Source organism: Salmo salar, chromosome 10 (genome assembly GCF_965601325.2).
Source record: "Salmo salar chromosome 10, fSalSal1, whole genome shotgun sequence".
Taxonomy (NCBI): domain Eukaryota; kingdom Metazoa; phylum Chordata; class Actinopteri; order Salmoniformes; family Salmonidae; genus Salmo; species Salmo salar.
Window position 1 is genome coordinate 22874990 of NC_138300.1, and position 144179 is coordinate 23019168.

The following is a 144179-nucleotide window of genomic DNA, read 5'->3' on the forward strand; positions in this document are numbered from 1 at the left end:
CAAATGCGAACACAGTTATATTATGTAAGGAACCACCCAATGATAATATGGAAGGGGTGATACTGTTTTTCTGTACTAGCACCACTCCTACTTAAAGTATTGGAATGTAGTTGCCCACATACATGTTCATAATCATATTTCAGCCTCCATTATAATATTATCATATTTGTTTCTGTTAAAATCTCCTATATTGTTCTGCTGTTTTATGGACTGAGGATGTACAACTGATCCCTAACAGAGTTTAAATGTTGCACTCCAGTCTCCTTTTTTCAGCTGATTTACTTAACAAAAGGTACATCTCAATAGGAGGTCCAGGTATCCTCATTACATGGTACAAGTGGGGGGGGGGGGGGGGGGGGGGGGGGGCCTTTCCTCTTTTGTCCTGTACATGCTTCTCAATAGAGTGGTGAGGACGTGTCTACCGTGTCTGGAAGAGAATTCACCACAAATGTTGTGTATTCAGGGTTCACTGAAACATCATTTTAAGCTTTGTTTTACTATTGACAGTACGGAATTGTATACCGATTTTCTGTCCTTAAATATAAGTCATTTGATTTATATGTTTCAGTCTCTGAATTTTTCAATCAAACTTTTCACCGGCAGCTACCGATATCAGGGCATAAAAACTACAATCCAACTCCTGAATTACCCAGCTGGCGCACATATGCTCTAGATCCAAGCTCGTTTTCCATAGTTTTCTCTGGCTAAACTAACTGGCTACCGGAACTATGCTAGTTCTGGTCCTCATTGCCAAACTTCATAAATACTGCACCTTCAACTTCAAAACTCCTTTGCTAATAATACAATCACGTAACTAAGAAATTCGCTGTAAAGAAACTTCAAAATGATGTATTGTTTTGTTGTATAGGTTTGAGATATCTGTCGTAAGATGACGGTGGTGAAGGATATCATTGCTAACAGATCTAAATTCAGTTTTCAGATCCACCGGCATCATTGACGTAGGGTTAGCTGGGCGTTTCTGATTGGTCTTGGAACTGTGACAATGGGCACCCTCTCCCCGCTTGGCTCGGCGGGATACTGTATGTAGTGATTTTGCCAACACATCCAGATATGGACAGTCTCGTACCCTTTTCTGCTGACTATCATATTTGTTGATTACATCTGACTAGTAATATGATGAGTAATCCAGGAATGTCACGAGTTAATTGACAAGAAAAAAACTCAAGAAAATAACAACTCTACAGATCACAATGACTACAATGAATATTAGAGAATATTAGAGAATATTTTCTCCCCGTGCTGCTGACGGCTATTTTTGTCCGCTCATACAGAACTAATAAAAGGCCCAGTGCACTCTTTTTGCAAAAAATAATTATTACAATTCTGACTTATCAGGGTTATGTGCAGATACATTTATCAACAACAACAGAAATCCATGAGTGTGTTTGTGTTACAAAGACAAAACATTTTCTACTGTAAATAGGCTATTATATTGATGTGCTTATAAAGACAGTATGCCTACACTTCACCTAGCAAATGAAAATAAGCCCAGATAGAACAAGGAGCACAAACATCTTTGGTACAACTTCAGCTGTGCCAGAACTATCATGGCATTATATTCTATTTCTAAGGTCTATTCTAAGGGTTTGGCTGTCTAACTACACACTGACATGCACAGCTCTCAGGGTGAGGTTCTGTCTTACAGTCTCCAGTGGCTGATGAAGTCCCTTCCATCTATGTCATGTATTACAGGTTATGGACAGATGCAGTCAGGTGGCAGGAGGGGTGGAGTGCATGACACTCCATCCTGGATATGTCCTCCAGGAGGAAGCTTTGAATTGGTCAGTAGCCTACAGAGCAGTATGAGAAGAGTGCAATTGCTGAACTTGTGCTGATATTCCAAACAAAGTGTTCTGATAACTTTCAAGTGTAAGTTCCAAGTAGAATAAACCATCCTTCACATAATACTGTAGAAGCAGTGTTCTGCTAATATAACAATGTGCAAATATGACACTTGTCTTTCATCTTCTATTGTCATTCACATCCGATATAGATACTGTAGCTATCAGCATTTTGTCTGAGGGTACATGTTAGTCGTCATCCCTTCATATGGTGTCCCATATAAGACAGTCCCCGCCCCCCTACCATTCAATAATAACAAAAAGACGACGAAAAGTAATATATGTGTCTTGTATAATTTTAAAGCTCAGTGCAAGGTCTCTCTCAGTTCAGACATCTGTATCAGCCTGTCTTTTAGTCAGGGGACTCCTTGACAAACCATCTCTCCTGTCCTCCAGCTGTATCAGCCTGTCTTTTAGTCCGGGGACTCCTTGACAAACCATCTCTCCTGTCCTCCATCTGTAGAAAAACAGGGTAGAGTTGATACACACAGCACTGATTACATTATCAGTGGTTGATAGGTGAATTCCAGGACAGACAAGTGATAGTATTTTGACCTATGACCAGATCAAACCCGAACACCCTGAAGTAGGACTGAAGCCTGGCCACGTACTTGTTCCCAGTTGTCTTCAAAGTACCATATGCAACCAGCAGGCACCATTACGACACTACTGGCCTAAAACAAGTGATTTGAAAGCAGTGTAAATTCACCTGAGAGCTTCAGGTTTTTGATAGAAGAGGTATCATTTCATATTTTTAAATGTAAGGTTGTCTAACTATACAAATACTTTTTGAGATCAACTGACACTAACCAAAGAGTTTATCAAATTGAACAACTCCTGTTTAATTTACGTTTGCTGAATGCTTGTTGACATGTTAGCTAAAAAGACTGGTACTCAGGATAGACAAGTATCACCCTTCATTTATTTTTGGCCTAGAAAATACACCGATTTTATGAGAACAGGCATGTTGTTTTAACACTAGTAGCAGAGAAATCCCACGAATGCTAGCTAGTGCTAACTAACCTAGCCCTTGATCATGACTCCCAGGTCCGTTACAGTAAAGGCAGAATGCCGCCATGACCTGAGTTATCGAGATCAAGTGCTAACCCAAACAACATACATGTTCTCATAAAAGTAGCTAGCTACCTACCTTGCAAATCCGGTTTAGTTAACAATATCTTTGTCCGAGTTGAAATGATTTTGGCTAGCATTCGTTAGCTAGAATAGGGATCTTCTCAGCAAGCTGGCTAAAGTGACATACTATCAAACCTTAGTCAGGTGCAACGTTAGCTATGCAAATCTTCCTCTCTATGACATTACACATTAGGGAGAGGCTATGTATTTAGCTAGTTACATCACAGTATCACAGTATCATAGCTAGCTACTCACCATACACTAGTCACAGCCATCATGTTATACGTTTGTTGTATGCATTAAAACTATGCACCAACTTTATGGAAGCCCATTTTCACTCCTATACTAAACAAGTGTGCGCAGTAGCAGTGCGTGGGTAAAATCACCCGGGGAAGCCAATCCAGTAAAAAAATCCATATTATAACCTGTGTTGTGATAATTGCGTTGTTTGCTCTATAATCTGTTAGTTCATATGCCTTGACACCGTGATATATCGGCCTAAGGCAGAGACAATAAAAAGACACAGTGGCAGAATAAATTCAACCACACCTTTGTTTCATTACAAAGCCGGAGAGCAACATCTGTCCGGTGAAGTCCACGAAGCATATTGCCTCAAGGAAGGTAATGTTTCCAACATTTGACTACTAAACAACTATTGATTTAGAACCACGGAGAGTAACCGCAAGTAGCAAAGAAAACAGGAGCTGCCTCCACTATTCCAGCACCATTTCAACATCATCTGATCACCTATGCTTACTCTAACAACTAAAAGATATCAACAACTATTTAGTCCAATTAACGTAAGCTAAATATGATGTGCCTGTCCATGGTACTGATTTGTGTGTGTGTGCAAAAAAATGTTGCCTCACCCTATTTGTAGAGAAACGCTAATGCCATCCTCCTCTTTTATGTTGCCTAAACGGTCTATGACTCTGTCATACAGAACACACTTTTAGTTTTTGTTGTCCTAGGCTACATGGCTAAAATACTTTCTCGCTAGCATATCTTCCTTTCATGGGCAATGATGCGCCAGGCCAGCTCGTTAAGATTAGCATACCAGATCTATCTACATGTTAAACTACCATCCTCTCAGGCCAGGGGCACAATGTATGAATTTATGGTTGGATCAGAATCAATGTTATAATCATTGGCCAGTATAGAGAATTAAGTAAAATCACAAGTCCAAACCCTTATTTCCATCCATGGCTAATTTATGAAAGGGCTAGCTAGCCACTGGAGGACAACAACACAACGAGATGCAACAATTCAAGTTTTTTTCTGTCAATAATGACGTTTGGCTTGTGATATGATTGGTCTGAAGCCAAATCCAAACTGGCATCCTTGACACTTTTTTGGTGTGCCAGGACCATTCACAGCTGAGCTCACAAAGTTTAGCTCAACGCTGATTGACTATTCTTTTTTCATCAAGGGAGGCCAAATGCTTGCTGGCTTCCCTTGCATTCAATACTACGGGCAGCAACAATATCATACTCTTTATGACCATACAGCATCAGATACATTACATTCAGCCTTGTGCAAATTGAAGGACATTTATGAAACACAGACATGAAGGATACATTTTCTTTTTATGTTCTTATATACATTTTTGGGAGAAGCCTGGCTTCTCTTGGCATCCATGAATACACGTCACTGAGTTGCAAAAATAGCTCTTTGGCCACGCACACCAGTGGAGGGTTTGGCGTCGAAAAACGGAAGCATATGCAAGACAGTACCTCAACTACATTAAAATATGGTGATGCATTTTTGATGTTATGGGGCTATTTTGCTTCCACTGGTCCTGTGACCCGTTTTAAGGTCAGTGGTATCATAAACTTTATCAAGTACCATGACATTTTAGCCAAAAACCTGGTTGCCTCTGCCAGGAGTCTGACACTGGAAATGGCCATATCAGTCTCTGGACTTCAAACCCATTGACAACCTGTGGTTTAAATTGAAGAGGGCAGTCCATAAGCACAGACAAAGGATATCAAGGATCTTGAAAGATTCTGTATGGAGGAATGGTCTATGATCCCTCCCAATGTGTTCTCCAATTACATAAAACATTTAAGAAAAAGGCTCAGTGTGTTTATCCTCGCAAGGGTAGGATGCTGGAGTACTGAAAATGGGTGCCAATAAATTTGAACCTTATCCTTACCCTACATCTCTTTCTCTGCATTATTATAAAATAATACTTTCAATTTTGAGGGGGCATACAATACAGCTCAGTATTTGTATCATTTTATACAGTCCTTTTTGCACATCTTTATCAAGGGTGCTCATAATTATGGGCATACAAGCACATTTCACCTTGAGTGAAGGTTTCTAATCAATTCAGTCAACAAGCACATACGGTACGTTCATGCCCGCCCACTCATTATTTTGTAATAGTCTATCTACTGGCCTTGAGCAACTTTAAGTACACTCACTCACAAACATCCTCCCACACCAAATACAAAAGACTGAGAGAAAAAGATGAGAGACAGAGAGAGACTGGTGTGAGAGGAGTGTTTAATAAACTGAGAAAACTCATGGGACTGTATAAGACAGATAGACATAGTGCACAAAAACATCAGAAATAGCCTAAATGGAAATTCTGCTAACCAGACATCAAAAGTGGTGGGTATGAATGATGGTGGATTGCACCCAGATGCCCCTGTAATCACAGATAAGTGCAGCTTTTATAGTAAGATACAAATTCCAGTGCATGTGCCCGTGTGCGTGCGCACGTTAGCCAAAACAGTGAGACTGCTGTGATCATCTGTATGTCTACCCTAGGGACGGTGCTGCTGTGCTGGGGTGGTAAACCGCTTTTGCGGCCTCACTGCAGCTGTGAAAAGGGCTGAGAAATCCTGCTGCTCTCTCACGCCCTGCGGACCATGCCGATCTGCAGTGGCACACAGCAACACACTCACAGGACTGGGGAGCTGGGTAAATGCTGTTATCCACTAGTGTTTATGTGATAGTTCAAACACTGCCACATCAGGCAGTGTTGGAGGAGATGATTCTCACTATGAGAAAGAAGGTCATTATCAGGTCAGAGAAACATGTCTGATCAAATGTATGCCAAGACAACCATTCAAATGTTCGGAGCAGAGAGGTGCAGTATCCCACACCTGTGAATTGCCGTTGTCCCCTGCCTCTTGCATGAACTCATATTATACTGAACACATTTGTGTCTGCTCAACCACAAACCTCCCCTGTAGGTGCTCTGAACCTGGTGATGAATGATGACTTATGATTAAATGCATTTCTATAGCTCCTTGACTCTCAAATGCTCCCAGTTCCCACATCTGTGAGTTCCTCTGCTGCACCTCTGCTGCAGAATACTGCATGACATCACCATAGAGAATGGTGTGCAGAGTCATGGTGACAAACGTGCCAGTGGAGGGTGTGTGTGTGTGTGTGTGTGTGTGTGTGTGTGTGCAGAGTCATGGTGACAAACGTGCCAGTGGAGGGTGTGTGTGTGTGTGTGTGTGTGTGTGTGTGTGTGTGTGTGTGTGTGTGTGTGTGTGTGCGTCACATGGTGGTGATGGGCTCCTGGGCCCGGACATGGAGGTGGTGACTCACACTGGCCTGAGCTGATGCTGGAGACCCTGTGGTCTGTGAGGGGGGAGGGGGGAGAGAAGGAGTGACGAGTGGGTGTACCCTGTAGCCTCCATAGAGACTAGGAGAGGGAGATGATATACAAGAGAAAATGGGAAAAATGGAATACGAGGGAAAGAGGAAAATATATGGAGAGTGGGAGGTGGATTGAAAGCTGAATGAAGTGAGTGCTGGAAGAGAGAGAAGATAGAGAGGATAGTCTGTGGGGAGATAGTGGAGTCTATGCAACCTGCAGCATCCACAGAGACTGGTAGCCTGCAGAGAGAACGGAAGGGAGGTCTGTGGATCCTGTACTGTTAGAGCAGGCAGTGCTGTGGAGGGAGACAGACAACGCTAGCTAGATGTACCCGCAGGCCTACACGCTGAAGGAGGGCACTACGTGGGCGGGGGCCATGTTTACTGGTGTAAATACAGATCCCTACTGGGAGACCGTCTCTCTGTGTGTGGATGTGATTGCACACACCGTTTACCAACAGCAAAGCTCTATCATTACTGAATAATTTGTACTGCAACTGGAGCACAGGGAGGATGAATAGGTTATACTATGTTCTTATATTCATAATGAGGGTTTGCATGCAATTAGATGCTATTTTGTTGCAACTTATTATTTTAAATTGGAGTTTCAAATTTGTGAAGACATTGAGAGCAAAGTATACTGTTTAACCCCTCTATACCTTCAGATAGGCTGTTCCTACACAGGCATATAATCACAACTCTCTGCCAGCAGACCACATGTAGCAGCTGCAGATCAATACGCCTTCAGTCCTCTACTCTGTGTGTATGACACTGGGATAACGTCAAGCTTGCTGTTGTGAGACAGTCCCTAGCCTGGAATTGAGGGTCAAAGGCAAGCACAAATGGCCCAACCTTATGACAGCAGCATTATGCCCCCATAGCAAGGACACATGGCACACACATTTTGGATTATGTAAAGTGAGTTTGGAAGAGATGAACAAATTATTGCGTCACAAAACTTTCACACCTCGGGAAAGTTAACCGGTAAAATATGTGGTTGATGCTTCAGAGGGGGTGGTGTGTATGTGTTGCCTTCCTCAGAGCCTTTATAATCTCCCTGAAGCACGTGAAGGGTTGTGATTTCCCATTCATGTGTAAATGTAGGCTACCGTACGCCAGTGTTTTCCATTGAGTAAGTGCATTAAAGTCTGAGTGGTTGGAAACAGCATGGAGGCGCCATGTGGACTCATCAATCATCTCATAGCTTGATAAGTAAATTATTTCTCATTTAGAGATGATTTCCCTGCAAGGGCACATAATTAAGTAATGCCAATTAATTAGAAAATACCCGTATGATTTGGTAACGAGGGTATGTGTAGACATGCACACACAGTACATACATATCTGTGATTTACTGTGGAGTAAACGTGGAGAGAGAAAAAAAATAATGATTTTCCCCGCATTTCAAATTTGACATGGATATCCTCACTGCAGACATATATATGATTTTGTTTCAATTATGTATCTAAAACATGACTACAGCTATACATTCACACAACAGCATGAAACATCCATCACCTACAATTTTAGCGGGAAACGGCTGACCCAGCAAATAAAGGTGGAGGTGAATTTCAGTCTGTAGCGCGTCCCCCGATAATGCTGAAGTCTACAGAAAAGGAAGAGGAAGGCGAGGGGCTGGAAAATGAATTGCAGCAAATAATACAAACACACTGAGACCACCATGAGAAATAGCCTTGATACCTGGCTATATCTGTATTCAACAAGGCTACATAGTAACTACCATGCAAGACAACCATTGGCATAAAGACCACATGGGAAATAGGTTGCACTGTTTTGGTCTGTGGTTCTCCAGTCCCTGTGGGTGTCAGTAAGAGGGTGGATAGTGGCTGGAGCTTACTGGGTCAGTAACATCATCATCACACCTTGCCCCAGTCAGATACTGCCTGTCCCTTATCCCTGGCTTAAAACACAGCGAAACTTGGCTCTGGCCACTAGGCCAGCAAAGCCCTGTATTAGTAGTGGCTAACCCACTGGATCTCCTGCCCTCCTGCTCTGCTCAAGACAGTAGGGACAGATCCAACCGGACAGCCATGGCATTTAGATGCGCTAACATGGATTCTGTATAATGCCCATAGAGGATACACAGTTTCTCAACAAAGCCCCAGCTAAGGGAATTATACAAGTGGACAGTGCCTTCAGAAAGTATTCACAATCCTTGACTTTTTCCACATCTTGTTGTGTTAGATCCTGAATTAAAAATTAATCAAATTAAGATTTTGTGTCACTGTCCTACACTCAATATCCCACAATGTCAAAGTGGAATTTCTTTTTTTTGAAATTTTTACAAATTAGTAATGAATAAAAAGCTGAAATGTTCTGACTCAATAAGTATTCAACCGCTTTGTTATGGCAAGCTTAAGTTCGAGTAAAACTTGCTGAACAAGTCACATAATAAGTTGCATGGACTCTGTGTGCAATAATAATGTTTAACATGATTTTTTAATGACTACCTCATCTCTGTATGCCATACAATTAACTGTAAGGTCCCTCAGTAGAGCAGTGAATTTCAAACACAGATTCAACCACAAAGACAGGGAGATGTCCAATGCCTTGCAAAGAAGGGCACCTATTGGTAGATGGGTAAAAAAAAAGCAGACATGTAATATCCCTTTGAGTATGGTGAAGTTACTAATTACAGTTTGGAGGGTGTATCAATACACCCAGTCACTACAAAGATACAGGCAAAGATTTATAACTAAAACAAGATAGACCACTGCCTGTTTCCAATGGGAACAAATGAGTCATAGTGGGCAGAACAAGCAAGGAGGTGGGAAGAGCCAAGCACACGCTAGCGAGATCCTATTGGCGCGTTCCAGCATGTATCTGCATATTTCCATTAGGGAACGCCTACTATGCGATGTGTGCATGTCCAATAACTAAATTCACCTTTGCACTCCTACACTGTGTAATTTTTTACAACTTTGGTGAATTGTAAAGTCTACAGAACTTAGTCCACTCTGTTCATAGCAGATTTTAGTTTTGGGAACAGAAAACTCTATTGAGAGCAAATGTTTCATCAATGAGAAAATGTGCAGAATGTCAGACAAAAATCCATCTGGTTCCATTTTCTCCCACTACCCGCCAGTGGGCTTCCTCTCACTGCCATAACTGGTAGTGAGTGGAATCGCCAAGCGGATGCTTCACATTTATATATATCCAGTGAAATATCTGTATGATTGTTCTATCTGTGATACAGGCGTCCATCCTAAATCAGTTTCCGGAGAGGAAGGAAACCGTTCAGGGATTTCACAATGAGGCCAATGGTGACTTTAAAACAGTTACAGAGTTTAATGGCTGTGATAGGAGATAACTGAGGATGAATCAACAACATTGTAGTTACTCCACAATACTAACATAAATGACAGAGTGAAAAGGAAGCCTGAACAGAATAAAAAATATTCAAAACATGCATCCTGTTTGCAACACGGCATAAATTAAAACTGTAAAAAATTGGCAAAAAATCTACTTTATGTCCTGAATACAACGCGTTATGTTTGGAGCAAATCCAAAAGAACACATCCCTGAGTACCACTCAGCATGGTGTTGGCTGCATCATGTTATGGGTATGCTTGTCATTAAAATAAATGGAATAGAGCTAAGTACAGGCAAAATCTTAGAGGAAAACCTGGTTCAGTCTGCTTTCCAACAGACACAAGGCCAAATATAAGCTGAGTATACAAAACATTAAGAACACCTGCTCTTTCCATGACAGACTGACCAGGTGAATCCAGGTGAAAGCTATGACCCTTATTGATGGCACTTGTTAAATACACTTGAATCAGTGTAGATGAAGGGGAGGAGACAGGTTAAAGAAGATTTTAAGGCTTGAGACATGGATTGTGTATGTGCCATTCAGAGGGTGATGCCTTTGAACGGGGGTATGGTAGTAGGTGCCAGGCTCACCGGTTTGTGTCAAGAACTGCAACACTGTTGGGTTTTTCTGTCAAGAATGGTCCACCACCCAAAGGAAATTCAGCCAACTTGGCACACACTACCGGTCAAAAGTTTTAAAACACCGACTCATTCAAGGATTTTTCTTCATTTTTACCTTTTTCAACATTGTAGAATAATAGTGAAGACATCAAAACGATTAAATAACATATATGGAATCACGTAGTAACCAATTTTTTTTTAAACAAATCAAAATATATTTTATATTTGAGATTCTTCAAATAGCCACCCTTTGCCTGGATGACAGCTTTGCACACTCTTGGTATTTTTCTCAACCAGCTTCATGAAGTAGTCACCTGGATTGCATTTCAATTAACAGGTGGGCCTTAAAAGCTAATTTGTGGAATTGATTTCCTTCTTAATGCGTTTGAGCCATTCAGTTGTGTTGTGACAAGGCAGGGGGGAATACAGAAGACAGCCCTATTTGATAAAAGACCACGTCCATATTATGGCAAGAACAGCTCAAATAAGCAAAGAGAAATGACAGTCCATCATCACTTTAAGACACGGTCAGTCAATACGGAAAATGTCAAGTACTTTGAAAGTTTCTTCAAGTGCAGTCGCAAAAACCATCAAGCGCTTTGATGAAACTGGCTCTCATGAGGGCCACCACAGGAATGGAAGACCCAGAGTTACCTCTGCTGCAGAGGATAAGTTCATTAGAGTTACCAGCCTCAGAAATTGCAGCCCAAATAAATGCTTTACAGAGTTCAAGTAACAGAGACATCTCAACATCAACTGTTTAGAGGAGACTGAGTGAATCAGGCCTTCATGGTCAAATTGCTGCAAAGAAACTACTACTAAAGGACACCAATAAGAAGAAGAGACTTGTTTGGGCCAAGAAACACAAGTAATGGACATTAGACCTATGGAAATTTGTCCTTTGGTCTGGAGTCCAAACTTGATATTTTTGGTTCCAACCGCCGTGTCTTTGTGAGATGCGGTGTGGGTGAATGGATGATCTCCGCATGTGCGGTTCCCAATGTAAAGCCTGGAGGAGAAGGTGTTGGGGTGCTTTGCTGGTGACACTGTCTGTTATTTATTTAGAATTCAAGACACACTTAACCAGCATGGCTATCACAGCAATATGCAGCGATACACCATCCCATCTGGTTATGGCTTAGTGGGACTATCCTTTGTTTTTCAACAGGACAATGACCCAATACACCTCCAGGCTGTGTAAGGGCTAGTTTACCAAGAAGGAGAGTGATGGAGTGCTGAATCAGATGACCTGGCCTCCACAATCCCCCGAACTCAACCAAATTGAAATGGTTTGAGATAAGTCAGACAGCAGAGTTAAGGAAAAGCAGCTAACAAGTGCACAGCATATGCGGGAACTCCTTCAAGACTGTTGGAAAAGCATTCCTCATGAAGCTGGTTGAGAGAATGCCAAGAGTGTGCAAAGCTGTCATCAAGGCAAAGGGTGGCTTTGTTCAACACTTTTTTGGTTACTACATCATTCCATGTGTTGTTTCATAGTTTTCATGTCTTCACTATTATTCTACAAAGTAGAAAATAGTAAAAATGAAGAAAAACCCTTGAATGAGTAGGTGTTCTAAACCTTTTGAGTGGTAGTGTAAGTGTGGGAAGCATTGCAGTCAACATGGGCCAGCATCCCTGTGAAATGCTTTCAACACCTTGTAGAGTCCAGCCCCCAATGAATTTGAGACTGTTCTGGGGGAAGGGGGGGGGGGGGGGGGGGTGCAACTCAATTTTAGGAATGTGTTCTTAATGTCTTGTACCCTCAGTGTATATATGTAGACTAGAAACACAATAAAGCCATCTTGTCTTGCCCAAGGTTTTATTATGTATAGCAATGCCCACACTAATACCAAAGCAGCCATTGTAAAGTGATTTAGCTGTGCTCTTGGGTGACATGAGAACAGTGTGGACCTGAGCCAGCAACCCTCTGCTTAACGCCACACCACCTCATCTGTTCTCATGTCTTGGCTGGAGCACTAACAGGGTTAAATTAAATGTAGCAGTGGAGGGGGGGGGTCTAGTAATTATCATGTCTAGCAATTATCAACAATGAACTTAACAGAGCTTCCCTGTGGCTCAGTTGGTAGAGCATGGTGTTTGCAACGCCAGCAAGGTGTGTGCAACGCCAGGGTTGTGGGTTCGATTCCCACGGGGGGCCAGTACAAAAACAAAAAAAAAATGCATGAAATGAAATGTATGCATTCACTACTGTAAGTCGCTCTGGATAAATGCTAAATGACTAAAATGTAATGTATTCAAAAGATCAATGTGCAAATATTGTACAATCCAGATTTGCAAAGCTCTTAGAGACTTACGCAGAAAGACTCACAGCTGTAATAACTGCCAAAGGTGATTTGAACATGTATTGACTTAGGGGGTGTGACTATTTATGTAAATGTGAGATTTCATTTTCAATACATTTACAAACACATGTTTTCACTTTGTTATTTGAGGATATTTTGTGTAGATGGGTGAGAAAAAAATGATACTGTATTTAATCAATTTTGAATTCAGGCTGTAACACAACAGAATGTGGAATAAGTCAAGGGGTATGAATACTTTCTGAAGGCACTGTATTTGCCAACTGTACACAAAGTGTGCAATTCTAGGCAATTCACATCACACACAGCAATTCTCTATTGAAACGAGAACATTTATTTGAATTCAAAAGGTCATTAAAAGCTCTGTAGTAAAGACTAGGTGTTGTGGGTAGTGTGCTAGATTTGAAGCACCGACAAGGAACAATGGCATACAGAAATGGATTATAATTAAATGAGGGAAAAACAGTCACCTTTCATTGGTTGTTTGTTTGATATGCAAATTTGCAGCATGTGTATGACAGAATGATTATTGGGCCCCTGGCAGCACAAAACCACAGCATTATTAAAACAAACAAGCTTGACATTCAGCTCTATGGGAACGTTTCACCCCTTTCTCATTCCCTGCAGTTCTGCAACAGCAGTTTATTAAAACCTAATGGGAACAGCGATATCTTGGCAGGCTGGGGAGCACAGGCATGGCACAGTCAACATGAATTAAACTCCACTTACATTAACATAGGAGAACAGGATGAGGACCGTAGTTGCCAGGGCCCAGCTCACGCTGTCAACGCATGTTGTGATTGATTTGAGAAAAATATGTTGGCTGTACTGTCCTCAGAACTACACAGCTGCTTTGATTTCTTTCGCTGGAATTGTAAAAAAGAAAAAAGTAATGGTTTTGAAATATTTTCCCTCAGCTTCTCCATTTTTATGGTTGATTATGTGCTACTGTAGTCTACACATCATCCCTTCAGCAATGTACTTATGACAGAGTTTCCCAAACTCCTGGGACACCCTGAGTGCACGTTTCGTTTTTATCCCCAGCACTACACATCTGATTCAAATAAATCAAAGCTTGATGATTAGCTGATTATTTGAATCAGCTGTGTAGTGCTAGGGCAAAAAACTAAATGTGCCCCCAGGGGGGTCCCAAAGCTGTGTTTGGGAAACCTGTACTATGAGATAGGTGTTAAACCTGCTCATTGTCTCCTCCATGAACTAGGCTGCTGTGCTGAATGACCATGCAAATGAATAATACTCCTCTAGCTAGTTATTAGTCCTCATCCGAGGCAGGTGAATCCGACAGGTTCAGGTAGACTAATGAGTGAGGAAGCTCTGATGCAGTCCTGCCGTGTAGAGAGAGAGGGAGGGAGGAGAGGATTTCCTCTTGACAGCTGTGCTGCCTGTCTCTGTTTGCAGCCTGCCTTAGAGTTGGCCTGTGTACCACTAGGGCATCTAATGAGCAAAGACAAACACGCTGCCCACTACTACATGCTAGAGCAGGCCTCAGGCCAACGCTCACAAACTGTCTGTCACGGCCACCCAGTTTACGCTCCACGAACAGGCCACGGCTGTGTATACATTGTGTCATCCCATTAAGCGAGAGTGAATGTGTGTTTAGGCTGTATACACTGGGCTATAGTGTAGTATTTGTTCCCATAGAGACTTCCTAAATCTGAGCCTGGCATAAATCTGCCACTGTTTACACCAGGGGTGGGCAATTCCAGTTCTCGAGGGCCTGATTGGTGTCACAGTTTTGCCTCAGCCACATCTAACACACCTGAGTCCAATAATCACCTAATCGTGATATTCAGTTTAGAATGCAATGTGATTAATCAGCTGTGTTTGCTAGGGATGGAGAAACCGTATGGCACCAATCAGGCCCTGGAGGACTGGAGTTGAGTTGCCCACCGCTGGTCTACAATTTAAACCAACTGTTCCACTAACACCACCAGAGATAGAGTGGCAGGACAAATGGCCATGGCTCTTCCCAGACACGGGTTCTCTTCCTCTTTACCTGCTGTTAATGGGAAGACTGGTTGTAGCCTTCAGAAAGAGAAATAAACCTGTGCAGTGGTGTGTTTCATTCCATGTGTTTCATTCCATTCCATCTACTCCATTCCAGCCATTACTATTAGCCATCCTCCCCTCACCAGCCCCCACCGCACCACCGGTGACTAATCCACCCCCACTGCACCACCAACACCGCAGTCCTCCATCTTAACAGATGAAGTCTTCTCCAAAGACAGCGAGAGGGAGAACAGAGGCATTCGGGTCAGATATTGATAGGGCCCTCAAGGCACATAGGCAAACAGCCAGGAAGAGAGAATGCGAAAATGTGACTTGTGTGTGTTCGGGAAGAGAGCTTAAAGATTGAACGGGGGAATGAGGGATGGTGTGTAACATGTGATTACAGTTTCAATTTGGAGCTGTCAGGAGTAAATAAGGAGTGCATGGGTGGAGAGCTGCCTTGCCTTCTGAGGCAGCTCTTTCCTCCCATTACTATCAAAGGAAGATAGCCTTAAAACTGTGTGGAACTGGAAAGAGATAAACACAATACAGATTTTAAAAGGCAAATGTCCAACTGATGGAAACGTATGAGCCAAGTGTGGATTTATGGAAGAAATATATTTCATGAGGACTGTATTGCGTAAAGGCACTCTGCTCAGTCCAGATACAAAGCACTCGCTCTTATTAGCAGAGCTATAGGGCGCACAGTTAATGTGTTGTGAAATCTGTCGATGTCTTGTAATGTTTTTAAAATTGTATAATGCCCTTCATTTTGCTGGACCCCAGGAAGAGTAGCTGCTGCATTGGCAGCACCTAATGGCGATCCTTAATAAATACAAATAGCATCATACCTGCAATCAGCTTCTCAATTATACCATTCCTCCTCATTCTCAAGAACTTCTGTAGTCTGTAAAGAATCCTAAAAATTCTGGTCTAATATATTCCAGCGGCAGATGTGTCATAGAGAATTATACTCAGCAGGAAGGTCAAGTCATACAGGAGCTTAGAGAAAAAGGGAGATGGGCTATTCCCAGCAACAGTTTTCTACAGAGCCAAAAATATATGGCTGTTTTTTCCGTAATACAAACTTCCTCTCAGCAACATGTGTATCCTTTATTTGAAAATGTTTAGTCAAGTGTCATACTGCAGCTACGGTACGAGATGCAACTGGAGGGTAACAATTGCTCATGCTGCCCACCCCTCCGGGGTTTATTTCAATTGTTAGAATGCTAATATCAATAAGCCTATTATGTTAAAAACTAGCAGAAATATATATATTTTTATTTAACTAGGCAAGTCAGTTAAGAACAAATTCTTATTTACAATGACGGCCTAGGAACAGTGGGTTAACTGCCTTGTTCAGGGGCAGAACAACAGATTTTTACCTTGTCAGCTCGGGGATTTGATCTAGCAACCTTTTGGTTACTGGCCGAAAGCTTTAACCAGTAGGCTACCTGCCCTAAACAGCAATGGCGTCTTACCAGCCTCAGCCCATGGCGGTGTGAGTGCCTCAGAACATAAACAGAAACAGAAACGTAAACAGAAACATAAAGAATTGTGCTCAATGTGTTTGGGAAATGAATCATTTGAAATTCCAATGTGCTCTTAGAACAATAGACCACAGGCTATCTATATGTACTGCATCAGATAGCCTTAGCCTATGACATTTAAGGCTAAATATGCATGTTCTTTGTTCTGTAAAAGCTGTAATAGAAATGTATCGCCTTGATTATGGCTCCTAGTGTGTGTGTGTGTGTGTGTGTGTGTGTGTGGGGCTATGTGTGAAAATCTACCTGAGAGTAATGTAACGATTTACATGGATCAGCGAGGCCACACAATGGCCACCCACACAGTATGCAGATTGAGGCAGAGCCGAGACAAGAGGATGGTGGGTGGATTAGAAAGCGTCAGTGAGACTCTAATTTCTCTGTGTTTTACAGGAGGATTTCACACAAGGACAGGAATTCAGATGGACACAAAGAAGACACGCTCTACAATCTGCATTTACTTGAGAAATGGTATCACCGGGTGTACAGCTCTGAAATTGGTTTTTAGATTACATTAAAACTTCTTCAGGATTGGTGGGTCCCCTGCGGTACGGTTGAGCTAACGTAGGCTAATGCGATTAGCATGAGGTTGTAACAAGAACATTTCCCAGGACATAGACATGTCTGATATTGACAGAAAGCTTAAATTCTTGTTAATCTAACTGCACTGTCCAATTTACAGTAGCTATTACAGTGAAATAATACCATGCTACTGTTTGAGGAGAGTGCACAGTTTTGAAGATGAAAAGTTATTAATAAACAAATTAGGCAGTCTTGATACAAAATTTAACAAATGCAATGGTTTATTGGATCAGACTAAAAATGTGGACATACACTGCTGCCATCTAGTGACCAATATCTAAATTGCACCTGGGCTGGAATAATACATTATGGCCTTTCTCTTGCATTTCGAAGATGGTACAAAAAAAGACAAATAAACTTTTGTATTATCTTTTACCAGATCTGTGTTATATTCTCCTACATTCCTTTCACATTTCCACAAACTTCAGTGTTTCCTTTCAAATGGTACCAAGAAAATGCATATCCTTGCTTCTGGGCCTGAGCTACAGGCAGTTAGATTTGGGTATGTCATTTTAGGCGAAAATTGAAAAAAAGGGGACGATCCTCAAGAGGATTTATTAAGTAGGCTTCATGAGAATGAGAAACCATCTCACTTGCAGAATGATTACTTTCTCTCTATGAATATACGCTGATACACACACCCATGCATATAACGTGCACTTGTCCTCACACACATGCACACGCTCCCATGCACTCACACATGTGCACTCACATGCAAGGCATGAATATCCCTGACTGGCTTTTTTTGTGAGAGAATGTGTACTGTAGAGCATGCTGACCACTGCTACATTTCATTTAAGCCTGTTAGTGCTGCAGCCAAGCCATGAGAACAGATGAGGTGGTGTGGCTTTAAGCAGAGGGTTGCTGGCTCAGATCCACACTGTTCTCACATCATCCATAAGCACAACTAAATCACTTTTCAATGGCTGCTTAGGTATTGCTGTGGGCATTGCTATACATAATAAAACCTTGGGCAAGATGGCTTTGTGTTTCTAGTTTATACACAGTGTACAAGACATTAGTTGTGTCTTGTACACTTGACACAACCATAGTTGTGTCAAGTTGGCTGGATGTCCTTTGGGTGGTGTACCATTCTTGATACGGGAAACTGTATGAAAAACCAAGCAGAGCTGCAGTTCTTGACACACACCAGTGCGCCTGGCACTTACCATACCCCCGTTCAAAAGCACTTCATATTTTGTCTTGTCCATTCACCCTCTGAATGGCACACATACACAATCCATGTCTCAATTGTCTCAAGGCTTAAAAATGCTTCTTTAACCAGTCTCCTCCCCTTCATCAAAACTGATTTAATTAAGTGGATTTAACAAGTGACATCAATAAGGGATCATAGCTTTCACGTGAATTCACCTGGTCAGTCTATGACATGGAAAGAGCATTCCTAATGTTTTGTACACTCAGTGTATATCAGCTATTGTATTGTTAGAGCACAGTGCTCTGAATGACACCAACCTCAGAAAACTACATTTCATAGAAGAAAAACGAACATGAAAATAGCTGCCATTATGAAACCTCTCATTTCAACATTATTTTCCTTATTTGCAGCTTATGGTTTGTTTTGTTGTGAGTGAAGGTAGTTGGACTCGTTTTCATGACTAGTGGTTCAACAGTCCTGCTCAGAGCCCACTGCCCACGGCTTCTTACGTAAGGACCCTGGCTGAGTTGTCAAGTTCTGTTGGAGTCAGAGCACAGAAAAAGCCAGTCTGATGCCTCAAACTCCTCCTGTCTCTCTATGGGCCACAGTGCTTCAAAAACACACTGCTACACTCACCCCGATAGCTCCCTGGTTCTGAAGTCTGTAGTTTAAGTCTTAGTATCTGTCATCATTTTCCCATTCCAAAACAAATAGCATGACTGGCAGAGCATTAATTCTATTCAAGATGACAAATACCAATATTGGGAGCACACAAGCATAGAGATAATATAGATTGTCTTGGCCTTCCAGAGTATATATCATCACGCTTTTAGGGAGCCATAAATTCTCTCTTGGCTGCACAATGAAATAAATAGCTGTTATGTCAACTGCTAGCCAAGGCAAGATGAAAACTTAAACACAAGAGTCTTTTGGTGAACAAATTATGAAAGGAGATCTCTAAGCTACAAAGCAATAAGGCTGTGGAATATTTTATTTTCCCGATGGCATAGGCCTACGTCCTTTGAAATGATTGTCAGAAACAGAAGCTGTTTCTGCTTGCTTCACGGAGAAACATCCACACATAAATCTCACATCATCCAAGTTTAATTTCCTGTTGGCAGACCAATCAGAAATCTCATCTCCAGACCCTAGGGCAGTGAAAACCAGCTCTCGATGAGGTTATTGAAACATGAGTGTAACACTCCACTCCTCCACATGCTCTCCCCCAGCTCCATCAGATAAAACTAAGGCTATGCTCTCGTCTCAAACACAAAACTTTGGGCAGTCACTGTGTGTACAGGGCCACAGGGGAAATCCATATTTGTCATGAGTTGAATCATTTATCGATTGTCTCCCAGCATCGCTCAGGCAACTGGGAAATGGCCAGTTCTACTTCCTGTGCACAGACAGAACAGGGGTTTCAGGTTTCATTAGTCATATGTATGGGATACACATGGTAAACACCATCCAACTAAATGCTTACTGGCAGGTTCCAAAAACAATAAGAAATAATACAAACAAAGTAAATGGCTCAGTAGAATACAATAAATAATTTAGCATAAGTCTAATACAGGAAGGAACAATTTATAGTGCAATATTTAGACGTGTTTTGGGAAGGGGGGGATTGGGGGGCTAGTTAAAAATTGCACAGTATTTAGAAATCATAATGAGTCTGGTAGCAGCAGTTGTGATGTGTGTAGCATTAATGTGTCTGTGTAGCATGAATGTGTGTAGCATGAATGTGTGTTGTAAGGTGCAGAGAATCAGAGCAGGTGGTCAGTCCAGTTCAAGTGTTCAGCTGTCTGATGGCTTGTAGATAGAAACTGTTCCGGAGCCTGTCTGCCCAACAGTAAGGGAGAGAACAGCTCGTGGCTGGGGTGTGTGGGGTCCTTGATGATGCTGCGAGCCTTAGTCAGGCACCGTTTCAAGTCCTAGGCTGTAATCATCACCTGGGGCTTTCTCCTATAGAGCTCCATTTTTATGGAATGGTCTGCCTACCAATGTGAGAGACGCAGACTCAGTCTCAACCTTTAAGTCTTTACTGAAGACTTATCTCTTCAGTAGGTCCTATGATTAAGTATAGTCTGGCCCAGGAGTGTGAAGGTGAACGGAAAGGCTGGAGCAACGAACCGCCCTTGCTGTCTCTGCCTTGCCGGTTCCCCTCTTTCCACTGGGATTCTCTGCCTCTAACCCTTTTACAGGGGCTGAGTCACTGGCTTACTGGTGTTCTTCCATGCCGTCCATGGGAGGGGTGCGTCACTTGAGTGGGTTGAGTCACTGACGTGGTGTTCCTGTCTGGGTTGGCGCCCCCCCTTGGGTTGTGCCATGGCGGAGATCGTTGTGGGCTATACTCGGCCTTGTCTTAGGACGGTAAGTTGGTGGTTGGAGACATCCCTCTAGTGGTGTGGGGGCTGTGCTTTGGCAAAGTGGGTGGGGTTATATCCTGCCTGTTTGGCCCTGTCCGGGGGTATCATCGGATGGGGCCACAGTGTCTTCTGATCCCTCCTGTCTCAGCCTCCAGTATTTATGCTGCAGTAGTTTGTGTGTCGGGGGGCTAGGGTCAGTCTGTTACATCTGGAGTATTTCCCTTGTCTTATCCGGTGTCCTGTGTGAATTTAAATATGCTCTCTCTAATTCTCTCTTTCTCTCTTTCTTTCTCTCGGAGGACCTGAGCCCTAGGACCATGCCTCAGGACTACCTGGTATGATGGCTCCTTGCTGTCCCCAGTCCACCTGGCCGTGCTGCTGCTCCAGTTTCAACTGTTCTGCCTGCGGCTATGGAACCCTGACCTGTTCACCGGACGTGCTTGTTGCACCCTCGACAACTACTATGATTATTATTATTTGACCATGCTGGTCATTTATGAACATTTTAACATCTTAACATCTTGACCATGTTCTGTTATAATATCCACCCTGCACAGCCAGAAGAGGACTGGCCACCCCTCATAGCCTGGTTCCTCTCTAGGTTTCTTCCTAGGTTTTTGGCCTTTCTAGGGAGTTTTTCCTAGGGAGTTTTTCCTAGCCACCGTGCTTCTTTCACATGCTTTGCTTGCTGTTTGGGGTTTTAGGCTGGGTTTCTGTACAGCACTTTGAGATATCAGCTGATGTACGAAGGGCTATATAAATACATTTGATTTGATTTTGCTTCAAGGAGACCACCATCATCCCAGTGCCCAAGAAAAACAAGGTAACATGCCCAAATGACTATCGCCCCATCGCACTCACCCTGGTGAGAGGCTGGTCATGGCCCACATCAAGGCCAACATACCAGGCACACTGGACCCACTCCAATTATCCTACCGCTCCATCAGATCCAAGGAAGATTCCATATCCATCGCCATTCACCCGGCCATAACACATCTGGACAAGAGGAACACCTACAGTGGGGAGAACAAGTATTTGATACACTGCCAATTTTGCAGGTTTTCCTACTTACAAAGCATGTAGAGGTCTGTCATTTTTATCATAGGTACACTTCAACTGTGAGAGACGGAATCTAAAACAAAAATCCAGAAAATCACATTGTATGATTTTTAAGTAATTAATTTGCATTTTATTGCATGACATAAGTATTTGATACATCAGAAAAGCAGAATTTAATATTTGGCACAGAAACCTTTGTTTGCAATTACAGAGATCATAAGTTTCCTGTAGTTCTTGACCAGATTTGCACACACTGCAGCAGGGATTTTGGCCCACTCCTTCATACAGACCTTCTCCAGATCTTTCAGGTTTCGGGGCTGTCGCTGGGCAATACGGACTTTCAGCTCCCTCCAAAGATTTTCTATTGGGTTCAGGTCTGGAGACTGACTAGGCCACTTCAGGACCTTGAGATGCTTCTTACGGAGCCACTCCTTAGTTGCCCTGGCTGTGTGTTTCGGGTCATTGTCATGCTGGAAGACCCAACCAGACCCATCTTCAATGCTCTTACTGAGGGAAGGAGGTTGTTGGCCAAGATCTCGCAATACATGGCCCCATCCATCCTCCCCTCAATACGGTGCAGTCGTCCTGTCCCCTTTGCAGAAAAGCATCCCCAAAGGATGATGTTTCCACCTCCATGCTTCACGGTTGGGATGGTGTTCTTGGGGTTGTACTCATCCTTCTTCTTCCTCCAAACACGGCGAGTGGAGTTTAAACCAAAAAGCTCTATTTTTGTCTCATCAGACCACATGACCTTCTCCCATTCCTCCTCTGGATCATCCAGATGGTCATTGGCAAACTTCAGACGGGCCTGGACATGCACTGGCTTGAGCAGGGGGACCTTGCGTGTGCTGCAGGATTTTAATCCATGACAGCGTAGTGTGTTACTAATGGTTTTCTTTGAGACTGTGGTCCCAGCTCTCTTCAGGTCATTGACCAGGTCCTGCCGTGTAGTTCTGGGCTGATCCCTCACCTTCCTCATGATCATTGATGCCCCACGAGGTGAGATCTTGCATGGAGCCCCAGACCGAGAGTGATTGACCGTCATCTTGAACTTCTTCCATTTTCTAATAATTGCACCAACAGTTGTTGCCTTCTCACCAAGCTGCTTGCCTATTGTCCTGTAGCCCATCCCAGCCTTGTGCAGGTCTACAATTTTATCCCTGATGTCCTTACACAGCTCTCTGGTCTTGGCCATTGTGGAGAGGTTGGAGTCTGTTTGATTGAGTGTGTGGACAGGTGTCTTTTATACAGGTAACGAGTTCAAACAGGTGCAGTTAATACAGGTAATGAGTGGAGAACAGGAGGGCTTCTTAAAGAAAAACTAACAGGTCTGTGAGAGCCGGAATTCTTACTGGTTGGTAGGTGATCAAATACTTATGTCATAAAATGTCAATAAAATGCAAATTAATTACTTAAAAATCATACAATGTGATTTTCTGGATTTTTGTTTTAGATTCTGTCTCTCACAGTTGAAGTGTACCTATGATAAAAATGACAAACCTCTACATGCTTTGTAAGTAGAAAAACCTGCAAAATCGGCAGTGTATCAAATACTTGTTCTCCCCATTGTACATGAGAATGCTGTTCATTGACTACAGTTCAGGATTCAACCCTACTGTTCCCTTCAAGCTCAACACCAAGCTCAGAGTCCTGGGTCTGGACACCACCCTCTGCAACTGAATCCTGGACTTCCTGATGGGCAGACTACAGGCTGTGAGGATTGGCAACACCACCTCCTCCACACTCTTAACACAGCCCAGCCCCCCCCCCCCCCCCCCCCCCCCCCCCCCCCCCCCAGAGGTGTGTCCTCAGCCCTCTTCTGTACTCCCTGTTCACCCACAACTGTGTGGCTTTGCATGACATCAACTCCACTGACGACACCACGGTTGCAGGCCTGATAACCAACAACGACGAGTCTTCCCTATAGGCTGATGTAAGTGAACTGGAATTGTGGTGACTTCAGGAAGACTAAAGGGGAAGGTTAAACACTCACTCTGAATATTACCATCCCCGTCACTGCATCCTTAGTGTACAGTTCCAGGCTGTCAGGCAGAGATCATCTTAGGGCTGTAGGGGATGAATACAACCCTCACTACAGAGCCCTACACTACGTACATGCACCAAAGGCGGCATTAACGCTAAAATAAAGACAGCACTTCTAAAAGCCTCATTTCACACCATAGCCTGCTGAATTTGCAAGATATCTAAATGAAAGTGTTCAGCACAAATTAAAAAGTGCCACTGACACGCCCATGGATTGATGTGTCAGCATTGTCTCAATGAAGAGTTCGGCGTTCGACTAGCCACGTGTGACGTGCACGCGCAGTTACAAGTTTGCTAGAGTGAGCGGCAGGCGGACGAGCAATATCCACCGTTGTAGTACGGCTGAAGCCTGAGCTGGAATATGAAGCTAACTGAAGCTGTCTAGCTTTAGAAAACCCTGAGTAGATTGAGCTTCAGCTCTAGAATACCCCACAGGCGTTGCATTACCTTTGTTTATATTGCATAGACCCCGTAGACTGAGGAATAGGGCACTTCATGACAAATGGTCATAAACTGACAGGCTATCGACATCAGTATCCACCCCATTAATATTGCATTACTAGCGTCCTACACCGGGCTGTCACATTGCACATCAATTAATCATATTCTATGTGAAAAAAAAAAGTGAGGGAATGAGATCTTCTGGATGATGTATCTCTACCCAGCTCTCCCTTCATCTTTCTGCAATACATTCTGGAGCGACGAGCACCTTCAAATCACTAATCCATAAGCATATACAGTACGAAATTGTAATCTAGTAACTAATTGGATTGCATTGCACTCTGTGGTGCTGCGTATGTTAATCAGTGTAATCCCAGCAAAGCCTGTCTAAATGCAGTTTTAAAATGGCTGTAGTTGGCCATCAGATTAATAGGAGCTAGTTTGATGTTTGGATCCGAGGCCAGAAGTTGTAAGCTACAAGCAAGAGGTCTCTATACATTATTCATGGTGAAAGTCCAAAAAGAACGAAACAGTATTGTTTGAGGTACCTTTTTTATTTTACACCAGTTTAAATGTACAAGGGATAAAAAGAGCAACATGTCATAAATTGTCCTCTCAATTATCTTGTAATAAAGTCAGCATGATGTAATCAAAGTGACACTAACTGCAGGTGTTATGGGCATACTGAATCAAAGAGTCTGTCCTCTACTCAAGCAAATGACAATCAGAACAGGCCATCTGGCCCTAATTGGGAAATATAGGGACTTAACAAGCCGTCTCCACTCTCAAACTGTGAGCCTCAGTGTGTGCTACTGCGCAGCCCTTTGATACACAGACAGTTTAGACATTATCCATGCATTCATACTTCACTCATTAACAACTTGAAAGAATCTCAGTCTGGAATGTATGCAGCAGGGGCAGTGTCCTCTTATGATCACAGAGTCAGGCTGAGGGGGAAAGGTGTTACTGATTACATTGGACCAGCTACTTTCAGGACTGAAAGTACAGCTAGACCTTTTATTCCTGTATGAAGGTATGATAGCCACTAGAAGCACGTGGTTAAGCTAAACCCAGATAGTCTAATGGCCTTCAGTGCATTTAGATTATTTTGATTTCAACCCAGTTTCTCTAGCTGGAATAAGGGAGACTGGGATTAAATCAAGGACACCGCCATCTTTGGTGGCCTGATTGTGAGTGACAAGGTCCTTAGGTAACCGTGCTAGTCATCTCTGGAGGGTCCCATCACGCAAGTGCACTTAAATCAACATTGATGGACGAAAATGTTAATTCTCTGCATTTGTCCCGGTCCTTTTTACCCAGCCAGTGCCATTCCTAGCCTCTGGGCTCTGTGTGCTCAGGGAGGACTGTCTCAGTCCCTCCTTACACCCAATAAAACATTCACACAGATGATTGATGGCTGTTTAAAGCCAAGGGGACTACTGGTCATTAGGGGGAGGTGAAGCCCTGTGAGAGAGGTGTGTAGGGAAAGAGAAGACCAAAATAGTGAGACAGGGAGAGTGAGCACCAGGACCTTTGTAGCCTGACAGTCACATTGTAATCCAGCAGATAATAGCCTACAGGTCAGAGTGCATGGGGCACAGGCAGCACCTGCAGTCAGTCAAGGTGACAATGTGCAGATGGCTGCAGTGTGCTGTGCCAAGTTACAGGGGGCCTGAACAGTGCCTCTACATTAAGCATCCTGTATGGCAGTTAGTGTGAGCATCTGGATCATGTAAGACATTAAAACCAGTGCAAACACACAGTATGTAAACTGATTACCTTGTCACACTAATTCATTAGGGGGACAGTGTCACAAAAGCACACTAGAATAATTGCCCACATAACCTTGCACAGCTGAAACTATGCATGGACTTTCACACATGACCCTTCCCAGTGCTGTTTCAAAGCACATTGCAGTTGAAAAGCAGGGTGAGAGTGCTGGTGGTGTAAAGCCATGCAGACTCCATAGCTGACTAGAAACAGGTGGAGCACCAGACTGAGCAGGCTCTACTTCAAACACCCAGAGAGCCAAGGGAATCCCCAGGCACCAGAAACATCTGCTTTGTGTTTAGCATGCACTGCTCCCCTCATAGCAGCAACGCCACCCCCCTATCCTCTCTCCCTACCAACATCCAAAAACAATCAGCTTTAAATTCATTCCAATTCTCAAGGTCATGTCTAGCTCTATTCTGAAGATCACTGGGGAAAAAGCCCAAGACATAGTAAAGCAATTGAAAAAGTTCTGCCAAACATCTGTTAAACCTACAGTATACATTTTTCACTATAACTAAGTTGAAGACAAATTTGGTTCTCGGTTTCATATTGCATATGAAAAATGTCTACTGCATGTTAAGTGTGCACTCACAGCTCATGTTTGAGTCGACAGAAAATGTAGAGCGAAGACTCCCACTGCAGACGGCTAGCAGATGGAAACAGGCGAGCACAGGGAATACACTGAAGAGGCTTCAAGTGCTCTACATCTCCTACCCACCCCTCTTGCATTGACCACAGTCCTCATCAGCCTAGAGCTTGGCACCCTGGATGGGCATGTGCTCTTTGACCCCCTGTCCTGTGAGACAAGTACCTCAGAGCCTCTCAGTTAACCAATCTTGCATTTTAGCAGGAACACAAAGCAGTTTAAATCTTTTTAGCATCATGTATATTCATAAGCGTAAAAGGTGATGGGCAAAGGTATGCGGCACGGTAGACTGTCAAAGTAGAGGTCAGCATAATGAGTGGCTCCTTTATCCTGTGGGTGGTAGTGGCATCATTACATGCACTGAACAGTTGACAGCCAACCTAGAAACTAGCCACAGGACCTTGCAATTATATATCCATTGGAAATATAAACTGGTTGAGATCAGGCTACAAATTCATTAAGTAGAGCAATTTGTTATAATATGCATCCATGAAGTAGACTGGATGGAACAGGCCTTAGTGTACAAGTCACTCATGCAGCCCAACTGGGATCTTACTTAACTTAGACTTAGGGGGTCAAGCAGCAACTCACTGTACAGGTGTTACATATGAACCTCTTGTGTTTTCATACATATGGTGACAACCATCCACTTGTCAACACTGCTAGATGTTTCAGGATAAAACAATACAGTATTGCCATCTCCTGGTCAGTTATGACACTGCATGTCTGAAGCTATTAAGCACAATAAACCTGCACATAAAGATGAATGTTTTTATTTACTAAAGTACAAACAAGCAAAAGTGAACATTGGCACTGGAGGCTTACAGGTGGTGATAAAAGTGAAGGCGGAGCACCTAAGGAACAATAAATAGTACTGATGTCAATTTACAGGAGGGCCATAGAAGGCATAAACATTAATATAAATAGTCCAAACGTATCAGGATTATAAATAGGTTGACCCTCATGTCTGTTTAAAAAAAAAACAAGTAAATGTTTGTCACACCAGCTGTACCTGAAATGCCACCTTCCACTAGGCCATTTGAGGAACATTCTGCAAACAAAGCAAAAAGAACACTTTAGATTCAAAGCCAATCTAGTCAGAATTCTTGCAGAATGATGAAAGGCCATTACAACGAGACGCTCACTCTGTACCGTTTTAAGGTCGTCGATCACGACTACGCCCTTCTCTGAAACATCAATGTCACTTTCTGTGTCATTGCGAGAGTTATACTCCTCACTGTCAGTATCCACTGCACTCGGCTGTCAAAAAAAGAAAGGTCTGGATTAGTCAAGTATAAAATCAATTCAATGTGCCACGGGAAATTGTGAAGGAATGAGTTTAATGCTCGCATGCATTTTAGAGCCAATATACTACCCATGTGAGATGAAGGGTTAGGCCCATTCAAAGGAAACCATAACAGGAGAACCCACCTCATAGTCAGGATCAACAGAAGGCTCCTCATCGGCTAGTTCCTGAGAGAGGGCCTCGACCCACGTCTGCTGCTCCTCAGCGTCAATGTCATCCTGCTTCCTCTTGTTGCCTTTCCCACAGAGCTTAGTGGGGGAGCCAAGCACCTCTGAAAAAGAACCCAAATGAATAGCAGAATTCCCCCATACCATTTCAAGCACGTCTCAATGCTGTATATAGAAATCATGACTATACATGCCTGGGGATACGGCGCAGCCGATGCTGGTGCACACAGGGTAGCCCAGGGCGCTCTGCAGACGGCGAGGCAGGATGGCCAACAGGATGCGTGTGGCTCGACGCAGACGCTTGCGGCCTGCTAGACAGTGGCGGGCTGGACTAGGATTGTCATCCTCTTCTGGAGCAACAAATGCCTTCTCATCTGAAGGGGAGAAACCCAACAGCCACCAAAACCCACGGAGAGCGTGCATCTGCAGATAGGAGAAAATAGGAAGTTAAATCACTGAGCTTTAAAAGCCATAATTCACATATCCAAGACAGATGCAAAGTGAGGACAGGTGCTTGTGGGACTATTGAGGTGACATTTATAGAGGCCAATTATGGGCACTAAAACTATTGAACCGCAACCATCCCATGCCCAACATGTCAAACATGCTTACCGCTAGTCTGACTGGCCAAAACTGTGACAGGCGACAGAGTACAGTAGTTAACACACCGTCTCTCTTCACCACAACTTTGTCCTGTGAAGGTAAAGTGAGTCAGTTAAATCCTAAATAAATAAAAAAAAGTGTCAAGGTGTGCAGCCAGATGGCTAACTAGCTAGCGCATTGAGGAAACACTTCACGCAACTTCGATATGAAATGTACCTTCATAGCAGGCTAGGACAATTAACGTAGGTTAGGATACAGGTTAAGAAATTGGTTAGCGAAAATTCTGTCTTAACATGCTACGGAAGTCACTTCGTGTCGTTAAAGGGGTGTCCCAGAGCATTTCGTTAGCGTGCAGTCACTTTTGATAACAGATGCAACAGAAGCTAGTAAGCGTTCAAAGTCTCCCGCCGCAAAGAGTTCAAGATGTTAGCAAGTTAAAGACAACTTCAACAATAAAAGTTGCAGTCAAGTTCATCGGAGTACAAACATAATTTGCTCATATTACCTCAACACCGTGGTTGTCCTGTTCAATGGTGACGCCACATTCAGAGGTCATACTGGTCAGTGTGGAGACAGGACTGGAAGGATGTCGATAACAGCGATATGTGATCAGTGTTCTTATGAACCCCGGAATAGCAGTAGATGAGCCAATCACCTCACACAAAAAATTAGGCTAACTGTGACCAATTATCGAATCACTAATTAGCGAAATAATCAAGTATGGCAGCGTCTGTAGAAAGGTATGGGCCAACATCAGATAGGCCGACAATAGCCTGTCACATACAGTAGGCAAAATATGCCTTGTTCATATGCTAGTCGGAACTAAACTCAGAAATGTCAGACTTGCTAACTCGTTGAATGCGGCATGTGTATAACTAGTTAACCAGTTAGCAAGTCGGCCATTTCAGAGTTCCGACTAGCAGGTGAACACAGCATTACACAGGCAATGCAGCCCAGTTCTAATCTTTTGCCCAATTAGTGACAAAATAACTGATCTGTCTGGTCAAAAGAACAATTAGTGGAATAATAATCAGAACTGGTCTGCCTGTGTAAACAGCCTAATGTTATTGAATGTGAGAATTGAATAAATAGAATAAACTGAACGAAAATGACAACTACTAATTATAATATTTACAAGGGAAATTATTGCTTTGTTTTGTTTTTATTTCGTAAACAGTAAGTTGTTTATTATATTTTGTGGTGTCCATCCATCTGAACAGGGATAACCAAACTTGGTTAGAGCTTCCGCCACTAGGCAGACACGTCACATTTAAGCACACACTTGCCACGTTCAAAATAACTGGGACCTCGTGCGTTCACGACAACTGGGAAATCGAAGACAAGAAAACAAGCGTCGACTGGGAAAAATCGCCATCATCCAGCTTTGGGTCTTCACCTGAGCGAAAAGCCCACTGGACCATCTCAGACCCCTTCACCCCAGCGTTCTCTCCTCCACAGAGAGAGATCCTACCCCTGTGCCTTCCTGGAGAATGAGCACTGGCCCGACCCGACCGCCAGAGCTGCCCTGTCTCTGCCTCACCTTGCCAAGGTCACCAGACCATATGGCTATGTCGCCCTGAGTCAGAGCCCTCAGATGGCCAACGAGGAGGCTCTGCTCTTCCAAGCTGGGCTCTGGCGCCTACACAAGGATAAAGACAGCATCCACCACACGACACAGGCCATTCACATTAAACCCAATGCCTCCAGACGGTCACCTACTGTCCAACGCCTGTCCATAGAATATAGTATCTCACAGACTGAAGCAGCGCCAAAGGAGGAGATACTACGAACCATCTCCTCAGGCTCATCCTCCACCTCCTCACTGAAACATTTGTATGAATATGAAAGCTGATCCTGAATTAATCTTTTTGTTGAAATGCCTTGAAGAAGCCTTTCATAAACATTCTCCTCTCAAGACAGTTCAATATCTCATGAAATCCAGAATACTATACTGTAGATCCCCGCTATGGCTAGCCTTACCGACCGAACAAATTCAAAGATGACAAAAAAATGTAATGTGATACAAAATTGTATGTTTTATTTAAGGGGCGTATTCTAAACCTTAATCCTCTCAACTGAATTTAACAGAAATCCTAATCCACCATACACTATCATTAACAACACATATAATACCTGAATATATTCAATGGTTTATTACACTCTTCAGATGACAATTTAAAGTTACATATCATAAAAGGAGGATGTATTTCAGCAACTGTCACGACTTCCACCGAAGTCGGCTCCTCTCCTTGTTCGGGCGGCGTTCGGCGATCGACGTCACCGGCTTTCTAGCCATCGCCGCTCCATTTCTCATGTGTCCATTTGTTTTGTCTTGTTCCATACACACCTGGTTTTCATTCCATAATCACACTGCATGTATTTAGTCCTCTGTTCCCCTCCATGTCTTTGTGTGTAATTGTTTCTTGTTATGTGGGTATTGTCAGGCGCTATACTTTTGTTAAGTTCTGTGTTTTTTGGCACGCTTATGTTGTTATGTGCTGTCATTTTTTGACCGGAATTAAAGTGCGCCTATTTACAACATTCTGATCTCCTGCACCTGACTTCGCCTCCGTACACACCATTGACAGCAACTCAATCTGTTCCAGATGAGAGATTGCATGGGCCACATGTCCAACAGTCTGTAAAGCTGAAGTGCATGTTGTTCAATGTGTGCTGATGCAACATCGGCTGTATGTGAGGTAGGGAGACCCTGTTCTCTGTGGCTCTTAGCATATGAAGGGGCTCTTAAGAGAAAGGACACTAGGGCCTAATGATGTTTACTCTGCAACCTTCTACTGATACTCATTATGCCTCCTCTCTCATAGATCATAAAGAGGAATTGTGCCTCACTGTGGAATAAAGATGAAAGATGAAACCTACTTCTAAAAACAGATCACAAAACCCCTTTGTCTGAAGAGCACTTGACCTAATATATTTCAATAATATAATGGAACAAGATATTCATTTTCAGAATAATGCTTACTGCAAAGTAAGAAAGTATGGTAGCAGGAAGCCTAGCGTTGGGCAAGTAAAGGTTGCTGGTTGGAATCCCTGAGCTGACCAGGTGAAAAATCTGTCAATGTGCCCTTGAACAAGGCACTTAACCCTAATTGCTCCTGTAAGTCGATCTGGATAAGAGCGTCTACGTAATTGTATGACCTTACAAGCCTTATTGTTTAAATCTATTCATGCTAACCAATAGGCCTACAGTGTGCTATTATTATAACTGTATGAATTCTAATCCCTCTCTGCACTACAACAACCTTCCACGTCCCAAAGACTGAATGTCCAAGTAGGGTTTAACGCCTCCTCTCCTACTCAGCCTCAGGTTCGGGCCAGTAACCAAATCAAATCAAATCAAATTTATTTATATAGCCCTTCGTACATCAGCTGATATCTCAAAGTGCTGTACAGAAACCCAGCCTAAAACCCCAAACAGCAAGCAATGCATGTGAAAGAAGCACGGTGGCTAGGAAAAACTTCCTAGGAAAAACTCCCTAGAAAGGCCAAAAACCTAGGAAGAAACCTAGAGAGGAACCAGGCTATGAGGGGTGGCCAGTCCTCTTCTAGCTGTGCCGGGTGGATATTATAACAGAACATGGTCAAGATGTTAAAATGTTCATAAATGACCAGCATGGTCAAATAATAATAATCATAGTAGTTGTCGAGGGTGCAGCAAGCACGTCTGGTGAACAGGTCAGGGTTCCATAGCCGCAGGCAGAACAGTTGAAACTGGAGCAGCAGCATGGCCAGGTGGACTGGGGACAGCAAGGAGTCATCATGCCAGGTAGTCCTGAGGCATGGTCCTAGGGCTCAGGTCCTCCGAGAGAAAGAAAGAGAGAAAGAGAATTAGAGAGAGCATTTTTAAATTCACACAGGACACCGGATAAGACAAGAGAAATACTCTAGATGTAACAGACTGACCCTAGCCCCCCGACACATAAACTACTGCAGCATAAATACTGAAGGCTGAGACAGGAGGGATCAGAAGACACTGTGGCCCCATCCGATGATACCCCCGGACAGGGCCAAACAGGCAGGATATAACCCCACCCACTTTGCCAAAGCACAGCCCCCACACCACTAGAGGGATGTCTCCAACCACCAACTTACCGTCCTAAGACAAGGCCGAGTATAGCCCACAAAGATCTCCGCCATGGCACAACCCAAGGGGGGGGGGGGCGCCAACCCAGACAGGAAGACCACGTCAGTGACTCAACCCACTCAAGTGACGCACCCCTCCCATTGACGGCATGGAAGAACACCAGTAAGCCAGTGACTCAGCCCTTGTAATAGGGTTAGAGGCAGAGAATCCCAGTGGAGAGAGGGGAACCGGCAAGGCAGAGACAGCAAGGGCGGTTCGTTGCTCCAGCCTTTCCGTTCACCTTCACACTCCTGGGCCAGACTATACTTAATCATAGGACCTACTGAAGAGATAAGTCTTCAGTAAAGACTTAAAGGTTGAGACTGAGTCTGCGTCTCTCACATGGGTAGGCAGACCATTCCATAAAAATGGAGCTCTATAGGAGAAAGCCCTACCTCCAGCCGTTTGCTTAGAAATTCTAGGGACAATTAGGAGGCCTGCGTCTTGTGACCGTAGCGTACGTGTAGGTATGTACGGCAGGACCAAATCGGAAAAAGATAGGTAGGAGCAAGCCCATGTAATGCTTTGTAGGTTAGCAGTAAAAGCTTGAAATCAGCCCTTGCCTTAACAGGAAGCCAGTGTAGGGAGGCTAGCACTGGAGTAATAGTTTTGGGGCTTCACCATGTTTCATTGAAATGTACAGCTGTGTGTCGTCCGCATAGCAGTGAAATTTAACATTATGTTTTCGAATGACATCCCCAAGAGGTAAAATATATAGTGAAAACAATAGAGGTCCTAAAACGGAACCTTGAGGAACACCAAAATTTACAATTGATTTGTCAGAGGACAAACCATTCACAGAGACAAACTGATATCTTTCCGACAGATAAGATCTAAACCAGGCCAGAACTTGTCCATGTAGACCAATTTGGGTTTCCAATCTCTCCAAAAGAATGTGGTGGTCGATGGTATCAAAAGCAGCACTAAGATCTAGGAGCACGAGGACAGATGCAGAGCCTCGGTCTGACGTCATTAAAAGGTCATTTACCACCTTCACAAGTGCAGTCTCAGTGCTATAATGGGGTCTAAAACCAGACCGTAAAGGTTGCTGGTTCGAATCCCCGAGCTAACTAGGTGAAAAATATGCCGATGTTCCCTTGAGCAAAGCACTTAACCCTAATTGCTCTGATAAGAGCATCTGCTAAATGACTAAAATGTAAAAATGTACTCGCCTTACCTGCTGCATTGCTACTTGGATCCCACACGGCGATCTTTTCCCCGACATCTGCCCTGACTTGCCCCCGCCATATTCCCCCCTCTCTCCTGAGCTTTTGTTTGCCTCCAGTGCACATACACACACACTGTAGACTTTGGACTGATCATAATTGTATGTAGGCAAATTAACTTGTGATGCTTATTACGTGAGCTTACTCAGAAACACTTTAATTAACTACTTTAAGCCTACTATTTTTTTTATTTTATCTCAGACTTTTATAGCATATTGGACTCATAGAGAGCTACTCTCAAGGTATCTTGTCGGGGCAAGTGACTCTTTGAACTTACAATGGATAGCCCCAAGCTGTAGACATTTTTTCTTCTGCTTTATGTTATTTGCCCCATGACTCCTGCATGCTTTGTTGACTATGAACTTGATCGTTTACCCAACCATGGGACTGAATTTTTTTTCCCCCACACTCGCGACTCAGACTCTACTGGTTACATGAACTCTTGGCCTCCCATCCTATTCTAACCACATCTCGCCGGCTTTGTATTCATGTTACCTGATGAAATTGCTGTACAATAGGATCTTGTTGCCATCTGATGCACATTGAAATGTCATAAAAAATCAACACTGCAGAGCTCTCCCTGTCCTCTGCCGTGCCCTGATTGTATTACTGCTGATGATATCTGGAAATGTGCATGTACACCCTGGCCCGTCTACTGTTCTACTTGTGCTCTGATTTCTTCCCCAATTCTGACTCTGATATCTGCTTCACTGATTTCTGCTCTCGTTAAAGCCTAGGTTTTCTGCACTAGAAGGTTATTACCTAAAATGTATCAATTGAACGTGTGGGTTCACAGCTCCAATCCAGATGTGTTGGTCATTACTGAGACGTGGTTAAGAAAGAGTGTTTTGAACACTGATGTTAACCTTTCTGGTTAGACCCTTTTTTGGCAAGACAGATCTTCCAAAGGTGGTGGAGTGGCAATATTTACCAAAGAACGGCTTCAGTGCTCTGTTGTCTCCAACAAGTCTGTCCCCAAACAATTTGATTTGCTGGTTTTAAGCATTAAGCTTTCAAATGGCTCTTTGTTGACTGTTGCTGGGTGTTATCATCCACCCACCATCAGCACTGGCCTGCACCCTAAATGCCCTAAGCTCTCTCCTGGCCCCTTACACTAAGTCTGAATTTGTCCTGCTAGGTGACCTAAACTGGGACATGCTTAAACCACCTGACCAAGTCCTAAAACAACTCCCTAAATCCCTCTCAGATTATTACCAATCCCACAAGGTATGACTCCAAACACCCAGAAAAGGCTACTTTCCTTGAACGTATCCTCACAAATAATCCTGATAGGTATCAGTCTGGTGTTTTCTCTAATGGCCTTAATGATCACTGTTTTACAGCCTGTGTTTGTAATGGCTGCTCAGTTAAATGACCTGTCCTGATTTGTCATAAACGCTTGCTAAAAAACTTGAATGAACAAGCCTTCCTTCATGACCTGGCCTCTGTAAATGGGTATAGAAGCAGCTTGATCCCCTCTGTCGAAGATGCTTGGACCTTCTTTTTGATATTTTCAGTGGTTTTGTTAACAGACAACCCCCATAATGAAAATGAGAATTAAAAACAGGTTCAACCCCTGGTTCGACCGTGATCTGGCAGAGTTACTCCACCTCAAGAGCACCATTTGGTGAAAGGCTCGGCACACAAATGCTCAGGCTGACTGGCTCTCGTTTAGGCAAATGAGAAATAAATGCACTCAGGCTATCCAGAAGGCCAAAGTTAGTTACTTTAAATAGCCATTCTCTCTCTGTGGGTCTAACCCTAAGAAGTTCTGGAAAACGGTGAAAGACCTGGAGAATAAACCCTCCTCCTCACAGCTGCCTATGTCCCTTAATGTTGATGATGGGGTTGCTACTGACAAGAAGCATATGTCTGAGCTGTTTAATCACCACTTATGTAAGTCAGGATTCCTATTTGACTCAGCCATGCCTCCTTGCCTATCCAACATTTCCTCATCTCCCACCCCTTCTAATGCGACTAGCCCCGATGCACCTCCCTCCTTTTCCTCTGCCCGGCTACAAAGTTTCTCCCTGCAGGCGGCCACTGAGTCCGAGGTGCTAAAGGAGCTCCTTAAACTTGACCCCCAAAAAACATCTGGGTTCATCATGTATTGTTGTCTCTGCCTTTTTCCCTTTGTCTGTGCCCAACATTGTTTGTACCATTTTTGTGCAGCTACCATGTTGTCCTGCTGCCATGTTGTGCTTCTGCCATGTTGTGTCTCTACTATATTGTTGTCATGTTCTATTGCTACCATGCTGTGTTGTCATGTGTTGCTGCCATGCTGTGTTGTTGTCGTAGGTCTCCCTTCATGTAGTGTTGTGTCTCTCTTGTCGTGCTGTGTGTGTTGTCCTACTTTTATTTTTATTTTATCCCAGCCCCCATCCCCACAGGAGGCCTTTTGCCTCTTGGTATGCCGTCATTGTAAATAATAATTTGTTCTTAACTGACTTGCCTGGTTAAATACAGGTTAAATAAATATATAATACAAGTCAGCCAGATAGCTTCAAATCTGTTCTCCATGATAAATCAAATAATCTCTGCAACCCTAGATGAACTGTACTGATGTTTGTCAAATAGAATTATTAATAGGCCTAAAAGTACCCACAAAATTAGAGTGATCATGATGACACACCTGATAAATGGAAAGTAATTGTATGAAACATGGGTCTGTCTCTCACTCATTCTATTAATCAGAGAGGGCTACTTCAGGGCTGCTCACTTATCCTCAAGCATACACTCTGGGCTGCACAACCACGCATAGTGGACTTGTGCGTATGAGCCTCTATCACAGACCTACGCAGAGGCTCACTCACTCATAAACATTATGCATTAAGTGTCTCATGATAATGAACACACACACGTTGAATGTCCGGGTAATTACAATAAGACAGTTGTAGGGTTGACAAAACACAGATCATAAACTTCATTATGCTTAATTGTTGTTTTTACTAAATGAATTGCCTCCCGGGGATAAAAAAAAGACTCTACAACATGCATTCACACGTGTTTTACCAAGAAGATGCATCATAAAGCAATTGGGGGCTAGCACATTGAAGAAGAAAAATGTGATTTGAGATCAGGGAGGCAGAGACCAAGTGTGTGATGGATCTAACTTAAAAGGAAAGTGAGAGAAAAAAAATAGTGTGTGAAGTTGGGTGTCTTTTTGGTGTTCTTCCTCATTTTGTAGTTGAGGTTACTGCATAAGTACTGATATGCCCTCACACAGGCACTACTTTTCCGGTACCAACCTCAGACTGCAAAGATCAGAACAGCAGATAATTACATTCTCACAAGAAAGAGAGAAAGAGATAGACAGACAGACAGTAAGAGAGAGAGAGAGCGAGCGAAAGAGAGGGAGAGAGGATATTAACGTGAACCTGAGCAATAATATTAGAGACCTCAAGTTCCATTTGAGTTTGACAGACTGCTATTCTGAGTGAGAGACACCGTAACCAGGCAATGGATTGTGCAGCGATGGATTGTGCAACTCAGGGAGCAGAGAGACAGAGTGGACCCCCAGTGTTGCCTATCAAACAGCGCAGGTAAGACAAAAACATACAGTACAGAAGCTGCATAGCACTCAGATAGACTCTATGCAGCGTCTTGACAGTTCGTCTGAACCTTTAAATGTGAGCTTCGTCAGAAAAACTATCAAGACACTGCATAGAGTCTATCTGAGTGCTATTCAGCTTCTGTACTGTATGCACTTATTTTAGGTAATTAGTTCAAAGGACAGCAGATCAATTAATGAATCTGATTGTGTGTGTGTGTGTGTGTGTGTGTGTGTGTGTGTGTGTGTGTGTGTGTGTGTGTGTGTGTGTGTGTGTGTGTGTGTGTGTGTGCACTCAGGAGTCTCTACTCGCGAGGCTCTAGTATGGGTTCCAGTGTGGACCTGGAGTGGGATGGGAGTGTCTCTAGCCCATTGGGACCCCATCAGCACCAGGGCTCTACCTGTACAGATGTGTTCTCTGCAGCCACTGATTGCCATGCACTCCAGTGTCCCATACACCAGCGCTATGGTGAGTACAACACACATCTACCTTTATCAGACACGGAAGTATTATATTATCCAGTTGATTTCAATTATAAAATGGATAAGGATATAAGTTCTTTAGGCATTTGCTTTTCCCAGCCGAAATATTAAATAAAAAGCACTTGTATTTTACCCTCTCATTTTCCTTCCTTGTCGTCTCTTGCCCTGCTTCCCTTTTCTCATGTGAATTGAATGGGAGGAAGTGACACCTGAAGCCAGGCCTATGCTGATAAAGACCCGCCATAGCCACAACATTTATGTGTCCACATGTCTGTCACAAGCTCAACTGAATACAGTAGCTCCTGTCAAATATTTAATCTACGTATCCAACAACAGTTTGAGATAAACATTGGCTGAAATGTTTTTGTTGTTGCAGAGTTTAGTATTACTATTCTGTTATTTCTCTACCTTATTCTAAAGAAGTTCTCGATAATCATAGAGAGTCAAAGTGTGGAACTAGGCAATGACTTCTCTGGAAAGTCTATTACATGTTCTGTATTTCCCTTTATCTTTCAGACCCCTCTTATTGTCATCAAGAGAGGTTTTTCTCAGATAGCACCACCCCACCACCAGTGCCCAAGAAGAGGCTGGCTCGAACCCTTTCCCTACCAGGGGTCTATCTGTGTCCCCTTTCCCCACTACCCTGCAGTCACCAAAACTATGACAACCCTCTCTACATGCTGGTCCCCATCGCAGGCACTCAGCCCCATGTAGAGAGAGACGAAGAAAGACAAGTCCAGAAGAGCCCTCTCAATTTGCAGCCGCTATCTCAACTGGACTTCGATACACCTGATGAACAGCTTCCCTACTTCTTCAGCAATTTCTACAACCAGGGAGACATTTCTCAAGGTATTCAGCATCGCCACCTACTGTTCCTGAGGAGTATGGAACAGCGCATGGAGGCTGGGGTTCTCCTGATGAGAGTGTCCGGTGAAGGCGTTGCGTTTCAGCCCCAAGATTTCCTACTGTGTGAAAACTACCAGCCCAAGCAGATAGCAGGTTCACTGTACTACAGCCTGCATAGCCCAAAGTTTCCAGGGAGGATAATCGCAGCTAAGGTAAGGTTATGCTTATGATCTCAGGGTATTAGTGATTTAAGCGGCCGCTAGGGAGCCCTCGACCCAAATTATTTTAAATGTTTTTAGGAACTCTGTTGAGAGTTAGAATAGTAGAATACACAAGGTGCAATTTCACAATTAGTTTTGTCATTAGATTGTAAATTAGTCTGGCCAGGTATCTAAACTTGTAGCTAGTAATCATGGTTTAATTACTGACAGGGCACGAGCCCAGGGACCCTGACCACCAGTGGGCCCCGTTGATTTTGTTAGTCTCTCTCACTCAGATATCATAAGTCATGGCAAAATGTGTAGAATTGCAGAAAATGTGTTTTTAAACTGCTCAAATATCTCTCCACCTTGTGGTAAAATTTGTGGAATTGCAGGAAGTTCGCTGTAAAACTGCACATTTTTCTCTCCGCCCCATGGCACAATTTGTAGAATTGCATAAAATGTGTTAGAAAATTGCAAAATCTTCTCTCCACACCATGGCAAATTGTATATAATTGCAGGAAATTAACTACAGCAAAAACTCTCTGCCATCACGAGGGGGGGCCACTTAAATGTTTTACCCCTGCCCCCAAAAGGCAAGGTCCAGCCCAGCCTACTCTATGTGTAAACCAGTTTGTGCATCATGCTCAAGCAGTATTCCAAATCAAATCAAAGTTTATTTGTCACGTGCGCCGAATACAACAGGTGTAGACCTTACAGTGAAACGCTTGCTTACTTACAGGCTCTAACCAATAGTGCAAAAAGAGGTATTAGGTGAACAATAGGTAAGTAAAGAAATAAAAACAACATTAAAAAGACAGTGAAAAACAGTAACGAGGCTATATACAGTAGCGAGGCTATATAAAGTAGCGAGGCTATATACAGTAGCGAGGCTATATACAGTAGCGAGGCTACATACAGACACCGGTTAGTCAGGCTGATTGAGGTAGTATGTACATGTAGATATGGTTAAAGTGACTATGCATATATGATGAACAGAGAGTAGCAGTAGCGTAAAAGAAGGGTTGGCGGGTGGTGGGTGGGTGGGTGGCGGGACACAATGCAGATAGCCCGGTTAGCCAATGTGCGGGAGCACTGGTTGGTCGGGCCAATTGAGGTAGTATGTACATATGTACATGAATGTATAGTTAAAGTGGCTGTGCATATATGATAAACAGAGAGTAGCAGCAGCGTAAAAGAGGGGTGGGGGAGGTGGGGGGCACACAATGCAATTAGTCCAGGTAGCCATTTGATTACCTGTTCAGGAGTCTTATGGCTTGGGGGTAAAAAACTGTTGAGAAGCCTTTTTGTCCTAGACTTGGCACTCCGGTACCACTTGCCATGCAGTAGTAGAGAGAACAGTCTATGACTGGGGAGGCTGGGGTCTTTGACAATTTTTAGGGCCTTCCTCTGACACCACCTGGTGTAGAGGTCCTGGATGGCAGGCAGCTTAGCCCCAGTGATGTACTGGGCCATATGCACTACCCTCTGTAGTGCCTTGCGGTCGGAGGCCGAGCAATTGCCGTACCAGGCAGTGATGCAACCAGTCAGGATGCTCTCAATGTTGCAGCTGTAGAACCTTTTGAGGATCTCAAGACCCATGCAAAATCTTTTTAATTTCCTGAGGGTTAATAGGCTTTGTCGTGCCCTCTTCACGACTGTCTTGGTGTGTTTGGACCATTCTAGTTTGTTGGTGATGTGGACACCAAGGAACTTGAAGCTCTCAACCTGCTCCACTGCAGCCCCATTGATGAGAATGGGGGCGTACTAGGTCCTCCTTTTCCTGTTGTCCACAATCATCTCCTTAGTCTTGGTTACGTTGAGGGATAGGTTGTTATTCTGGCACCACACGGCCAGGTCTCTGACGCCTCCCTATAGGCTGTCTCGTCATTGTCGGTGATCAGGCCTACCACTGTTGTGTCATCTGCAAACTTAATGATGGTGTTGGAGTCGTGCCTGGCCATGCAGTCGTGGGTGAACAGGGAGTACAGGAGGGGACTGAGCACGCACCCCTGGGGGGCTCCAGTGTTGAGGATCAGCGTGGCAGATGTGTTGCTACCTACCCTCACCACCTTGGGGCGGCCCGTCAGGAAGTCCAGGATCCAGTTGCAGAGGGAGGTGTTTAGTCCCAGGATCCTTAGCTTAGTGATGAGCTTTGAGGGTACTATGGTGTTGAATGCTGAGCTGTAGTCAATGAATAGCATTCTCACATAAGTGTTCCTTTTGTCCAGGTGGGAAAGGACAGTGTGGAGTGCAATAGAGATTGCATCATCTGTGGATTTGTTTGAGCGGTATGCAAATTGGAGTGGGTCTATGGTTTCTGGGATAATGGTGTGGATGTGAGCCATTAACAGCCTTTCAAAGCACTTCATGGCTACGGACGTTAGTGCTACGGGTCTGTAGCTATTTAGGCAGGTTGCCTTTGTGTTCTTGGGCACAGGGACTATGGTGGTCTGCTTGAAACATGTTGGTATTACAGACTCAATCAGGGACATGTTGAAAATGTCAGTGAAGACACCTGCCAGTTGGTCAGCACATGCCCGGAGCACACGTCCTGGTAATCCGTCTGGCCCCGCAGCCTTGTGTATGTTGACCTGTTTAAAGGTCTTACTCATGTCGGCTACGGAGAGCGTGATCACACAGTCGTCCGGAACAGCTGATGCTCTCATGCATGCCTCAGTGTTGCTTGCCTCGAAATGAGCATAGAAGTGATTTAGCTCGTCTGATAGGCTCGTGTCACTGGGCAGCTCGCGGCTGTGCTTCCCTTTGTAGTCTGTAATAGTTTGCAAGCCCTGCCACATAAGATGAGTGTCGGAGCCGGTGTAGTATGATTCAATCTTAGCTCTGTATTGGCGCCTTGCCTGTTTGATGGTTCGTCGCAGGGCATAGCAGGATTTCTTGTAAGCTTCCGGGTTAGAGTCCCGCACCTTGAAAGCGGCAGCTCTGCCCTTTAGCTCAGTGCGAATGTTGCCTGTAATCTATGTCTTTCGGTTGGGGTATGTACGTACAGTTACTGTGGGGACGACGTCCTCGATGCACTTATTGATAAAGCCAGTGACTGATGTGGTATACTCCTCAATGCCATCGGAAGAATCCCGGAACATGTTCCAGTCTGTGATAGTAAAACAGTCCTGTAGTTTAGCATCTGCTTCATCTGACCACTTTTTATAGCCCGAGTCACTGGGCTTCCTGCTTTAATTTTTGCTTGTAAGCAGGAATCAGGAAGTTAGAGTTGTGGTCGGAATTACCAAATGGAGGGCGAGGGAGAGCTTTGTACGCGTCTCTGTGTGCGGAGTACAGGTGATCTAGAATTTTTTTCCCTCTGGTTGCACATTTAACATGTTGATAGAGATTTGGTAGAACTGATTTAAGTTTCCTTGCATTAAAGTCTCTGGCCACTAGGAGCGGCGCATCTGGGTGAGTGGTTTCCTGTTTGCTTATTTCCTTATACAGCTGACTGAGTGTGGTCTTAGTGCGAGCATCTGTCTGTGGTTGTAAATAAGTTTGTGCAATTTATGCATCATGCTCAAGCAGTATTCATACTTGAGTTATGTGCGCAATGCAAAAGTCAAGTAGAATGCACCACAGCTGCACCAAATGTAAAAAGCCACGATAAGGCCAAAAGCCAAAGATAAGAGATAATCAAGCAAAGGGCTCATTTCTAAGCTCTACCACAAGCAACAGTCATGTTCTGCACCATTATATAGCAAGTTTGGCAACCCCCGACTCCAGTGACACATTTCCTCTGAACTGTCACCGGGTGTTGAGCAACCCAACAGACTGTACAGACAACAGCAAACATCCATGGCTTAGAAAGGCTTATTAGCATTAGGAAGAGTAGCTGCTGTTTTAGCAGCAGCTAATGGGAATCCTAATTTTAGATTAGGGGTCTTTTGTAAAACTGTGAATGAATCGGATATGACTGTACAATACCGTAATTTCCGGACTATTAAGCGCACCTGAATATAAGCCGCACCCACTGAATTAAAAAATATATATTATTTTGAACATAAATAAGCCGCACATGTCTATAAGCCGCAGGTGCCTACCGGTACATTGAAACAAATTAACTTTACACAGGCTTTAACGAAACACGGCTTGTAACAAAAATAAATAGGCTTTAACGAAACACGGCTTGTAACAAAAACAAAAAAATTAGCAGTAAGCTTTAGTTGTCTTTTTGCACTGAGTCAATTTCTCACGCTGCCGTTTCCAACGTCTTATCGACTCATTAAGACCAAGCTCCCGTGCAGCAGCTCTATTTCCTTTTCCAACAGCCAGATCAATCTCCTTCAACTTGAAAGCTGCATCATATGCATTTCTCCGTGTCTTTGCCATGATGAGGGTGACAAAATGACTACCGTAATCAGAATGATGGGAAGTTTGAGAGCGCTCGATTTAATCTAAACAGTAAATAAAAAAGTTGTTTGACCTTTACCCGTTCGGCAATTTCATTGGTCTAATGAAAGCTTCATGCCGCCAAAAAACTGAGCACATCACAGAAAGCGGGAAAAATCCATATATTAGCCGCGTCATTGTTTAAGCCGCGAGGTTCAAAGCCTGGGAAAAAAGTTGCAGCTTATAGTCCGGAATTTACGGTAGAGGAGAAAGTCACATTAAAAGTTGGTTAAGCCTTGATAAGGAAGTGAAAGGTTTTTGGATGTTCTAATTTCCTCCCTGGTTTCATTCCCAGGTAAGCAGTGAAGTTGGCCCCTTGTCTCAACCTACCTCAGTGCCGCCCAATGTCAACATCCAGCAGGTCATTGTATCTTTCCCATCATGCCCAGCACTGGAGAAAGAACCTGGAACCAAAAACACAACCACTTCAGACTCCTCACAGTCTGATCAGACAGGGACAGAATCACCAGATGAGAGCAGAATTGAGGCAGATCAAAGTCAAGCGGAGTCTGAGGAGAGCAGTGGGCCTACAGTTGCTTCACTATTGCTCAAGGGATATGCAGTGACAATTGAGAGAGACTTACCACAGGCTACTTTGGAAGACTTTGTAGAAGAGGGAAGGTTCCTGCAGAGCTTTAAACCATTAGTGTATGAAAGGCAACTGAGTATTCTGCTGCTACAGTTAGCCTTGGGGTTACAACACCTGTGCAGTAATGCAGCCACCTGCGCTGAGCTGAAGGCTCAAGGCATCTTGCTGGTATGGCCAAGGGAGAGAGGGGGGGAAACAGAAGCAGACAAAGCAGAAGAAAGTGAAAGAAGTGAACAAATTGAGTTATTGGAGAATGAAAAAGAGAAGATAAAAGGAGAGATTCAGGAGCTATGGAGAAAGTCGGGAACCCCTCGTGTGGCATTGACCAATCACATCAGTCACAGTGACCCCAGTCTCTTTCAGTCTGCTCATGCTGCTCCATCCATACAGTCTCAGTTTGGAGTGTTGCTAGAGTACTGCCTGTACCTCTCTGACAATGATCCCTCTCAACATACACAGAGTTCAGATGGCGCCCTCCAGAGCTCCCCATATCTACCAGGGCTTCTCCAGCTAGCCTCCTGGCTTCAGGATGGGAGTAGTGGGCTACAGATAGCAGACATAGTGGGGGTCCTGCAGGCTCTGCTCTGGGGTCCACGTGCTGAGCTCTTCAGGGTAAATCCCACCATGCCTTTCACTCTGCACAACTGGCTGTCAGTCAAGCAGGCCCTTCTGATGTTGAAGCTGGCAGAGAGAGGGCTGATCCAGGACCTGCCCAGTCTGGACTGGGAGCACTGCCTGTGTCTACAGTACATCTCCTTCACTGACTCTGAGACTGTGATGAGGGCCACAGGACGACTAGGACTCCACAACACAGTGGACAGGAAGTTGTGATTACTCATGTCTGTTTCATATCTGTTCATTGAAGTCCACTGCTTGAATTAATGCTCCTCTAATCAAGGGTTTCCCAAACTCGGTCCCGAGGCCCCCCCTGGGTGCACGTTTTGTTTGTTGCCCTAGAACTACACAGCTGATTAAAATAACTACTCAAGCTTTGATTTTAATCAGATGTGTAGTGCTAGGGCAAAATACTAAATGTACACCCAGGTGGAGTCCCAGGACAGACTTAAGGATACCCTGCTCTAATCTAATGTAAAATGTGGATGATTTGAAACGGTCATGTTGTCAGATTCTATCTTGAACATCTGGAATGCATAAAAGGTTTGCTTTCTTATTAAAAAAAATTCCACAGCATTGTTTCCACCAAGGATGTTGAGAAAATTAGATATCAGCTCCAAATCAAATGTATATGCACGGTGTTCAAAAATTAACTTTTCATGGATCCCATTAGATCACAGTGAAGATTTTAAAATATCAACTTAAAGTGCATTAGGTTAAATTCAACACCGACTGATCGAGTTTAAACAGATGCTTCTACAACTCTGGTACACGTGCTTACACACATTTCAATGCCCTTTCCCCAATCCCTACACACATAACCATAAGGCAAAAATCCACTTGTTAAGGTGAGCACTTTTATTCGGGCACTTGTTATAACATGCAGATTTCAGTCAAGTGGATCAACACTAGAAATCAAAGTTCATGCACACATTAAAATCAAATCAATATAAAACATGAAAATCAACTTGAAATAGCCAAGAAAATATAACATGAATATGCAGCAGACATTTTCACCATAAATTGTACATCCTAGAGATGATGATTGTAGTGGATGGGGAAGGGGAAAATCAGTACTACACATGGAAATTAGTACAGTGTTTAGGAAACATTTCCCAGATTTAATAAGGATACATTCTTGGTTTAACATTACACACTAGTTCAAATGTCATTGTAATACATCACATCAAAGTAATACTATTTCACAGGAAACCTTGACCTTACTGAATTTTGATCAAATGTATTTTCCCTAAGTGGTGAAGTGGGATGGGGAAGGGTAGGTAAAAGCTAACGTGTGTGTGTGTGTGTGTGTGTGTGTGTGTGTGTGTATGTATGCATTTGTTACATGTGCGTGTGATCCATTATTCATCGTCGAAGGAGTCTCGTTCGATGCTGTAAGCCATGAAGAAAGCATCGGGGCGGGTAGGGACGAGTGGATGACCCGGTCTCACAATCTCAAAACCCAGGAAGCTGAAGGTACGCAGCAGAGATGCTGAAGAGAGAAAAGGACAGTGAGAGAACTGCCTCATAACAAAGCACAAAGTATTAACAGAGGAGTTTGACTGGAAGCAGATACACACACAGTGACTTACCTCTGTCGTCGCGGTTCTTGTGGAAGCAGATGAAGACATGGTCAACTTGCAGCTTCTCTTCCGCACATTCCAGCAGGAGAGCAAAACTGGAGAGATTAAGTAAGTCAATGAGTTATGAAGGTAGTGCATTGCAGTCAGCAAGCAATAGAAACTAAGTCCATCTACCATGAAACAACATCAAACAAGTTGAAGGCGCAATATGTATCTTTGTGCGCGACCAGACCAAATTCACATAGACATTTGAGTTATAGAGCTGTCATTCTCATTGTAAGCAAGTCTGAGAAGCGGTAGATCCATTCTGTGCGCACCATTTCTATGCATCTCTGTACCAAAATGTCATTTTTTGCATCTTTTTAATTTCGGTTTTGTACACCAGCTTCAAAGAGCTGGATATACTATATTTTTGGTTAATGAAAAGACTTCAGAGCAGTTTAGATGGTACAATGACTCTCCACACTAGTTGTCACCTGAAATTTGGCAAACATTTTAGAATTTTACACAGCGGCAATGGCAGAGTGATTTCTGCATATTGCGCCTTTAAAAGAAAAGAAAAACAGTCTAAAGTAAAACCAGAGGACAACAAGAGGTTGTACTTGCATTGGATCACTGACCTATCTTTGCTGCCCTCTGGCAGAGCTCCAGGGGGGATCTCGATGTAGATGTTCCCCCCTTTCAGCACCCCCCTCCAGACACAGTGCTTGCCCTCTGAACAACGGGGCTCAAAGAGCAGGAAACGCACTCTGCCGTTGGCGGGGGGCGGCTCCTCAAGAACCAGCAACCGAGCATCCTGCAGGAGAATGGAGAAATTAGCAGGTATGAAGAGAGGTTTGATACAGGTAGCTTAACACCAGAGGATGAAGGAGAAAGATAAGAGTGGACTCACAGAGTAGAATAGCTTAGCTGAAAGATTGCGATCCCGCTGGTCATTCCCTCGCCCACCTGGGATCTTTAGGGGTGGGTGAGGGGCATCAGGAACACCACAGAGGCCCCGGACACGGGTTACTGCAACAGCGGGAACACCGCCTCGGACTGGAGGACACAGAAGAACAGAGCCATTATTCCTCAAGGATTCACTGACTATGAGCTAGCCTAACTGGAGACCAGGGAAAATGTCCCTTTGGAAGTCAATGTATCATCCTTCTAGTCCATGTAACTCACATGACTAATATGGTAAAACATTGTCATTTGAATAGGTACCCTAACCAGGACAAAGGACTGAAGTTCAAACTGTTCCACTGACTAAATCTTTACATGTCTGAATGGAACACTTTGCTTGAGGCTAAATAAGTAACAGGCAGGAGACATTTTATTTGCTTTGTTGGCAATAAAGCACATTTGGTAACAGGATGTCCCAATGAGTTATGACAAAATGACTACCTTCACTCCGGTTGATTGCTACCTTTGTAATTGATTCCCAGTTGACATCACTGAATAACCAGAGAGAACTGTCACAGTAGGATTAGCCTATGGGTTGAGATCACTGCTACTTGTGTCAAAAAAGGTGGTGACAACGTCAATGGAAAAATACTGAGAACAATTTCAGCTAAAAATGGGGGTGGTAAAAATAGTGTGTCGTTTTTGGCCTAATTCAAGTCTGCACTGAGGACAAAAACACCAACCTCTTACGTCATTGAGACATGTGCCAGATTACCCACTCAACCGATCAGCCATTTTGCTTAAGCCACAACGTGAGTGTGTGTTCTAGTTAAGATTCAGAATAAGCTTTTGTGTGGGGGTTGCGCTAGCAGAGGTGAGTATGCCAATTCTTAGAGGTCAAAAAGTGAACAACCCCCATTATGGGTGGCATACTGCTCACGGACGCGCTCTTACGCAAACACCACTCCAGCGTAATATGTGGAGCAGACATGTGAACGCAAAGTAAGAAGCATTGTGTCAACCTTGGAGCTCAACCTCAGAGTAACAGTGATATACCTCAACCATCGTCAAGATGGCGTCATAGGCTCATCATTTGTACGGCATATTGACTGGAATCCCCAATAAGTGGTTCTAGTGAATAAGGTTCCTTTGGAAACTGCACGACCAGATCGCAAATAATAGCCAACTAGCATCCTTATGTCAAATCCCTGTCCACATTCCACCTGCACGTTGTTCCCGCAGATTCAACAGCACTGCTATTTTATGCCAAGTTAAGCCTTTTCACAATACTCCTTAAAATCCCCATTACACTTTGCTACACAGTAGGCAATAGTCATGAAGAGGCTTAAATTGTGACCGCTGGCTTAGTCAGGTGGGAGATGAGTCTCCACCACTTGCGTAAGAGCCATTAACAGTTGAATGAATGTGATGTGGAAAAATACTGTGTCGCAGAAAAATACACTAGATATTCTGCCAAAGGGGAATAATTTAGAGGCATTCATGGACACCTAACCTCTACTCAAATCACTTAAAATGGTGGGGAATAAGTTTCAAGAGGCCTCTTCATCTAGTAAACAGACTGCTGCTCAATGCCCCACCAACATAACAGAACATAAATAACAGAATTTTACACCCATTGGGAACAGACTTGACCAAAACAAAATGTGCAAATAGCTAGGTTGTTTTTAGCTAAATGACCTATTTTAAAGACTGTACATCCTGTACTTTGGTTTTTAGGCACAAGTACTGACTGGGAACTGACCAATAGGTAAGTTAGCTAGCTGTCACTCATGTTATTCTTAAACTAGACTAGGATAACAGTGAGTCAAACCATCAAGGCTTTTAATTGGCCAAACAAATATTGGTTAATAAATCACATTGAGTGTGAGTGAACAGATATGATCTTGATACCGGCAGGTGAGCAGCTAACAAGTGTTGAAGGGTTGCAAGTTAAATATTTGCTGTAATGGCTAGTAACAGTAGCTAGTATCCTTTTCATATACAGACAAAAATCTGTATTTAGTGAGTCTGCTCGATCATTAAGTGGGTGAATTGGACAATTGTCCTGTCTTGCTTTCAAAATGTAACGAGTACTTTTGGGTGTCAGAGAAAATGTATGGAGTAAAAAAAAAAAAATATATTTAGGAAACATCGCCTCTTTTTTTGTTTGTTACTGGTAACATACCACATCTTGTCTGAAATGGGTAAAGACAACAACATGGCTGTGTGCCTATTGCTTTAAAACCACTAGCCAGCTGGCTAACTAGTTAACGTTAACTAACATCTCCCAGAATATTCGACGAAATAACATGGGTCAGTCCATTTATTCCGTCATTATTGAGAAACATATTGCCGTACGGTTATATCGTTTGTTTCTTAATCTCACATATGAAGTAAGTAAACAGTACATTGTCGACAAAGCTAGTAAACTAACATTAGCTGGTAAACTGGCTAGCTAGTAGCTACCGAACACCTGTCCTTAGCCAAAAACATCCGCAGAATGCTAAATGACAAATTGTTCGAAATAAACCGCAGCCAACTTTAATAACCACAATTATACAGACATCGATCAATGCTAAATGTAGTTATTCAACCTTAAGATAAATAAGTCAGTTTAGAACAATATTGTTTCACGGACTCGTTATTAGATACATAGCTAATATCCCCTGTAAAAAGAGTAAACAAGTGTCATGTATATGCTAACGTTAGCTGCGTAGGCCTCTGTGGCTAATTAATTAGCTAGCTATAAATTACTAGCTAGGTTACACTATCATAACTCACCTTTCACTTTCTGGGTTATTACTGGGCAGTTCGATAACTGGCATTGTAGATATGGTTTTCTCTTTTTCTCTGACAAAACAGTGACTATTTAATATCGTCTTGCGTTTGGATTTAACCATAAGGCCAACGTCCAAGCCCGCAGATCCCTCTTGAGTCTCTCCTCACCAAATTATTTTACGTAGGCTCAGGCTGCCAGAGCACAAGGGGAGGGCTGCTCGAGACAGAGGTCCCAAAGGAGAGGGAGTGTCCCAAATACATGACGTTTGATGAATTAAAGGTCCAATGCAGCCGTTTTTATCTTAATATCAAATAATTTCTTGGTAACAATTAAGTACCTTACTCTGATTGTTTTCAATTAAAATGGTCAAAAAGAAACAAAAATAGCTTCTTAGCAAAGAGCAATTTCTTGAGCAAGAATTTTGCTAGGACTATCTGGGAGTGGCTGAGTGGGGAGGGGAAAACTGAAAACTAGCTGTTATTGGCAGAGAGGTTTGGAACTCTATTTCTTATTGGTCTATTAAAGGTAGCCTAGGTACATAAAGCAACCTCCATTAAGGCTGCAATGGCATCATTTCCATTCTTAAAACTTCATCAGGCTAGGCCCCTTTTTTCTCCACTTTCTGTCTGAATGACATGCCCAAAATAAACTGCTTGTTACTCAGGCCCTAAAGCCAGGATATGCATATAATTGGTACCATTGGAAAGAAAACACTTTGAAGTTTGTAGAAATGTTAAAATAATGTAGGAGAGTATAACACAATAGATACGGTAAGAGAAAATCGAAAGAAAAACCAACCAGAATTATTTTCTGAGAGAGAGACCAATGGCTGGTATAAGGGCATACTCAATTCTACCTCCCATGATGCAATTCCTATGGCTTCCACTGGGTGTCAGCAGTCTATGTTCAAGGTTTCAGGCTTGTAACCTGAATAATGAATAAGAAATAACAGTTTTAGTACAAGGACACCGGCTTGGAAATCTGTGTTTGCGCGCACCAAGAAGACAAGACGCACCTGCTAAAATTGGTTTCCTGTTGAACATACTTCTTTCCGTAAGAAATATTATAGTTTGATTACATGAGGAATAAATAGAAACACATTTTGACTTGTTGAAACTACATTTTCGGACTCCTTTCTTCATATGTTGAACGAGTGGATTGCTCAAATCGATGGCGCCAACTAAACTGACTTTTTGGGATAATAAAGAAGGATTTTATCTAACAAAATGACACTACATGTTATAGCTGGGACCCTTTGGATGACAAATCAGAGGAAGATTTTCAAAAAGTAAGTGAATATTTAATCGCTATTTTTGAATTTATGAAACCTGTGCCGGTGTAAAAATATTTTGATGTGGGGTGCCGTCCTCAAACAATTGCATGGCATGCTTTCGCTGTAATAGCTACTGTCAATTGGACAGTGCAGTTAGATTAACAAGAATTTAAGATTTCAACCGATATAAGACACTTGTATGTACCTAAATGTTTAATATTCATAATTTTTATGATTATTTATTTGAATTGCGCGCGCTCCAGGGTCACCAGAAGTTGTCCCGCTAGCGGGACGCCTAGGCTTAAGATTAACTAGCTTTAATGGCAAGAAGGCTAAATATGCATACACCATTTTCCATCAGCATTTTCATATTTTTTGACAACTAAGGTTCAGAAAGGAAACACCAAGTGTACCTTTAACCTATTAGAAAAGGTTACAATGCATAGTCTTTGACATTCCCTGATCTGTTTCACCTGTCGTTGTGCTTGTCTACACCCCCTCTAGGTGTCCCCACCTTCCCCATTATGCCCAGTGTATTTCTACCTGTGTTCTCTGTTTGTTTGTTGCCAGTTCGTTTTGTTCGTCAAGCCTACCAGTGGTTTTCCCCTTGTTTTCCCCACCTACCCCCCCCGGAACGCTTCGATGAAGAGTTGGGCACCTGTCGTGCGTTTCTCGCTCAGTGTTCCCTCATCATCGAGCTGCAGCCCTCCTCCTTCCCCTCGGACCGCTCTAAGATAGCGTACCTCATCATGCTGATGTCAGGGAGGGCTCTCGCCTGGGCTATGACAGTATGGGAACAACAGTCGGCCGCATGTTTCAGTCTGGAGGAATTCGTGGCGGAGGTTTTCGATGCTCCATTGTCTGGGAGAGAGGCTGCTCGGAAGTTACTCCGGCAAGACTCCCGCAGTGTGGCAGACTATGCGGTGGATTTCTGCACGTCGGCAGCTGGGAGTTCCTGGAACCTGGAAGCGCTGTTCGACATGTTCCTGCACGGAGTATCGGAGGAAGTAAAGGACGAGCTTGCAGCCCGGGAACTACTGATGGATCTCGACTCGCTCATCGCCATTACCATTCGGATCGATTGGCAACTACGGGAACGAAGGAAGGAGAGGAGATTTGATTTCACTCGCCCGCCCAAGGATTCCACCTCGCCTCCGAGGTATCCCGGAAGTCCCCGACAGCTCCGTTGCCGAGAGAACCTTAGGCTACCCGAGTTCCCCCAAGAGTCTCCGAAGAGTCAACTCACCTCTTCCCGAGCCAATGCAATTAGGCACAGCTATACTGTCTCCAGCTGAACGGCAATACAAGCTTCACACTAAGAGTTGCCTGTATTGCGGGTCTACTGGTCATTTTGTCTCCACCTGTCTACTAAAAGACCAGGCTCACTGGTAGGAGCGAGTACTCTGGTGGGCCATACGGTGAACATTTCCTCTCCCCTTACTCGCACCCCTTTTCATGCCATTTTGCTGTGGGGGAACCAGTCGTAATCTCACTGGTATTCATCGACTCTGGGGCCGACACAAGCTTTATGGACGCTACCCTGGCGTCCGAGCTGGGCATCCCCACTCAGCCCCTCTCCATTCCCATGGATGTTAGAGCACTGGACGGGCGCTCTATAGGCCAGGTCACCCACAATACCACCCACATCAACATACTTGTGTCAGGGAACTGCCTGCCGTTCTGTACCTTTTGGACTCTGATCTGGATTATTGACATCTGCCTGCCCTTGACCTGTCGTTCTGCTTGTCCCCTGTTCTAGTAATAAACTTTTGTTACTTTGACACTGTCTGCATCTGGTTCTTCCCTAAAACATGATAGTCTTGGCATTAGGGCTCTGCTCTTTCAGGGTAGCTCACTGCCAGAGCAAAGCATCATATAAATATGATAAAGTAACTACAGGCAGTGAGCACGATATACCAAATTCCCTGAAGGAAGAAACACAGAACCTAGACAAGTGGAGGCTGGGGTGGTGGGATATCAGAAAACAGCAAGTATAGTGAGCAAAATGTAGTTAGAGCACCAATGCAATGGCAGCAAAAGACACCCGGCATCGAGGAAGCACGTGTAGTACTTGTCAACTTAACTAGACTACATCTGCATTTCCCAAACTCAGTCATCGGGACCCCAAGGAGTACACATTTTGTTTTTTGCCCTAGCAACCCTGGACTACATGTAAGTAGAGTGAATCTAATCCTCTTAAACGCAGCACGATGGAGAGCTCGGTTTATTGTTTTGAAAGTGTATTGAAAAGTTTCTTATTTTTTGTTTTAACCTTTATTTAACTAGGCAAGTCGGTTAAGCACAAATTCTTACTTACAATGACAGCCTACCAAAAGGCCTCCTGCAGGGACAGGGGCTGGGATTAAAAATTTAAATATTTGACAAAACAAACATCACGACAAGAGAGACACCACAACACTACATAAAGAGAGACCTAGTAGCTCGCTAACTTTTAAATTTGGCTCAAATGACATTTTATTTGTCACATGCTCCAAATACAACAGGTGTAGACCTTACCGTGAAATACTTACTTACAGTCGAAGTCAGAAGTTTACATACACTTAGGTTGGAGTCATTAAAACTCATTTTTCAACCACTCCACAGATGTCTTGTTAACAAACTATAGTTTTGGCAAGTCGGTTAGGACATCTACTTTGTGCAATGACACAAGTAATTTTTCCAACAATTGTTTACAGACAGATTACTTCACTTATAATTCACTGTATCGCAATTCCAGTGGGTCAGAAGTTTACATACACTAAGTTGACTGTGCCTTTAAACAGCTTGGAAAATTCCAGACAATTATGTCATGACTTTTGAAGCTTCTGATAGGCTAATTGACATCATTTGAGGCAATTGGAAGTGTACCTGTGGATGTATTTCAGCCAAGACCTCAGAAATAAAATTGTAGACCTCCACAAGTCTGGTTCATCCTTGGGAGCGATTTCCAAACGCCTGAAGGTACCACCTTCATCTGTACAAACAATAATACGCAAGTATAAACACCATGGGACCATGCAGCCGTCATACCGCTCAGGAAGGAGACGCGTTCTGTCTCCTAGAGATGAACATACTTTGGTGCAAAAAGCGCAAATCAATCCCAGAACAACAGCAAAGGACCATGTGAAGATGCTGGAGGAAACAGGTACAAAAGTATCTATAGCCACAGTAAAACGAGTCCTATATCGACATAACCTGAAAGGCCGCTCAGCAAGGAAGAAGCCACTGCTCCAAAACCTCCATAAAAAAGCCAGACTACGGTTTGCAATTGCACATGGAGACAAAGATCGTACTTTTTGGAGAAATGTCGTCTGGTCTGATGAAACAAAAATAGAACTGTTCGGCCATAATGTCCACCGTTATGTTTGGAGGAAAAAGGGGGAGGCTTGCAAGCCAAAGAACACCATTCCAACCGCGAAGCACGGGGGTGACAACATCATGTTGTGGGGGTGCTTTGCTGCAGGAGGGACTGGTGCACTTCAAAAATAGATGGCATATTGAGGAAGGAAAATTATGTGGATATATTAAAGCAACATCTCAAGACATTAGTCAGGAAGTTAAAGCTTGGTCGCAAATGGGCTTTCCAAATGGACAATGACCCCAAGTATACTTCCAAAGTTGTGGCAAAATGGCTTAAGGACAACAAAGTCAAGGTATTGGAGTGGCCATCACAAAGCCCTGACGTCAATCCCATAGAAAATTTGTGGGCAGAACTGAAAAAGCGTGTGCGAGCAAGGAGGCCTACAAACCTGACTCAGTTACACAAGCTCTGTCAGGAGGAATGGGCCAAAATTCACCCAACTTATTGCTGGAGGCTTGTGGAAGGCTACCTGAAACGTTTGACCCAAGTTAAAGGCAACGCTACCAAATACTAATTGAGTGTGTGTAAACTTCTGACCCACTGGGAATGTGATGAAAGAAACAAAAGCTGAATTAAATCATTCTCTCTACTATTATTCTGACATTTCACATTCTTCAAATAAAGTGGTGATCCTAACTGAACTAAAACAGGGAATTTTTACTAGGATTAGTTGTCAGGAATTGTGAAAAACTAAGTGTAAATGTATTTGGTTAAGGTGTATGTAAACTTCTGACTTCAACTGTATAAGCCCTTAACCAGCAATGCAGTTCAAGAAAGAGTTAAGAAAATATTTACTAAATAAACAAAAGAAAAAATTATAAAATGTAACACAATAAAATACCAATAACGAGGCTATATACAGGGGGTACCTGTCACGTTCTGACCAGTATGAGGGTTATTTTGTTAGTGTAGGCTGGTCAGGACGTGGCAGAGGGTATTTGGTTTATGTGGTTCGGGGTGTGTGTATTATGTAGAGGGTAGTTGATTTATGTATTCCGGGGTTTTTTGGTCACTGCTCTGTTAGTCTATGTTCTTTCTAGTTAGTCTGTTTCTATGTTTAGTTAATTGGGGTGTGGACTCTCAATTGAAGGCAGGTGTTGTCTAGTTGCCTTTGATTGAGAGTCCTATATATTAGGGTGTGTTTGTATTTGTATTTGTGGGAGGTTGTCACTTGTAATTGCTGTCTTGTGCCTTCAAGTCTGTCTTCGTCGTCCATCGTTTTGTTTTGTTTGTAGTAGTGTTTTCATTAAAGTTAATTATGAGCACTCAACCCGCTGCGCCTTGGTCCATTCCTGACGACCGTCGTTACAGTACCGGTACCGAGTCAATGTGCGGGGGTACAGGTTAGTCAAGGTAATTTGTCCATGGAGGTATGTGGTAAAGTGACTATGCATAGATAAGACAGCCCGTAGCAGCATTGTAAAAAAAACTAATGGGTTGGGGGGTTGTCAATTCCGCAACGCAGTTGGTATCAGTTGCTGGGACTGCTACTCTCTGTTTAGAGATCCTGCCGACCAAGGCCGGGTCTGAGGAGCTATTTGGCGTAGCAGCTACCTACCTGCCTATCAAGCTGGGTTTTTTGAGGGCTTGAACGCAGCATGCGATGAGGTTAGTCAATGTGGCTGGGAGCGAGGATTGTCCCAGATTTGTGGCTGTCTAGATCTCTGCTGTTGTTGTTTTCAATCTGTAACCTGCCCTGTCAGGAACTACGAGAAGTAACAGCGTAACCTACGTTGATAGCCACCATGACAAAGACCTAAGCTGGCTGTAGTAATGTTGAGGACAGTGGTGTCTCTATCACAGGTGAAGGATCTTTTAAACTAACAAAAAGAGTTCTACAAGCAGTTGTTGCAACAACAAGAAAATAGCTTGAAGTGTTTTGTCCAAATATTGGTGGAGTCAGTTAATAAAAGAATGGACGATCTGACCAGAGAGGTCCAGGACCTGAAGAACAGTTTGCAGTTCTCCCAGGGTCAGGTCGATGAGTTGAAACAGGAGAACGGCAAGATGACAGCAATCTGTAAGTCTTTGAGAGAGGACATCAGTTCTGTGTGTGAATCCATGATAACAATGACGGAGAAATCTGATTATCTCGGGGGACAATCAAGGTGGAACAACATGGTTGTGGATGGAATTGCAGAATCTCCACATGAGACCTGGGCCGAGTCTGAGTGAGGGGAATGATCTCTGAGAAATTGAAGATGGACCACAGGAAGACTGAGGTGGAGTGCGCCCACAGAACTGGAAAATCCATCACCAGCCCAGGTGACAGGCCCAGGCCGATAGTGGTCAACTTCCTGAGGTTAAAGGACAAGGTAGCTGTTCTGGAAAGAGCCAAGAACTTGAGAGGAACGTTTATCTTCCTCAACGAGGACTATCCTGAAGCTGTGTGCCAGAACAGGAAAGAACTTATCCCAGCCATGAAAGCTGCCAGAGCACGTGGGGACATTGCTTACATCTGCTATGACAGGCTCATTGTCCCCCCCTTCCTCCCAGAAGCCTGGCAGGGATGAGAGCACCAAGCCTATGGGTGACATAGCTTCAACCCCGCAGCACACACACCAATTGATTAATGGAGTGCTGAATGTATATATTTTTCCTCTAGCCATATTATGTCTATCTCTGATAAGCTACTCAGGAAAGGGTTGAAATTAGCCCATATTAATATACAGTGCCTTCGGAAAAAAGTAGTACCTAGTCAGTTGTCCAACTGAATGCATTCAACTGAAATGTGTCTTCCGCATTTAACTCAACCCCTCTGAATCAAAGAGGTGTGGGGGGCTGCCTAGTCAGTTGTCCAACTGAATAGCATTCAACTGAAATGTCTTCCGCATTTAACCCAACCCCTCTGAATCAGAGGTGCAGGGGGCTGCCTTAATCGACATCTACGTCTTCAGCGCCCAGGGGCAGAATGACAGATTTTTACCTTGTCAGCTTGGGGATTCGATCCAGCAATCTTCCGGTTACTGGCCCAACGCTCTAACCTTCAGACCCCTAGACTTTTTCAAAATGTTGTTACATTACAGTCTTATTCTAAAATGGATTAAATAAAACTATTTCCGCAGCAATCTACACACAATACCCCATAATGACAAAGTGAAAACAGGTTTTTAGAAATTTGTGAAAATGTATTTAAACAATAAATAACAGAAATACCTTATTTACATAAGTATTCAGACACTTTGCTATGAGACTCAAAATTCAGCTAAGGTGCATCCTGTTTCCATTGATCATCCTTGATGTTTCTACAACTTGATTTCAGTCCACCTGTGGTATATTCAATTGATTGGACATGATTTGGAAAGGCACACAACTGTCTATATAAGGTCCCACAGTTGACAGTGCATGTCAGAGCAAAAACCAAGCCATGAGGTTGAAGGAATTGTCAGTAGAGCTGTGAGACAGGATTGTGTCAAGGCACAGATTTAGGGAAGAGTACCAAAACATTTCTGCAGTATTGAAGGACCCCAAGAACACAGTGGCCTCCATCATTCTTAAATGTAAGAAGTTTGGAACCACCAATACTCTTCCTTGAGCTGGCCGCCCGGCCAAACTGAGAAATCGGAGAGAAGGGCCTTGGTCAGGGAGGTGACCAAGAACCCGATGGTCACTCTGACAGAGCTCCAGAGTTCCTCTGTGGAGATGGGAGAACCTTCCAGAAGGACAACCGTCTTTGCAGCACTCCACCAATCAGGCCTTTATAGTAGAGTGGCCAAATGGAAGCCACTCCTCAGTAAAAGGCACATGACAGCCCGCTTGGAGTTTGCCAAAAGGCACCTAAACCGAAACAAGATTCTCTGGTCTGATGAAACCAAGATTGAACTCTTTGGCCTGAATGCCAAGCATCACGTCCGGAGGAAACCATGCACTATCCTTACGGTGAAGCATGGCGGTGGCAGCGTCATGCTGTGGGGATGTTTTTCAGTGGCAGGGACTGGGAGACTAGTCAAGATCGAGGCAAAGATGAATGGAGCAAAGTACAGAGAGATTCTTGATGAAAACCTGCTTCAGAGCGCTCAGGACCTCAGACTGGGGTGATGGTTCACCTTTCAACAGGACAACAAACCTAAGCACACAGCCAAGACAACGCTGGAGTGGCTTTGGGACAAGTCTCTGAATGTCCTTGAGTGGCCCAGCCAGAGCCCGGACTTGAACCCGATCTAACATCTCTGGAGAGACCTGAAAATAGCTGTGCAGGAACGCTCCCCATCCAACCTGACAGAGTTTGAGAGGATCTGCAGAGAAGAATGGGAGAAACTCCCCAAATATAGATGTGCCAAGCTTGTAGTGTCATAACCAAGAACACTCAAGGCTGTAGTTGCTGTCAGAGGTGCTTCACCGTAGTACTGAGTAAAGGGTCTGAATACCTACATAAATGTGATATTTCAGTTTTAAAATGTATATAAATTACCAAATATTTCAAACTTGTTTTTGCTTTGTCGTTATGGGGTATTGTGTGTAAATTGATGAGGGGGAAAAAAACGATTTAATCAATTTTAGAATAAGGCTGTAACATAACATTTTTAAAAAGTCAAGAGGTCTGAATACTTTCTGAAGGCACTGTATGTAGCCTTAGAAATAAGGTTCATGAAATCAATAACATGCTAACATCAGATAACATTCATATATTATCCATTTCTGAGACTCACTTAGATAATTAATTTGATGATACAGCAGTAGCAATACAAGGATATATATAATCTACAGAAGAGACAGAAATGCTTATGGGGGAGGTGTTGCTGTGTATATTCAGAGCCATATCCCTGCAATACTTTTGTAATTCAATCTTATATCAAGTGTTATTGAAGTGTTGTAGTTGCAGGTTCATTTGTCACATCAAAAGCCTTTCTTTTGGGGTGTTGATGTAGGCCACCAAGTGCTAACAGTCAGTATCTAAATAATGTGTGAAATGCTTGATAGTGTATATGATGTAAACAGAGACATCTACTTTCTTGGGGACCTGAATATTGACTGGATTTCATCAAGCTGTTCGCTCAAGAGGAAGCTTCTCACTGTAACCAGTGCCTGTAATCTGGTTCGGGTTATTCATCAACCTACCAGGGTGTTTACAAACACTACAGGTACAAGACCATCCACATGTATCGATCACATTTTCACAAATACTGTAGAACTTTGTTCTAAAGCTGTATCCATACCCATTGGATGCAGTGATCACAATATAACGGCTATATCCAGGAAAGCTAAAGTTCCAAAAGCTGGGCCTAAAATAGTTGATAAGAGATCATACAAAATATTTTGCTGTGCCTCTTTATGTGGATGAAGTTTAAAATATTTGTTGGTCTGATGTGATTAATAAGTAGCATCCAGATGCTGCACTTGATTAATTTATGAAATTGCTTCTTTCAGTTATTGATAAACATGCACCTGTTAAGAAACTGACCGTTAGAACTGTTAAGGCTCCATGGATTGATGAGGAATTGAAAAACTGTATGGTAGAAAGAGATGGGGCAAAAGGTGTGGCTAATAAGTCTGGCTGCACATCTGACCTACTGCAAATTGATAAATTATGTGACTAAACTCAACAAAAAGAAGAGGAAACTGTATTATGAAGCCAAGATCAATGATATAAAGAATGATGGGAAAAAATGTTGGAGTACAATAAATTAAATTATGGACAGAAAGGCTAATTCAACTCCATCTTTCATCGAATAAGATGGCTTATTCATCTCAAAACCATTTGATGTTGCCAATTATTTAAATGATTACTTCATTGGCAAAGTGGGCAAGCTTAGGCAGGAAATGCCAACAACGAACAGTGAGCCATCGTATTTATGCATAAAAAACAAATAATGAAAAAAAAGCATTGCAAGTTAGATGTTACTTAAGATGTTAGATGTTAAGTTAGATTTTGTAAAGTTAGTGTGGGAGAGCTGGAAAAATTGTTATCGATCAATAATGACAAACCTCCTGGCATTGACAACTTAGATGGAAAGCTACTGAGGATGGTAGCTGACTCTTTAGCCAGTCCTATCTGTCATATCTTTAATCTGAGCCTAGACAAAAGTCTTTGTCCTCAGGCCTGGAGGGAAGCCAAAGTAATTCCGCTACGCAAGAGTGGTAAAGCGGCCTTTATTGGTTCTAACAGCAGACCTATTGCTGACAGCTTTTAGAAAACTTTTGGAAAAAATGGTGTTGACCAATTACAGTGCTATTTCTCTGTAAACAAATGTGTTATGGCTTTTCAACCTCAGCCATATTGTGGATTCAGAGCTATCTAGCTAATAGAACTCAAAGGGTTTTCTTGAATGGAAGCTTCTCTAATGTCAAACAAGTAAAGTGTGGTGTACTGCAGGGCAGCTCTCTAGGCCCTCTACTCATTTCTATTTTTACCAATGACCTGCCACTGGTATTAAACAAAGCATGTGTGTCCATGTATGCTGGTGATTCAACCATATACACATCAGCAACCACAGCTACTGAAGTCAGTGAAACCCTTAACAAAGAGTTGCAGTCTGTTTTGGAATGGGTGGTGGGGAATAAACTGGTCCTGTACATCTCTAAAACTAAGAGCATTGTATTTGTTACAAATCATTCCCTAAGTTCTAGACCTCAGCTGAATCTAGTAATGAATGGTGTAGCTGTTGAACAAGTTGAGGAGACTAAATTACTTGGTGTTACCTCAGATTGTAAACTGTCATGGTCAAAACATATAGATCCAATGGTTGTAACGATGGGGAGAGGTCTGTCCGTAATAAAGAGATGCTCTGCTTTTTTGACACCACACTCCAAAAAGCAAGTCCTGCAGGCTCTAGTTTTGTCTTATCTTGATTATTGTCTAGTCGTGTGGTCGAGTTCTGCAAGGAAATACCTAGTTAAGCTGCAGCTGGCCCAGAACACTGTGCCACGTCTTGCTCTTCATTGTAAATACGATGCATGCTAGTCTCTCTTGGCTAAGAGTAGAGGAAAGACTGACTGCATCACTTCTTCTTTCTATAAGAAACATTAATGTGAAGAAAATCACATTGTTTGCATAGTAAACGTACACACAGCTCTGACGCACACACTTAGCCCACCATACATGCCACCAGGGGTCTTTTCACAGTCCTCTAGAACAAATTCAAGAAAGCATACAGTATTAAATAGAGCCATTATTGCATGGAATTCCGTTCCATCTCATATTGCTCAAATGAACAGCAAATCTGATTTAAAAAAAACAGACAAAGCAACACCTCACGGCACAACGCCTCTCCCCTATTTGACCTAGATAATGTGTGTGTATGTATTGATATTTAGGTTACGTGTGCCTTTACATTTTTTTAATGTAGTTCTGTCCTTGAGCTGTTCTTGTCAATTAATGTTCTGTATAATGTCATGCTTCATGTTTTGCCTTTTTCAGCTTGAATGGAGGATGCTTTATGTACAAGCCGGTCCACGGTAATGCACATCAAACCAAGACAGAGACTCCCTAGGATATATTAAAGGTAGACTCAGCGATATGATGTAGAAAATAAACAGCATAGTGGATTAATTTCCACAACTACTAGTGTTGAAACGTGAGGCTCAACTTCTCCACTGTTTTTTAATTTAACTAGGCAAGTCAGTTAAGAACAAATTCTTATTTACAATGACAGCCTGCACCGGCCAAACCCAGACAGCGCTGGACCAATTGTGCGCTGCCTTATGGGATTCCCAATAAGTCGCTTGTGATACAGCCTGGATTCGAACCAGGGTCTAGAGTGACGCCTCTAGCACTAAGATGTAGTGCATTAGATTGCTGCTCCACTTGGAGATACTGTGTGTGACTGAGAGAAAAGTCTTGCATCAAGCTCATCTCAATATCTGCGGTACTCGTAGCATCGTCATTTCGATGAGTCAATCTTTAACTAATTTACCGCCTGGTGATGTCACCAGACAGGCCAAAATTCCATCCCACCAAAACAGGCTGAAATTTCAGGGAGTCTTTTCAAACAACTCTTACACCAAAAGGGCATTCTCACCATTTTACAGTATTATTCCAACCTCAACGTGTATAAATATATACTGCTCAAAAAAATAAAGGGAACACTTAAACAACACAATGTAACTCCAAGTCAATCACACTTCTGTGAAATCAAACTGTCCACTTAGGAAGCAACACTGATTGACAATACATTTCACATGCTGTTGTGCAAATGGAATAGACAACAGGTGGAAATTATAGGCAATAAGCAAGACACCCCCAATAAAGGAGTGGTTCTGCAGGTGTAGACCACAGACCACTTCTCAGTTCCTATGCTTCCTGGCTGATGTTTTGGTCACTTTTGAATGCTGGCGGTGCTTTCACTCTAGTGGTAGCATGAGACGGAGTCTACAACACACATAAGTGGCTCAAGTAGTGCAGCTCATCCCGAATGGCACATCAATGCGAGCTGTGGCAAGAAGGTTTACTGTGTCTGTCAGCGTAGTGTCCAGAGCATGGAGGCGCTACCAGGAGACAGACCAGTACATCAGGAGACGTGGAGGAGGCCGTAGGAGGGCAACAACCCAGCAGCAGGACCGCTACCTCCTCCTTTGTGCAAGGAGGAGCAGGAGGAGCACTGCCAGAGCCCTGCAAAATGACCTCCAGCAGGCCACAAATGTGCATGTGTCTGCTCAAACGGTCAGAAACAGACTCCATGAGGGTGGTATGAGGGCCCGACGTCCACAGGTGGGGGTTGTGCTTACAGCCCAACACCGTGCAGGACGTTTGGTATTTGCCAGAGAACACCAAGATTGGCAAATTCGCCACTGGCGCCCTGTGCTCTTCACAGATGAAAGCAGGTTCACACTGAGCACATGTGACAGACGTGACAGAGTCTGGAGACGCCGTGGAGAACGTTCTGCTGCCTGCAACATCCTCCAGCATGACCAGTTTGGTGGTGGGTCAGTCATGGTGTGGGGTGGCATTTCTTTGGGGGGCCGCACAGCCCTCCATGTGCTCGCCAGAGGTAGCCTGACTGCCATTAGGTACCGAGATGAGATCCTCAGACCCCTTGTGAGACCATATGCTGGTGCGGTTGGCCCTGGTTTCCTCCTAATGCAAGACAATGCTAGACCTCATGTGGCTGGAGTGTGACAGCAGTTCCTGCAAGAGGAAGGCATTGATGCTATGGACTGGCCCGCCCGTTCCCCAGACCTGAATCCAATTGAGCACATCTGGGACATCATGTCTCGCTCCATCCACCAACGCCACGTTGCACCACAGACTGTCCAGGAGTTGGCGGATGCTTTAGTCCAGGTCTGGGAGGAGATCCCTCAGGAGACCATCCGCCACCTCATCAGGAGCATGCCCAGGCATTGTAGGGAGGTCATACAGGCACGTGGAGGCCACACACACTACTGAGCCTCATTTTGACTTGTTTTAAGGACATTACATCAAAGTTGGATCAGCCTGTAGTGTGGTTTTCCACTTTAATTTTGAGTGTGACTCCAAATCCAGACCTCCATGGGTTGATAAATTGGGTTTCCATTGATTATTTTTGTGTGATTTTGTGGTCAGCACATTCAACTATGTAAAGAAAAAAGTAGTTAATAAGATTATTTCTTTCATTCAGATCTAGGATGTGTTGTTTAAGTGTTCCCTTTATTTTTTTGAGCAGTGTATATAAAACACAGAATAATCACGTTTTTGACTGCACTGGGCCTTTAAACAAACAAACTGTACTACTCTAGGGCGTTTGCTGTAGTCATGTTTTTGATTAAACTGTATAGTTTAGACATGTGGATGATGTTTTGGATTGTGGCTATATCTAATGCTTGGAGAACACTTTGTTGTTATAATTAACACATTGCAGATATTGCAAACTGCCTTAGCTGCAGTTTGTACACCATACATGTGATCACTATGTTTCCATTACTGAGCGTTACAGGTTAGCTTATGCAAAACGCAGCTATAGATTTTTCAACTAACCTGCTCTTGGTGATACTGTCTTCGTTCTCGATTTGGGTAAAAGGCTATCTCATAAATGTCCGTTTCCAGTTGCAGGAGGTTCTACAAAAACCAAAGAGAACCTAGAATTATTTAATTCATGTTTTGCACTACGCAAAGAGGTTCCTTGTGTAACAGGGTCGGTTATGTTTCCACTTGCCACTGCAGACATATGTATTCGAAGTTTATGTATTCCTATTGGTTGGTTACATATCAATAAGGTGTTATGTCATTGGTTACGCTTGCAGTTACGGGGAGATTGCGAACATCAATTCTTCCCAGTCTGATAATTCATGTTAGGTTCTGAAATAGTGAATTCTATTTACATATTTACAATGTGCACGAATTCACTATGGACATGTCCTGATGTGTATATATATACACTCAGGACAGTTTTAGGTACTGGGTCGGACCCCCCTTTGCCTCCAGAACAGCCTGAATTCTTTGGGGTATTGATTCTACAAGGTGAACCAATTGGTATCAAGGGACCTAATGTGTGCCAGAAAACATCCCTCACACCATTACACTCCCGCCACCAGCCTGTACCATTGACAGCAGGCAGGATGGGGTATTGGTGATCGCATGCCCACTTGAGCCGCTTCTTGTTGTTTTTAGCTGATAGGAGTGGAACCCGGTGTGGTCGTCTGCTGCAATAGCCCGTGTACTGTGGTTATTTGCCTGTTTGTGGGCCCGCCTGTTCGCTTGCATGAATCTTGCCATTTTCCTTCGACCTCTCTAATCAACAAGCTGTTTTTTGTCCACAGGACTGCCACTGACTGGATGTCTTTTGTTTGTCACACCATTCTCGGTAAACCCTAGACACTGTCGTGCGTTAAAAGCCAAGGATGCTGGCCGTGTCTGAGACACTGGAACCGGCGCGCATGGCACCGACGATCATACCACACTCAAAGTCGCTTAGGTCACTCGTTTTGCCAATTCTTACATTCAATCGAACAGTAACTGAATGTCTCAATCGATTTCTGCCTGCTTTATATAGCAAGCCACGGCCACGTGACTTACTGTCTGTAGGAGCGAACCATTTTCGTGAACAACGCCACGGTCACGTGACTCACTGTCTGTAGAAGCAAACCATTTTGGTGAACGGGGTGGTGTACTTAATAAACTGGCGACTGTGTACAGTACTTGTTAGATATCGGGGGCATCCTGGGATGTGCGTTTGTATATTATTGCTGTAAGAGATGAGTTAGGTAGTATGCTCTAATTGTAATGGTCGCATTTGCTAACTGCTAATTCAGAGTTACTTCCATGCTAACAGACGAATCACAAATCTACAGCCATCAACATACTGTTGTCCTGCACAGCTAACGTACTTCCTTGTGTCTATCGTCAGGTACTTATATTTATTGTATTTATATACTATTGTCGTTGTTATGATTTTAATTACAAAATACCCAGTCTGATAATTCATGCAAGCGACATGTAATGCCCATTAATGGAAACATAGTTATCACATCACTGGCATACAAACTGTAGCTATACTGCCTATTTCACCTCACCATAGCCTACAATGACACACTTCAAAGATGGGGATCATATCAGAATGGTATGGTGTTTGAGGGTGGCCAGGCCATAGCATACACGGTGTATAGCATCTATAGTCTGTAGCAGCAATCCCTCCAGTGATGTATTTTTATTTTTGTCATAAGCTCTCAGCTGTGCCTGCCTGTCAGGGACCATGTCATCTGAAGCAGGGCAGGCTATAAAACACTCTCCGACACCAGTGAACGGAAATCAATTGCTTTTCATAGGAGAAAAAGGTCAACCCAGGTAAGACTCAATCTGTCATGTATGGGTTTTTAAAGGTTTGCGTTATAATCTAGTTTGGGAATCATTTATTTGACAAAGACTATCTGTCTGTATATTACTCTTCCTCTGATGATTCAGCAAGATGTCTATTTCTAGCAATGCTACATGGTCTATGCCACATATGCTTTAAATCGGACTGAACATGTCCACTGCCTCAGCATAAACATGCAATGTAACCCATTGCATGTGTGTACTCAGCTCTATCCTTGTAGCCTGTGGTTTTAGAGTGAATTTTCAGTTGAAAATGTGAGATTTAGTCATAACCTTTACTGAGATGCTGAATACACAATGTGTTAGTAGTTTCCTCTTTAAATATCTTGCAGTAGCAAAACCTCAATATTACCTGACTTTACAGGACGCGACAGACCCAGAACATTATCATCTGAGAGCCTCGGCAGTAATACAATCCTTTTCCAATATATTTCCATTTCTACATTCAGTAATAATATATTTTGTCCCATGTTGACTTACTACTCTCTCTGTTTACCTCTAGTGTCATATGAACGCATTTTGTCCATCCAAAGTTTGAGTGAGGTTGAGAACCCATGGAAAAGCATAACTCTGAACCGTTGCATTGTGTTAGCAATCATCATTGTGCTTGTGAGCTCAGGCGTGAATGAAGTACATGGTGAGTGTTGAAACATTGTGAAACATTTGTCCATTTCTCATAACCTCAATGCACACAGACTAGCTCATGCACTATCTGTTGTGGTTTAGATGCTCTGGATGTATTTCTAGAGGAGAATGATCTTACTCAGATGTTACTTGGAGGCACCGGTCTACAACCAGACGCCATAGCTCAGGTATTGGGGCTCATAGCTTATTTTCTTCACGTGTCCCTCTTATAACTAACACAGTGAATAACAAATAATTACGTCCTCGGCTTTGGAACCTTATGTAATGATCCTGGGTGTTTCCTGTTCTCTCCCTGCAGCCTGCACCCTCTCTGTGGGACAGCTTGCTGAGTTGGGGATCAGACGATGGAAGAAAAGGAAATCCAAAGAGAAGAGGGGGAATCTTGAGGATCAGAAATAGAGATGTGTCTGACAAAGGGCTGTTAAAGGAATGATAGAGAATGGTAAAGAGGAGGATAGTACAACAAAATAGGAAAAGATCTTCTGAAGGAATAATCAAAGTGTGTTTATTATATTGAAATATAAAGATATTATAGTTAAAATGTTACTACTGTAAAAAAAAGATTTACAGTACATCAATGATCTTAAATGCACCATACAGTCTTATCTGATCATGCATAAATGTTCTTCATATTTAAAGGGTATACAGAAATCAATACAAATTAATAAGATCAGCTGGTTCCTATCTCGTATTTGATGATCAATATATTCTTTCAGCCTTCAATATGATCATGTGGTGCATATTGATAATGCACAAATTGTATTTGAAAGATCCAATATGTGCACTGTGCCAATGAGTTTTCTATTTACATAGCTGAGTGACAAAATGTGTATTAAATCAGTTAATATTGTGGAGAACTCGATGTGATAATGTATTTACAATAAACAAAATAAATGCACTTGATGACCTAAAACATGCAATTCTACTTGACTTTTATTGAGTAATGGTGCAACAACGCAGGTGCCCTGGCCCTTTAATACCAATCATTGCACCACATGGAGGAGTCAGCGGCATCCACACTCCTTGGCCACCATGTTTGGTTTGTAGCAGATATTGGTTCCATGCTCATCCAACTCCACCACCTTGAGGTCCTCATAGTCCACAGGCACACAGCAGGGTGAGCGCTCCAGGGCCAGGCCACTCTGGACCTGGCTGTTAAGCAGGATAGCATGGTTATTCCCGTTGGTCAGGGGAAAGCTGCAGACTCCCTGGCAGTTGTAGATGGTGGCCTCAGGAGGAGACAGCAGGTATTTCTCCAGGGACACGGTGAGACTGTGCAGCCGACAAAGGTGCTGGTTCCCTGGGTCCTTCTGGCCAGCTCTGGTGGCCCGCTGCCCCCTCTCCACATCCCAGGCTCCCACTACTGTCTGCAGGGCCTTCAGCAGAAGCAGGGCTCGGTACTGCGTCTCACTGGGGCTCCCAACACCTATGTGAATGAAATAAAAAAAGGTTTAAATGACTTAGCAATTAAATTAATGCCCAGACATTTATCATGAATTTACATTGAGGCCTGCTCACCTGCTGGTGCTTCCTCGCCCTCTTTAGGAAGGACACTGAGTTCCTGGAGTCTCCTCAGTCTGTCCATCCCTGCTTTGCCCACCTCCTCCGCCCTCATCTGAACCAGAACCTCCTCCAGCCTCTGCCTGAGCACCTCCAGTAGGGCGGGCTGCAGGGACAGCTCCCCGTGATGCCCCTGGAGCACAGAGCCCTGTGTGGGGAAAGAGAACAGGGTGGGAGCTGAGGAGTTGAGCAACCTGGCAAGGAGCGTCTCACTGGACGACACCCCAAGGGACAGGGGGGGAAGAGAGTCCAGAGAGTACAGAGGGACCGAAGCAGCCCATGGTTGTGACTGCGTCTGTGGTGGCATGACGTCACTGAGGAACTTCTGCAGCTCACACAGAAACGTGTAGGTCCCAGAGGGAGCAGGGGAGGGACTCAGCTTTTCTGTCACTCTGAGGAAGACAATTACACTCATTTAAGAATCTCTATGGCTTCAACCACTTAGAGAAAAAGAACAGTAATAGGTGCCGCATTTGAAAAAAGACAAAGCTAACTGACCTTTCATCAGTTCCTCTATCCGTTGAGAAAAGCACCAGGGGAATGACACTGACATCATTTCTTGTTCCGTCACCAATCAGGAAACCTCGTAGTTCAGAAAGCTTTTGTCCTGCCGAAAGGTGAATCATCTTGAGACATGCTGATGGAAGGAAAGCATAGGAACTTGAACACGATAAGCTGTACAAGATGTTCTTACCTGTCTCTGGTGTTTTTGTGTCAACATTGAATCTCCATTTCAGTTTACTTTTGCCCTCGGGTTGCTTTCCTGTTAGGATGAGGAACTGTGTTCCTTCTGAAATACATACTGTCTGGGAGAAGTGGGAAAAGGTGGAGTCAGATAATAGCAGAACATCAAAAACTAAAGAAGCAAAGTGTCACCGGCCACATTATCATGATGAAAGCACAATATCTTAACTTGACTGCTGACATACAAAACATTTGGGACTGTATCAACAGTGGACAGATGAAAGAGTTTTTGAGTGGAGTCTTCCTTTAATGGTCTACAAACATCATGGTAAGACAAGACTTGTAAAATGTGAGAGACAAGTAAGAAGTTCAGGAATGTTGTTCTTGAGCAGGTAATGAATTCAAACCTGTTTGTAAGGCTGCAGAGAGTGACTGGTGAAAGTGACGGCACCGAGCGCTCCTGTTCTGGGGTTTCTAAAGGCAAGGAGCAGTACGGGCTTGATATTGGAGAGGGGGGGCCGGGGGAGATGGAGGGTCAACACAAGACCCCCTCCCTCCACTTCACTCTCCATGAGCTCTGATAGACAAGACATAACATCCCATTTCAGTACATTCAGAATCAGATCCATATCTGTGCCATACCTTTAAAGCTGAAATCTGGAAAGAGACAAAACTGTACCTTTGGTTGGGTGCCAAACATGTAGCCCATGTTTCTCTTTCTTGGCTTCTTCAGCTAGTGTGGATAAGGCAGGTATTGGAGCACCATCAGAGTGTGAGCAAGCGCCAAATCGAGTCAAAACCTCCTTTCTCAGGTTGCTTTCCTGGCCCCAACCTTCACGAAGTGCTGAAAGCATATCCTCAATAACCTCTCCATGAGACGGTATCCTACCGAAACATGGAGTGTCCCCAGGTAGGTGAGGAGCGCTGGGATGGGAGTTTATGGTCTCCTTCACTGTTAAGGCATTCTCTCCCAAACCTTTTCCAACCTCCATTGAACTTTTGTCTCCTTTGATGAAAGAACAGACTAAATGTAGTCACAGAAGGCTGCATTCCCATAACAATATTTGGACAAATGTATAATTTGATGGCCAAAAGAAGATGACCTTATTCAGAGATGATATTGCATCATTCACAATTTGATAAATGAAGTTACAGAAAATTCTAATAAGCAGTTAGTTAATACAATTAACAAATAGAGCACAAAGTAAAAACTGTGCATTACAATGCATACAATATTTTCTTGCAAATGCTAATGAATCTATGTTTGGTCACAGCTATGGCCAGGTCCCAGGCATACAGATTCATATCAATGCAACAAGTTACAAGCAGCAGTACGGACAGTGTAATTGGGATGGTGAAGTGTGACTGACCTGGCCCTGTTCCTGGGTGGTCTGGCGTGGGGTCCTCCTGACACCGGCCTAGCAGGCTGTCACTCAGTCTGCCTTGGTGTGGCAGAGTGACCATTGTGCTGGGCAGCAGCAGTATCAAGCCGAATATGCACCATAGCCTCATGGTAACCCTGTCTGTCCAGTCACGTCTGGATCGAACACTTGTTTTGGGTCAGGTCAGCGAGGGAGATCGGTTTTATGTAGTACACCGCCCCTCTTTCAGCTAAGGGGGACAGGCTGCCAAATACGCAGCTAATACTATGTGATGTGTCCTTGAGAAACTATCCTATGTTGTAAGATGTGGAGGGACAGTGAATGCTGCAAATACTACGGTGGGTTGAGATAAGGCTAGGGAAAGGAAGCACAAGACAGACAATGGAGTGTTTTGTGTGTGGCAGACAGACACCTGCCCTCTCTGTGGGTGAGAAAAGACTGGAGATTGAAGCACCTCAAAAAAGGAAGGGAGGATGTTTGAATGAGATAGAAAAACCATGCGTGTAATGACATTTCTATAAAGGCCTTTCATAGGTAACGTCTGGTCTATTACAGCATATCAACACTATCTTATTGCTTCTGTGTCCTGCCATTTCTTACATACAGTTCTTCTTCAGGGATGATCAACTAGATTCAGCGGCGAGACTTTTTTTTTCTTGAGCGGATGGTCAAGGGGCCAGAATATACAGAAATTACAAATAATTTGTAGACTGCAAATTGAACGCAAGAAGCCCAAACAGGTATATTTGACTAAAACATGATAATTTCACACCTTGCGTAGGAATACTTTATAGATTTCTAAAATAATAAATACAAGAAAATGCTTAGGAAACTTGGGGGCCAAATTCGGCCCACCAGATGTCATTTTCCCCCCCAATACACAAACAGATATTGGAACGTTCCTCATAAAAGTAGCCATTTGTGATGCAATTCTAAGGATGCGATTGCAAAGTGACGATTGATTACAGACACGTTGGCTTTAAAAAGTTCTCTCAGCAGTTATTGGACTATGTACAGTGGATGGAATATGGATGTGCTGCATGCCAGATAGACACAGAAGAAGTGTTGGCTAAATAAGAGCTCTTGACAGATTAAAGGATCTATGGACAGACTATGAGATGCTGCTGTTGAGACTTCTCGGGTTGAAAAGTGCCTCACGGCCTTGGTTTCATGGAGAAATCCAACAGCTGCAGCTTTGTTTTGCACACGATCAAGGTCGTTCAGTTCAGTCTGTCCTGCTTGGTGGACAACAGCGCCAAGTGATAAAGTCAAGGATTCACAAATCATCCACTAAAAATTACAAGAATTTATCATTTCTAATGGCTTGAAAACATGCACCTAACATTGCAGAACACTATTTCAGATAGTATTCATAAAGATGACATTGAATGTTGAATTATTCCCCAATAGTGGACATTTTGGAGTTAAATGTGTATTCCCCACTAAAGACAGAACTGAAGAACAATTCTCAAAACACTACTGTCCATCTTTGGTCAAAACCATGATAAGCTGAGCTTTAGTACAGAATGTACCAGAACTAGAAAAATGACACTCATCCCACCCCTACATAGTCTGAATCCTTCACTGAAAACAAACTAAAATATCATGCACCATATACAAATCCTACAATTTTTTGAATAAAAAGTATAAATAAAATCACCTTTTCAACATGCAAAATATCACCAATAAGCAGAGATGCAAATTTAATATTTTATAAGAAACCATTTTATTAATAATTATCATAAAAAGGCAAAAAAACTAAAACAAATTTCAATTTGTCATTAAACATCTAAGATAATAGCACCAACACCAAGAGTTCCCATGACAGCCCAAGGCGTTTTGGAAAGTAGGTTTGCTGTTATTGCACCTCAAACCTGCCCTTAGTTTTACTGATCCACATACGGAGTTAAAATTCAGTCCAAATACACAGCGTTCTCCCTATGTAGGGATCACAAAAAAGGACAATTCCTTTTCAGAGAGAGGAAGTGAGACGAGGCATTTGTGAGTGTAAGAAGAGGATTTTCCACGACATTGTCAGACCAGTCGAACACAAAGCTGCAATCTTTTGCTGGAGTGGCTGGATGTGTGCGACTGAGAAATTGAGGAGACAAACGTACATTTTCGAGGAAGTTTGTCAACTCCAAGAACCAATATGAATTTAAGTTACATCAAAATATAAGAGGTCCCTGGTCCTGAGTTAGGGAAAGAAATAATGAAGTCACAGTTTATAGATAAGTGTGACGTATAGAGTAGTGTTATATCATTTCAGGATATCTGCTAAGTTCCTGAGTGAGACCTTTGGCAGGATTCAGTCTTGTTATGTGAAACAGTCTTAACTGTAAAGTTAATAGAGCAGTATACTGCACTACAGTATTAAATATGTATCCAAATTTGCCAGAGATCATGTGTACTTCTTCAGGGTACATATTTAAAATGGGGTCCGTTGAACTGTTCAAACCTGAAGTAACAATATTCACTCTCCCACACATTGCCACTCCAGCCAACTAGGAAGTATATTTTCAGATGGGACATGAATAATAAGTCAACAAGCGAGCTTGTGTTGAAGTTTATTAAACCTTTTCCCTCCGCTAGCACAACAGGAGAGGAAGTGTATTAACCAATAGCTGCATTTTCCTTGATTTAAGTGTAGGAGAGCACCGTACTGTCTGTCTAAGAGTATTCCAATTTGATCTGAATCTTATGTCATAATAAAAGCATCATTGATACTAACTGCAATTATATCAAACAATAAAAATAAAAAAAACAATGAAAACATCAACAATAACAGTAAATACAAAAGACCTGTCAGTGCTGATAACAGGGGACTAGCTTCTCTGGTCATGACCGACATGAGCAAATCATTGTCCTCATTCCTGATTGCAAAGCACTGTTGTCTACTGGACAACATTGTGACTATAAAGCTGTGATGTCTTATTACTCCTCAAGGACACAGATGAAACAAACAAAACAACGATGATAAATTAATATCCTGCTTCACGTCCTCAATTAGTAAGGACTGACAAATGACAATCAGATCAAAATGGAGCCTGGTTGTTGCAAACCCACATAACACATACTAGTTATTCTACTACCAGTTATATTGGAACAATTAACTTGTAATTACAACAGATGCATTATGCTCATACTATGGGAAGGAGGCGGCTTTAAGACATATCCCAGGACAGGCAGAAGTGAAAGATGAGATTTGGCTTTTGGATGCACCCAGAACGTTATCTGAAATCAGTATGTACGGTTGAAACAGCACCTTGTCTTTTCTACTTTAAAATATTATTTTTTACAATTACTGAAAGGCATGTTGTTTCACAGAGTAGAAGTTTCTCTTTAAAAAGCATGAAGTAAATCGGATTACAATCCAGAACAAATCAAGACAGTCTAGTTGCAGCACAAATCTCTCCCTCTATGTGTTAACCACATAATAGTACAAGCATAGAGTTTCTCTGTGTATATCAGAGGAGATGGTGCCATGTGACGGTGCCACGTGACTGGCATGCCCTCATTGACACTGAACAGTCATGGTGTTTCACTCACTCTATTAAGGCCCTGGTTTAACAACTCTGCACTGCTGTTTCCCTTGGGTCCAAGCCCAACCTGTTTGACAGGCTGTAGATGTGGGTCACACGTCAGCACCAAAAGAACATTTTTTACAAATATAATACCCCAAATCAATGTAGGCATTTCTTATTCACCTACACACCATTCTTAACACAAACGTATCTGTACAAAACACAGCGTCACATGCATTTACAAATAGTCCTGAACAATTTGCACGTTTCTGAAAGCAGAAGGGTGTTTTGCAGTATGCCAAAAATACTGTGAAAAATCACATCTAATGGGAGCGTTACCTGTTTCCATAACTCTGAGTCAGCCGTAGGTTGAAGATAGCTTTATCAAATCGTGCAGTGTCTACAGTTGTACACTAGGCTTAAAACAATTCAATTGGATAATTACATTTTAAATACGAGAAAGAATGCCAGAAAATAGCATTTAAAATGTCCCTGTGAACAAGCACCAAGTATTGACAGTTATTGATGTTCTTAATATTGTATAAATAATATTAGGCACAGTCCAGGGTTATACAGATTGTAGCACCATTGTTTTCAGACTGTGAGTCAAGTACACACTTAAACCTATTGCATTCTACACTGTTACACATGTTTCAGGAGAACAAAAACAAAACTTTACAAAATAGAGAAACTTGACAGCATAAATATAATAATCTAAATTATACACAATTATACAGTCAGAGAATGTCTCTTATTCACAGTACAATATCGTTTACAAAAATGAAAATCCAATCAAAAGCTGTGAAAATGGCCCAGTAGTTTTTGTTATTCATGCATTTCCCAGTGTGTGAGCGATGTTTGTATATCAGTGTGTGCAGGTTGAAGTGGCTGCAGAAAGCGCCACTACAGTGTTAGTGGACAAAAGGTGACACGTACAGACAGCATTTCTACCCAACCCTGTGAACTCAGTGAGATTGGATTCCAGAGACTTGCCTGAATACAACACAGACAACATTTGAGTCCCAAAATTACACCTGCATTTTCATCATATCAGTGTTTCGGCAGGGATATAAAAACATAAGAAGCTTAGATTAAGAGTAGTTGAGTATCCTACTTGTGAAGAATGCACATTGCGTTGCGGATCCCTACGCCCTAGCACTCCAGCTGGCTCTGTAAGTAGTGATTAGAACCGCTTTATATCCTCCAGTCCTTCTGCTGTTCACATCATACATGTGTTGACGCACAGCTCAGCCGGCAGCACTTAAGTGAATGAGAAGCTCGGGGCCTACTATTTCATTTCCAGACACGAACGTTTTTCACATAAATGATCCTTTGACTTGACACGGACCATAATCACACCAATATAACTAACAACTTTTTATTCTGGGCTGACAGCTGACTATAGTGCTGTCCCTGCACCAGGGACATTGTCACAGGGTACACAGATATGCTACCCAGTGCATTTGAACCAACAGCTAAAAAGCTGTTGTGTTCAAATCATATTTCATTCACTGAACAAATGATCAGGGTTCAAGGTTAGGTAGCAGGGTGCTAGAGATGCAGTGAGGCACAGCTGCATGGTCCCTAGTCCTGATCAGAGCTGGGTTAGACTGGTCTAGCGTGGAGGGTGAGGTCTAACATAGCACCCGGTGGTCAGATAATCACAGAACAAAGAGGAGAGTGCGGTCTACTAGGATGACAGACCCACACGAATCTCCCACTGTACACACTGTCTGCCTTTACTAATATAACGGCATCAGTGATATGTAAAACTACACTGCTGACTGACTTCTTCTGTAGTCAAATGTGTGAACTGAGTCTTTAACAAATAACTATGTATATTTAGTAAGTCTTATTAGCACCGCGTTACATGGTGACAGTGATGTACCTTTACAAGTTACTGCCATGGAAACAGTGCGTTTCATGTGTCACTATAATGTTAAGAGTAGGCAGCATACCAATTCATTAAGGATGGGATGTACACAACCCAGTGATTACTATCAGCCTCAACCCACAACACAAACACCCCGTGACCGCTCAACTCTGCTCAGGACGCCATGCTGCGAGTGTGTGTCAGCGTGAGTTGCCGAAGCAGTGTGTGTATGTGTGCTCGGCTCTGTGTGTGTGTGTGTGTGTGTGTGTGTGTGTGTGTGTGTGTGTGTGTGTGTGTGTGTGTGTGTGTGAGTCCCAGTACAGTGGCGGTTTAGCAGGCTTAGGAGCACCAGTGAGATAGTAAAGTACATTGGTCCACACCTGCCCTATTGCATAGGTTACGTTGGGTTGAGGTAGATATTCTTCAGTTACCTGCCAGGCAGAGGAAAGAGCCAGGGTCAAAACCAAATGCTGCCAATTAGCATATATAAAAGCAGGACAGGAGACTGCTACTGAAGAGTGGAAATGTCAGAGTTAAAAAGCACCAAAAACAAATGTTTAGATTTGAACAGGTTTTGTTATGATTTAATCACAAACATACAATAATAATAAATACTATTTAGCAGACGCTTTTATCCAAAGCCAATTTTCTCCAAAGCTACTTTTAGCCAAAGCGTCATGCATCATACATTTTTCGTATGGGTGGCCCCAGCGGGAAAGAGGAGTATAACTTACCTTGTTAGAACTGAATAGCAGCTTTGGAAGCACTGGAAAACCAGGTTGTCTGTGTGTCTCTCCCTCTTATCCCTCTGATTGACCCACAACCCCCCCTACCACATCCCCCACCCACCCACCCCTCACCCTATGCCCTATCTAGGCCGGGAGCCAGGGTGCTGAGAGGACGACGTGTATGAAGCAGGCAAGCCCAGAGTCCTCCACATGCTGACCCCACCCGAGCTACTGGCCTGGGTTGGAGGGGGCAGATGAGGGGGGTAGTGCACTGTGAAGCTACGAGAGGAAGGTGAAGAAGAGGGGGAGACAGACGCAGAGGAGGAAGAGACCGAGAGAGAGGAGGACTGTGCTCTCTGTTGCAGGAGGGAAGAGGGGAAGGCCTCAGAGCGAGACGAGGGACTGGGGTCAGAGGACGAGACTGAGGAGGAGGAGACGTTGAGATATGGTGGTGGAGGGGGCAGGGAGAGCGTGGGGGGTGGAGGGGTGTGCAGCACTGTCTGGGTGCGGCTGTGCTGGGAATGGGGCAGAGGGAGGGAGGAGGATACAGAGGGGGCAGGGTGTTGGTGCTGCTGGGAGGAGGAGAGACTGAGCAGAGAGCCGAGGCCTCCTGAGACTGGCAGCGCAGCCCCGAACTGATGGGAGGACACTGAGGGCACCACGTGGTGAAACATGCCTGTGGATTAAACAGCGAGAGATGGAGAGATGGGGGAGGAGAGAGAGAGAGAGAGAGAGAGAGAGAGATGGGGGAGGAGAGAGAGAGAGAGAGAGAGAGAGAGAGATGGGGGAGGAGAGAGAGAGAGAGAGAGATGGGGGAGGACACAGAGAGAGAGAGAGAGAGAGAGAGAGAGAGAGAGAGAGAGAGAGACACACTCAGCCAGGATTTGCATAGCGCCAAGCGAGTCTTACAGACAGGCACACAGAAAGCAGACAGAGACATGTCACTATAAAAGGGTCGACTGAATCAGCTGTTATAGACCAAAGGCCATTCCCCTGAAATTAACTAAATGTTTTGTGCAAATAAAACAAGTCTAATCATAGTGAAATGTCTCTGAATTACACACACATGACCAGCAGCATTAACACCAACACCCAAAGAAAATGCTGATCAAGTTCCTTTAATTAATTACTAATCACAGTAATTTGTAAATACTTCAGAGTATTACAGTATAGCTAACCAACACAGACAATTGTAGGCTATATCACAGTATAGAGATTGAAGGGCATTATCCATGCCCGTGGCCATGATTGCATTGACCAAGTATATCATTCTTAAGATCTGCTCTCTTCAAAATGTTAGGCATTTTCCAAGGGTGTCCAACTCAGCATCTGTACAGCCAGTCCATGGCAAAGCAAAGCAGCAAGGGCATTCAGACAGACAGCAGGACAGGGCTCCCACTTACCTGTGTCAATCAGTAGGCCTCTCCGATTGACTTCCTCTGTACCACTGTCTAACACACCCAATCTGAGGACTCTGATCTCACTCTACCCCAAACCATACCCAATGGTGCTGCTGAATGGAAGGAGACTGGTTAGAGTGGGTGTGTCAGTGGGCCTCACCTGCCAGCCCAGCGCTGGAGAAGCTCCCCAGGGAAGAGTGTCCGTTGACCAGGCGCGGGGCCCCGCTCACCGAGGTTCCGGGCGTCTGGGCTCCGAACAGGGACTGGAGGACAGAGGCACCCCCAAGGGGGAACTGGGCCCCCAGGTACTGTCCCACAGAGGCCCCCGAGGCTGAAGATACAGGGCTGCCCCCCACCTTGCCGCTCAGGATACCCCCGCTGACGGCTGCAGAGATGAAGAGGTTCTGGCTGTTGCCCATGCTGCTGGATGTCTTCAGTTCCCACTCACCCCGGGGCTTCTGTTTGGGCATGGCCTGCCTCTCAGAGCTGCTTCCTCCCTGGGCCCCTGGCCCCGGTCGGCCCCCAGACTCCTGGCTAAGGAAGGGGTTAAGGGGGATGTCCTGAAACCCTGAGGGCTCACCCCCGGCCCCCTCGCCCCCCCTCCTCTGCTGCTGCGGTTTGTGATCAGAGTCTGAGTCCGTACCCGTGCCCATGCCCCGCGGCTCTCTCCCTGTGCCAAAGGGGGAGCCCCCCTGCCTCACCTCGGACAGGGGCTGCTTGAGGTCGGAGATGGGGGAGAAGGTGGATTTCCACTTGCTGTTGGATGAGGAGGAAGATGAAGAGGAGACCTCACTTCCTGTGCTGTTACTGCTGCTGCCTCCTGACTTCCTTCCTGTTAAAAGAGCAAAAGCAAAAGCACAGTAGATTGCTGAGAGTGATATCATGTTAATTATGCAGGCATCAGCAGTCACATTTTTGGACGTTCCTTACCGCGCTCCCTGTCCCCTGATCTGCCTGGTCCATCTCGGCTCTCCAAGGAAATAGTGGCAATCTTCCTTTCAATTCTAAAACAAGACAAATTCAAGAAAATTCTAGTTCAAAAAGTACTCTTCTGTAGAAATGAGTCAGCAACCACGTTTTGTTTTGCTTCACCGTTTACTATACCTTGAGCTGGAGCTGTCAGCGGGGTAGCCAGAGTCGTCATCAGAGCTGGGTGCGGAGGAGTAGCGTCCTGAGCCATTTATCTCCAGAGGGCGTTCTCGCTTCAATACGGGGGGCTGGTCCATGTCTGGACCACAGGGACTACATCCAGACTGCTCCGGGGAAGAGATGGCAGCGATCTCCAGAGGCTGGTTAATGTTGTTCACCTGACACAACAAACACAGAAAACAGGGTTAGCCCTAACCCAGGGTTTCCCAAACTCGGTCCTCGGGACCCCAAGTGGGGCACGTTTTGGTTTTTGCCCTAACACTACACAGCTGATTCAAATAATAAACTAATCATCAATCTTTGATCATTTGAATCAGCTGTGTGTTAGGGCAAAAAACTAAATGCGCACCCATTGAAGTCCCAAGGACTGAGTTTGGGAAACCCTGCCCTAACCCTAAAGCTACAATATGTAACCTTTTGGTCGACCTGACAAAATTCACAAAGAAATATGTGTTATAGATCTGTCATTCTCAAAGAAAGCAAGTCTAAGACGTGGTAGATCTGTTCTATGTGCGCTACTTCTATGCTTCTGTTTTTAAGTTTCGTTTTTGCATCTTACTTTCGGTTTTGTACACCAGCTTCAAAAAGCTGAAAAACATATTTTTGGTTATGGAAAAGATATTTCACAGTGGTTTAGATGGTACAATGATTGTCTACTCTATACTTCCTTGTTTTGTCACAAACTGAAATTAGGCGAACTATTAGAATTTTAGAAACCAGGAATTGGTGGAGAGATTTCTACATTGTGCATCTTTAGCCTACAGTTAAAATATGTATTCAGTAGGGCCTAGATATTAAGGAATCAAACATACAACTCTTGTAGAAAGTACTGCGCTGCAACCAACTTAGCCATTGAAGCCGTGTACCACGTTTTAAAGAACAGGGAAGCAACCTGAACATAGCTTCACTCACCATGGAGTTGATGTTGAGTGGGGATCCTGATGGGTGATTGGTGGAGCTGAGCCCAGGAAAGGACTTCCTCTTTGGGGAGCCACTGACAGGTTGAGCCCCCGTTGAGCTGCGCTTCCTCCTCCCACGCTTGCGTTCCTCCTGAGACCCATGGCCGTGAGAGTTTGTGTGCTGGGAGCCCGGCGAGTGGTGGTGGTTGTTATGGTTACTGTGGCTACCTAGGTGATGCTGGCTCTGTCTGGCTGAGCCGAGGCGGAGGCGAGACGCGGCGCCCCCAGAGGAGGAGGAAGACGACGAAGAGGAAGAAGAGAAGAACATGCGGCGTCTGGACTTGCTGTCCTGGGGCTCCGAGTCAGACTCGCCCTGGCGCTCAGCCCCATCCTCAGGGAGGATTCTGGGGGTGCCGTCAGCATACTGGAGGACCCCTCCGGTGCTGAGGGGGGGGCTGTGGCCTTGTGTTGGTCCCATTGGAGGGGCACCGTGAGGGGGAGGGGAGGGGGCAGACCCGTCCTGGTCCTCAGAGTGAGAGCCTCCGTTCATCAGCCCTAAGCTAGAGGAGTACCCTGAAGAAGGACAGAGGGGGTTGGACACTGGTCAGTCATGACATGTCTCAACACATGCAGGATTCAATGGATGAGATCAATACGGTAAACAAGGTAAGAGTGTATTTGGGACTGCTTACCGTTGGTCTGGCCTGTCTGGAACACAGGACTCGGTGTGCTCCTCTACAAAAACAAACACGGAGCGCTTGAATCAACACAGTGGTGACCTTACTACCCAGTCGGAAATCTACCTGTAGCCCTGCCATTCTCTAAGCCAGTGGTTCCCAAAGTCAGTCGGCCTTTCAACTTACTCTGGAAAGTTGTAATCGTAGAATGCACAAGGTGCAACTTCAAAATTGGATAGTGAATCAACAGTTTTCCTCGTGTCATGTCAGTCATTGCAGACCTTCGTGAGCTACAGTATTTATAACTTGTCAGAAATATCCAGATCAACTGTCCAGAGTGAAAAAGTTTGGGAACCACTGCTCTAAGCCAGAGTTCTAGGAGCCATATGTACCCACCAGTCTCTCTGCTCGGCTGGGCAGCACCACACTGGCCAGGGGGATGCTAACGGGGAGTTTGCTGGGGTGCACTGTGCTGAGGGGGATACTGATGGGCAGGCTGGTGATGGCGTCACCCTGACCCCCTGCTGGACTCTTCTCCTTACCCCCCTGGACATCACACATACACAGACACACACGGGAGGACCAGTCAGTCAGACTGAGTACATACTGTGTGTGAGTCAACAGGGTAGGCTGTGTGTCAGTGTGTGGACAGAGAGGACAGATAGTTACCCTCTCAGCACTCCTGGGTGTGTTGTTCTGCTGACTGTCTGATGAGTTGGGAGACAGGCAGCTCAGTTTAGCATCTAGTGGAGAGGTGATGGCGCCCATATCCCCCCTGCAGGAGTAGAAAAATAGTCAGGAAAACTGTCCTCAACAAACATGGAACACATCTCCATGTTTTCAGGACAATCTACTATGTCGGTCTGATAACTAACCTGAGACTAGAGTCCTGCATCGGGTCGGATACCCACGGTTCCTCGCGGTTGATCCGCAAAAAAAAATAAAAATCAGCTGGCGGGTGGAATGAAAACATTCTTTCAACCAGCGGGTCGGCTCGCGGTTCAGAACAATTATACTGCGTTTAACGTTTTAAATCAAGAGAATATATTTTTGGAGCTTATTCTGTTAAATTGTGTCTTGTGAATTCAATTAGGCTATGTGAGTGGTGAGGCAGACATAGCCTAGGCTACCAGCCACGCAGCGAGAGAGTGGAGCAGGAACTGTCCATTTCTTGTGAGGTGCTGAAACGTTCCTAATTTGTCCACGTGCTTATGTTCCCTTTTTCCACACAACGATACATTGGCAAGTTTATTTTCCCGGACTCCTAGCTCACAGGAAAATGGTTAACATAACAGGAGAAATAAAAAGAAAGGTTATGATGAATACACCATTGTGGAAACAGGTGCTGCACGAGTGAAATCCTCGGTTTTGGAAGGCTTTTGGAGTCATTGTGGACAAGGAGGACAACAACCCAGTAGATGGATGCACAGCCTGTAAAAGTGCAAGCAGGTGTTTGTTAACAATAATTCAGTTAATTGTCAGTTAATTATTACATTAATTCAGGCTTCGTGCATTTAGACCATACGCAGGACATTTTACACCTGTGCGGCTGGTAAAGGTTTGAGTAGCCAATAGCCTACTAAATACATGTAGCCTATTTGATTCTGGGAAATGTTCATTTAAGTTTCAATTCAACTACTTGATTATCGAAACAATATTGAACGTAAAGGTATTGTTTTGTTGTGTCGGCTATAGACTTACATTAGATAAGGAATAAGGAGGTTACTTAGAAAGCTCTTTTTCAAAGTGATTTGAGTTGTTCAACGTGCCGCATTGCATTGTGCATGGTTTCCTTTTATAAACATTTTAATAGACACAAATGAATTCATGCAGGGAATGGGAATAGTCTACAACTCTGTTAGTTGTAGATGTTATTTTGGCGGGTCACGGATTGCTTCTCGGAACAATTCTACGCGGATGGGTCAGTTTGCGGAGAAAAATCTGTCCTGATGTCGGATATCGGGTGAGGCTCCGAATTGATGTGGCCAGCGCGGGGCGGGTGCGGCTCCAAAAAACGGACCCGTGCAGGACTCTACCTGAGACCAGTGAAGCCCAAGCCTCTGAAGTGTGCAGTACTAGAGTCCTGGTTCAGGTGTCTGCGCAGGGCGATCTTGGCTGGGGAGAAGCGGGTGTAGTCAGGGAGGGGGTGACCCAGCTGCCTGTGCCGGGCGTCCGGGGTGGGGGGCACGATCTCGTGGTCAGGCAAGATGGGCAGGTAGCGGGAGAGGAGCTCTCCCTTGGTGCCCCTCCTGTCGAAGCAGGGCGAGGCGGTGCCGTTGATGGACAGCTCGGGGCTGAGGCCGGCCACGACCAGGCTCAGTTTGGGGGTGTCGTGGTCCAGGGTAGGGCGAGGGAGGCCCTTGCGGTAGGGGGAACCCTCACAGGGACTGTAGGACTTGAGCTGGAGCAGCTCCTGTTGCCTCTGACTCTTCTCCAGCTCCACGATGCTGATCTGAGAACCAACACAAGGGGGAGCCATTACACCAAGGTAAGAAATAGGAACATCACTTTGCTAACAAAAACTATACTCCACAACAGTAGATGACCGATTCCTCCACTATTCCTAAGTTTGTCGGTAGAGACAGGTGGAAGAGAGAAAGGTGCACAGAGGTGTGTACCTGTAGCTCGAGACAGTGCCGCTGTTTTTCGGAGATCTGTCTGCGTAGGGCCTGCTTCTCCTTCAGCAGGCTCTCAAGACACAGAGAGCTCCAGTCCAGCTTTAGCTCTTCACACCGAGACTTCAACTGAAACAGAGCGTTATAGTTAGTGAGTTACAAGTCTCTGGCTATATGTCTGACAGAATGCCCAACACGCAGATCAACCCCAACGTGAAAAGGGCCAGAGAGATGGCACCCAGGAGTAGCGAGGTTGTCTCACCAGGAGCAGGCTGTGGTCCCTCAGCTCGATCATGTCTCTCTCCAGCTGCTTGGTCTGCTCCTTCAGCTGATGGTTGTGGGCTGAGATCTCCTTCTGGGCCTGCAGCAGGTCCTCCACAGTTAGGGCCTTCACTCCCAGCTGAGGGGAACACAGAGACAGGGTAAGACATTTGGCGATCGAGTACTCTCCCAACATTGGCTTCTCATTACCAGCTGGTTTCATTAGACATTCACCACATTATCTGCCTACCTCATCCAGTTTGGTGTGGAAGAGGCCTTTGATCTTCTCTTTGTGGGTCTGACACACAGTCTGCAGCTGCTCCGCCTGCCCAGAGAGCTCTCTGTGTTTTAGCTGCAGAGGTGGGGGAGCGATGGAGGAAGAGGGAAGGAGGAACACAAGAGAAAAGGGAAAGGTTTAGAGGTTGAGACTAAATCAGAGGCAACATTCCCAGGGGGTTAGTCTCCTTCAACATGAGTGATAAAGGGAGGGTTGAGAGTTGAAGTATGAGCCTGAGGGAGTGAATCTGAATGCAGTAATTTATGATATCATCTATTACTCTTTAACGAGGTGGCGATACTGTTGTCACATGGATTACTCACATTTACAAGATGGATTGAGTGATTTGGACATTCTATTTACCTTCTCCTGCTCCAGGACTTGCTGCAGGTGAATGCGGTACTGAGGTGTCTTCATGTAGGTCATGAACTGGAGGTACTGGACTTTAATGTTGTCTGTGGGGGGAGAGACACAGAGAGGACTGGCCTTCAGCTCTGCTGGCTGTGACTAATAGACAGGTCTGTGTGATAAGGAAGGGTGGGGTCAGGGTAGCGGGGCTCACCTAGAAGCTGTTGTAGACCAGGGGGAGTGGGGCCCAGCAGCAGTTGCCCAGACGCATAGTGCTGAACTTTGGGAGGTAGCTGGTAGAAGGGACTTTGAGGTGACCTGTATGCATCTGTAGAAACAACAAGGAAAGTCAACTAAACAAACATGGACCAAAATGAAGAGTTTAAGGCTAAATAAACACAAATGCACAAGGGTATATGGACTCAGCCCTGGGTAGGAGTGTGTGTGTGTGAGAGTGAGCAGGTGGCTCACCCTGGGGGGGTGCTGCAGAGATGGTCTTGGCATGCAGCAGCTCCAGGGCACTCTGGCTCTTCTTGCTCTTGCGTTCGGCTGCGGTCACCGCAGCCTTCTTGGGACGCCCGCGCTTCCGGGCGCTCAGCTTGCGGCCTTTGCTGAGGAGTTTGGCGCGGCGGGGTTTGGGTGACGCCTTCACGACTGCCAATAGCCCCGGTTGCTCATCCTCCCCGCAGGAATCCTGAGACACACACAGGGAGAGGCCAGCGTGAAAACAAACCAAAGATAGAGTGGTGATCTCATCGGGAGAAGAACTGAGCATTGAGACGTGAAAGCCGATAAAGGGATTTACCTTGTGCTCCTTTGCCTTGGTTGGGGTGGTGTTTTTACTGTCTTTACTATTCTTTTCTTGTCGACGCCTAGCTGCTTCTTGCTCCTCCTAAAAACACATAGGAACATCTTAGTGTTGTTTACCATGTGAATAGTTCAGGAGGGCATATAAACTGGGTGCAACTGCAAAGACAAACCAGAAGTGACTAAGATTACACATACTCTGTGGGCAACATAAAATACAGTGACCAAAGGAACAAAATGTAGCTTACCCTGAGTTTAGGATTTTTGAGACTATGAAAATAGTTTTCAAGCTGAAAAAGAAAAGAAAGTATCAAGTAGTGCACACGGACAGAGGCATAGACAGCAGAGGTCACACTCTCCCCTCTCTCTCTTTAGTGCAGTCACCTTGTGTGACACTATCCATAAGCCCTCCAACACGTGCATGTGAGTGTGGGGATACAGAAACAATGCAGCGATGACCTCACCGTTTCCACTGCCTCAAGTGAATGGATACATTCAAAACAGACAATTGTTTCACTTGCGCATTCAAGCACTGAGAACCGTCTCAGTGCCTGAATGAGCAAGTGAAACAACCGGCTAAGTTTTTAAGCAGACTGTTACGAACCGGTATAGACAAGTATCAAAACGAAACATTTTCAAACAGAGAGAATATTCTAGGTTATAGTGGCAAAATATGCCCCCCACAACAGACAGGCAGAAAATGTTAGATTTTCTGCTTGCAGTCAGGCTAACTGTTTGCAAAAAAAGTACTAAGTCTTGTTTTCAGTGTTTCTAAACAAGTCGAAAACACTCATGGTACAACATGTAGTAGGAATGCTGGTTGCTCCATCACCTGTCGCTGTACCACATCTCCTCTGTCCACTGCAGGGCTATACCAGCAGTTGCAGTTGTTTCCTGCAGGGATATGGCCGACTAAACATGTTCTGAGTACTGCTACCGTACGCATTGTCAGAAAATATGACATGGGTTTGTTATTTACCATGGTATTTGATACACATACAGAATAAGGACAGATGAACTGACGGAGACCTTTGAAGCGTGGGCCATTCATTCAGTTCAAGGTTACCCTTCTTTAAATGGAGCAACTGCCATTGCAACATTGTGTGTGGGACAGAGAAGATGTTTTGTGAGTATAAAAGGGGCGAGCAGGACTCACTATGGTGCGGTCTATTGTATGCAGGTAGTAGGAAACTGGCTTCCCTGTCCAGGACACTGAACCCCTCAACGGAGACAGCTCAACGACTCTCATTATTGTGCCAATGTCTATAGGGAGAAACAAAGGAAAATCAACAAAATGTTTTAGTTCATTGAAATACACACTAGGATATGTTGTCCAAGGGCCACCCACCAAAAAAGATCTCAGAAAAGGTGTTGTGTCCCAGGTAGGAAGCGGTAATGCAAAATGTCAACATCATTTGGTAACAGTTTATTTGGACAGTCCATCTGTAGATGCTCTACATCTTCAGACCATCAGGAGCCTCCCGAGTCCCCAACAACTGGATGGTTTGGTTCTCATGGGAAATGGAGCGAGACGTTAACAAAGCCACACGCCATCTTAACTCCTCCATATTTACTGAATTGGTTGAACGGTGCAGAAGAGAACCTCCCCAGACAGTTTCCTTCTTATCGTCAAGACCAGTATGTAGGGGATTTACACAGAACAAAAATATAAAATGCAACAATTTCAACGATTTGACTGAGTTACAGTTCATATAAGGAAATCAGTCAATTGAAATGAATTCGTTAGGCCCTAATCTATGGATTTCACATGACTGGGAATACAGATATGCACCTGTTGGTCACAGATACATAAAAAAAGGTAGATGCGTGGATCAGAAAACCAGTCAGTATCTGGTGTGACCACCATTTGACTCATGCAGCCCGACAGAGTTGATCAAGCTGTTGATTGTGGCCTGTGGAATGTTGTCCAACTCCAATTCAATGGCTGTGAGAAGTTGCTCGATATGGGCGGGAACTGGAACACGCTGTCGTACACGTCGATCCAGAACATCCCAAACATGCTCAATGGGTGACATGTCTGGTCAGTACAGGCCATGGAAGAAGTGGGACATTTAGTACGGATCCTTGCGACATGGGGCCATGCATTATTATGCTGAAACATGAGGTGATGACTGCGGATGTTTGACTGTGGATGTTTGGCATGACAATGGCCTCAGGATCTCTGTGCATTCAAATTTCCATCGATAAAACACTATTTTTTCCGTTGTCCGTAGCTTATGCCTGCCCATACCATAACCCCACCACCACCACTGGGCACTTTGTTCACAACGTTGACATTAGTAAACTGCTCACCCACAAGACACCATACACGCCGTCTGCCATCTGCTCTTCACAATGAAACAGGGATTCATCATGAAGAGCATACTTCTCCAGCATGCCATCGAAGGTGAGCATTTGCCAACTGAAGTCGGTTACGATGCCTAACTGCAGTCAGGTCAAGACCCTGTTGAGGAAGACGAGCACGCAGATGAGCTTCCCTGAGACAGATTCTGACAATTTGTGCAGAAATTCTTTGGTTTTGCAAACCCACAGTTTCATCCGCTGTCCGGGTGGCTGGTCTCAGACGATCCTGCAGGTGAAGAAGCCAGATGTGGAGGTCCTGGGCTGGAGTGGTTACACGTGGTCTGCGGTTGAGGCCGGTTGGACGTACTGCCAAATTCTCAAACGATGTTGGAGGCGGTTTATGGTAGAGATATAAACAGTAAATTATCTGGCAACAGCTGCAGTCAGTACGCCAATTGCACGCTCCCTCAAACCTTGAGATCTGTGGGTTGTGTGACAAAACTGCACATTTTAGAGTGGCCTTTTATTGTCTCCAGCACAAGGTGCACCTGTGTAATAATGATGCTGTTTAAATCAGCCTCACCTGTCAGGTAGGTAGATAATCTTGGCAAATGACAAATGCTCACTAACAAGGATTTTACCAAATTTGTGCACAAAATTTGAGAGAAATAAGCTTTTTATGCATATGAAACACTCTGGGATATTTTATTTCAGCTCATGAAACATGGGACCAACACTTTACATGTTACATTTATATTTTTGTTCAGTATAGTTTAAAGCGTTTCTTTTATGCCTGCTACATTAGGATAGACTATCAGTAACATTTCAACTAACTATGTACTAACCCTAATCCTAACAAGCGGTTGCTTATCAACAGATGGTCATACCAATAACAAACTATCTGTAGAGCATCTATAGAAGGACTATCCTGACTGTCCAAATAATGTGTGACCCATACTTTTGTGTTCAACTTATAAAAGTTGCACATTAATTAAATATTATAAATCAAAAAAGGTTGCATTTTGAAATAATAGTGCATTTTGGGTAAACCTCAACATGATGTTGCCATGTTATATCTTGGATACAATTGTTACACTCATTACTTAAACTTCTGTTGTCCATGCTTGCAGAAGGAAAATGCATGCACCGGACAAATTCCAAAATAATGCAAGATAAGAAGCTGTTGAAACATACTAAATGTATTTTTCTCAGATGCCAGAACATCGCTTTATTTAGTTGTCGAGACCTTGATTGTTTTGAGAGCTGTGCTAGCTAGCAAACGTTGTGCCGTCTTTAGTTTGGCTAGCAGGCAAAAGCAATGATGGCCCTTGTAGGCTACTGCCAAAACGTCTTCTATTAACTGAGAAAACCACTGTACATGGATAAAACATACAAAAGTATGTGGTAATCCCTTCAAATGAGTGGATTCGGCTATTTCATCCACACTTGTTGCCGACAGGCATATAAAATCGAGCTCACAGCCATACAATCACAATAGACAAACATTGGCAGTAGAATGGTCTTACTGAAGAGCTCAGTGACTTTCAACGTGGCACCGTCATAGGATGCCACCTTTCCAACAAGTCAGTTCATCAAATTTCTGCCCTGCTAGAGTTGCCCCGGTCAACTTTAAGTACTGTTATTGTGAAGTGGAAACGTCTAGGAGCAACAAAGGCTCAGCCACAAAGTGGTAGGCCACACAAGCTTACAGAACGGGACCGCAGAGTGCTGAAGCGCGTTAACATCGTCTGTCCTCGGTTGCAACACTCACTACCGAGTTCCAAACTGCCTCTGGAAGCAATGTCAGCACATTAACTGTTCGTTGGGAGCTTCATGAAATAGGTTTCCATGGCCGAGTAGCAGTACACAAGCCTAAGATCACTATGCGCAATGCCAAGCGAGTGGTGTTAAGAAGAGTGGAGGCTGTTATAGCAGCAAAAGGTGGACCAACTCCATATTAATGCCCATGATTGTGGAATGAGATGTTTGACGAGGAGGTGTCCACATACTTTTGGTAATGAAGTGTATTTCCTAATTTCGGGGTTCATCTTGATCAGTAAGGTAACGTCTTATTTGAGCTGGCGAAACGACAGACACCGAACACCGGTGTGCAACAAATGTAACCAAGGTTAAACATAGCAACGTCGGAGCGTTGTGAGGGAAATGACCCAGGATGTGCTATAATTGATGCTAAACATTTCAACTATGATTAAAGAGAAAAAAAATGTATGTGCAACTTTTACTTTTGAATCAGACAGTGTTCATGTTAATAACATTATCTACATAATTCTGTTGACATTTCTGCAGTTCCATTTCCGGGGTCTGCCCAGAACATAAACTTGTTCCATGAAGACTTACCACTCAAGTTTCGACTGTTGATTCTAAAATTTAGAGGTGCAAAAGGTTTTGATGATACAATTTTCGCACCTAAGAGAGAGAAACAAAGATGAACTTTTCATGAAGGCACTTCACAAAAGGTTGTTTGAAATTGACAGATTAAAAGTAAACAATACAAACACTCCTCTATAATGAGTCCCAGATCAAACCATTGATCTGTGTGTGTGTCTGCTATACATTATCAATGGTAGTATAGATCATCCTCTCATATCTGTCTTTTAAAAGACGGGGTCATGTGGAGGAGAGGTCACACAGCTGAGGGGTCAGAGGTCAAGTGTGTGGAGTTGACACAGCTGCCAATAGCTACAGCATGTTACCCTCTCTCTTGTTATCACTAATGAAAGCAGCTGAATCAATAACATATTGAAATGATCCCAGGTTCTTCATTTGCTGTAACAACAATATGGTAGGGTGTCCTTGACACTGGGTAACAAAAGGGCCATTTTCTACCTACCTTCCTTCATGTTAGCAAAGCGCTCCTTCAGCTGGTGATCCACTTCTGGACCAAAGGCAAAGTTGTTCACAAAAATAACACTGCTAGACAAACAGGGAACAGGAGAAAAGGGGGAAGAGGAAGAAAAAGATTTAGAGTTGAAGCTGTGCTGATGTTTCTCTTCATGTTCAGATGTGTGTAAATACACAGTGGTATCATCCAGTGTACATAAGAGGTAATGCACCTTGTGTTGGCGATCCTGTCCTTCCACACTTCAGACAGGAAATCCCCCCTCTCCAGCTTTAAAATAAAATAAAGAAAAACATGAGTTGCACATCGATTACTCAGGTACAATTTCTGAGTGACACACGTCTGTCATAACAACAGAATACCACATACCGTGTAGTCCCCGTGTTTCTTCCCATACCACTTCATCCACCTCTTAAATTCTTTATCCATAGACTGAAAGGCAAACCGCAAACATGAGTCATTCTAAAATCTGTTCCTTCTCCGTTGACTGACAATCATCAAGATAACCAAGACTCTTAAGCTCGATGTGGGAACTTACCTCAGCATAAGTGGCTGGAATGTCTGCCTTCTCCACCCCAAAGTAGTGTTTACAGTTCGTTGCTGCGGCAACCTGCAGCACCACTTGTCCCACCCCTGCAATTACAGATAATTGCGAGTCAAAAATAGCACCAACCTGCTCATTTAGACACATCCCACATCAACACACAGACACCCATTAAGACTGGTTATCTCATTCAGAAGTAAACATTGACGTCGTAAACAAACACAGACCGCTGCCGAGGTCTACAAAGGTGTCATCCTCCATCATCTCCATCTCGTTGATGATCTGGGCCACCAGGTCGAAGGAGGTCTCGCCGTACACCTCGGGGGAGAAGGGCTCATAGTTGTTGAGCTTCTCGGGGTCCGTGACCGAGTGGTTGTACACCTGCTGCAGGATGTGTCTGAGCAGCCCATTGGACGGCCGCTTGTTTAACTTCAGGGGCGGAGTTGTGCCTTTCCACTGTGACACACATACGGGACAAGAGGTTTAGAATGAGTATATTACATAGCTAGGATATAAACACATTGCTGGGCTCAAGTGAGCTAGGTTTTACCCACGGTGACAATACGTCTACAAGAAAGAAGTCTGTTTGAATTCATGTGTGCACAAATAAGCTTTCGACGCAACTCATCTGGAGATATTCCAACTCACCAGCTGGTGGATGCTGTCGATGGCTCTGTTGTATTTGTCACAAAGTCTCTGCATACTCTCAAAGCTGTAACAACAACACACATAGAAATAAAGAAAAAACATCAACATCGTATGACAAGAAACCAACACCCAATGACTTTGTTTGTGCTGATGTTTGTGAGTTTGTCCAGCACCCTGGACACAGGAATGCTAATTGCATATCAGTTTGCCATCCCTCTACAAGACTCCTTCTCATCTCTTTTGAGCTGCTGCCACGGGAAACAAAAATATTCCTAAATTAGCATCGCTGCCATTAATATCTTTATTACCTTCTGGGAATAATTATCCTTAAAATGTAACATAGAGGGGAGGTCCATTTGGTTCATACTCTGGATGTCTAAGTGTTATGTTACCATGGTATTTGACTGCGACTACAGGTGCTCTGTTAGACTGTGCTTCAGAGCAGCATCATAATCCTTGTTCCTTATCGTTTGACCCTCGGCTCACCTTTTGGTGTCGTAGTCGATGAGGACATAGTTCTCCATGGCCAGCTTAAGGTCCGGGATCTCCTCACACACCCACCTGAGAACAATGGTCAACACATGGTGAGTTTACTTTGATCTAGTCTAACTCAGTCAAGAAGTGCAGCCACTCACTGCACCATGCTTTTGAGATTGATAGGAGAAAGGTGGTAGTTACTTACCGAATGGTCTCAATGATTTCATGAGCAGCATCATGGTGTTTGTCCTGGAGACAGAAAGTGAACACAGGAGAAGAGAGATTGAATACTGTCAGTACGATTTGTTTATGCAAAAAGCATTTCTTGACAGCCAATAGAAAGACCGACTTACTACAGTATATAACAGACTGGCAATAACCAAAAGCTAAATACGGATATCCCAAAAATGTACACAAATATGCTAACAGCTACCAACACGAGTTCAGACAGCCGGGTCAGATAAGGCCAGCAGCACTCAATGACTTAATAATCCACACACAGCGCAAACCATAGTAGTTAGTGTGACGCACTCAGTATGACTGCTAGCATAACAATTCAGGAGACACCACTGAGTGTTTCACTGTTATCAAGTTGACATTCTAACTGGATGTGGTTTGGGAGACTGTGAGCAGGATAGCTGGGTTTTGTCAGAGCACTGCTGCAGCATGGGAGGAACTGCAGGATTTCAGTCACACTGGCTGCTGGCATCCTGGGCTGACCCAGTGACCCACTTTCTGTGTCCTGCTCCAGCGCAGGGCCTGGGAGGGGCTCGGAAGGAGGGAAGGAAGGAGGGTGGGAGTGAGGGAAGAAGGTAGAGAGCAACCTCCAGCCAGCCAGGCCCAGCTGCTTTCAGCTGGACTGGTTTTGGCACAGTAGCAGCCTCCAGTTACTAGGCTCAGCCTCCCGCTCAACAGCGCCACAACTCCGCCATGGCACCGCTGCCAATAACACCAGGCCTGAGATTATAGCACCACAGAGGGTATAAAATAAAATCTCCCGCCACAAGGGAAGAAAAGCGTTTCACAAGAGGAGCAAACGCTGCTATGCATAGCCTAGTAATGCAACCATCACAGAATACATGCAGCCAAAACGAGGGTTAACGCGCTAGTCCCAGACTGACGCAGTGTGTGCGTAAGTGTGCGGAGGCGGCGAGAGGGGGGGTGTTCCTGCCGCTCACACAGACTGCACGCAGCAACACCCACTGTGGTGCTAAAAATAAACTCTGGCTGAGAGAAAGAGAGCGTGTGGCACGTGAGATAGGAGCTCTCAGCCAATCCCACACTCTCTCGTCTCCTCCGCTCCTCCTGACCCCCTGCTGTGGGCACAGCGACGGAACTGACGCACCCACCCACTCCCTCCCTCCCTCTCTTTCACGCTCTCTTCACCTCAACATGACACACAGCCGGCCGGGGCAATACGCCTGCTCCACTACGCATTACTAACGGCCAATAAACAAATAACTACCCGTGTGCAACAGTGATATCATGACCACAGAGAAAGATAACGGACTCCATCAAAACCCTTTTCTTCAAAGCGCTGCCTGTCCTAGAACATGGTGACAGGGTTCTATAGCTTCGGACTATGGTCCAGTGACTTATTGTCCTTATCAGTATCCGTTTTCACCCGCATGTTGTTCAGTAGGTGAGGGAGGCAGGTGGAACTGCCTTATACATGCCTGTCTGCTTTATCCTATTCACTGATAACACAGGTCACATGGTTTGTCTAAGGAGTGATTGGCTTGTTACAAAGTTGAACTTCAAACACACTCGAGAGGAACATATGAACACCATTAGCTAGGCTATCGACAACACAAACTAGGCAAGACGACATTGATTCAAATAGTGTCTTGTTTAAAGGCATTGTGGCTTTAGTTAAAGCACCAAGAAGAAGAAAAAATGAACAAAGGCCTCTGCAGCAGAAGAGGTGTAACTTCATATGGAAGCAGTTACGGATGATTTAAATCTGCAGATGGTGACTGGGTGTATGAAAGAAAGAGTATTCAAGCATGTGGTGGTAACAGCTTTGACATGGGGAGACACGCAGGCAGCATATATTACAACTCTGTTGTTGTTCACTGCACAACACAAGAGCCCAGTGTGTGTTGTTTATCTGTGGGTGAATGGGGCGATTTGGGTTGCACTTCGGGAGTCAGAAGTACTGGAATATGTGTGATGTATCTTTTGTGGTGGAGAGCAGTGGGCGGCATTATTAATACAACTTAATCTGAATAGTGACATATTGCACTGTAACATACTCATGGAAATTAAGTAGTCTGCTCAAGCGTTATTACAGTAAGACAGTCCTCTTTCATAGATCAAACCGTGCAAAAATAGCCACAATGAAACATCAAGGGCATGTGATTTGCAGACTCAAGTGTTTTGTAACCCTACTCTTATTTAACGCCCCTTCATGTCCTCAAAGTGCATATTGAGGAAAAGTCTAGGAGGTCCTTATTGAAAACAGCGCTGGGACTCCACACTCACAGATAATGAGCACTGGCTGCCTCGTTACTCAGTGCAGGACATGCCTATGATATTTAAGTCTATATTTATGATATCAAGACACCAACTTCGACAGAATAACTGAGGCACCAGCAGCTCTAAACAGTTTGCAAAATGCCTTTTCCTGAGAAAAGGCCAGTCGTGCAACCGTGCTCTTATCGGTCTCTGGCGTAATGGAGTGAAGTCAGCCGAGTCCAACTGTGGAGGATTGCGTCAGCAGCAGCACTGCCTAGTTCCTGTACTCTGACGTTAAGGAGCATTACCCAGTGTGACACTACAGGCCCCAAACAGACAACACTCCGCCGTGCTGTTCTGAGAAATTCTGTTTCAGGTTATTCATTTCTTTTAGCACAGTCTCACCACAATTTACAATAAAATTAGAAATACACCTGAAACACACTTGAAGCCACCAGAGAAACCACATCCATTTAATCTGCTTCCATTTCTGTTCTCGCTTGTACAATCTGCTAAACTTCAGCATTCAGCTAAAGGATATGTTCAAGGAATGCTGCACATGCAAGGTCTAAACACACTCAAATCTGCCAGCAAATGTGTTGTTGGAGTTGTACTATCTATAACATATGTTAAAATATTACAGCAGCATGTTGTGCATGCAATAACAAAAAAATAACTATATTGATGCAAAATCTAAAGACGCTTGGTAATGGTCCAAGGGCTGGGTGATATGGCCAAAATACCACATCATGGTATAAAAAACATTTTGGCCGGTATGATGGTATTTCACAGTATTTTATGTTTTTGAATAATAAAAGTTGTACATTTGCTTTATGAGTAGTGAGTGACCCTAGGGTGGCAACACATATTCTAAGTGATTTCAATCGGTCTTTCTCCCTTCTGATTGTTTTATACGGTTCAATTCAAATGGTCTTCCCTGTGGCTCAGTTGGTAGAGCATGGTGTGTGCAACGCCAGGGTTGTGGGTTCAATTCCCACGGGGGGCCAGTACAAAAAAACAAATGTGTGAAATGTATGCATTCACTACTGTAAGTCGCTCTGGATAAGAGCATCTGCTAAAATGACTAAAATGTAAACTTCAACCAAAATGTATTTTCAGCATTGTCATACATTTCTGCATTTCCTACACTCATTTGAGATCATTTCCACACTGCTACCTAGGGCTGCACGATATGGGCAAACAATATAGGGCTTATTTTTAAGCAAATGTGGTTTACTTGCTAATTAGAGCAAAAAACTTGGGTGAACTGTTGGAATCATGGAAATAGAATGTTTATTCTAATTCTATAGTTAGAATATAATAGTGGGCATTTTGAATACAGTGTTGTTTGACATGACAATGAATGCCAGGGAGGAGTTATTGTGACAGTGTAGGAACCAAAGTGTTGATAGGTGTTTCCTAGGGGACCCTATAATCTTTGGCTACATTTAATGTTCTCTCTTAGCTACTTCATGTAGCTAACATTCATGCTTAATGTATTCCTCTTTGATTAAAAAGATACTGTTGCACAAAAAAAAATTATACTGATTTTGGTTTACACCATCACTGGTATTAGACTGTATAGCGAATTACGTTTGCTCTAATTACAGTTGACTCAAGTAGCAAAGTAAACTATAAAAATGGAAGTTACATCACATTTAACAAACCAAACATTCAAATAGCATTATAGAAGGTAAAGTAAAAACCCAAACCGGTCCGTGTATCAATACCGGTACATCGTAAAATACGGTATACCGCCCAACCCTACATGGTGCTAACATCATAAAGAACACTCAGCATTGATTCATCGTTTTTAATCAACTGTTTTTAAATCTATCCAGGATCACCAGTCTGCAAAAGCTTTAAAAAACCCATGGAATGCAGTAGACTATTGTCCACATTCAACCTACCCTACAGGTTTATTCAGTGGCATTTGCATCTAACAACCCAAACGTAGCCTAGTCCTCCATATATTCTTCAAGCTATATAGGCTATTTCTGGATCCCAAAAGAGTTGTAATTAGTATTCAGTCTAACACACCCTTCCTGCTGGCTGTTAGTAGTCGCCTCTGCACTAAAACATGTTTGAGTAGACTAAACTTCGTTAGCAATATTGTATTGGATGTTCACGTTTATGTTCGTGACTAGGTTCCAAGTTCAACTCTTTCAGCTAATTCCCTGAATTTGCTGCACTGGTTTCAAAATTGGGATGGATATTTGTGATCAAACAATTTGAGACACACGTGGGAGTGACATGGGATGGTATATCCCTAATTTTCATTGTTTTCTTGTGACCCAGTGAAAAAGCAAAATATATCCATAGTGGGTGCAGACTTTTGCCATCCACAACTTGCCTTTTGAAACACAAATATAAGGAACTACAGTTATGGGAAATTGTGTAGTGTTCCTTCTATGTAGTTGCAAATTATAGCTTGTGATGTGCTCATTCTTCCTATTGGCACAGAAGGTGCTTTGTCTCATGAGTGCAGGAGTGTAATAATTCATCCAAACAAGTTGCAAAACAGTTCAAGCCCAGTCGCCAGCTATCCCCTAGATTCCCAAAGAGTGTGCAACAATCTTTCTATGCAATAACAGGAACAGTAGACGTCATTAAAGGCAGTGACCACCAGGCAGAGCCATTTGCATTTGGATTCCAGCTAGCTGACTAAATTCAACTCCACGTGAAGGAAGTTTCTAATAATCTTTGTGAAATTCAGCTCCGACTACATCTATTTTCCCAAGGTCAATACTTTAAATAAATTATATTATGAAATGCATACCCTGTACCTAAGTTTGTCCTCTGTAGTTGCATGCCTTTGTTAGCTGGAATTCATACTTTTAATAAAACGTTAATCAAATGCAGCCACTAAATGTTTCCTTGTTGAGATTCATTTGGCACATGCACATTCATGCTGAGTTGCCCCCTTAGAGCAACTGCAATGATGAAACAGTAGGTGGTTGTATTTGATTAACATTTTATTAAAAAGTATGATTTCAGCAAACAAACAAAGGCATGTAAATACAGAGGACCAACATAAGTAAAAGGAAATACTTTTAACCTTGTAGTCGGAGCTGAATTCCACAAAGCCTGGTCTCTGTTGGTGGAGTTCATCAGGAACTTCCTTCACCATGGAGTTGAGTTTAGTCAGCTATAGTCCAGCTAGCTACTACAGTGGCTGTCATTTTTCTGCACAATATTTTGCTAAACAAATTCCCTTTTTTTTTGTATAGCTAATGTTACATTGCTAAAAGTTTTTGGCAAAATTAAATGCATACATGAGTTGAATTCCACGTATTGCAAATGAGAGGGGGGATTCCAGTAGTTGAAAAAGTACCCAATTGTCATACTTGAGTAAAAGTAAAGATACCTTAATAGAAAATTACTCAAGTAAACGGGAGTCACCCAGTATAATACTATTTCAGTAAAAGTCTAAAAGTATTTCATTTTAAATATACTTAAGTATCAAAAGTAAATGTAATTTCAAAAATATACTTAAATATCAAAAGTAAAAGCATAAACCATTTCAAATATAAACCATTTCACCACTTCATTAAGTCAGGATTCCTATTTGATTCGGCCATGCCTTCTTGCCCGTCCAACATTTCCTCATCTCCCACCCCTTCTAAAGAGATAATCCCCAATGCTTCTCCCTCTTTTTCCCCTGCCCCGCTACAAAGTTTCTCCCTGCAGGCAGTCACAGAGTCCAAGGTGCTAAAGGAGCTCCTTAAACTTGACCCCCAAAAAACATCTGGGTCAGATGGTTTAGACCCTTTCTTCTTTAAGGTTACTGCCCATATCATCGCCAAGCCTATATCCAACCTTTTTAACCTGTCTCTCCTCTCTGGGGAGGTTCCCATTTCTTGGAAGGCAGCCAAGGTTCATAATTTATTTAAAGGAGGGAGATGAAGCTGATCCTAACTGTTATAGGCCTATTTCTATTTTGCACTGTTTATCAAAAGTGTTGGAAGAACTTGCCAATAATCAACTGACTGGACTTCTTGATGTCTATTGTATTCTCTCTGGTATGCAATCTGGTTTCCGCTCAGGTTATAGATGTATCACTGCAACCTAAAAGGTCCTAAATTATGTCAGCATTGCCCTTGATACTAAGCAATGTTGTGCTGCTATTTTTATTGACTTGGCCAAAGCTTTCGATACGGTAGTCCATTCCATTCTTCTGGGCCGGCTAAGGAGTATTGGTGTCTCTGAGGGATCTGGTTTGCTAACTACCTCTCTCAAAGAGCGCAGTGTATAAAGTCAGAAAATCTGCTGTCTCAGCCACTGCCAGTCCACAAGGGAGTACCCCAAGGCTCAATCCTAGGCCCCATGCTCTTCTCAATTTACATCAACAACATAGCTCAGGCAGATGATAGTCTTCTACTCAGCTGGCCCCTCCTTGGATGTTGTGTTAAACACTCTACAACAAAGCTTTCTTAGTGTCCAACAAGCTTTCTCTACCCGTAACCTTGTTCTGAACACCTCCAAAACAAAGGTCATGTGGTTTGGTAAGAAGAATGCCCCTCTTCCCACAGGTGTGATTACTACTTCTGAGGGTTTAGAGCTTGAGGTAATCACCTCATACAAGTACTTGGGAGTATGGCTAGACAGCACACGGTCCTTCTCTCAGCACATATCAAAGCTGCAGGCTAAAGTTAAATCTAGACTTGTTTTATCTATCATAATCGCTACACTTTCACCCCAGCTGCCAAACTAACCCTGATTCAGATGACCATCCTACCCATGCTAGACAAAATGTATAGATCGGCAGGTAAGGGTGTTCTCGAGCGGCTAGATGTTCTTTACCATTCGGCCATCAGATTTGCCATCAATGCTCCTTATAGGACACATCACAACACTCTATACTCCTCTGTAAACTGGTCATCTTTATACCCGTCGCAAGCCCCACTGGTTGATGCTTATTTATAAAACCCTATTACACGGAACCCAAACTGGCTGCGTGCGTATGCCATCGTGAATACATTTATTTTGACCCCCTACACCAAACGCGATCACGACACGCAGGTTAAAATATCAAAACAAACTCAACCAATTACATTAATTTGGGAACAGGTCAAAAAGCATCAAACATTTATGGCAATTCACCTAGTTAGCTTGCACTTGCTAGCTAATTTGTCCTGGGATATAAACATTGACTTGTTATTTTACCTAAAATGCACAAGGTACTCTACTCCGACAATTAATCCACACATAAAACAGTCAACCAAATTGTTTCTAGTCATCTCTCCTCCTTCCAAGCCTTTTCATCTTTGAACTTATATGGTGATTGGCATCTAAACTTTCATAGTATTACTACAACAACCGGCAACACAGTTTGTCTTTCAACCACCCATGTGGGTATATCCAATGAGGAGATGACACGTGGGTACCTGCTTCTATAAACCAAGGAGGAGATGGGAGAGGCAGGACTTGCAGCGCTATCTGCGTCAGAAATAGAAAGGAGTTCCATTTTAGCCCTTGGCAACGCAGACGCCCGTTGACGCGTCCGAGCAGTGTGGGTGCAATAATTGAATAACATAGATTACAAAATATATTTTGCAACGCTCGCGCACCCGACGTGAGCGGTGTGGTCAGCCTATTAGGCCTCACTCCCCCCCTATCTGAGATATCTACTGCAGCCCTCATCCTCCACATACAACACCCGTTCTGCCAGTCACATTCCGTTAAAGGTCCCCAAAGCACACACATCCCTCCTCTTTTCAGTTCGCTGCAGCTAGCGACTGGAACGAGCTGCAACAAACACTCAAACTGGACAGTTTTATCTCAACCTCTTCATTCAAAGACTCAATCATGGACACTCTTACTGACAGTTGTGGCTGCTTTACGTGATGTATTTTCTCTACCTTCTTGCCCTTTGTGATGTTGTCTGTGCCCAATAATGTTTGTACCATGTTTTGTGTTGCTACCTTGCTGTTTTGTCATGTGGTGTTGCTACCATGCTGTTTTGTCATGTGGTGTTGCTACCATGCTGTTTTGTCATGTGGTGTTGCTACCATGCTGTTTTGTCATGTGGTGTTGCTACCTTGCTGTTTTGTCATGTGGTGTTGCTGCCATGCTGTTTTGTCATGTGGTGTTGCTACCATGCTGTTTTGTCATGTGGTGTTGCTACCATGCTGTTTTGTCATGTGGTGTTGCTACCATGCTGTTTTGTCATGTGTTGCTGCCTTGCTATGTTGTTCCATTAGGTCTCTCTATGTAGTTATGTTGACTCCTGTCGTGATGTGTGTTTTGTCCTATATTTATATATTTTTTTAAATATAAAAAATTATCCCAGCCCCTGTCCCTGCAGGAGGCCTTTTGCCAGGCTGTGATTGTAAATAAGAATGTGTTCTTAACTGACTTGCCTAGTTAAATAAAGATTAAATAAAAATATTCCTTATATTACAGAAACCAGACGGCACGATTTTCTTTTTTTTCTTCTGTAGTTAGGGGCACACTCCAACACTCCAACACTCAGACATAATTTACAAATGAAGCATGTGTTTACTGAGGTCACCAAATCAGAAGCAGTAGGGATGAGCAGGGTTGTTTTCTTGATAAGTGCGTGAATTGGACCATTTTCCTGTCCTGTTCAGCATTTAAGTACTTGAAGTACTTTTGGGTGTCAGGGAAAATGTATCGAGTAAAAAGTACATTATTTTCTTTAGGAACGTAAAGCCAGTGGAGTCAAATTCAAAGTTGTCAAAAATATAAATAGTAAAGTACAGATACCCCAAAAACCACTTAAGTAAAAATACGTTAAAGTACTACTTAAGTACTTTTAACATTACACCACTTGGGGTCTCGCTACAAACATCCCACAGAGTCTGACCCACACGTAAAAAAGATTACTTTCTAGCTAACAAATACATGGCTAGTAGTTAGCAAAGAAACTTACTGGTAACCAACCCATTTTTATGTATGTGCTAGTAAGTAGGTCAGGTGCTAAAGTATGCGAACTAGCTAATGTTTGTTAAATGTTTAACGTTACATGCTCACCACGCCGCTCGTGTTGCGTGTGTGAGCATTGCAAAATAAATATATGCATACATGTTATTCAATCATTGCACCTACACTGCTCGCGAGCATCTGTGTCGCCAGACGCTAAAATAAAACTTGGTTCTATTTGTGACACTGCAAGTCCCGCCTCCTCATTAGTTTTTAGGAGCAGATACCCACATGCCATCTACTCATTCGTTTTTAGGACCACATACCTACATAGGTGATTGAAACAGGAATTGAGGTACACACTCCAGTCATTAGTGGTAAGTTAGTTGCCAACTGCCATATAAAGTCCGAAGAAGAAGCTGCAGCTGCTTGAAGGAGGAGAGATTATTCGAAACGAACTTGGTTTACCCTTTTATCTGTGGGTTAATTGTCAGAGTAGAGGACCATGTCCATTTCAGGTCAAATAACACAATGTTTATATCTCTGGACAAATTCGCTAGCAATAGCAAGCTAGCTAAATTGGCAAATATATTTAATGCTTTTCGACCTATCCCCAAATTAATATAGTTGGTTCAGAGTTCGTTTTGATATTTCAACCTGCGTGTCCTGATCGCTTCTGTGGGTGGACAAAATCAACATGCGCGCGGTCTGGTCAGCATGTCAGACAGAATTACAACGCGAGTCAAATAAAACTGTTAAAGCTAACTTAATGACCTAACGTGGAGTGTCAGCTAGACTTATGAAAACGAGGAACCGATGTAGTTAGCTAAGTGTGCAATGTTTCTCGTGTGATTTGTGAAATCCTCCAATCTAATGATTTGTGTACACTACTACAGTAACGTTAGTTAGTTAGCCTTGGTTTTAGGTTCAGTCTGTAGCCACATTAGGTGCCTATCCCACTTAGTGGATGGATAACGTTATACCGTAATGCAATATCTACTTTCACTCCACGTGCACATTTGTCGCTTCTGGATAGCTCCGAAAATGTATTATGTACACTGTATGCTAACTCAGTGTTGGTACACTGGTGGGCCGTCTGTCTGACCTGCATGGCTTGCCTTGGCTTAGTAAGTAACCTTAGCTAGCAAGCGGATAATTAGCTAGTAGCTACCGTTAGCGAATTAACGTTAGCTAGCAACATTAAATAGATTAATAAATCCAGTACTGACTTGGTTGCCCAAGTTATACGTTAGCTGGCAAATTGTTTGGTCTGATTAAATACTTACGTATACTGGTAACGGCCACGGATAGCCAGCAGCTTCGGCTCCAACCGGCGACTTCAGCTTGAGTTCTAGCTTTTCTCCCATTCTACACTTTCTCCTGCGTTTGCTACGGTGGTAGGCTGGCTATGCTTGCTAGTTTAGTGAGCTAGCTACTACAATGTGATCATTTTGTCAGAAAAAAAATCTTAACACAATAGAAGAAAAAAATCGATTATTGTAATCGTGTGACGTAGTGCACGCCCCTTGTAGTCCGACGTTCAAATATTTCCGTTTGATTTTAATCAATTTATTTCAAAAATAAAATGTTCATGCCGAGCGGCTACTACACCTCGTCCTCGGCCGTACAGCCGCCATCTTGCTCCGCTCGGCGTGAAAAAAGGCAAAGCGGCCTCTACCAAAGTGACGACAACGTCGGGGGGGGGGGGGGGGGGGGACTCAGAGTATGGGAAGTATACGGTTACCGGGAGTGTACAACCGGATTGTTACATTTCGAACGGTGACCATGACGAAAATAACGAGTCATTATCTTCTGTTAGACAGTTTGAATTGGGATTTCCCGGGAGCAATAACGGCCAACTGGCGGGAAATACAATTTTACTTGATTACTCACTGTGACAGTGAATTACGAAAGTCAGGCTTTTGTTGTTATGGAGTAGAGGGGCAGACCTCGAAGTAGTTTGCGTTCCTTATTTCATGTTCAAGAGGTGGTGATGGATCTTGTACAAGAGAGACACTCAATGAGGTGCTATCCCACTTCTAACACCAGTGTAGCAAATTCAGGGTGTGTGGTGGTGGGGAAGGCTCAACCATAGTCCCTGTCACCAAAGATTACTGTATCGGTGCTGTCACTGCAAATTATACATTTTACATTTACATTTTAGTCATTTAGCAGACGCTCTTATCCAGAGCGACTTACAGTAGTGAATGCATACAATTTCATACATTTTTTTCTGTGCTGGCCCCCCGTGGGAATCGAACCCACAACCCTGGCGTTGCAAACACCATGCTCTACATCCGGGTTAGGGGAGGGTTTGGCCGGGGGGCTTCCTTGGCTCATCGCGCTCTAGCAACTCGTGGCGGGTCGGGCGCCTGCAAGCTGACTTCGGTCGTCAATTGAACAGTGTTTCCTCCGACACATTTGTACGGCTGACTTATGGGTTAAGCGAGCAGTGTGTTAAGAAGCAGCGCGGAGTGGTGGGTCATGTTTCGGAGGACGCATATCTCGACCTTCGAGCCCGTTGGGGAGTTGCAGCGATGAGACAAGGTCGTAAACTACCAATTGGATATCAGGAAAATGTGTAAAACATTTTTTTTTAAGTGTTATATGGGAAATGTCTCTTACGTATGGAGTTGCTATAGGAGTTGATGATGATTATGCCAAGAGGTCCAAACCTCTTGATGTTGCTTGACTTTAGGCATTGTAAGGTTCTACACAAATGCCTATAGGCATCCCTCTGCTGCCACCAGTGTAGCCAACCAATGTAGAGAGAGGGAATGCCGTAGTTCAGGGACCCCCAGGGGCCCCCCCCCCCCCCCCCCACACACACACACACACACACACACACACACACACACAGGTTGTTGTTGGGGAAAACCTTTAACTTGTTACAATTCTACACATTTTGCCATTGGGCAAAGAGAAATTTCCAGTTTTATAGCTGCATAAACTAGGATGTCAATCTTGACTATTTTTCAACTTAAGCTGTGCCGTTTACCATCATTGCTATTTTATTTTAAGAGTCAAAGCTGAGACCAAAGTCTCTTCTCAATATGAGCCCTGTATAGCACCACAATACGTCAAAATACAAACACATTGAACTACACATTCGCATACAAAAAGCAAAACAATCTTCTGTAAAAAGGTCCCTTATCAACTGTCTGAAATGCCCTAGAGGCACCGATTCCTCCAACTTTAAAGTGCATTGTAGATCACACAAGGCTCAAGGAAACCAAAGGCTGATCTACCTAACTCTCGAGACATCAAAGGAGTCTCCAGAGTTAACCAATCCTGTGAACGAGTTTGATAACTTGTCATTTTAAATCTTAAGTGACGTTAAGTAAGTCTGAGGTTTGTGGAGCAGGGCTTTGTAAACAGAAAGAGCGCAGGTATTCGTTCGATTATAAAACCATCCAATAGTGCAGATGTAATCCATCTGAGACAATCTTACGAGAACTTGAATACAACAACCATTTATACTGAACAAAAGTATAAACGCAACATGTTTCATGAGGTGAAATAAAAGATCCCAGAAATGTTCCATACGGACAAAGATTATTTCTCAATTTTGTGCAAAAATCTGTTTACATCCCAGTTAGTGAGCATTTCTCCTTTGCCAAGAGAATCCATCCACTTGACAGGTGTGGCATATAAAGAAGCTGATTAAACAGCATGATCATTACACAGGTGCACCTTGTGCTGGGGACAATCAATAAATCAATCAAATGTAGTTATAAAGCCCGTTTTACATCAACCGATGGCAAAGTGCTATACAGAAACCCAGTCTAAAACCCCAAACGGCAAGCAATGCAGATTTAGAAGCACAGTGGCTAGGAAAAACTCCCAAGAAAGGAAGGAACCTAGGAAGCAACCTAGAGAGGAACCAGGCTCTGAGGGGTGGCCAGTCCTCTTCTGGCTGTATCGAGTGAAGATTATAATAGTACATGGCCATTACGGACAGATTGTTCTTCGTGATGACCAGCAGGGTCAAATAATAATCAGTGGTTGTAGAGGATGCAACAGGTCAGTACCTTGAGTAAATGTCAGTTGGCTTTTCATAGCCAAGCATTCAGAGGTTGAGACCGAAGGTGCAGTAGAGAGAGTGTCAAAAACAGCAGTTCCGGGACAAGGTAGCACATCCAGTGAACAGGTCAGTGTTCCATAGCCGCAGGTATGGAACAGCTGAAACGAACAGCAGCACGACCAGGTGGACTGGGGACAGCCAAAAGTCATCAGGCCAGGTTGTCCTGAGGCATGGTCCTCCGGGAGGGAGAGATGGAGCATTCTTAAATTCACACAGGACACCAGATATAACAGACTGACCCTAGCCCCCCGGCACATAGACTATTGCAGCTGAGATGGGAAGTTTGGGGGACACTGTGGCCACGTCCGACGATACCCCCGTGCAGGGCCAACCAGGCATGATATAACCCCACCAACAGCCCCAACACCACTAGAGGGATATCAACAGACCACCAACTTACTACCCTGAGACAAGGCTGAGTAAAGCCCACGAAGAGCTCTTCCAACGCATGACCCCGAGGTGCGCAAAACCGGACAGGAAGATCTCGTCAGTGACTCAACCCACTCAAATGACGCACCCCTCCTAGCGACGGCATAGAAGAGCACTAGCAAGCCAGTGACTCAGCCCCGTAATAGGGTCAGATGCAGAGAATCCCAGTGAAGAGAGGGGAACCGGCCAGGCAGAGACAGAAAGGGCAGTTTGTCGCTCAAGTGCCTTGCCGTTCACCTTCGCACCCCTGGGCCAGACTACACTCAATTATAGGACCTACTAAAGAGATGAGTCTTCAGCAAAGACTTAAAGGTTGAGACCGAGTCTGCGTCTCTCACATGGATAGGTAGGCCATTCCATAAAAATTGAGCTCTATAGAAGAAAGACCTGCCTCCAGCTGTTTTGCTTTGAAATTGTAGGGACAATAAGGAGGCCTGCGTCTTTTGACCGTAGCGTACGTGTAGGTATGTACGACAGGACCAAATCGGAGAGATAGGTAGGAGCAAGCCCATGTAATGCCTTGTAGGTTAGCAGTAAAACCTTAATCATCCCTAGCCTTTACAGGAAGCCAGTGTAGAGAGGCTAGCAGTGGAGTAATATGATAACATTTTTTGGTTCTAGTCAAGATTCTAGCAGCCATGTTTAGCACTAGCTGAAGTTTATTTAGTGATTTAGCCGGAGAGTAGAGCATTGCAGTAGTCTAATCTTTAAGTGGAAAAAGCATGGATTATCTTTTCTGCATAATTTTTGGACAACAAGTTTCAGATTTTTGTAATGTTATGAAGATGGAAAAAAGCTGTCCTTGAAATATTCTTTATGTTTGTCAAAAAGAGAGATCAGGGTCCAGAGTAACGCTGAGGTCCTTAACAGTTTTATTTGAGACCACTGTACAACCATCAAGATTGTCATCCAACCGCACATCTTTGTTTCTTGGGACCTAGAACTAGCATCTCTGTTTTGTCAGAGTTTAAAAGTTAAAAAAATGCCGCCATTCACTTCCTAATGTCTGAAACACAGGCTTCCAGGGTAGGCAATATTGTGGCTTCACCATGTTTCATCGAAATGTACAGCTGTGTGTCATCCGCATAGCAGTGAAAGTTAACATTATGTTTCCGAATGACATCACCAAGAGGTAGTATATACACTAACGTTCAAAAGTTTGGGGTCGCTTATAAATTCTGGTTTTTGAAAGAAAAGCACATTTTTGTCCATTTTTAAATAACATCAAATTGATTCGAAATACAGTATAGACATTGTGAATCTTGTAAATGACTTGTAGCTGGAAATGGCTTTTATTTTTTATGGAATATCTACATAGGCGTACAGAGGCCCATTATCACTCCTGTGTTCCAATGGCACGTTGTGTTAGCTAATCCAAGTTTATCAGTTTTTGTGCTGATTAAAAAAGCAATAAAACAGGCCTTCTTTAGGCTAGTTGAGTATCTGGAGCATCAGCATTTGTGGGTTCGATAACAGGCTCAAAATGGCTAGAAACTCGTCAGTCTCTTCTTGTTCTGAGAAATGAAGGCTTATTCCATGCGAGAAATTGCCAAGAAACTGAAGATCTCGTAAAACGCTGTGTACTACTCCCTTCACAGAACAGGGCAAACTGTCCCTAACCAGAATAGAAAGAGGACTGGGAAGCCCCGGTGCACAGCTGAGCAAGAGGACAAGTACATTAGAGTTTCTAGTTTGAGAAAGAGATGCCTCAATCCTCAACTGGCAGCTTCATTAAATAGTACCCGCAAAACACCAGTCTCAACGTCAACAGTGAAGAGGCGACTCCGGGATGCTGGCCTTCTAGGCAGAGTTGCAATGAAAAAGCCATCTCAGACTGGCCAATAAAAATAAAAGATTAAGATGGGAAAAATAACAGACACTGGACAGAGGAACTCTGCCTAGAAGGCCAGGATCCTGAAGCCACCTCTTCACTGTTGACTTTGAGAATGGTGTTTTGTGGGTACTATGTTCAACAATGGAGGGCCAAGCACAGGAAGTAGCTCTTTCAGTAGTTTAGTTGGAATAGGGTCCAGTATGCAGCTTGAAGGTTTAGAGGCCATAACTATTTTCATGAATGTGTGGATTAAAAAACTTGACGGTCTCCATTGCAGGATAAAATAAAAAAATGTACTGTCTCCATTGATCCTATGACCTGGCAGTTTTGTGCAGACTCAAGACAACTGAGCTTCAGAGAAACATGCAGATTCAAAGAGGAGTCTAATTTGCCTTCTAATGATCATGATCTTTTAATCAAAGAAGTTCATGAAGTTCACTGCTGAAGTGAAAGCCATCCTCTCTTGGGGAATTCTGCTTTTTAGTTAGCTTTGCGACAGTATCAAAAATACATTTAGAATTGTTCTTATCCTCAATTAGGTTGGAAAAATAGGATTATCGAGCAACAGTAAGGACTCTTCGATATCGCACAGTACTGTCTTTCCAAGCTAGTCAGAAGACTTCCAGTTTGGTGGAGCTCCATTTCTGTTCCAATTTTACTGGAAGCTTGCTTCAGGGCTCGGGTATTTTCTGTATACTAGGGAGCTAATTTCTTGTGTCAAATGTTTTTGTTTTTAGGTGTTTTGCATGTTATTTTGGCATTAATGTGTCACATATCAGTTTGCAAACAACAATAAAAAATACAAACATGGTCTCGTTTTTGTTTTCTTAAGGCCACTCAAATGTAGGTGTTTCAGCCTAGCTCAGTGCTTTCTGTGGTGGTGGGGCAAGCCAGCAGAAAATACAGAGCGTTGCACTGTGTGGTTGGTTCAGTGTTTTGTCACTCATGGGGACACTACGTCACCGCCAAGTCTAAAGGTAGACCTCAAATTCTAGCCCCTTGGGTGCTGCCATAGAGTTACATTAGAAGTGCCCATCCAAGAAGGCTCGAGGTTATTGGCCACAGATGCCGTCAAATCACGATATATCTACAGTAGCTTTGATTGGACTGATCATGTCAACATCATACTTTCAAAATCTTATCTAGCAGTCATTATCATGAGTCAAGTCTGACAATCTACTGGCAAATCCTTTTTAATCCTTGTCATATGAAGAGAAATTATAGATAAAACATATCGGTGCTCATCGGCCATTAACATTACACAACAAGTTGGAAATCGCAAATTCAACTTTGAAGTGGTTTAGAAGGAATCAGTGACAGTGGCTAACTGCAAGCATTGCAAAGCTATCACTAGCCTGATATTCAGTGGAGTGGCTTTGTGGTCCCAAATCTGGGATTAAGGGGCTCTTTTCCAAGTTTAAAATGATAAACATTCAACAATAGCCATGCTGTCAATGAAGCATGATTTGTGTCGCGCTCAAAACAACTTAACTTGGAACTGCAAATTCTGACTTCAGTGAGTTCAAGACAACTGGGAAGTCGGGAGTAAATGAGCTCCGACTGGGAAAATATGTTTTGAATGGTCAACCTACTCGGAATTGTAAATCTGGCCTTTTTCTAGAGCTGCGACCTGAAGATCAATGTTATCATCATGATTCAACCTTGTTTTTCCCATGTTCCCAGTTATTTTGAAGCACCATAAATCCAGGGAATGCTAGACTGACAAAATTTGCCCACAAAGGATCTCAACGCCACCTTCCTGTTCAAGTGAGCACAGCACAAGGTGAGTCCAAAAATGTATTGTATGCTGCTGCATAAATGTAATATGCCAGGGAGATATGTATACTGTAGCTAAGAAAGTAATACTAAGTGTATGTTGTGTGGTAAGATGTTGGTAGCACATGTGCCTCACCCTAATAATTTGGTCTATTTACCCCTCTTAATTTTGCCTACTGTTCTGACCTGGTGGTGCACATGTAGGCTATATTCGGTTTTAGAGAAATGTAATCATTGAATATTTTAAGAGCTTTCATTGTCTGCTTATATGCCCCGTTTATTTATCTTACGGTTCTTACTTGGTGTACAGGGAGAACACTAAGAACGGCCCATGTTCTGAATTGTGTCGCTGTACATTTCGAAAGTGCTAAACAAATAGTTATTGACTATGTCCATCTTAGCTCGCCCATTGTCTTAATCGAAATTACGGATTGCCTCTTATCCGCTTGTCGTCCCTTTATGCCATAGTTTGTACTTCTCAATTGTCAGTAGAAACCACATTTGTTTAAGCAAGTCAGCCATATCAGCTATGTTTTTTAAAAGGCAGTAAATGAACTGTTTCGCTGCCAGACAAGGCTCCGCTGATAGCCAGGTGTAGCAGTGGTAAGATGTTGGGCCAGCTTTATGTAGGCCCTAACAGTTTGTGGGTACCGTTTGTCACCGTTATAGTGAAATGAATGTGTTGTGTAGTGGCTTTGCTGGCATGCATACATTTTTTTTGGGGCCCACCAAGATTTTTATGCAAAAAAAAAATCACCGCTGGGTATTACGCAAGGTTAAATTTAGATCTTCAGTTAGGTTGGTACGCCAACATCCTTTGGTAGGTTGAGGGGAGTCTGGAAGGGCATCTAGGAATCTTTGGGTTGTCTAAGAATTTCTAGCAGGGCTTTTGATGATCCTTTATTGGGGTCTGAGCAGATTATTTTTTGCAATGCAAATGTAAAAATGGTGGTCCTATAGTCCAGGATTATGAGGAAAAACATTAAGATCCACAATATTTATTCCACGGGACAAAACTAGGGTATGACTGTGGCAATGAATAGGTCCGGAGACATGTTGGACAAAACCCAGAGTCAATGGCTCCTAAAGCCTTTGAGTGGGTCTGTGGACTTTTCCATATGACTATTGAAGTCACCAAAAATGTATATTATCTGCAATAACTAAACTCAGCAAAAAAAGAAACGTCCCTTTTTCAGGACCCTGTCTTTTGAAGATAATTTGTAAATATCCAAATAACTTCACAGATCTTCATTGTAACGCGTTTAAACTGTTTCCCATTCTTATTCAATGAACCATAAACAATTAATGAACATGCACCTCTGGAAGGGTCGTTAAGACACTAACAGCTTACAGACGGTAGGCAATTAATGTCACAGTTATGAAAACTTAGGACGCTAAAGAGGCTTTTCTACTGACTCTGAAAAACACCAAAAGAGAGATGCCCAGGGTCCCTGCTCATCTGCGGGAACGTGCCTTAGGCATGCTGCAAGGAGGCATGACGACTGCAGATGTGGTCAGGGAAATAAATTGCAATGTCCGTACTGTGAGACGCCTAAGACAGCACTACAGGGAGACAGGATGGACAGCTGAACGTTCTCGCAGTGGCAGACCACGTGTAACACCTGCACAGGATTGGTACATCCAAACATCACACCTGCGGGACAGGTACAGGATGGCAACAACAACTGCCTGAGTTACACCAGGAACGCACAATCCCTCCATCAGTGCTCAGACTGTCCGCAATAGGTTGAGAGAGGCTGGACTGAGGGCTTGTAGGCCTGTTGTAAGGCAGGTCCTCACCAGCAACAATGTCGCCTATGGACACAAACCCACCGTCGCTGGACCAGACAGGACTGGCAAAAAGTGCGCGTCATTGATGAGTCGCAGTTGTGTCTCACCAGGGGTGATGGTCGGATTCGCGTTTCATCGTTGAGCATTACACCAAGGTCTGTACTCTGGAGCGGGATCGATTTGGAGGTGGAGGGTCTGTCATGGTCTGGGGCGGTGTGTCACAGCGTCATCGGACTGAGCTTGTCGTCATTACAGGCAATCTCAACGCTGTGCATTACAGGGAAGACATCTTCCTCCCTCATGTGTTACCCTTCCTGCAGGCTCATCCTGACATGCCCCTCCAGCATGACAATGCCACCAGCCATACTGCTCGTTCTGTGTGTGACATCCTGCAAGACAGGAATGTCAGTGTTCTGCCATGGCCAGCGAAGAGCCCGGATCTCAATCCCATTGAGTACGTCTGGGACCTTTTGGATCGGAGGGTGAGGGCTAGGGCCATTCCCCCCATAAATGTCTGGGAACTTGCAGGTGCCTTGGTGTAAGAGTGCGGTAACATTTCACAGCAAGAACTGACAAATCTGGTGCAGTCCATGAGGAAGGGATGCACTGCAGTACTTAATGCAGCTGATGGCCACACCATATACTGACTGTTACTTTTGATTTTGACCCCCGCTTTGTTCAGGGACACATTATTCCATTTCTGTTAGTCACATGCCTGTGGAACTTGTTCAGTTTATGTCTCAGTTGTTGAATCTTATGTTCATACAAATATTTACACATGTTAAGTTTGCTGAAAATAAATGCAGTTGACAGTGAGAGGATGTTTCTTTTTTTGCTGAGTTTACAAGGTCCGATGGGAACTCGGTGAGGAACACTGTATACGGCCCGGGAGGCCTGTAAACAGCAGCTATACAAAGTGATTGAGTAGGCTGCATAGATTATGACTAGAAACTCAAAGGACAGTCATTCATTTTATTTTTTGTAAATTTGAATTTGCTGTCTTAAATGTTAGCAACACATCCGCCTTTGCGGGATGCGTGGGGATATGGTCACTGGTGTAAACAGGAGAGGCCTCATTTAACACAGTAAACTCATCAGGCTTGAGCCATGTTTCAGTCAGGCCAGTCAGGCCACTGCATCACAATCTCTTTCAATAATGACAGAAATGGAAGAGGTCTTTTATTCCAGTGAGATTGCTAAGGCGAACACCGCCATGTTTTTGTTTTGCCCAAACTAGATCGAGGCATAGACACGGTCTCAATGGGTATAGCTGAGCTGACTACACTGACTGTGTTAGTGGCAGACTCCATTAAGCTGGCAGGCTGGCTAACAGCCTGCTGCCTGGCCTGCACCCGATCTCATTGTGGAGTTAGAGCCCTGTCTATGTCGATAGATAAGATGAGAGCACCCCTCCAGCTAGGATGGAGTCCGTCACTCCTCAGCAGGCCAGGCTTGATGGTTCCAGAAAGAGGAACAATTATCTAAAAAAGAAAATCTATATTTTGGGAGGGGCAGAAAACAGTTTAACCAGCGATTGAGTTGTGAGACTCTGCTGTAGAGCTCATCACTCCCCTTAACTGGGAGAATGTCAGAGACAATTACTCGATGCCGACACATCTTTCTAGCTAATTTACACGCTGAAGCTATGTTGCACATGGTGACCTATGACTATCATCCTAACATTGTTGGTGTCGACGTGGATTACGATCTCCCTATACTCTCTACGCTTGCCAGTTTTAGCCTTAGCCAGCACCATCTTCAGATGAACCTTTACGTCAGTAGCACTGCCCCATGGTAAACAGTGTATGATCGCTGGATGATTCTTTTTAAGTCTAATGTTGTGGGTAATGGAGTCACCAATGACTAAGGTTTTAAATTTGTCAGAGCTAATGGTGGGAGGCTTCCGTGGGTCAGACCACGTAACGGGTGAAGGAGAGACCTGAGAAGGCTCGGCCTCTGACTCTTTGCTGAATGGGGACAAAGAGTTACGTTTTTGGTCGGCCGAATGACCAACATCGGTTGAGCATGCTGACAAGTATTTCTTTCCAGAAGCCTTAAATTGTCCGGCTGTGGGTACTATGCAGGAGGATTTATACTACCATCTGTACTTACTGGTGGCAGACACTGTTTCATTCTTTCCTGCACGTGCCTAACGATTGCATCTGAAGGTCACTTTAAAATGTGCAGTTTTGTCACAACACAATGCCACAGATGTCTCAAGATGAGGGAATGTGCAATTGGCATGCTGACTACAGGAATGTCCACCAGAGCTGTATATTAATTTCTCTACCATAAGCCGCCTCCATTTTAGAGAATTTGGCAGTACGTCCAAACGGCCTTATAACCGCAGACCACGTGTACCCACGCCAGCCCAGGACCTCCACATCCGGCTGCTTCATTTGTTGGACCCGGACAGCTGATGAAACTGTGGGGTTGCACAACCAATCAAATTGATTTATAAAGCCCTTCTTACATGAGAATTTCTTTACAAACCGTCTTAGTGAAGCTCATCTGCATGCTCGTCGTCCTCACCAGGGTCATGACCTTTTTTCTTAAAGGTATCTGTGACCAACCGATGTATATATGTATTCCCAGGCCAGAAATCCATAGATTAGGGCCTAACGAATTCATTTAAATTGACTGATTTCCTGTAACTATGAAAAATCTTTGAAGTTGTTGCATGTTTATTTTTGTTCAGTGTAGTTTTGCCCGTATTAAGTACGAGTTTTAAATCAGTAAGGGCTTCCAACACAACTGCAAAATTGGACTGTAGCCTTGTCACAGCCAGGTCAGCAGTCGGGGCGTTTGAGTACATAAGTATGCATATAATAATTATAATAATTTTAAAACCGATTAACCAATAGCATTTTATATATAGTGAAAAGAGCAGGTCCTAGTATCGACCCCTGCGGAACACCTTTATGTACTTCAAGAAATTCTGACTTAAACCCATCAATAACAATGGCCTGAGTTCTGTCACTAAGATGAACAGGTGTCAGAGTTCAGGCCTATCGAGGACTACTTGTATAATAAAATGGCACCGATCGCTGCAGCTGTACATAATCCATCTGTAAATAGCCCACCCAATCTACCCACCTCATTCCCATATTGTTTTTATTTACTTTGCACACCATTATCACTACTTACACACCACCACCTGCTCATCTATTACTCCAGTGTTAATCTGCTAAATTGTAATTACTTCGCTACTATGGCCTATTTATTGCCTTACCTCATGCCATTTGCACGCACTGTATATAGACTCTTTTTTCTATTGTGTTATTGACTGTATGCTTGCTTATTCCACGTGTAACTCTGTGCTGTTGTTTCTGTCGCACTGCTTTCCTTTATCTTGGCCAGGTCGCAGTTGTAAATGAGAACTTGTTCAACTAGTTTACCTGGTTAAATAAAAAGTGAAATAAAAAATGATCAACAGTACTGTAGGCTTACAGTATTCACTATGGGACCTTCAGAGACCATTTCTTCTTTCAACCTTTTTGACAGCCTCTGCTTAAGACTCTCTGAACTGCCCTTACTTTGTTTCATGTTCTCTTCCACAGTTACAACACATTGCTCCTTGTTTATTCTCTTCTGCTAAACAGTCTCCATCATCATGATCTTTCCCACAGCTTGGCTTCTCCCATGTGCAGACACTCGCTACATGTCCAAACATTTTACAGCAGTTACATTGTAAAGGCCTGGATATAAAGGCTCCCACAGGATAGTACACATATCCCAGCTCCACTCGGGTAGGGAGACACTCCACATAAAAAAACCCCCACAAGAACAGAATCTTCATGTCATTAACCACACGATTCATTCTTCGTGCATCGACAACTCTCGTTCGGACTTAGGGGAGGCGAAGGTCGAGAGCCATGCATCCTCCGAAAACACGACCCCACCAAGCCACACTGCTTCGACACACTGCTCATTTAACCTTGAAGCCAGCCACACCAATGTGTCGGAGGAAACACCGTACAGCTAGTGACCTCCTTCCGAGACTCCAGAAATGACTCGTGCCCTGCTCCATAGATCAAAGAAAATGCATCAATTTGGGTGAGACCCAACACACGCCTTTTCTAAATCGGCAGATACACAAACTGAAAACAAGCCCACTTCTCATGATTTTCACCCAAATTGTTCTCCACCGTTTTAAATGCTTCAAAACAGATTCACCAAGTCTGGCATACATTGTTTGTTTTTACAAAAAACGCACTCCTACCAGATGTGGAGTATTAACAGAACTTTACATTTTCCACAGCAATTTGGCTCCTTTTCCCATTTATTTTGTACAAAAGTCAATTCATCCCTTCCCACCACCATCCGATTAACGTTCCACATCTGCTTTCGCCATACCATCCTCCCCATTGCTCCTTGCTTGCAATTAGGTTCAATTTTTTTTACTTCGTGTTCCGTCACAACACAGGACCAGGGTCTGAGTGTCAAGACCAGTGTTGCTGGGTTTCCAGGGCTCTAATCCTGACTCCCAATTTTACTGCTCAGATTTGACTGTGAACCTCACTGTAATTTCAGTCAAGTACAGGCTTAACTGAATGAACAACAAATACTGAATGCAATATGACATTAAATCGTTTTGGGAATGGTCTCATTTCTGAGGGAAGATCCTCAGCCAGGTGATGGCATGTATCCCTATGTGGGGCTGCTGGCATCCAAACTGCCATGCTGGGTGAAAGGTGTTCCAATGACTGGCCTTAAGGTTATAGGTGGTGGGTGGGGTTGTCCAAAACTGTTGCTGATAATCAGCAAGTGCGAGAACAAAGAGTAAATTGACATACAAATACATCAAGATTTACTCCTATTGGTTGAGATTGAGGAAGGTAAAAATTGCCAGTGAGCCCATAGGTTAAATAGCAAGTGTGAGGAAGGAGCATTATTGTGCTGTGCTTAGGTAAAAAAGTGAATGACATTCCGCACATGGGTAACAGGAAAGAGAAGAAACAAGATGCTTGCTGATGATGATACGTTTGTATTCATTCCCACTATGCCCATAGAATAGGAAACAAAGTGAATTGTTATTCTTACTGAAGTTAAATGAGCATTCAGACCAGCCTTCCTGTTGAACTTTTGTAAACTACATTGTAGATCAGTGTATAGCCATCCGTCTCCATTGGGATTTAACAACCCATCAGTGATTGAGAACTGTTATATTACAGCATTTCATCGTGGGAGAGCCAACAGAGATACCTTGAGGGTCAAAATCACTGGGTCAGGGTATACTTGTCATAGGGAAGAGAATGATATTAAACGCCCAATGACAGTGACAGGGTAGTTATTTGCAATATAATAATTCCTTTTAAACAACTATTTAACAAATTGTTTATTTTGCACGATAATGAAGGTGAAACGCGAAGAGGAAGAATGTGATCAACAGAAATAGTCGTGATAGTCACACAGAACAATACCCCAGTGAAACAGACCTGAAGGTCACTGATGTTTCAGTGAAATTAGAATACTCAGGACACTGAGGAATCAGAAATTCCACATCATTGTAGTGTCACAACAAGAACCTCAAATGTGACCTAGGTATACAGGACAAAAGGATAGTTCGAATCCGAGGGTCACTGTAAAACTAGAACCTCAAAAGGAAGACTTGGAACTTAACAAATGCAGCAGGACAAAATGAGAGTAAAATAGTGAGAAATGGTCACAATAGTACCACTAAAACTAGAAACGTAAGACGTGGAACGCCCAAGAAATGCACGACAGAATTATAATGATCATCTGGGAGAGAAATTCTTTACATTATGCAGAGGTCACAGTAGCAATAGAAAATGGATGCTAGTGTAAAACATTTCAATCCTGCTTATGGGCCATTTAGAACACACCCGTAGATTCCTTGTCAAAAAGTGTATGTTCTGATGCATTATGTCCTGTAGGATCATCCGCAGATATATAGTGGAGAGATGCCATACGAGTGCTCAGTGTCACAAGCACTTCATTTGAAATTCTGACCTCATCAAGCAGACTGGTCCACTCTGACCAACGACCATACTTCTGCCCCATCTGTGGCAAAAGCTTCAAGCTGATGTTAACAAGCATCAGGTGGTGCATGAAGACATTCGTCCCTTCTTCTGTGCCCAGTGTGATAAAGGTTTCAAGCGGGCAGCCTGCCTGACAAAGCATCAGAAATTCCACAGAAGATCCCTTCGGGTGCACTATCTGTGGGTGCAACTTTAAATGGGAGGTGTCACTAAAGGACAATTTGCATTTCCACAAGGGTGGGATGACCTTTGTCTGCCCAGAGGAGTGCTGTGGAGGGAGCTTCAGCCATCGCTCCACCTACCTGCAGCACTGTCGTACACACAAGAAGTTTGAGTAGTACTCCTGTCAGTTCTGCAGCCGCGTCTGCAGTGCTGAAGCATGAACGCACATACACTCAACAGCACGGGAACGAAATCTAGTCTGGCTGATACCAAACTCGAAGTCTTCCTGACTTCAGAGTCTGGAAAGGGTCCTTGATGTTGTAGGCACAATGAGTCTACACTGCGTGCACAATTATTAGGCAAGTGAGTATTCTGATCTTATTATCGTTTCTATTCACATTTTCGAACTCCAAACCATATAAACTTGAATGCTTATTGGATTTAATCATTTTCAGGTGATATGTATTTGTGTAATGAGGGAGGGTGTGGCGAAAGTGAATAACACCTTATATCAAGGTGTGCATAATTATTAGGCAGCCTCATTACCTCAGTTAAATTTCTTTTTTGACCCATTTTACCTGACACTAAAAAAACTAAAATGTAAAATGCCTTTCAGACGGATGCGACACTCTTTAAATAGCTAAACTATTGAGGTGTGACCACCGGACATTCAAACGTTTTGTTGCGAATAGTCAACTGGGGTCCAAAAAATGCATGTGGAAGAAAAGGCGCAAATGAACTGCAAAAGACTTGACAAGAATTAAACGTCAAACTACCAGGAACCCATTATCCTCCAGTGCCACCGTATTCCAGAACTGCAACCTACCTGGAGTCTTCAAAGTACAAGGTGTCAAGTGCTCAGAGACATGGCCAAGGTCAAGAAGGCTGAAACAAGATGAATAAGATTCACAAGTTGAAGCGTCAAGATTGGGCAAAGAAATACCTGAAGACAGATTTTTCAAAGGTTTTATGGACAGATGAAATGAAAGTGACTCTTGATGGACCAAATGGATGGGCCCGTGGCTGGATCAGTAATGGACACAGGGCACCACTTTGAGTCGGGTGCCAGCAAGGTGAAGGAGGGGTACTGGTATGGGCTGCTATCATTGAGGATGAGGTAGTTGGACCTTTTCGGGTTGAAGATGGACTGAAACTCAACTCCAAACCTACTGCCAGTTTCTGGAAGATTCTTTCGTCAAACAGTGGTACAGGAAGAAGTCCTCAGCATTCTAGAAGGCCATGATCTTTATGCAGGACAATGCTCCATCACACGCATCCAAGTACTCCACTGCTTGGCTAGCCAGCAAGGGCCTCAAAGATGCCTGAATAATGACCTGGCCCCCTTCCTCACCTGACTTAAATCCTATTGAGAACTTGTGGGCCCTTCTCAAACGTGAGATTTACAGTGATGGAAGACAATACACCTTTTTGAACAGCATTTGGGAGGCTGTGGTTGCTGCTTCAGTGAAAATTGATCGTGAACAGATCAAGAAACTGACAGACTCCATGGATGGAAGGCTCATGGCAGTTATGAAAATAAGGGTGGCTATATTGGTCACTGAATATTTTTGAGGCCAAAAATGTTATACAATTGTCATTTTGTGTTACTTAGCTGTTACACTTACTCAAAAAATTGAGAATAAGCAAGTGAGTTGAGAGAAATTTTTGTAATTTAGTTGCCTAATAATTGTGCACATATTTCCCTGAGAAAGACAAAACTCACTTCTCCTTTGTTAAACATTCAGGTTTGAGGTTCAATAACATTTTATTGACAGAGCATTGTTTGTTCAACAATAAAATTAATCCCGAGGAATACAATTTGCCTAATAATTGTGCACGCAGTGTAATGAAGAGGGCTGTACTTTTTTACTGATTGGTTCACTTGTCTTTCTCACTCAAGCACCCACATGGACAGCCACACACACACTTATATTTCTTTTTACATTCTTAGTTTCCCTGTCGAAGGGGTGGATTTGGGGGGAGGGGCTTAGGGTATAAGTGGTGGTTGCGAGGGAAGGGTGGTTGGAAATATGCGGGGGAATGGGAGGCTCAGGATAGAAGCTCATTTTTGTTTCCAAATTAAAATGAACAACACTTTGTACTTGTCATCTCCTCCAACAGTGTTGAGTCTGTACATATGCATGGACCCGTTGTGTAATGATCAAATATGGAGGTGTGTAGAAGTAATTTAAAATCAGCCAGTTACACTCAAACATTACCTACTTTCCCAAATGAGGGTGGTGCTCTGTACTTCTAATCTACAGAATATATCTCAGCCCTATCTTTAGGACAAATGAGAGGATTATGCCTTACTGACAGACCAATGAACACACAGGCAAAGCCCTTAATCTCTGGTGTAGTTATGCCTCTCTGTAGAGAGGCTCAATAGTGTGTGGTAGTGTTTGTCGAGGGGAGGGAGGGGGCAAGCCTGGAGTCCACCAGGAGCAGGGCAAGCTGCCAAACTGAACTCGCTGACACCCCTCCAGCTCCCTGAGCTGAGGCCAACATTCAGACGGGAGCCAAAGGCAGCTTAGCCTGACCAACTGGATAAATGTATGGATTTCTGAGATCTTTCACACAGTGCGTCAGATTGCTGCCCTCCTGTTAGCCACACATAGCCGTCTTCTACCCACATATCCACGCCAATGCGTTTTTTGGAGCCAAATTTCAACTGTATCAGGCAGGAAAACTAAACATTCCTGTGGGATATAATAAAGCTCAACAGAACCACAAATACACAGCATACATACAGCCTATGGAATGGTATTCTGATGGGCTTTACCAACCCGATATTGAAGAGAGATTTTTGTGGCAACGGAACCTGTCACACTAATGTAGCCTCTGTTCGCTCCAAGGCCAAAAGTATTGTTGCTACACATAGAAGCTTTCTCCTGATTGATAGTCATGGACACAAACTGCAATCTATAAACAAAGTACTGCTGCCCCCAAGAGGATTGTGAGGCAATACATCCAGTTTCACTGTTGACGTCAATACTGTACTGTCTATCTCTACATGCCATGATGTTGCTTCTTGACAATGGTATTCATATTAATCAAGGACAGGTTAGACAAGATACAATGGAGCTAAACAAATTCAGATACTATTGTTTTGTCAATAGAAAAGTCAAACGTCAGAGGTCTGCCACAATTTCTCATCAGGCTCCTATGATTCATGTCCACAGGGCTAAATATAGGCTTCCCGGCAAATTATCATGGGGAAATCACATTTAGAAATGGGGCAGGAAACACTACAATTATCAGCAAAACAACTGACGACCCTGGGCAATTAAAGTACCAGGAAGGAGGAATAATTTAGAACCAAAGGAACCGCTATAGAAAGTAACCCTTTTCCTGTATTCAGTAAAATCTCAGGTTATGACTGAAAAGGGATAAGGAAAACGATCATTAATGTTTAGCATTTGACAGTTGTAATATTTAACAAATCATCCCTCAAACTCAATGTGTGGTTTTGTGTGTTTCAAATGCTATACAATAAAAGTGCAATAACTACCTCAGAATATGACCCAAAATAAAGGCTTTGAAAGAATTTTATTGAAATTTGTCAATTTAAGTCCTAATCCCTTACGGTTTCAAAAAGCGTGCTTTGGGTTTAAACGCCAATATCCCAGACTCATCCAAAGCCATTTCTTTGCTAAAACAGCACCATTTGTAGTCATATGAAAACCTATACAACAGGTCATTTGGCACATTCAACTCATTCCATAGTGTTCTGTACTGGCAATTCATACTTAACACAACTTAGCTCCATATCTGAGCAAATAAATGCCTTAACCATCTTTATTGATGAGAACGGCATCAAAATGTATTTGACCGCAAGAGAAATGTATACAGTAATCCTATCAGAATGTCTCTGTAAAACAACTCACGCCGAGATGAAGTCACTTATTTAAAGGGTTCCACGGTACTGGGTGATGCTGAGAATTGATTCTGATCACAGAACATTCAATCCAGAGGCAATCTCAAATCAGCCCCAATAATCAGCATTATGATAAATGAATCTCTGAACGCTGGCCGTGTTTGGATTTCAGGAGGGGATGATACATTACACTGAAACATCTGAGCGCATGGATATCCCATTTGAAGTGAATAAGAGCCCTTTCACATCATAACCAAAGACTTGAAATGTCATAGGGCAAATACGAATAACAATGACGTCCCAACTAAAATCAACAATTCTTTAAATCGCCAATGGTAAGTAGAACATACTCAAATGATTTTGCCGTTTGCTCGATTCATGGGAGAGCATTTAGTTATGGTTTTAATGCTGGTTAGAAATAGTTTCCATATTGAGGTTTTATCAGGCCTTTGCTTGGATTTGTATTTCCTTAGGAAGCGGTTTTAAGTAAAGATACTGGTCATTGTAACATTCATAAAGCACGCACTCTGATGGACAAAGGGAAATGTCTCATTTGGACAAAACCCAGGTAAGAGTAACAAGATTAACGATTATTCATCTTCACATAGAAAGGTCGATCAGAAAGGCATTAGTTGACTAGACCAAAATTTACTGAACAGTAATTTCGGGAGAGCTCAGTGACAGATTCCAAAAACATTACAGCGTTCCTGATCATGTCAGGGGTTCAGGACACAAAGATCTGGAAGACTAGCCTGGCAGATACAAAGATAAGTCATCCACTCCATTTGGAAGATAGGTGAGGCTGGTCTTGGGTTAACAGTCTTGACAATCATGTAGATGAACAAGTACTAGATATAGGAAATAAAACCCTTGTTTAAGAGCCAATTGTTTGCATGAATTAGAGGGAAATTATACTACCAATATATTCTAGTACACTTTAAAACAGTCGCAAAGAGAAAAGTTACAATGGTAAAAGCTGCTGCATGGGGTATACTAATACTGTATCTTCCAACTTGTGATTTAACAGACTACATTAGGTCAAAGGGATGATTATTTCATCTTCCCTGTATGCATTAGTTGATCACCAAGGATCCAAACTTGTCTGGTGTACATGGCAGTGGGTCTGGCAAATTGAGTGACACCATTGTGAACTGGTTTAACAACTGCATAGGGAAAACATTGCCCCATAGCATACAGGCATAGCCAAGTACCATCACCGTAACCATATGAAAAACAATCAGAGCTTGCCACGACTGGTGGTGGGATAACAAACAGAAACAACTTTCCCAGCTTGTGTTAACCCTTTAAATTCAGTAAGCTCCTATCACCTGAGGCTGCTCTTACATGATGTCCTTCTGGTTAAGACATTTGAACAATATGTAAGAAAAGCCAAGCAGAGGCACCTATGCCTGACTGGATGTTATAGCATTGTCTTTATTAAATCGATGGGGATAGGTGCAGCTCTTTAAAAGGAAAGAAAATGAACTGCAACAGATGGACAATTTGATTGCCAAGGCAGTTTTTGCATAAAATACTGACTAACATTCAAGATGTGAAGAAAAAAAAAAAGAGACACTTTTGTAGTACTGATATTGAGGAGTGTAAAATAACAGAACTTGTTACTCCTATGGAAGAACAAAAAATAAATAAAATCAGTAAAATAGAGTTTAGAACCTTCCATTTCAATATATGGGGAAAAATGTGATAACATAATTCATTACATTTTATCTGTTCTCAAACAAACTATTTGCATTTGGCATAAGATCTGCCGGCTCCATTTCAGTGTCACCACCACCGCCCAGTCTACAAACCAGGAAAGGCTGTTTGGAGATCTCCAAAGAATGTGGTTTTTCCATTTCGAGAGATCTCTGTGCACTTAGGACAGAGTATGAGAAACAGCACACAAAGCTTTTCCGGATGCAGTGTAGCTACACAGAGATCTGGCCAAACATGCCAGTGTCACATCTTCGAAAGAAAAAAAGTTAAAGAAATGTGGTCTGCTTTGTCCTCACTAGTGCTTTTGGCCCCAATGAGGGGAATCATCCCTCCCTTCATGGCATCTTTAGGAATAACCCCTCCCTTCATGGCATCTTTAATAAGTTATTTTAGAGCAAACAGAATCCAGAGTTTCTCTTTCTTCGGTTTGCAGAGAGAAAAGAGAAAATGTCAACCAGTCCAGTTTTGAAGTTGCTGTTGATCATAGTTTGCTATAAGTTTCTTTATATGTGCCAGTTTGCTGTGTAGATATTCACAGCGGTTCTTCTCTTGGCTATAGTTTGGATTCGTCTGAGGGAAAGTAAAACAAAATCAGTATGTTGAAAAATTACTTGAGCAGCTTTATGAGAAACAAATTGTCAGATGCAAAGATTACCTTTTTTATTTTACGATACTCTTGGAGTATCTGATTGTGGATTGTCTAAAAGACAAAAATGGCAAAACAATTAATAAACGTGTCAATCAGTGATTGTCAGAACATTAACTACAAATGAATCCTTAAGATGAACATTGGAACAATAATAACAACACCAGCAGCTTAGGTAGAACCGTAGAGAGTATGCGTCAGTGGGCCAAAGGGGTCGTACCTTGTACTTGTCTGTGCCTTGTTGGAGCTGCTTAAGCTCAGTGTCGAGCACAGTGAACTGCCGGGTGATGCCCTCTATCCGAGCGTGGAGGCCCCGGTACTCACTATACTCAGTATTAAAGTAATTCTTGTATGTTTGACGCTGCTCGGAAGAGCCAATCACGGTATACTCCCTGTTCAGAAAGAGGAAACAGAATGCAGAAGTAAGAGTGGAGTACTTCAATGAAATAGCTTTCAATTGCACACTTTCCATGTCATTAGAATCTGTTGCACTGAAACAAATGGTAATTTCCTAATACATGTATTGTGGTTTTATAGGTAGGAAGTGCTTACGATAAATAGTCTGCCATCTCAGTCGATGACGAAGGAACACTGGTGTTGTTGCACATTCCATTGAGATCTGAAAGGAAGCACAAGGTTACTTTGTAAGTGAAGTTTAAGGTTTAACAATATATCGATTCTATGACTCCAAGTAAAACTTGTGCTAGGTAGTTAATATTAGCTACAGCTCATCTACTGTACCTGTGACAAAGCTTAGGTATTTCTCCTCCTATAGCTTGTCCTCAAATAAAAATGGTGAGCCAACATGTTTTCAGCACTTACTTCCACTGATCAAAACTCGTTTTATGGCCCGCTTGTTCATCTGCAGCCGACAGTGAGCAATATTTTAGGAACATCAAATCACGATAAAATTGAAGAATCGAATTGTGATACATATCGTATCTGCTCCTAAGTATCGTGATACTATACCGTGAGGTCCCTCGCAATTCCCAGCCCTACTTTCTTAATTGAAGCCAATAAACTCACAGATCAATTAGGGCTTCCATTCACAAGAACGCAGACTGCAGTAATATACAGTACCAGTCAAAAGTATGGACACCTACTCATTCAAGGGTTTGTTATTTTTACTATTTTCTACATTGTAGAACAGTGAAGACATCTAAAAACTATGAAATCATGTAGTAACCAAAGTGTTAAATCTAAATGTTTTTTATTTGAGATTATTCAAAGTAGCCACCCTTTGCCTTGATGACAGCTTTGCACACTCTTGGCATTCTCTCAACCAGCTTCACCTGGAATGCTTTTCCAACAGTCTTGAAGGAGTTCCCACATATGCTGAGCACTTGTTGGCTGTGTTTCCTTCACTCTGCAGTCCAACTCATCCCAAACCATCTCAATTGGGTTGAGGACGGGTGATTGTGGAGGCCAGGTCATCTGATGCAGCACTCCATCACTCTCCTTGGTCAAATAGCCCTTACACAGCCTGGAGGTGTGTTGGGTCATTGTCCTGTTAAAAAACAAATGATAGTCCCACTAAGCGCAACCCAGATGGGATGGCGTATCACTGCAGAATGCTGTGGTAGCTGGTTAAGCGTGCCCTTGAATTCTAAATAAATCAGAGTGTCACCAGCAAATCACCACCGCCATGCTTCACCTTGGGAACCACACATGCAGAGATCCGGTCATCCTACTCTGCATCTCACAAAGATAGTGGTTAGAACCAGAAATCTCAAATTTAGATTCAAACCAAAGGACAGATTTCCACCAGTCTAATGTCCATAACTTGTATTTCTTGGCCCAAGCAAGTCTTCTTATTGATGTCCTTTAGTAATGATTTCTTTGCAGAAATTCAACCATGAAGGCCTGATTCATGCAGTCTCCTCTGAACAGTTGATGTTGAGATGTGTGTTTCTTGAACTCAGAAGCATTTATTTGTGCTGTAATTTCTTGAGGCTGCTAACTCTAATGAACTTACCCTCTGCAACAGAGCTAACTCCAGGTCTTCCTTTTGTGTGGCGGTCCTCACGAGCCAGTTTCATCATAGCGCTTGATGGTTTTTGCAACTGCGCTTGAAGAAACTTTTCAAGTTGTTAAAATGTTCCCGGATTGACTTCATGTTTTAAAGTAATGGACTGTCTTTTCTCTTTGCTTATTTGAGCGGTCATAACATGGAACTTGGTCTTATACCAAATAGGGCAATCTTCTGTATACCACAACTGATTGGCTCAAACACATTAAGAAAATAAATACCACAAATTAGCTTAAAGCACACCTGTTAACTTCATCGGGGTAGGGGGCAGTATTTTGACGTCCAGATGAAAAGCGTGCCCGTAGTAAACTGCCTGCTACTCAGGCCCAGAAGGTAGGATATGCATATTATTAGTAGATTTTGATAGAAAACACTTAAGTTTCTAAAACTGTTTGAATGATGTCTGAGTATAACAGAACTCATATGGCAGGCAAAAACCTGAGATAAAATCCAACCAGGAAGTGTGGAAATCTGAGTTTTGTAGTTTTTCAAGTGATTGCCTCTAATAGGGTCTGTGGGGTCATTTTGCACTTCCTAAGGCTTCCACTAGATGTCAGTCTTTAGAATGTTGTTTCATGCTTCTACTGTGAATGGGGAGAGAATAAGAGCATATGGAGTCAGATGACTGAGAAAATGACATGAGCTCAATCTCGCGCGCTCCCGTGAGAGTTAGGTGTGTTCCTTTTCATTTCTGAAGAGAAAGGAATCATCCGGTTGGAATATTAGATAAAAACATCCTAAAGATTGATTCTATACATCGTTTGACATGTTTCTACCAACTGTAATAACTTTTTGTCTGAAGTTACTGCGCGAGCACAGTGCATTTGGATTACTCCACTGAACGCGAACAAAATGGAGGTATTTGGACATAAAGATGAACTTTATCGAACATTTATTCTGGAACTGGGATTCCTGGGAGTGCATTCCGATGAAGATCAAAGGTAAGTGAATATTTATAATGTTATTTGTAACTTCTGTTGACTCAAATGGCGGGTATCTGTATGGCTTCTTTTGGTGTCTGAGCGCTCTACTCAGATTATTGCAAAGTTTCCTTTCACCGTAAAGCTTTTTGAAATCTGTCACACTTCTGCTTAATGCAACCGCTGTATCTATAATTCTTTGAATAACAGTTGTATATTATATCAACGTTTATGATGAGTATTTCTGTAAATTGATGTGCTCATTCACCGGAAGTTTTGGGAGGCAAAACATTTCTGAACATTACACGCCAATGTAAAATTTATATATATAAAAAAAATATGAACTTTATCGAGCAAAACATACATTTATTGTGTAACATGAAGTCCTGAGTGCCATCTGTTGAAGATCAAAGGTTAGTGATTAATTTTAGCTGCATTTCTGGTTTTTGTGACGCCTCTCCCTGCTTGGAAAATGGCTGTGGTTTTTCTTGTCTAGGCACTGTCCTAACAATCTAATGTTATGCTTTCGCTGTAAAGCCTTTTTGAAATCGGACAGTGTGGTTGGATTAACGAGAAGTGTCTCTTTTCCCCACATACCCCAGATGTTAATTGAAATGCATTCCAGGTGACTACGTCATGAAGCTGGTTAAGAGAATGCCAAGAGTGTGCAAAGCTGTCATCAAGGCAAAGGGTGGCTACTTCGAAGAATCTCAAATAAATATTTTGATTTGTTTAACACTTTTTTGGTTAGGACATGATTCCATATGTGTTATTTCATAGTTTTGAAGTCTTCACTATTATTCTACATGAAGAAAACAGTGAAAATAAAGAATGAGGTAGTGTCCACACTTTTGACTGGTACTGTAGGTATAGGATTCATTCATCCATTTTATCAATTCATTTAAAATTGGGACGGATATGTTGAGTACATAATGTCATCTTTCCACTTTGAAAATGTCTCATTAATCACCAAGGTCAAAATTCATGAGATGGAATCATGCTTAACAGGTTTCCCTTCTGCCAATCGTTCATCTAATTGTACAATGACAGACTTCTCTCTGTAAATTTATAGAGAGGTTAAGATCCACACCATAGCTTGTACACATCTCACCTGTGCTGCTGTGTGGAATACTACTGCTCTTCAGTTTCTCAGGGCTGGAGGTGATGTCACAGGCTTTTCTTGGCTCAGGAACACGCTCCTCTGCTCCTTTCCTCTCCTCTCTCACTCGCCCACGTTCCCTCTCTTTGGACTTTTCCTTGTCTTTGTGTTTTTTGGACTTCTTCTTGGACTTGCCGTGCAGGGAGGGCAAGGTGCCCTTGCCCTGGGGCCCATCGAGGCCGGTGTGTCCGAGGGACGAGAGGCCCAGGGTTGGTACGGACAGCGCTGCGGGCCCAGAGAAAACTGGTGGCTGGCTCAGTCTCTCAGCTACAGCGGCCTCTTGGCCCTCACAGTCCCGGCCATTGTGGCTGGAGTCGTTGCTAACGTCGGAGAGTGGGTCGAAGGGCCGGTGGATGTCAAGTAGGGGGAGCTGGGAGCTGGACGTCACGCCTTCAACCGCTGGCACCGCAACCACTGCCCCACTCCCCTCCTTTCCATTGGAGGAACTCGGCTTGCCATTTATTGGCACCGCTGCCTTGTTAGCCATGTGTGATATCCTGGGCTTTTTGTTGGCCAGAGGATCGATGAAATCTGCAGCAGGTCGTTTCTGGCACAAACAGAGTTTGAGGCAGAAAATTAAAAACAGGAATATGGACTCATTTCAACTCTAAGGATTCGGAGAAAAAATATGAGCAGATAACTATTACTGACAGATTAAGAATATTTACTAAAACCCTGAGTATTAACTTTAAGCTCGTGCTGGTGTGAAGCAGAGAAGGTCAGAGTGAAAGGGATCTCTCAGCCACATTGGGAGTATGATGACTAGGGACGGGCATTTCACTATTCAAATAATCTCAATGACATTTCTTGCCAGATTGCAGGATCGCCCCCCCACAAACAAATGCTTTTCTCTTGACAAGAATGACAAATGCATATGGCAGAAGTAAACAGCAGACAGGCTGCTTTTCTCTGTAGTTTTTCACTAAAAGCAACAGTAAAAGAGTAGTCTGATTTTCACTATGATTGAACTGATTCAGTCACAAAAAAAAGGTGTTTTGCAATGATCTGTGTCAGGTCTTGTGGAAACTGTTAGGTGTGTGCCTTTACCATTTGAAGTGGGGAAAATAGAATACCAATGTCAGGGCAGACTGGACTAGAGGGCTAAATGCGCAGCAGAAGCTCAACGCACAGTTATAAAAACTACATTCAAAACTTTGCTATATTAGATTAGATTAAGTATTTCAAATGTCATGGTATATCCTTGTGGGTAATATCACAAGGATAACGTAATTTAATTTATTTAAAAGCTTTTTCATTGTCAAAATAGGCCTTAAGAGATCTGCAAAAATGAACACTCAAGTAATAGAATACTAACGTCTGTTCAGATATCTGGAAAACCGTGCCCATCCCCAAGGATGACCATCCCCTTTCCACACAATGCATGGTACTGTATTACTAACAGACTACATTTGATCCAACCTACACTAACAACTTCGGAAGTGGCTGACCTAGTCACAGTGGAGCAGAAAGTCCTTGGTTCTGAAATAACACTGGGTACAGTTTGGAGCCCTGTGGACCTTCACAGCTCCATAACCTGTTTAGTTTGGTAGAACTTCTCTCACCAAACCCAGACTGGCCACATACACAACTGCACCTTGGTGGGTTTATGTTTACAGCGAGTGTTCCAAAACACCCTCTTTTCAATGAACACCAGAACCAACTGTGTGTGTACGGAGGAGGGTGTGTATTTACTAATGCGTAAGAAGGGAGGAAACGAAGGTAAAGCACATGCGGTGTCTCAGGAAAACTCAGAGGGGAAGGAGCGAACAAAATCTACAGTAACTCCTCTTAATGGGACCACAAACAGTGGAAGGCCCTATGAGGACACTCTGTAAGGAGTGGGAAGTAAGTGGTTAAGAAGGGGAGGAGCAGGGGCATGGAGACAAGGAGAAGTAGAAGAAGAGATGGCTCACCTGCGACGGGGAGCTGCTAGCCAGCTCTTTGGGAGGGCTCACTGGGAGTGGGACCTCAGCTGGAGGAACCACTGTGGTGGTGCTCAGAGTCTGACTCTGGGCCTGACACATTTTCCTAAAACAAAACAAGTCAGAAGCTGAGTCACCACAGACATAAATAATACATTGCGTGAGCCCAATTCAGACATTCATTATTTTGGAAAACTTCCTGAATTCAGGTTAAATCTAGTGCACAAGTACATTCATTGAGTTGGCAAGTCTGTCATGTAACTAGTTCTACGTCGGTGTGTTCATTCAAAGCACCAACTCCAAGGTCAATTCATAATTTTTCCCCCATTACTTTAGATTTGTGTGCGTTGTGAAATTGTTAGACATTACTTGTCGATATTACTGCACTGTTAAAGCTAGAAACACAAGCATTTCACTACACTTGCAATAACATCTGCTAAACACGTGTATGTGACCAATTTGATTTGACTCCCAGTTCCACTGGGCCTGTGACATTGGCACACGACCATATTATGGTGGCCTTGCTCTACATTCTGTTATTTTCCTTGTCTCAGACAGAAATACACATTTAACTGACCTGGTTAAACAAGTCAGACATCATAAACAGATATCTGGCAAAGCCTTGGGTGAGATGCTAAGTATCAGCTGCTAAATAAAAACACAGTATACAGAGATTGTGTGATGTGTGTACATCAACAGAATATTATTTGTGTATGTTGGTAGAGTGTTGACAGTAGGGGGCAGTGGGATACAGCGGGGAATTAGCCAAGTCCCGCCCCTACAGAGAGGGAGAAAAAAAAAGGCGAAAGTGTAAGAAACGCTAGAGGGGTGGGGAGAACAGCCTAGGGAGAAGGCTGGCTGCTGTGCAGTGGTCCTGTCACAGCTGAAGCCTAAGGAGCCTCGACTCAAGCGCCGAGCCTGGACCTTGAACCAGTGCCACCTCACAAGGATCAGCATGTGCTGGAACAGTGTTGCATCACAGGTCTTCCAATCATTTTTCTGCACTACACTTGCGTGACCATAGCTGGTGTTCAAACATTGTGGGAGGGTGTTCAGCTGATAAGCTAGCCAAGGCTCAAAGTACAGTCCAAAAAGACATATGGTAGGCATCTCTTGCTTTTGAATGAAGTCCATAGAAACATTTAATCATTGAGAATGTGAAATATTCCCTGCTATATTGAGTCCAACAATTTTGGGTCAACTCAGTAAACCCAACTAAGCACACTGCAATGCCTGTTCTAAATTTAGCTGCAAGCTGCATTTCCTTACTGCCCCAGATCTTGAGAAACCAGATTTTTTTCACTGGTCCCACCAGTAAAAAAAGCCAGTTAGGCGTGTCAAGAACACAGGGCAGAGAGAAAACCACACATGGTGAGTGGTGCCTGGTTTCAGACTTCAGTCTACTATTCCTGAGGATATCTGGAACTACAGCACCTGGGATTCTATGGACATTTGTTTAAACTAACAAAGCTGAGGTGATAAAGTACACAAACCAAAGTGAGGAGGATTCCATTATTGCTGGTTCATGCCACTGGCAGTTATTGACATGTGGAACTGTACACAAAAGCACTGGTTTTAATATGGCATGCAATATAGTAATATAGCGCCACCTAGCACATACCGAACAAGGATCCTCTTCAGAAGTTGCTGGTCTCCCTCAGTGTAGCCTGGCCAGTCCTTTTGAATGTCCTTCAACAAAGAGTCCTTCAATGTGAAGGTGTTGTCTCTCACATTTAGGTTAGCCACCTATAGACAGCAATCAATACATGACATTAATGCCATGACAGTATTCTGGAGGAATGCATATTCTAAACCTATCCTCAAGAAATGCACCATTAATACCCTGCAACACAGGCAGTGAGAACATTCTGTAAGCAGTGGGCTGGAGGGCTGGCCTGTAAACACAGGCTAAGCCCCTGGCTCTAAGGGACTTCTAGTAGGTGGTTTGGGTCCTGTGACTAACTTATCTGTTGAGGACACTGGGCTCAGAAGGGCCATGGGTCTGCCAAGCCCCAGTACAACTAACCTGTTGTGAAAGGCACCATACCCTAGGAGCGTGACTGTCTTAACTAACCTGTTGTGAAAGGCACCATACCCTAGGCGCGTGACTGTCTTAACTAACCTGTTGTGAAAGGCACCATACCCTAGGAGCGTGACTGACTTAACTAACCTGTTGCAGGAGGCTGTCCAGAGAGTCCTTGTCGAAGGGCAAGAGGCCATCCTTCTGCAGGCGCAGGATGAGCTCAGGCTTTCTGTAGGGCTTGAGGGCTAGCAGGTGGGTGAGGCGCTCCCTCAGGGGCCTCTGCTGCGCCGTGCTCTTCTTCCCGGCACTGCTAGAGATGATGACAGGCCGCGACGTCCGCCGCGATGGAGCGATGTCAGACAGCCCAGGTGCTGGTTTCCGGATCTGCACCTTCTTACCTGATTAGAACAGAGACATGGCTGTGTCAGAAAGGTTGGGCCTGTGTGGCATAACCATGAGAGGTTGGCTTTGTAATGAGAAGTTGTACTGTAGGTTGATTACGAACATCTTCAAAAAGTTACTTGACAGCCATCAAAATGTTCTCTTCAACAGAGAAAAGTACACATCTAGCAGTACCTGTTATAATATCAGGGTGAGCTTCATAAATGAACCCAACTAGTCTATAAAGTCACCACAGTACATATAGTTGAACAAGCTGCTTCCTGGCCAAACAGCTACATTAAACACATCTGTGAATCTGTGATGGCGTTTGTGGCGACTGGGCAGTTAGGCAATTGGTTTGGTGCCGAGTCACAGGCATGGCATTGTGAAGGTCTGAGCTCCTAAACATCCTGCCAAGTCAGCCCCTTGGGCCCTACACAGGGAACCATGAGCCTGCAATTACACATACACTGTGAGCTCAGCTACTTTTCACCAGAATTAAGGTCATGTGGATATAAAAGTGTGACTAAGACGGCTTGGGACTCGGCAGAAATGACACCACACCGTTTTAACTTCCTCTCCAACAAGTAAATTGCAGTGTATCCTAAAAGCTTAATCAAAAACAACAATGCATATTAGAGATTATGCAGTTTGATTTCTAGGTACATTTGTTTCTGTTCAGGGCTGCTATGGTCTTCACTGAACTGCAGCAGAACCAGTTTCAGTATGCAGCACTCCTGAGACTAGTAAAAAGCCCACACAGTATGTTTGATGTTCACTTGAAGCAGCCCTGCGTGTGTGTGTTTTCAGTGTGGAAATGGCATCTCTACCCTGGAGGAGGCTGGATAAGAGTCTAAAATCTCTCCCACTGGATGGGGCCACACTAGGAGGTCGGAGCACTTGACTGATGTGGAAATAACCCACATGTTCAATAAGAGCCTGGCTGATGAGCATGCTACTGCTCTGACTGCCTGGCGTGCTCCACACACCCTACCACACCCTGATATTAGACAGCTTACCAAGGAGCAGCATTCACATGAAAATGTCCCTCCCACTGAGTCAGCATTCACTCACCCTGGATGTACACAGACATGAGGGAACATCTCCCAAAAAATAAACTTGATAAATCTTGTATGCATCCATCCTAGACTAGGGCTAAATTAGTAGCCCATGTTTTTGACTGATTTGGGTGTTACCACAGCTCTCAGTGTAGACAATGTCTAAGGGCCTTACCCACGTATCTCCCCCCAGGCTTGATGACGATCGCACCCCTGCTGCGGGTCTCCTCCTCTGCCTGAGCCATGCTTTGCCTGGCCTTCTGGTAAGAGTCGTCCGTGGCACACACCGTGATCTTGTCCTGGATTCCACCCAGGCAGTCCAGCTGAATGCTCCCCTCACTGAGAAACACACAGGAGAAAGGGTTAAACAGACAGACCAACAGGTCAACTAAGTGACCCCCTACGCTTGCCACCACTGCAGGGAAAAAATAAAAATCTTATGTGAAACACTACTGCCTATAAAGACGAGTGAGGAAGTACATTCTGTAAACGTTTTATGCCCAACACTCCTAACTGGGTTAATATTCATGACATACCACTGTCTTGAGGGCATTATAACTTGATTCTCTATTCAACAGTGGTTTCCCACATTAACAAACCAACGTTGCATTAAATCATAATCTTTCCTGGTTTTGACTTTGTTTCCTCCTTTAATTCTTCCTAACTTTGATGGTTTGGAAGAGGATGAAATAAAGTTGGCAGCTCTGCCTCTGGTTTATATTGGAATTAGGGGCTCATAAGCATCCAGGGTGATCTCCAGCCAAACACGTCTCATTAGAAATGGTTGAGGACATGATAGGTGTTAAAACAGTAGACAGTCAGAGCCGGGACTTAGTTCCTCTCGTCAATACGCAAACATCTGACCCAATTCAATACATTTGCACAACATTGTTATTCGATCAGACTCCAGAGGCAGATAGAACTCTCCTAAAAACACATTTCAGGACATTCCTAATCCAGTTCAGCTCTTAACCATGTTAACAAACTCCTCCGCATGGGGCCATGGTACAGAAGCTTCAATCCAAAACAGAACTTTAAAGGGTATTTATATGTATATAAAAATGCGTGAATGAGTGATGAATTTGTGCATGTGTTATATGTCAAAGAGGGGATGAGGCCAGCCCATGTCCAATTCCTGTGGTCTCTCACCTGGTGATGTACTGCTGGATGCAGTCAAAGCTGCCCTGTGGGTTGTCTCTACCCACATTGGACAAGTAGAAAGTAAACAGTCGCAGCTCATTCGGATTTTCCGACCACGGTATTGAGATTTTCTGTGGACAGAGGAAAATAAATCAAATGGTTATCATTCTTCCCTGCGAGTGCATTTAATGATAAATATAGGAAAGGTCATCCATAATCTGTTACATTCAAATCATCCACCAGCTTGTGTGACAGGTTTAGAGAATAAATCTTACAGCATTGTTTGCCGACTGTCTCACTGCCCTCCATACAGTAAAACCACTTATGAGCAATCACGTGTACTGGTGTGGAGTACAGTAGGTCTCCAATAGGGGAACCATATCAGCAAAGCGCTAAATGCTGGTTGAACCACTAAGCATGCCCCAGGCCCATCTGGTGTTCTGACATGTTCAGTGAATAAAGTCAAAGCATTACTTGGCCCCTGGGTGACCTCTTCAGATACAGTAAACCCACTCACCACCCAGTTACATATGAGCAACACAGGTAACTGACAAAATAAAAGGAAACACTTTAGGAAGACCTCTTCCCATGAGACTGACCAGGTGAAAGCTATGATCCCATAGATGTCACATGGTAAATCTAAGGCTGTCCGACTAAAAAGAATTGGTCGACCAAGAGCAGTGTGCTCTTTCAACCAATCGTCTGGTCGAAAATTTAGAACCAGTATTTTTCCATATATAGACATGATTTAATCAAATCAACTATATGTAGGCTACTGAGCTTGTCTGATGTTTTAAGCACGCTGTGAATAAATAACTAAGAATTCATTTATTTTTTACCTTTATTTAACTAGGCAAGCCCGTTAAGAACAAATTCTTATTTTCAATGACGGCCTTGGAACAGTGGGTTAACTGCCATGTTCAGGGGCAGAACGACAGATTTTTACCATGTCAGCTCGGGGATTCGATCTTGCAACCTTCCGGTTACAATGCGCTAACCACTAGGGTACTTGCCACCCCAACAGTGAGCCTGAGATCAAACTAGCCTAACCAAAAGAAGGGGGGAAAAATGGTTCCCAAACCCCCCCCCCCCCCCCCCGCTGCTGCCGGCCTTCGCAGATTCTGCCATTTTGCTCTAGAAGTTGACGGTAATAGGCTACACCAAGGGTCGGCAACCTTTTCCATTAGGAGTGCTAATTTATCTTAGCATTTCTACCGATCTGCGTGACAGTTATGATTTTCATATGTGCATTATCATGGAACAGTTTAATTTATTTTACAATAAAGTCCTCCAATCTCAAAAGCATTGTCATGTGGATGAGATTAATATATTTTTTAAATATACAAATCTAAAAGTAACTATTGCCATGGCCAACTATGTAAAAATACCCACATAAAGCCAACAAATTAAAAAAAAACATAGCATAATAAAGCATATTGGCTACACATGGCCTGTCTGCTAGGAAATTGAAACATTGTATCAACTTGGTACAGCTGGAAACTTGCAACATTGTAGAAAATATTCTGGACCCTCAGTTTCCCTTGCTAGTGAGCTCCGGGCAGACACAGCTGTAGGCTATTTGCACATGGGATAAGAAGTAATTAGGCATTTTATGAAGTTTCCACTGAATCAGAGCATGACATTTTCCCTTTCACACAGTGGTTATTGAAAGGGAGAGGCGCTACATTGATGAACTACTGTCATTCTCTAGGGATGTAAAAAACAGACTGTTTACATGCTGTTTGATGTGAAGGAAAAAGTGCCACAACTCATTAGGTGGTTGTGAGTTAAGACAATCAGTAACACTATCAGATCCTCAAAAAAGGCCACATTTATAAGCCTACATTTGCAGACTAGGTAGCCTAGGCCTCTGGGCATAAAATGTACCTTTTGCTCCACCAGCAGGTAGATATAAAAATATACCAACTACTCAGATTTTTATCAACCAAAATATTTTTCCGCCACCAAAATTACACCAACAAAAGAAAAAGAACAGATGAGCATGCTTTGTAATGTTACTAAAACAAATGTTTTACCAGTAAGTAGTAATGTGGTACATTGTTTAATTTCATTTTGTGATCCGTGTCTTAACCAAAATGTTACATATGACAAACATTTTTACCTGCCCCTTTAACGGCGGGAGGTTACAGTGGTAGCATGACTGGAGTCATGTTCGTGCCTGCTGTGAGATGAAGTCTGTCTAGTAGAAGCATAGAACAAAACAATGTAAATAGCCAAGATACACAAGGACCAAGTCATGTCTCACTTCAGACTTTGGTTTCAAGAAAATTAGACCCATTTATGCCTGTGCGCAGCTCTACTAAAAATGTATCTTTCACTCAGCTCTTTACGTGCGCACAGCCCCCGGCCAGGCAGTGTTGCAGCACTATATTGTAGCCTATTTGTAGTGCTTTGTGTGATTTACCAGCTATGAAACAAAAACGGCAGAAATACTTTAGAAACCGCTACTGCAGCATTTATTTTACTATAAATGTGATCATACTTCACTATTTTTATTCACAAATGTGCGTAATGCTCGGATTTTGGTGCCAAACAAACATCGTAGATTAGCAATTATGGGAATTAAGGTTAAATGCACTACAGGTGACATCCCCGCTCCTCCGTAATGGATTAGTACACCGAGACAGGTGTCAATCAAGACATGCCACAAAAAAGAAATTTCACAACTGAGACACTAAATACGATCGGTAGACCAACAGCCTAATCGACCAAATGGGGTCTGCCTAGGGCTGTTACGGTGACCATATTACCGCCACACTTGTGGTCAAGAGTCATGACCGCAGTCAAATTCATGCATAACCGCATGTGTTCACATGAGAACAGTGTTTTCACGCTAATTGATTGCATTATGGAACCGTCACGCTTATAACCTACTGCCGTGTGCGCACGGCTGCGCTTATAATGTGAAGAAATAGCCTTAGTTTATCAACTTTTTATAAAAACATTTTTAGGGGGTGATCAGCTTCAATATTGCAAAGTGTTGCTTCCATAAATGTAATTGTCTGCATAATTTCCACTCCCCCATACACACTTTTTTAATATAGATTTAAAAGCGTGGATATCTACTGATGCAGGAGCATGCTTTTGCGGCAGTCAATAGCCCGCTGGACTTCGGGAGACCTGCTCCCTGCCAGTTTCATTACAATACCTTTATTATTCCGCAAACCCTACCACCCCTCCCCATTTTGGAGTAAACTAATAAACAATAACACTTAGGCTTCTACCTTCAGTTTATACACAATAGTTATATTTACTTTAGTACTGGCCTTTCTCTCTGTAACAGTCAGTATATGGTGTGGCCACCAGCTGCATTGGAGTACTGCAGTGCATCTCCTCATGGACTACACCAGATTTGCCAGTTCTTGCTGTGAGACTTTACCCCACTCTTCCACCAAGGCACCTGCAAGTTCCCGGACATTTCTGGGGGGGGAAATTACACTGCCGCAGACCATGACAGACCCTCCACCTCGATCCCGCTCCGGAGTACAAACACGAATCCGACCATCACCCCTGGTGAGACAAAACCGCGACTCATCAGTGAAGAGCACTTTTTGCCAATCCTGTCTGGTCCAGCGACGGTGTGTTTGTGCCCATAAACAACATTGTCTGGTGAGGACCTGCCTTACAACAGGCCTACAAGCCCTCAGTCCAGCCTCTCTCAACCTATTGCACACAGTCTGAGCACTGATGGAGGGATTGTGCGTTCCTGGTGTAACTCGGGCAGTTGTTGCCATCCTGTACCTGTCCCGCAGGTGTGATGTTTGGATGTACCGATCCTGTGCTGGTGTTGTTACACGTGTTCTGCCACTGCGAGGATGATCAGCTGTCCGTTCGGTCTCACAGTACAGACATTGCAATGTATTGCCCTGGCCACATCTGCAGTCCTCATGCCTCCGGCACGTTCTCGCAGATGAGCAGGGCATCTGTGTTTTTCAGAGTCAGTAGAAAGGCCTCTTTAGTGTCCTAAGTTTATAACTGTGACCTTAATTGCCTTCCACCTGTAAGCTGTTAGTGTCTTAACTACCATTCCACAGGTGCATGTTCATTAATTGTTTATGGTTCATTGAACACGCATGGGGAAACAGTGTTTAAACCCTTTACAATGAAGATCTATGGATTTGGATTTTTTACGAACTCTCTTTGAAAGACAGGGTCAATTCATAAACCATGTGCCAAGGAATCAGTACATTGAAAATCTCAACTATTTTGCAATTTATATGGCACAGCTGTCAATTTTTTGGTCCTTACATGAAACTGGTATATTTTTATTCATCACAATTTTCTTTAACCATTTTTTGTCTTTAATGCAGGGCCGACAGCCAAGCTCCTTACTTTTCCCCCTTCTACTTGCCACTTCCATTTTTGTGGTAATGCTGCTAGTTGGTTGTAATTTTGGGTAGAGCAGACAATTCTATGTCTGTGTTAGCTGCATGTGTCATAACGCCAGCAGTCCTTTTTTTTGTCAATTTACAAAAATTACACCTTTAAAACATTTTATTTATTTATTTCAATTACTATGAGTTTAACCACTATTTGTTGTATTATTTGTTCTGTCTTTTCAGGTGGATTAAACTGAAATTGCAACCGAATTTCTATGGCTTGTTAAAAAAAATTAAAAAAAATTCAAATAACCTGTTGTAATCTGAATAAAGGGACAAAGACCATTCTTGAAAATGGGGTGAGACATTCTTACTAATTTACTAGAGAACCATTTTGGATTTAATGGTAACTTTTGTATGGCTGATGCCTTTAGTGAGAGGTCTAATGCTGTAATATTTAACATTAAGCTAATCATTCTGATCGGTTGCATCTGCCTCATTGCTTTTAAAAGTTGTAGTTGATGCGATTGGTTGTATTAATTTAGGATCTATTGCATCCCACAACTGTCCCAGCATATGTTTGGAACATACATTCTTTGCACTGAAGGACATATCGGTCAACTTTGGTACTATGGGGGATAGTAGACAGACTTGTGCTTTTGCTGTTTGTTAGGCTTACTCATCTTGTTGGCTGACTAAAAGTAGGCCAAACATGGACAGTTTTAACATCTTCAATACAAGCCTGGGAATTCGATAAGAGGGACACACGCAGTTGGGTCCCCCATGTGTTGGTCTTTACTTGTAGCCTACTTAGCTGTGAGAAGGACCCAGATCACGTGACAGGTATTTGCTATAAGAATGGAGATCTGAGAAAGCCATGTGAGTCAGAGGTGCTTTCAGAACACGGCAGCCGGGAATTATAATTATATTCAGCCCAAGGGCACAACGGCCACAAAAGGCATGGATTTTTTAAAAAGGGGCATTACGGCTACACAAGGGGGATGCTGTGGGAAAATGTGAGACCTGGTGAGAATATTATGAAGAACTTGTCAAATTGTGAATGAGAGAGAGAGAGACTGATGAAATGTGTGCAGCCTGCTCATGCCTTCCATGCAAAAAAATGTGATCATTAGTCACATCATGCAGCCTTAGAAGATATATTTAAAAAAAAAATCAATACATATAGCCCAATGTTGGCATAAATAACACTAAATTAAGCATATAGGAGTAGCTTTTTCTTTGTTAACCACTCAACACAATAGCCGCATGTGCGCACTTCCTTAGAAATCATTTAGAGAAAATATCCTTTCTATTGTATTTCAGCCATGTTCAATTGTATTCTGACTATAAAATAATGCCACTGAATTCTAAGCCAATCTTGTGTGCTAAATGAACTAGTGTAGCCCACTTCCATATCAGGGCCTAACATAAGGACACCTGTGTTTGCTATTCTGTTCTTCTGAAATAGACTACATTTTCTTCATGTTTCTTTAGACCTGTCTAAAATAAAATGGATTTATTGCGGTGTAAGCTATATTAAATGGATGTAAATGTTTTAAAAATGGATGTTCCAAAAGGTCTGCATCAATGGCTTGTAGGCTGTGTGTGGAAACCAGGAGATGCTAAAAGTGTTAAACGGTCAATTACCGTGAGACCGGCAGTTATTTGCTTGACAATCACCGGCTGACAATTATGACCACGACAGCCTTAAGTCAGGCCTAGTCAAATCCACTTCAAATCAGTGTAGATGAAGGGGCGGAGACAGGGTTAAAGAAGGATTTTTAAACCTTGAGAAATTGATTGTGTACGTGTGTGCCATTCAGAGGGTGAATGGGCAAGACAAAAGATTTAAGTGCCTTTGAATGGGGTATGGTAGTAGGTGCCAGGCGCACCAGTTTGTTAAAGAACTGCAATGCTGCAGGGTTTTTCCACACTCAGTTTCCCCTGTGTATTAAGAACGGTCCACCATCCAAAGAACATCCAGCCAATGGCAGGCCAGTGGTTGAAAACGGGTCATTAATGAAAGAGGACAGAACGGTGACACGAATTGTGCAGCACAATAAATGGGCTACAGTCAACTGACAGTCCAGTACAACATTGGTGCCCAAGACCCATAAAATAACACAACTCATGGTACCTTGACATGAATGGCGTATGGCAGCCGACAACCTTACAGAGTTCCACTTCTTTCAGTAAAAAACCAGAAACTATGGTTGCAGTGGGCTAAGGAATGAAAACACTAGAGAATTGGAAAAACATTGCCTGGTCTGATGAATACCGGTTCCTTCTGTTTCACGCTGATTGGACGACTAGGGTATTGAGAAATCCATGAGAACATGTATCCATCATGCCGTGTGTTAGATGTGTTTTCATGGCACACATTGTGCCCCTTGGTAAGTGGAGCAATATTTGCGTGCCACAGGATAGCGGAACATCATTGCATCATAACAGCAGTGTATCCATCTGGGAATACATTTTTTCAGCAGGGTAACTTCCCCATGCCACAAGGCTAGGATTGTCCAGGAATGGTTCCATGAACATGACAGTGAATTCAGCTTACTGCAGTGGCCTGCCCAGTAACCAGATTGCAACCCAAATGAGCAGCTGTGGGATGAGATGGAACAAGCTATTCAGAGTAGAGATCCACTACCAGCCAACTGCGGAAACATTGGAGTCAACGTGGGCCAGCATGTGGAACGGTTGACACACTGTCGAGTCCATGCCCCGAAGAATTGTTGAGAGCAAAAGGGGGTTAACTCCACCTTAGGAAGGTGTTAATGTTTTGTACACTGTGTATATTTAAAGCGGGTGCTTCCACAAGTGTGGTTCTTAAGTTAATTAAGCAACTAACATCTCATAATTCTTATAGTCATGTATAAAAAATTCCCAGTTGCCCATTATTTTGGCTGCCATGGCTAGAAGAGATCTGGGACTTCGAAAGAGGGGTTTCAAAGGAGCATAGGGGATTTCAAATGTGTGTGTGTGTGTCTCACCAGATCACAACCCAATTGAACACTTATGGGATACTCTGGAGCAGCGCCTGAGACAGCGTTTTCCACCATCAACAAGACACCAAATGATAACATTTATCATGGAAGAATGATGTTGTATCCCTCTAGAGTTCCAGACACTTGTAGAATCTGTGCCACTGAAGCTGTGCTATTATTTTGGAAGTTGCCTGTATATGTACTACACAAACAAATGTACAGTATAGGTATGCGTGTCATTCAGGCCTGCATGGCGGCGGTGTGGGATGATGAGTAACAGGGTGAGGCTTCAAGCTAATACAGGGGTGCATAGCCGAGCTAGGTTAGCCCACAAGTCCCCACTGTTCCGTGCTGTAACATTCTTAGTAAATGCAAATACACAGCCAGCTAGACGCAACCCAAAGTCCCCCACCACACTTAGACATAATTTCTCTGCTGCTCCAACATTACAGGTGTTACTTCTAGGCAAACTTGGAAATGACTAGCGCCCAGCGCTGAGGCCCAAATGCATCTAAATGACAGGGGCCACAGACTTTTTTTAAAGAGGGAAAATTAATTTGTAAAATGCAAGCAGCAACAAGAATATTCCAATGTTCATTTAGACAGGTGTTGTTGAGCTGTCAGAGTTCAGTATCTAGGACACAAACACCACAATCTTAGAGAAACTGTGAGCAGGCTAAACTGGCATTAACCTAGAGTCCATGTCCACACCCCCATGGAAATCGAATTAGCATAAGCAAATATCTGTTTAAATCTAGAGATGTTTTTTTGCATGGGCTGAGTCTCAAATCGACCGCATCCACCGATGTCAGCCTTCCGCATCTGCAGTGGAAGGTGGCAGAGCTACAGTGGTGTCAGACCAGGAGACATCCCGAAAATCGGCTCGTCACCAAAACATTCTTTAGCTTCCAAAACGGTTTGGCCGACAAACTAATAGGACTCAAACACTACGAACTCCACAAGACTCGTCTGAAGTTGGTACCACCACCTGTCTGAAGCTTCCTAACAGTTTGGGCTACACACTAATATGACACCACCATCGAAAGGTAAGATTCTCAAACACAGTTTTCTCTAGGATGCCCACAAGCCTCGTCTGAAGGTAGCTCGGTACAAGTTAAAACAAATAATGGAAGTATATACAGAAGTACTAGTGTAAAAAAAAAAATCCCTCTGATATAGGAGACACCCTTCAAAACATACTTCCTTTTTTATAGATATTTTGACCATCTATGAATATGCTTTTCTATGGGCTAATAGCAGTAAGGCCAAATTCAAACAAATCATTTTTATACTAAAATTCCAAATCAAAGAGGTAAATTATCCTTGGAATGACCATCTTAAAATAATTCCATATGTTAGTTTAGGGTGGGTTCGTAAATTCAAATCTGGAGTGCCAGAGTGTGCTCAGTGCGCTCTGGGCGTTCGTAAATTCAGAGCGTTTAGAGCGCACACTGGAGTAGGGTTGATCTGAGCTTTGACCCCTCAACAGCAGTCAAGTACCCAAGCCAACTGGCTAACGTTGACAAGCTTGATAGCTACTTCCAGACACAAAATGAGAGAACACCTCACTGACCATTTCACTTGCCCTAGCAGAGCTGGTTAGGCTGTTCAGGTTAACCAGACTGTGCAGCTTTAAATTGTATTATGCTTTTTTGCCCACGTTTACTGACACCGGCCATTTTTCAAATGGGTGGGGAGCGTTCGTAAATTAATCAGTTATTCTGCGAATTTCCAAACGCACCCTTAGTAGAAATCAGGCCCCTTAGACCTTAGTGGTGAATTAACAGACCCTCTCCTCCTACATAGGAACAGATAAATCAACTAATTTCCTAAATTTGATCCTGGACCTATGCCTGCTGGGGTAGAGGGTAGTTGGGTATGTGAGCTAGTCTGTCTTGTCTAACAGGAGAGCAGTGAGGCAGGGCAAGGGCTGTGTTGGGGTAGTTGGCTGGCTGACAGACCCCTAGTGGCTCCCTGCAGTGTTGGAGAGCAGTGATTCACTGCTCGGCTCTGTTTACCCAAGGTCCCAACACATGTGAAGCCTGCAGGTGGCCATCTATAAATAAACACTGTGTCCCCGCCTTCCTGGGAGCCAAGGGCTCGGTTATGTGAGATGCTGAGCCTCAGCTCCAGTACAACCCTGCCTTACATGCTCCACATGAAGACCTAGCCTTTCACAGTGCCGAGGTGTCAACGGATTGCCTTGTATGTTTATATGAAACTCAATGTCCAGTTGAGGTAGCCTGGATATTACATTAATCTTACATCACAAGAACAAAACAAATACAGGAAAACAGTTATGCTTCCTCACTCAAAGGTTCCGCTGAATGTTATCAACATTCACCACTTCCTGTTAACTGTGGTGACTCTGCATATGTGCACACCAGACACTTACATTGAAATGTTCCTCAGCTGTAGGAGTATGTTACCCTCACACACACACACAACGTATAATGAAAGTGTGTTTGTGTGTGTAACCCGAGATGACTAAGAGGCAACGGAACTCACGAAGGCAGAGGGGTGAGTCAGTCTGACAGTACAGGATGACAGAGCCAGGCCTGACTGTGGGATGACTATGACTTCACGTAACAGATGCCCTTTTCCCATTGCAGGCATGGGGCCAACCAAAAGTACTGCTGCAGTAATGGGCTACT

The 144179-nt window shown here is 43.4% G+C and overlaps 6 protein-coding genes and 3 long non-coding RNA genes across 12 annotated transcripts in view; 3 read left to right on the top strand and 6 right to left on the bottom strand.

Moving 5' to 3' along the window:
- Window positions 1-27269: 27269 nt before the first annotated feature.
- Window positions 27270-29274, bottom strand: org (oogenesis-related gene). Its single transcript, XM_014216901.3, has 7 exons — window positions 29094-29274; window positions 28598-28678; window positions 28180-28408; window positions 27944-28089; window positions 27665-27772; window positions 27525-27563; window positions 27270-27366 (listed from the first exon to the last, which is right to left on the bottom strand). Exons 1-6 carry the CDS (start codon window positions 29142-29144, stop codon window positions 27543-27545), a joined length of 636 nt encoding a protein of 211 aa, XP_014072376.3. The 5' UTR covers window positions 29145-29274; the 3' UTR covers window positions 27270-27366; window positions 27525-27542.
- Window positions 29275-30601: 1327 nt separating this feature from the next.
- LOC145858572 (uncharacterized) lies at window positions 30602-43975 on the bottom strand. Its single transcript, XR_014378998.1, has 2 exons — window positions 43766-43975; window positions 30602-32408 (listed from the first exon to the last, which is right to left on the bottom strand). It is a non-coding gene; the product is annotated as an uncharacterized LOC145858572 (long non-coding RNA).
- Window positions 37169-45602, top strand: peak3 (PEAK family member 3). The gene is made up of 4 exons (XM_014216387.3): window positions 37169-37500; window positions 37808-37977; window positions 38508-39049; window positions 43731-45602. The coding sequence occupies exons 1-4, from the start codon at window positions 37418-37420 to the stop codon at window positions 44853-44855; spliced, it is 1920 nt and encodes a 639-aa protein (XP_014071862.3). The 5' UTR covers window positions 37169-37417; the 3' UTR covers window positions 44856-45602.
- Window positions 45603-45985: 383 nt separating this feature from the next.
- oaz1 (ornithine decarboxylase antizyme 1) lies at window positions 45986-50052 on the bottom strand. The gene is given in 5 exon segments (NM_001141432.2): window positions 45986-46131; window positions 46232-46317; window positions 46843-47018; window positions 47115-47260; window positions 49889-50052. Coding segments are annotated over 5 exon segments (657 nt in total). The 5' UTR covers window positions 50008-50052; the 3' UTR covers window positions 45986-46000.
- An 11846-nt stretch (window positions 50053-61898) lies between these two features.
- On the top strand, window positions 61899-67805 carry LOC106613780 (uncharacterized). The gene is made up of 6 exons (XR_006756915.2): window positions 61899-61962; window positions 66095-66215; window positions 66610-66651; window positions 66748-66882; window positions 66972-67057; window positions 67189-67805. It is a non-coding gene; the product is annotated as an uncharacterized LOC106613780 (long non-coding RNA).
- amh (anti-Mullerian hormone) lies at window positions 67375-70691 on the bottom strand. The gene is given in 7 exon segments (NM_001123585.2): window positions 67375-68316; window positions 68409-68842; window positions 68949-69057; window positions 69145-69256; window positions 69542-69711; window positions 69814-70140; window positions 70505-70691. Coding segments are annotated over 7 exon segments (1716 nt in total). The 5' UTR covers window positions 70647-70691; the 3' UTR covers window positions 67375-67894.
- A 2380-nt stretch (window positions 70692-73071) lies between these two features.
- Window positions 73072-102896, bottom strand: dot1l (DOT1-like histone H3K79 methyltransferase). Of its 4 annotated transcripts, none has more exons than XM_014216390.3 (28): window positions 102536-102896; window positions 92113-92156; window positions 91917-91991; window positions 91431-91494; window positions 91010-91238; window positions 90777-90871; window positions 90608-90670; window positions 90453-90508; window positions 90230-90312; window positions 89737-89805; window positions 86231-86337; window positions 85323-85364; window positions 85073-85159; window positions 84739-84961; window positions 84482-84595; window positions 84283-84374; window positions 83893-83994; window positions 83644-83781; window positions 83385-83510; window positions 82803-83218; window positions 81436-81541; window positions 81163-81312; window positions 80782-80824; window positions 80103-80662; window positions 79146-79348; window positions 78972-79045; window positions 78202-78873; window positions 73072-76344 (listed from the first exon to the last, which is right to left on the bottom strand). In XM_014216390.3, the coding sequence occupies exons 1-28, from the start codon at window positions 102614-102616 to the stop codon at window positions 76337-76339; spliced, it is 4122 nt and encodes a 1373-aa protein (XP_014071865.1). In that variant the 5' UTR covers window positions 102617-102896; the 3' UTR covers window positions 73072-76336. The 4 variants fall into 4 exon arrangements, with proteins under 4 accessions (XP_014071865.1, XP_014071864.1, XP_014071863.1 ...); XM_014216389.2 differs by lacking the exon at window positions 73072-76344 and adding an exon at window positions 76761-77317 and having other exon boundaries at window positions 90230-90309; XM_014216388.2 differs by lacking the exon at window positions 73072-76344 and adding an exon at window positions 76761-77317.
- Window positions 102897-117402: 14506 nt separating this feature from the next.
- On the top strand, window positions 117403-119145 carry LOC145858573 (uncharacterized). Its single transcript, XR_014379002.1, has 2 exons — window positions 117403-117690; window positions 117944-119145. It is a non-coding gene; the product is annotated as an uncharacterized LOC145858573 (long non-coding RNA).
- A 1712-nt stretch (window positions 119146-120857) lies between these two features.
- LOC106613783 (RNA polymerase II elongation factor ELL) overlaps window positions 120858-144179 on the bottom strand; it is a 55234-nt gene continuing 31912 nt past the window's right edge. Inside the window, exons 3-12 of the mRNA XM_014216393.3 lie at window positions 134208-134329; window positions 133234-133397; window positions 131767-132017; window positions 131218-131342; window positions 129588-129702; window positions 127627-128221; window positions 124119-124185; window positions 123787-123958; window positions 123576-123620; window positions 120858-123490 (exon numbers count right to left, since the gene is read on the bottom strand). Of these exons, the coding sequence (XP_014071868.1) occupies window positions 123371-123490; window positions 123576-123620; window positions 123787-123958; window positions 124119-124185; window positions 127627-128221; window positions 129588-129702; window positions 131218-131342; window positions 131767-132017; window positions 133234-133397; window positions 134208-134329 (1776 nt within the window). The 3' untranslated portion in view covers window positions 120858-123370. The remainder of the gene's footprint in view (window positions 123491-123575; window positions 123621-123786; window positions 123959-124118; window positions 124186-127626; window positions 128222-129587; window positions 129703-131217; window positions 131343-131766; window positions 132018-133233; window positions 133398-134207; window positions 134330-144179) is intronic.

What these genes read in the sequence shown, in the direction of transcription:
- org (XM_014216901.3), bottom strand. Translation starts at nt 29,144, where the DNA reads ATGACCTCTGAATGTGGCGTCACCATTGAACAGGACAACCACGGTGTT. An exon ending in TTTGGCCAGTCAGACTAGCG is followed by an intron (nt 28,409 to 28,597) that starts GTAAGCATGTTT and finishes TCCTATCTGCAG; the next exon opens with ATGCACGCTCTCCGTGGGTT. An exon ending in CGGCTGCGCCGTATCCCCAG is followed by an intron (nt 28,090 to 28,179) that starts GCATGTATAGTC and finishes GTTCTTTTTCAG; the next exon opens with AGGTGCTTGGCTCCCCCACT.
- dot1l (XM_014216388.2), bottom strand. Translation starts at nt 102,616, where the DNA reads ATGGGAGAAAAGCTAGAACTCAAGCTGAAGTCGCCGGTTGGAGCCGAA. An exon ending in TCGACAGCATCCACCAGCTG is followed by an intron (nt 91,239 to 91,430) that starts GTGAGTTGGAAT and finishes TGTGTGTCACAG; the next exon opens with TGGAAAGGCACAACTCCGCC. An exon ending in CAACAGTCGAAACTTGAGTG is followed by an intron (nt 86,338 to 89,736) that starts GTAAGTCTTCAT and finishes TTCTCCCTATAG; the next exon opens with ACATTGGCACAATAATGAGA.
- peak3 (XM_014216387.3), top strand. Translation starts at nt 37,418, where the DNA reads ATGGATTGTGCAGCGATGGATTGTGCAACTCAGGGAGCAGAGAGACAG. An exon ending in TTGCCTATCAAACAGCGCAG is followed by an intron (nt 37,501 to 37,807) that starts GTAAGACAAAAA and finishes GTGTGCACTCAG; the next exon opens with GAGTCTCTACTCGCGAGGCT. An exon ending in GGAGGATAATCGCAGCTAAG is followed by an intron (nt 39,050 to 43,730) that starts GTAAGGTTATGC and finishes TTTCATTCCCAG; the next exon opens with GTAAGCAGTGAAGTTGGCCC.